Genomic DNA, 125,682 nt, shown 5'->3' with positions numbered 1-125,682 from the left:
CAACCTAAGGGCCATGGGTCGGTAGCGGTCCACAAGGCTTGTCTAACTGGCCCATGGTGACCCATGCCGCCCCCCCGCTGCCCTCTCTTACAGCCGCAGTGCGGGGACTGACTTCTGGGTTGATGGTGCCTGTGCGCATGCACATGGGCGCTCCTCCGACCCAGATGTGTGCTGGAAATAGCGTGTGCGCAAGCATGCGGTACAGAGAAGCACTTGTGCGCATGTGCACATGCTATTTCCGGCGCACTTCAAGGTCGGAGGAGCGCCGGAAATAGTGTGCGCGCACATGCATGGGCGCTCCTCCTACCCGGAAGAGCGTGCGTGCGCACACACTCCGGCCCACCCTCCAACAGATGGCGCGTCAACCGGCTCATCCTCCAATTAAGGTTGCCGACCTCTGATCAAGGGAGCTGTGGACTCAAAAAGCTTGAAAACCTCTGGTCATTGGTATCAAATGCTGCTGAGAGATCAAGGAGAATTAGCAAAAACACGTTTCTCCTGTCTCTTTCTCAACAGAGGTCACCATACCAAGGAACCAAAGCAGTTTCTTTGCCCAAGTTGGGCCTAAACCCTGATTGAAATGGATCTAGAAAATCAATTTCCTACAAGAGGCCTCGGATCCAGTCCACAAATACCCATACATAAACCTCGCCCAAGATGAGGAGATTGGCAGCTGGCCGGTAATTACTTAGGATTTTTGGAATGCAGGGGGGTTTCTGGAGGATTGGTGTTACCACGGCCTCCTTCAAGCAGGCAGGGACCAGCCCCTCTTGCAAAGAGCCATTAACCACCTCCCTGGCATGGCCAGCTGTCCCCTTCCTGCTAGTTCTTATCAGCCAAGAGGGACAAGGGTCCAGAGTGCAAGTGGCTACCCTGATTGCTTTTTTTTTAATAAGTTATTTATTAAAGTTTAGACATTGCAAAAAGAAGGGGGGAAAAGACAAAAGAAAAATATAAACAATAAACAATTACAAAGCCTCAAAAACAAAAATAAATACAGTAATACAAAACATCAACCATACAAAAGAGATAAAAAAAGAAAACAAAAGCATTAAAAAAAACAACCCAAAAGAGAACAAACATACAAAGGAACCCCATATTTTCATATCCTTATCTTTCATTTGCTTATTTCCTCGACTTCCTCACACCTCCTTTTTTGTATTCTAGTTCAATTAATTGTTCCAGCAAGTCCTTTCCCTCTTTCACAAATTTAGTTTCATAACTTAACTTAACGCAATTTTAGACTTAAATTTACATCTTTACCCAATATCAATCTATTCATACTTAATTCTTTATAGTATTTCTACTAAAGTCATATAACTTCTTTCCAGCATCCTTCTAACATTCATTAATTTTAGAATATTTCTGTAAATAAACTTTAAATTTTTTCCAGTCTTCTTCCACCGACTCTTCTCCCTGGTCTCAGATTCTGCCAGTCATTTCCGCCAATTCCATGTAGTCCATCAGCTTCATCTGCCATTCTTCCCTGGTAGGTAGGTCTTGCGTCTTCCAGTGCTTAGCAATAAGTATTCTTGCTGCTGTTGTGGCATACATGAAAAAAACTCTATCCTTCTTTGGCACCAATTGGCCCACCATGCCCAGGAGAAAGGCCTCTGGTTTCTTTAAAAAGGTATATTTAAATACCTTTTTCATTTCATTATAGATCATCTCCCAGAATGCCTTAATCTTTGGGCATGTCCACCAAAGGTGAAAGAATGTACCTTCAATTTCATTACATTTCCAACATTTATTATCGGGCAAATGATAAATTTTTGCAAGCTTGACTGGTGTTATGTACCACCTGTAAATCATTTTCATTAAATTCTCTTTTAAGGCATTACATGGCGTAAACTTCATGCCAGTGGTCCATAACTGTTCCCAGTCAGCCATCATAATATTATGTCCAACATCCTGTGCCCATTTAATCATAGCACATTTCACCATTTCATCCTGAGTATTCCATTTCAACAGCAAGTTGTGCATTCTTGACAAATTCTTAACTTTAGAATCTAACAATTCTGTTTCCAGCTTTGATTTTTCCACCTGAAAACCTAGTTTTTTATCCTGATTGTATGCCTCCATTATTTGATAATAATGAAGCCAATCTCTCACTCTGTTTTTTAATTTTTCAAAGCTCTGTAATTTTAATCTGTCACCCTCTTGTTCCAAAATTTCCCAATACTTCGGCCATTTGGCCTCCATATTGAGTTTTTTCTGGGCCTTTGCCTCCATAGGTGACAGCCATCTTGGGGTTTTATTTTCTAACAAATCCTTATATCTTATCCAGACATTAAACAGTGCTTTTCTTACAATATGGTTTTTAAATGCTTTGTGTGCTTTGACCTTATCATACCACAAATATGCATGCCAACCAAATACGTTATTGAATCCTTCCAAATCCAAAACATCCGTATTTTCAAGAAGCATCCATTCTCTCAGCCAGCAAAAAGCGGCTGATTCATAATAAAGTTTTAAGTCTGGCAGGGCAAATCCACCTCTTTCTTTAGCATCAGTTAAAATTTTAAATTTTATACGAGGCTTCTTGCCCTGCCAGACAAATCTGGAAATATCTCTCTGCCACTTCTTGAAACAGTCCATTTTGTCCAAAATTTGCAGTGATTGAAACAGAAATAACATTCTTAGCAATACATTCATTTTTATCACAGCAATTCGGCCTAGCAACGATAGCTTCAAATTTGACCATATTTCTAAGTCTTTTTTCACTTCAGTCCAACATTTTTCATAGTTATCCTTAAATAAATTCACATTCTTAGCAGTCATATTGACCCCTAAATATTTCACTTTCTTAACCAGTGTCAGACCTGTCTCCCTCTGAAACTTCTCTCTCTCAATCACATTCAGGTTTTTCTCCAGAACTTTAGTTTTCATCTTATTCAGCTTAAAGCCTGCTACCTGGCCAAATTCTTGAATCAATTCTAATACTCTTTTCGTACTTGATTCTGGCTCCTGTAAAGTCAATACTAAGTCATCTGCAAATGCTTTCAGTTTGTACTGTTTAGCTCCCACTTGTATACCTTTAACCAATTGGTCCCTTCTAATCATATTTAACAGAACCTCCAGGACCGAAATAAAAAGCAATTGAGAGATTGGGCAACCCTGTCGTGTTCCTTTCTCAATCTTAAATTCTTCCGTCACTACATTATTCACAATTAATTTGGCCTTTTGTTCTGAATAAATTGCACCTATACCATTTCCAAAAAAATTACCAACCCCCATCCCCGATAAATTCTTCTTCATAAAACTCCAAGAAATATTGTCAAAGGCTTTCTCCGCATCCACAAAAATCAGAACTGCTTTGGTATTAATCTTTAGTTGTAGCTTTTCTAAAATATGAATTATGTTCCTCGTATTATCAGACAAATGCCTGCCCGGGAGAAAGCCCGCTTGGTCTTTATGAATTCCTTCTGCTAACACTTTTTTAAATCTTTTAGCCAAAATATCTGCAAAAATTTTATAATCCACATTAAGCAGTGATATGGGGCGGTAGTTTTTAAGTTGCGTCTTTTCGGACTCTGATTTTGGTATAAGTGTAATATATGCTTCTTTCCACGACTCAGATGCCCTTTTCCCTTCCAATATTTCATTACAGACTTCCTTTAATGGTTGTATTAACCATTCTTTCAAAGTTCTGTAGTATTTAGCCTGGAGAAGAGGAGGTTAAGGGGTGATATGATAGCCATGTTCAAATATATAAAAGGATGTTACATAGAGGAGGGAGAAAGGTTGTTTTCTGCTGCTCCAGAGAAGCGGACACAGAGCAATGGAGCCAAACTACAAGAAAGAAGATTCCACCTAAACATTAGGAAGAACTTCCTGACAGTAAGAGCTGTTGGACAGTGGAATTTGCTGCCAAGGAGTGTGGTGGAGTCTCCTTCTTTGGAGGTCTTTAAGCAGAGGCTTGACAACCATATGTCAGGAGTGCTCTGATGGTGTTTCCTGCTTGGCAGGGGGTTGGACTCGATGGCCCTTGTGGTCTCTTCCAACTCTATGATCTAGAAGTCAGTCAATCCGGTCCTGGAGATTTACCTAATTGCATATTCTGAATGGCCCCTTCTACTTCCTGATCCGTTATTTTGTAATCAAGCATTAATTTATTTTCTTGAGAATTTTTTTGTAATCCATTTATTTCCAGGAATTTATCAATGTCCATTTCATTCTGCTTTTCTTGTGTATATAATTGTTTGAAATACCTCTGGAAGCACCTTCTAATTTCAACTGGATTCTGTATATTCTTTCCTTCCACTTCCAGATTCGTAATAGTATTTAATTTTTGTCTTTTTTTCAATTGCCAAGCCAGCAGTTTCCCACACTTATTTGCCGATTCAAATGTCTTTTGTCTCATCTGTTTAATCTTCCATTCTATTTCCTGATTCATCAATTTCATATATTGTACTTGGTAAAGCTTTATTTCTTTTAATATTTCCTGGGACTTTGGTTTCGCTCTCAGTTTCTTCTCTCCTTCCTTTATTTTTTCCAAAATTTTATCTTTTTTCTCATTTTGCCTTCTCTTCTTAATTGCATTCTGTTGTATCAAAAAACCTCTCATTACGGCTTTACTTGCGTCCCAGATTACTCTTTTTTCCACTGTAGTGTTCATGTTTATCTCAAAATAATCTTTCAAGGTTTTTTGGGCCTTTTTAATAAATTCATCATTCCTAAACAAAGAGTCATTCATCCTCCATCTGAAGGAGCCAGTTGGCATTAATTTCATTTCCATCTTCACTGCATTATGGTCAGAGCTAGTCTTTGGGCAGATTTCAGCCTTGCTGATCTTTGGAGCCAGTCCTCTAGTTACCCAGATTTGGTTGATTCTTGTCCATATCATTTTTGCCTCCGAGAAGAAAGTTCCCTCTCTTCCCAGAGGATTCTTCATTCTCCAAATGTCAATTAAGTCCAAATTATCAGTCATGTCAAAAAATGTTTTTGGTAATCTTCCATCCTTGGTGATTGTTTGTCTTTGCGCCTTATCCATATTCGTAGATACAACACCATTCATATCTCCCATCAAAATCATATTGTAATCCATATAGTCCATCAAGATTTCATGTAACTTTTAAAAAATTCCGATTTCCCTTCATTTGGTGCATAGATGCCTATCACCAAAAACCTATCTCCTTGTAATTGGATTTCAATTGCTACCAGTCTTCCTTGTTCATCTTTGAAGATAAATTTAGGTGATAGGTTCTCCTTTGCATAGAGAACCACTCCTCTTTTTTTAACTTTATCTGATGAAATAAATTCTTGGCCTAATTTCTTGTTGCTTAATAATTTCCTGTGTAACCTTGTCACATGCGTTTCTTGTAAACAAATTAAGTCCAGTTGCAAATTAAGTCAGACCTAGCAGGGCAGCAGTTGAAGAAGGAGCAAAAAAGGTTTTCTTGTGTGTGTGTGTTTCTTTGTGGCTGATTAGCTGTTCTCCCTGTGCAAAGGTCAGAGGGGGCAGGGTTTCTGTTGAGGCAGGGGATTAGCTGTGGGAGGAGCTTATCAGAGCTAGCAGGGCAGTTTGATCCATCTTTTAGATTTAGGGGAGCTAGTCTCAAACGTTTGTTGGGGGAGGCCTAGGGTTTTTTTGGGGGGGAGTTATTTGTCCTGTCTTCACGCTTTTTATGATGGAGGACCGCTGTAGCCACCCCCAATGACACGTTCTCAAGATGGAGGGGGAGGGAACAGCTGCAGTCGCCTGCGGTTCCTGCGCAATGTTTGCCATCTTGCCAAAGATTGCAGGCAGCTTTACCTGCAGCAATTGCATGTTGATTGCCCTCTTAAAAGACAAAGTCCAGCAACTGGAGGAACGTGTAGCTACGCTCCAAAGAATTAGAGAGCTGGAGCTCTTCTTGGAAGCAACAGAGCACACCGTCTCCACCAAGGAGGAGACAGGGGACTCCCCTGAGAAGGAGGCTAGTTCACCAACACAGGTGCCAGATATATGGAGAAACGTGACTCAAAGAAGTAGGAGGCCCAGGGTTCGCTCTGATTGTTTAGAAATACACAATCGCTTTGAGGTCCTCTCCCCTAGCATGGAAGACGAAGAGCAGACTCCATTTGAGGATCTCTCCCTCGTTACAGTCAATCAGGTATATGAAGACGAGCAGCAAAGTCAGTCCTCAGGGAATGTGCAGGCGACCTTGGAACGGACAGCTCACGGAAGAACCCAGACCAAACCTAAGAGGAGGCGTGTAGTGGTGATAGGGGATTCCCTACTGAGGGGAACAGAAGCAGTGATCTGTGGGCCTGACAAGATGTCTCGGGAAGTGTGCTGTCTCCCCGGGGCTAAGATCCAAGATGTAACTGAACGACTGCAAGGAATCATAAAACCCACTGACAAATACCCCTTCCTCTTGGTTCATGTGGGAACCAATGACACTGCAAGCAATAGCCTCCAGAAGATCAAAAGAGACTACGAGGCTCTCGGCAGGAAATTGAAGCAACTAAATGCACAAATTGTCATCTCATCTGTCCTCCCAGTTGAGCGACGTGGCGCAGGGAGAGAGGGAAAAATAGTGGAAGTGAACAGCTGGCTTCGCAAATGGTGTAAACAGGAACGGTTTCGATTCTTAGATCACGGACTACAGTTTCTTGAAGATGGACTTCTGGCAAGCGATGGGCTGCTCCTCACAATGGTTGGGAGAAATGTTTTTGCCAAAAATCTCAGAAACCTCATCAGGAGGGCTTTAAACTGACTAATGTGGGGGAGGGAGACAGTGCTCCTGAAGGTAGGAGTCTATCAATTGATGAAGATGATCATCCAAATGTCATAGACCAAATGGAGCAAACAGCACGCAGACCTAGTGGTGGGAGGAAAAAATCCTTAAATAAGAGACACGGGGGAATGATTAATGGACTTCAATGTCTGTACACTAATGCGCAAAGCATGGGAAATAAACAAGATGAGCTTGAGCTCTTGGTACAGCAAACTAAATATGACATAATAGGCATCACTGAAACCTGGTGGGATAAGTCCCACGATTGGAATGTAAAAATGGGGGGATACAATCTATTTCAGAGAAACAGACCAGACAAGAAAGGAGGAGGAGTGGCGTTATATGTCAGGTATGTGTATACCTGTGAAGTGATCCAAGATTTAGAACCTCAAAGCCAAAGTGAGAGCATTTGGGTCAAAATTAAGGGAGAGAAGAATAACAGAGACCTCATTATGGGAGTTTACTATAGATCCCCAAGCCAAACGGAGGACATAGATGATGCCTTCCTGGAACAGATGGCCAAGCATGCAAAAGGAAGGGAGATAGTAGTAATGGGGGACTTCAATTACCCGGATATTTGTTGGATGTCAAACTCAGCCAAGAGCATAAGGTCAAACAGATTCCTCACTGGCCTTGCAGACAACTTCATTGTCCAGAAAGTGGGAGAAGCAACAAGAGGAACAGCCATTTTAGATCTGGTCCTAACCAATGTTGATGACCTGGTTAGTGGGGTAGAAGTGGAAGGATCATTAGGCGCGAGTGATCATGCTCTCCTGAAGTTTACTATACAGCGGAAAGGAGCAGCCAAGCATACTAGGACTCAATTTCTTGACTTTAAGAAAGCCGACTTCATAAAACTTAGGGAAGAGCTGAGTGAGATCCCATGGACAGTAATACTAAAAGGAAAGGGAGTTCATGATGGCTGGGAGTTTGTTAAGAGGGAGATAGTAAAAGCACAACGTCAGGCAATACCAATGAGACGGAAACATGGAAGGTGCCTAAAGAAGCCAGGGTGGCTATCTAAAGAACTTTTAACTGAGTTAAGATTAAAAAAGGATGTGTACAAAAAATGGAAAAGGGGGGAAACCACCAAAGAGGAATTCAAACAAATAGCCAGCTCGTGTAGACACAAAGTCAGAAAAGCTAAAGCACAGAATGAACTCAGGCTGGCTAGAGAGGTTAAAAGCAACAAAAAAGGCTTTTATGGGTATGTTCATAGCAAAAGGAAGAACAAAGAAACAGTGGGGTCACTCAGAGGAGAAGATGGTGAAATGCAAACAGGGGACACAGAAAGGGCTGAACTCCTCAATGCCTTCTTTGCCTCAGTTTTCTCCGATAAAGAAAACAATGCCCGACCTGAAGAATTTGGAGCAAATGATTCAGCAGAGGAAACACAGCCCAGAATAACTAAGGAGATAGTACAAGAATACTTGGCTAGTTTAGATGTATTCAAGTCTCCAGGGCCAGATGAACTGCATCCAAGAGTATTAAAAGAACTGGCAGATGTGATCTCAGAACCACTGGCAGTCATCTTTGAGAATTCCTGGAGAACAGGCGAAGTCCCGGCAGACTGGAGGAGGGCAAATGTTGTCCCTATTTTCAAAAAGGGGAAAAGAGAGGACCCAAATAATTACTGCCCAGTCAGTCTGACATCAATACCAGGGAAGATTCTGGAGCAGATCATTAAGCAAACAGTCTGTGAGCACCTAGAAAGGAATGCTGTGATCACCAATAGTCAGCATGGATTTCTGAAAAATAAGTCGTGTCAGACTAACCTGATCTCGTTTTTTGACAGAATTACAAGCCTGGTAGATGAAGGGAACGCAGTGGATGTAGCCTACCTTGATTTCAGCAAGGCATTTGACAAGGTGCCCCATGATATTCTTGTAAAGAAGCTGGTAAAATGTGGTCTTGACTATGCTACCACTCAGTGGATTTGTAACTGGCTGACTGACCGAACCCAAAGGGTGCTCATCAATGGTTCCTCTTCATCCTGGAGAAGAGTGACTAGTGGGGTGCCACAGGGTTCTGTCTTGGGCCCGGTCTTATTCAACATCTTTATCAAGGACTTGGATGATGGACTCAAGGGCATCCTGATCAAATTTGCAGATGACACCAAACTGGGAGGGGTGGCTAACACCCCAGAGGACAGGATCATACTTCAAAACGACCTTGACAGATTAGAGAACTGGGCAAAAACAAACAAGATGAATTTTAACAGGGAGAAATGTAAAGTATTGCACTTGGGCAAAAAAAATGATAGGCACAAATACAAGATGGGTGACACCTGGCTTGAGAGCAGTACATGTGAAAAGGATCTAGGAGTCTTGGTTGACCACAAACTTGACATGAGCCAACAGTGTGACGCGGCAGCTAAAAAAGCCAATGCAATTCTGGGCTGCATCAATAGGAGTATAGCATCTAGATCAAGGGAAGTAATAGTGCCACTGTATTCTGCTCTGGTCAGACCTCACCTGGAGTACTGTGTCCAGTTCTGGGCACCACAGTTCAAGAAGGACACTGACAAACTGGAACGTGTCCAGAGGAGGGCAACCAAAATGGTCAAAGGCCTGGAAACGATGCCTTATGAGGAACGGCTAAGGGAGCTGGGCATGTTTAGCCTGGAGAAGAGGAGGTTAAGGGGTGATAATAATAATAATAATAATAATAATAATTTATTATTTATACCCCGCCCATCTGGCTGGGCCTCCCCAGCCACTCTGGGCGGCTTCCATAAAAACCGAAAATAGAGTAAAATATCACACGTTAAAAACTTCCCTGAACAGGGCTGCCTTAAGATGTCCTCTGAATGTCAGGTAGTTGGTTATCGCTTTGACATCTGCTGGAAAGGCGTTCCACAGGGTGGGCGCCACTACCGAGAAGGCCCTCTGCCTGGTTGCCTGTAGCTTTGCTTCTCGCAATGAGGGAACCGCCAGAAGGCCCTCGGCGCTGGACCTCAGCGTCCGGGCTGAACGATGGAGGTGGAGACGCTCCTTCAGGTATACTGGACCGAGGCCGTTTAGGGCTTTAAAGGTCAGCACCAACACTTTGAATTGTGCTCGGAAACGTACTGGGAGCCAATGTAGGTCTTTCAAGACTGGTGTTATATGGTCCCGGCGGCCGCCCCCAGTCACCAGTCTAGCTGCCGCATTCTGGATTAGTTGTAGTTTCCGAGTCACCTTCAAAGGTAGCCCCACGTAGAGCGCATTGCAGTAGTCCAAGCGGGAGATAACCAGAGCATGCACCACTCTGGCGAGACAGTCCGCAGGCAGATAGGGTCTCAGCCTACGTACCAGATGGAGCTGGTAAACAGCTGCCCTGGACACAGATTTGACCTGTGCCTCCATGGACAGCTGTGAGTCCAAAATGACTCCCAGGCTGCGCACCTGGTCCTTCAGGGGCACAGTTACCCCATTCAGGACCAGGGAATCCTCCACACCTGCCCGCCTCCTGCCCCCAAAAACAGTACATCTGTCTTGTCAGGATTCAACCTCAATCTGTTAGCCGCCATCCATCTTCCAACCTCCTCCAGACACTCACGCAGGACCTTCACCGCCTTCATTGGTTCTGATTTAAAAGAGAGGTAGAGCTGGGTATCATCCGCATACTGATGAACACCCAGCCCAAACCTCCTGATGATCTCTCCCAGCGGCTGCATGTAAATGTTGAAAAGCATGGGGGAGAGGACAGAACCCTGAGGCACCCCACAAGTGAGAGCCCAGGGGTCTGAACACTCATCCCCCCCCACCACTTTCTGGACACGGCCCAGGAGGAAGGAGCGGAACCACTGTATGACAGTGCCCCCAGCTCCCAGCCCCTCTAGACGGTCCAGAAGGATGTTATGGTCGATGGTGTCAAAGGCCGCTGAGAGATCCAGCAGAACTAGGAAACAGCTCTCACCTTTGTCCCTAGCCCGCCGGAGATCATCAACCAGTGCGACCAAGGCAGTTTCAGTCCCATGATGAGGCCTGAATCCCGACTGGAAGGGATCCAAATGGTCCGCTTCTTCCAGGCGTGCCTGGAGTTGTTCGGCAACCGCTCGCTCAATCACCTTGCCCAGGAATGGAAGATTTGAGACTGGGCGATAGTTGGCCATCGTGGCCGCATCTAAAGATGTTTTTTTAAGAAGTGGTTTGATAACCGCCTCTTTCAGCGGGTCTGGGAAGGCTCCCTCACGGAGGGAAGCATTCACCACCCCACGAAGCCCATCGCCCAGCCCTTCCCGGCTAGCTTTTATAAGCCAGGATGGGCAAGGATCCAGGAGACAGGTGGTTGGTTTCACTCGTCCAAGCAGCCTGTCCACATCCTCGGAGGTAACAGATTGGAATTGATCCCACTCAACTTGACTAGACAGAACTCTAGCACTCTCCCGCCCCGGTCCTGCTCCCACGGTGGAGTCTACTTCTTCCTGAATCTGAGCGATTTTATCTGCAAAAAACTTTGCAAAATCATTGCAGGAGAACATGTGGCCCGTACTGGGCCCCGATGTTGCAGGTGGTTCTGCTAAATTGTGAACCACCTGAAAAAGTCTCCTGCTGCTGTTTTCTGCAGATGCAATAGAGGCGGTGAAGAAATTCTTCTTCGCCGTCGCTATCGCCACTTGGTAGGCTCGACGTTGAGCTCTAACCTGTGTCCGGTCAGATTCTGAATGAGTTATCCGCCACCGGCGCTCTAGCCGTCTCAACGATTGTTTCATTGCCCTCAGATCCATGGAAAACCACGGGGCTGTCCGGGCTCCATGCAATCGGAGAGGGTGCTTCGGAGCCAAACAGTCAATAGCCCTGGTTAACTCCGCATTCCAGCGGGCCACCAGGGAATCAGCTGAAAGGCCATCAACATGGGATAAAGCATCCCCCACCACTCTCTGGAAACCAATTGGATCCATTAAGTGGCGGGGGCGGACCATCCGAATTGGTCCCACCTCCCTGCAGAGGGGATGGGTCGCAGAGAAGTCCAGTTGCACCAGGAAGTGATCTGACCATGGCACTTCTTTCGTTTCGCTTTTACTTCGTTTTAGCCATGTTCAAATATATAAAAGGATGTCACATAGAGGAGGGAGAAAGGTTGTTTTCTGCTGCTCCAGAGAAGCGGACACGGAGCAATGGATCCAAACTACAAGAAAGAAGATTCCACCTAAACATTAGGAAGAACTTCCTGACAGTAAGAGCTGTTGGACAGTGGAATTTTCTGCCAAGGAGTGTGGTGGAGTCTCCTACTTTGGAGGTCTTTAAGCAGAGGCTTGACAACCATATGTCAGGAGTGCTCTGATGTTGTTTCCTGCTTGGCAGGGTGTTGGACTCGATGGCCCTTGTGGTCTCTTCCAACTCTAGGATTCTATGATTCTATGCTCTTTTTTCAATAAATGAAACACTTGTCGCCTTTTCTCCGAAATGTTAAGGTCATGGACATTCCAGCTCAGGACCTGCAGCGCCATCCTGTGGCTACTTTGGTGCTCCCCCAACTGCCCCCAGATCTTGTTCCTCTTCTGTTGGTAGTAATGTTAGCTCCTTATCGGGGGGGGGGGTCCAATCCAAAAGACAATGATGAAATGTCCAAGGTATCCAAAGTATCTTTTTTTGGTGATGCTCTCTTCCGTACTCTTTGCTCCAGTCCTCTGTCTGGTGACCCTCTTTCCGGTGATGTTGGCTCTTTTCCGATTCCCTTCTGTAGATCTTCTTCGTGGTTGTGCAGGAACTTTGTTTTATCCTCTACTGATCTTATCTTTATTTTCCTTCCTTTAAAGCTAAAAGATAGGCCTTGAAGAAATTCCCACCAAAAGTTGATTCTGTTCTTTCTCAGCAGTTCAACCAAATCTCTGAAGTTAAATCTCAAATCTAAAAGATATTTGGGAATATCTTTAAATATCTCCACTCTAAATTTGTGTATTGTCAAGGCCTCCTCGTAATGCCAACTCAAAATTTTGTCCCTTTCTTCCTTCGATCGGAGTGTAATCAAACAGTCTCTTATTCTGTTCTTCTCCTTCTTCCCTCCTCTTCCCAATCCGAAGGCTCTCACAATTTTAAACTCCTCTTTTTGTAGGATTGCAAATTCCTCTGTAAGAAAGTCTATCAAGGAGTCTTTCTCTAGTTCAGGTACTCCCCGAATTCTCAAATTTGTCTGTTTCTCCTTGAGCTCAAACATAGAAAGCATCTGCTTCTGATCATGTACTTGTTTCCACACATCTGGAACCTCTATTTCCAATTGTGCTACTTTCGCTTCAACAGCAACAATCTTTTCCTTAGCTTCCTCTGCAGTCTGTCTAGTTGAGTTAGATTCCTTAACTAGTGTCTCTATAGCTTCTGTGTTAGAATTAACTTTTTGTTCCAAGCTTTTTATACTTTGTGTATTTTGGTCCATTTTTTGTGAATTTTGGTCCAATTTTTTATTCATTTGTTCCAAAGAATTGTTAATTCTGCTTAAAACAAGAGCCCAATCTTCTTCCAAGGGCATTCCTCCTTTTGATTTGGTATACATTGACACAGCTGCAGAGGGAGCAGGTGGGCCAGATGTAGAAGCTCTCCAAAAGGTCCTGCCGGATCTAGTTGTCTTTTCCTGTAATAAGTCTATTTTTTCCTTCCCATCTGCCATAACACTCAAGGCTCTCAAGGTCAGATACAGTCCCAGAGTTTTATCTTTAAAACTGGAAAATTCCACTCCTTATGACAGTTTCAAAAACCTCCTCTAGAGGGAAGTAATTGTTGTTTATCTTATATTAGTCCAAAATATCCTTTTGGATATTCAGCGGTTGCTGAACAGCTTGGTAGGTTTCTGGATGAAACATCTGCTCTGGACCCATTCCAGTCCGGCTTCCGCGCTGGTCATGGGACCGAGACGGCTCTGGTCGCCCTAACAGATGATCTCCGCAGGCAGCTGGATCGAGGCGGGTCAGGGCTGCTGATTCTTCTAGATCTGTCAGCAGCCTTTGACATGGTCGATCACGAACTCCTGGACCACCGCCTTGCCGACGTGGGGATCCAGGGCACAGTCCTTCAATGGCTGCGCTCGTTTCTCTCTGGTCGGGGACAGAGGGTGGCGCTTGGGGGGGAATTGTCATCACGCCACTCCTTGGTGTGTGGAGTGCCTCAGGGTGCAATTCTCTCCCCGATGCTTTTTAACATCTTTATGCGCCCCCTCGCCCAGCTTGTCCGGAGTTTTGGGCTGGGTTGCCATCAGTATGCTGATGACACCCAACTCTATCTGTTGATGGATGGCCATCCTGACTCGGCCCCAGACACACTGACCAGATGTCTGGAAGCTGTGGCTGGATGGTTACGTGGGAGCCGGTTGAAGTTAAATCCTTCGAAGACAGAGGTCCTCTGGCTGGGGCGGGACGATATGGGATCGAGGGGGCAACTCCCATCTCTTGCGGGGGTGCAATTAGTGCCAGCACCGGCCGTTAAGAGTTTGGGTGTAATCTTCGATACCTCCCTCTCTATGGAGTCGCAGATTACAGCTATAACAAAGGCGGCATTTTTTCATCTCCGCCAAGCTAAGCAGTTGGCCCCTTATCTCTCTCGTCCTGACCTAGCCACTGTGATCCATGCGACGGTCACCTCCAGACTGGATTATTGTAACTCGCTCTACGTGGGGCTGCCCTTGAGACTGACCCAGAAACTCCAGCGGGTGCAGAATGCCGCGGCGAGACTCCTTATGGGGTCTTCGCTGCGAGAGCACATTCATCCGGTATTATACCAGCTGCACTGGCTCCCGGTGGAGTACAGGATCAGGTTTAAGGTGCTGGTTTTAACCTTTAAAGCCCTATACGGCCTAGGACCCTCGTACCTACGGGACCGCCTCTCCTGGTATGCCCCACAGAGAAACCTACGGTCTGCAAATAATAACATCCTCAAGGTCCCAGGCCTCAGAGAGGTTAGGCTGGCCTCAACTAGAGCCAGGGCCTTCTCGGCTGCAGCTCCAAACTGGTGGAATGCTCTGTCAAAAGAGACTAGGGCCCTGCGGGACCTGACATCTTTCCGCAGGGCCTGCAAGACAGAGTTGTTCCGCCAGGCCTTTGGTCAGGGCGCAGCCTGACTCCCTCCTCTGGCAACCTGCACATAATTCTGCTTAATTGGTTGCCATCAATTTGATTTAATTAATTTTTATAATGAAATATTTTTAGATTGTGTGATTATTTGACTGATTATTTGATTGTTGTTAGCCGCCCTGAGCCCGGCTTTGGCTGGGGAGGGCGGGATATAAATAAAATTTTTTATTATTATTATTATTATTCTTTTTGTTTTTCTCTTTAAAGTTACTCTAGCAAGTTATGCCAGTATATTTAATATCAAACTTTAGTTCAGAAACATAGTTGAAACTTTTAAACCAAGAGAAAATAATTGCAACAAAGTTTCACTCACTGACAGTCAAATAGTCTATTCGCAGACAATGCGGAGCTCCACAATGCAGCGATTTTAATGGCTGCCGTTCCCAGGTTCCGAGCTGTGAAAAGTTAACTTTTACCCTCTTTTTCTGCAGGCAAATAATGTCCAAAAATCCCCCCCTTTTCCCCTGCAACTAAGGGGGGGGTCACTATTTTTATACTGAAGATTTAGATGTCAAAAGCAGTCTTTCAGGCTTTAGTTTAAAACTCCTTGCTTCCCACTATTTACAAAAAAAAGGAAGGCGGACTTCCTGTTTTATGCCTCCCCCGTTCATGGCCAAATTCAACTTGTTTAAAATCCAATTTCTTCACTTTACTCACAGGTAGTTACTTTAGATCCAGATGTCCACAGGAAAAAGGTCAGCGCTCCCCGGCAATGGCTGTGCGGCTTCACTCCGTGAAAGTGGCATTCAGTTCACAGCACCGCGCCTCTCACCCCACTTCGCTCCAGAGCCCTTAAAAAGGATTCCCCGTGAGTAGGGGGCGCTCCAGGTGCCCTGCCGAACCCCCATGTTCCCAGGCTTCCTCCACCTGAGATTTCTGACAGGTCCCTGCTTTCGCCGTGGCGGGCGACCCAGTTTTCACGGAGCTAGTTCCTCCGCTCAGAGGAGCTCCGCCATTAGCCACTGGCGCTGCCCCCGGAAGTCCTTGTGGCTACCCTGATTGATCCAAGCACCTTGCCCATGTCCTTTGGCCATTCTAATTGAAACTCTTCCAACACTACAGGGCTAGACAATGCTCACAACAGCCCCTGAGATTCATCTGCTAAAGCAGCAGAGTCAAGGTGCTGGCAGAAGCAAACAATTTTATCCTCAAAATGCCTTGCAAACAAGTCACAGTGAGCTACCATCAGTTCTGTCACCTCCTTGGGGCCAAAGTGTAAAACGCATGGTACTAACCAGAAAAGCTCTAGTGCAGGGGTCAGCAAGGTTTATTTTGCCTGGGCCAGATCGGTCCCGCGGAAATCCCTCCATGAGCCGGATTGTGTGTGCGCGTCTGTGCAGTGGAAGTCAGTCCCCATGCTGTGCTGTGCCATAGAATCATAGAATCATAGAATCATAGAGTTGGAAGACACCACAAGGGCCATCGAGTCCAACCCCCTGCCAAGCAGGAAACACCATCAGAGCACTCCTGACATATGGTTGTCAAGCCTCTGCTTAAAGACCTCCAAAGTGCCAGTTTAGCGCAGCGCGCAAGCAAGTGCCTCAATTCATGGGCGGCTCATGGGCCGGTCAAATGACCTCCACGGGCTGCTTCCGGCCCATGGGCCTTAGGTTGCTGACCCCAGCTCTACTGGATGGCACACAAAGTAACACCCCCCCCCCCGCCTACCATATCAGGACAGACTTGAGAATTGGAGAGGGGGAGTTGACTGTGGTTTATAGGGATTCTCCCTGTCTAGTTGGGGGGAATCTAGAGTGTGCATTCCTGGCCACTGGCGGAGGAAAGGGAGTGCGGAGGGAACAGACCACCCCTAGCACTACTATTCCAGCAGGGTGCCATTGCAGAGCGCGCCCCCCGGACACGCACCGCGCACACCCCTGCGCTGGACGCCACACCCCCAGGATGCATGCCACGCCTCTGGGGATGGTGTGCCACGCCCTCGGGATGCGGACCACGCCCCCTGGGGCACCAGCCACGCCCCCACCTGCTCTCTGCCCCCGGTAGCAGAGCATGCAGCTTCACCAGTGTTCCTGGCATTGGGCAATTGGGACAGATTAAGGATTCTGCTGGTTTACTGCCCACCTCGCTGCCCAGCAGCCCCCCTGCCTGAGCTGATGGAGCTGACCTCGGTGGTGACGAGAAGGAGGCGACTGGCTCTGGGTTGGCTCAGGACTTCATGGTTGCCATAACAACCATGAGTTATGTGATGTGTGAGGGAGAGGGAGATTTCTCTATCAACTTTTCCCACGGCATGCATAGTTTTATGAATCATGTCCCCTCTTAGTCCCTTTTCTATAAATCAAATTATCTCAAACACTGCAGCCTTCCCTTTGTGCCATCCCCTTTATCATTTTTGTGCCCCTTTTCTGAACCTTTTCCAACTCTACAATATCCTTATTGAGGTGAAGCAACCAGAAATGTACACAGCATTCCAAATGTGGTCAAACCATAGATTTGTATAACAGCATTCCAATATCAGCAGTTTTATTGTCCAATCCTTTCCTAATGATCCCTAGCATGGAATTTGCCCTTTTCACAGCGGCCAGACGCTCACTGAGTTGACACCTCCAACAAGCTATCCACTAGGACCCTGGAGCTTCATTCCTGGTAAGTCAGCACTAAATGTATAATTAATGTGAAATTAAGAGTTTGGGGTTTGGGGGGTTTTTTGAGCCGAAATGCATCCTTCTACACTTTTTAAATAATGAATTGCATTTGCCATTTCCCCACCCATTCACTCAGTTTTGAGAGGTCCTTTTGGAGCTCTTAACAATCTCTACTTGTTTTAATGACTCAGAACATTTTAGAGTCATCAGCAAACTTGACTACCTCATCCCTAACTCTTGATAATTTATGATCAAGTTAAAAAGCACAGGTCTCAATAACAATCCTTAGGGTACCCCATTCTATGATGGCTAAGCTTGCTTTTGTGAGGTACCTTGTTGGATGTTTCTTGAGAGACCAAGTACACTGTGTCACCCATGTCACCTCTGTTGATATGCTTGTTGACACTCTCAAAAAGCTCCAATAGGTTCGTGAGAAGAAGCCATGCTGGCTCTTCTTCAGTAAGTCTTCTATATTATTTTATCCTTAACAAGACTTCCCACTGGTTTTCCGGGGACAGGTGTCAAACTAACCAACCTTTAATTTCTAGGACGCCCATAGATTCCTTTTTAAAAACTGGTGTTCCATTGGTTCCTTTCTAGTTCTCAGGTATGACTGGTTGGAGTTCAGGTATGCAAGATCTAACCACTTGGCTTCTTAGAGCTATTTTGAAAAGTGCTCTTTTTCTTTGACATCAAGTCATCAAGTTGTAAGAAAGTTTTAAGGAACCTCTGCAAATATTTGCCAGCTTGTTCTACTGTGCATTTTTGTTGTGGATGTTCATTGTAAAGTTTTGATGAAATGCTTTTATTGTTGCTGCTATTCCAATCTCTGGTTCCTGGCACCATCTAGTGGCTAAAACAAAGTAAATCCCTGCAGGGCGTAAGCATCTGAGTATGGTTGGGCCAAGAATACTTGTGAAGGATTTCATGGTGCAATAATGCAGGGTTATAACTGAGCGTGCAACTGGGTCTTTGGATATTTTATCAGAAAGGGCTTTTGCATGGCTTCAGATAGTCCAATCAACAGGTGGAAGCTATCCATGCCAGAGACTCTTAAGTAGGCTTGTCTCTCAGCCCTGTATTCCCACTATCAAGTAGCTGCACAGGGCTTTAATTTGAGACAAGAGTTGGGAAGGCCTGCTCTGGAAGATGGCACCCTTCTCAACAATGAACCACCACATCCTGGAGGGTGGGTTTTCTAGGCAGGCTTAAGACTCACTGGATCTTTGGTCAACTGTTAAAAGTTTTGAAGCTGGACCCTGGAGCCAGTGTGGTGTAGTGGTTAAGAGCGGTGGATTTGTAATCTGGTGAACTGGGTTTGTGTCTCTGCTCCCCCACTTGCAGCTGCTGGGTGACCTTGGGCCAGTCACGCTTCTCTGAAGTCTCTCAGCCCCACTCGCCTCACAGAGTGTTTGTTGTGGGGGAGGAAGGGAAAGGAGAATGTTAGCTGCTTTGAGACTCCTTTGGGTAGTGATAAAACGGGAAATCAAATCCAAACTCCTCCTCCTCCTCTTCTTCTTCTTCTTCTTCAACTGTCAGTATAATCCGGGCAAGTATTCTTTGGTGAGAAAACCACAGCAGAGATTTAAAATAACAAAACACACAGCAATGGAAAGCATTGAAATATACATCAGTCAGAAAGGTTGCACCTGCAGTAAAACTTGGCTTAGTTCCAAAGTGGTGAAAATTCCTAAATTATTGGTATAAGGAATTCAAGAGTGGCCAAAAAGTGGCGGACTGAGCAACCAGCTCAGATCTCCTCACACCTTGGGTTTCACAGGTAGACTGGGAGAGAACAATGGCCTGGTTACTTACGGTACTTCCTCCCAAAGTGAAGGGAAGTTGACCCAGTTAAGTCTGGCAAGACAACTTACTGTATGGTATTAACCCCTTCCTGCATTAATTAGACCACGGGTGTCAAACACAAGGCCCGCGGGCCGAATCTGGCCCGCCAGACCTCGTCATGTGGCCCGTGTAGCCTTTCCAGGATCATGGGACGAAACTGGCCAGGCAGCCGCGGCCCCGCTCCCCCGGGGAACGTGCCCCATCACCCTCCGCTCCTGCCTTGCTCCCTGTGACAGGAATTCCCCAAAGTGCATCAGCATCTGCCGCTTGCCCAGCAGCCTCAGCACCGCCTTGCACCCGGTGCCCCCGCCATCCTCGGCGCAGGGAGCGAGGGGCGCACGGGCAGGCGCTGCCCGGCGGAGCGACGGCTCCTTCTGAGCGGCTGGCAGCGTCTGGGCAGGACTGGCCTCCCGCCTGGTCCTGCGGCGGCTGCAGACGCGGCCGAAGCAGCGCAGGGAAGGAGATGCCCGGCCGCCCAGCCCAGCCCTGCGCGCTCCCGCTCTCTCTCGTCGGCCGGGGAGCGGGGCCAAAGCGGGACCCCACCTGAGTGGCGGCTGCGCGAGCCAATAGGCGAGCTGGGGGAGAGGGGGAGGCGGGGCCCCGGGGAACAAAGGAGGGGGGTGCCCGGGAGAAGGGGGCGGGGAGCTTGGCCGGACAGCCTCGCCCGGGGCGGGGCGGGAGGAGTGGGAAGCGCGGCGTGGCGCCCGGGATGCCCGAGTTCCGCTGGGTTAGAAGCCGGCGGCCTACCTCTGCTGGCCGCGGAAGGCAGCCGGGTCTGGATCGTGCCCCGAGAGTGGCGGGGTCCCGCGCGCAGCCTGCCCTTCAGGTTGGGAAGCTGCTCCTGGGGCTCCACCTGAAGCCACGCAGAGCCCTCAAGGCGCCCTCGGCGCGACTTGGCCGGGGCAAAAGGCGAAGCGGAGCCTCTGGAGGGAAAGGCGGTCGGATTCCCCTCCTCGGCGGGTCCGGTAGTCTCCTGCCTCCCCTGAGGAAGGGTCTCTTCTTCAGCTTTTCTGATCCTTCGTGGCCCTCTTGGGAGAAGCCGAAATAAATAATGGCCGTGCCATTAAAGTTCTCTGTTTTATAAAAGGGATCCTAATATAATCATAGTGGGATCCCCAGGGTTATCCAGTACTGTACAACCCCTGCAAGCAGGAATCACAACTGAAGCATCCATGGCAGATAGCCATCCAACCTCTGCTTAAAAACCTCCAAGAACGAGAGACCGCAACCTCCCAAGGGAGACCATTCCCCTGTTGAACAGCCCTTACCATCAGAAAGTTCTTTCCAATGTTTAGTCAAAATCTTTATTGTAACGGGAATCCACAGGTTCGAGCCCTACCTTCCCTAATGGAAGAATACAAGCTTGCTCCATTTCCCATGCGAAATGCCCTTTAGACATTTGAAGATGGCTATCATATCTCTTCTCAGTCTCCTGCCTTAGGTTAGTGGATCGGTGGACCTCCCATGGGAACGTAGACCAGAGGGAGCATGCCTGGACTAGGAACCCTTGACTGAATGCTGAAATCCTCACCACAGGCAGGAAACTCACTGCCATCAACAGAGGAATAGCAGCGCTTACTCCCCATGACCCTACAGTAGCTGCTGCAATAGTATTTTTACAGGCGTGTGACACCCATATCTTTATCCCAACAGAAGTGCATGCTTTTAGTACTTTCAGGTGGGATCTGTCTTGGTGGTGCATCCTGGAGGCTGCTCTTTAAAATGAAGGCTAGGGACCCTGTGAAGATTGAAGCACCCTGCCAGCTGACTATAAAAAAGCTGGCGGAACTGGGGATTATGACCTGGCCTAAGGTGGTGTGAGTGCGTATTCTGTGTCACTCCCCTCTACACTTGAGGTTCTGGAAGTGCAGTTGCGTTCCCAGGTGCCTTCTTCGCACTAGAGCACGGGTGTCAAACACAAGGCCCACGGGAAGTCACAGCTTGAAAAAGACAGTCTTGCCCACTTTCCTATCTGCCAGAGCATCTCAACCTCATTCCCAGGTACTTTTTCATGTGCTCAAACCTCCATGCTGTTTTGCGGATTGCTCCAGCACAAGACCTAACGCCAGACATCGATGGACTGACCTCAGGAAAACAATGTCAGCCATCTAGTCAGAAAAGTTAAAAAAAAGTTAATGCCTTGTGTTTGCCATATGTGTAATAAACAGTGTTTGGCAATATTTGCATGTTTAAAAAAAAAATATTACTGTCTGTTACCAAAAATCATTTTTAATAGATTGTACAATAATTGTACATTTGAATATCTACTTGCCATTATTCTGACTATGTTTCTGCTTTCAGAGCTAGTTATTACTTATATTATTACAAAAAACAGTAATAATTGAATGCAGTGACAATAATTTATGATAATAAAGAGTGGACACATAGTCCTACAGATACAACCGGCCCTTTGAGGGTGACCAAACTGCTGATGCGGCCCCTGATGAATTTGAGTTTGACACCCCTGAATTAGACTAAAGCATGTTGGTTATATGAGACTGGTTATCCCACACTATCAAATTCCTATTATGCTGCCTCTTAAAAGTTTTGACCTTCTGTTTCTGAATTCCTAGTATTTCCACTTTAAGTGAGACAGAGCAACATGAATTCACACCTTTTCACTTAATCTGTTTGCATCTAGAACATAGATATCTCTCAAGCAGAAGTTTCACACTCTGCTGACCTCACTAGTACCTTAACAGTCCAATTCAAGAGGTGAAAGTAGAGGTCATCAAAAAATGAAAACTCATTAAAGCTCCAGGGCTTGATGGCTCAAACTACTTGTTTTACAAGGCATTTCATAAAGAATGAACTCCATGGCTTACCATGCTATTTTATAATGGGGGAACTATTCAATCCTCAATATTTGGAGAAAACAAAATTATAGTTTTACGTAACTGGGCAAAGACCTTACTCCAGTGGGGTCCTATATTGCACTCATCAGTTAAAATACCAAATTACTATTAGCGGTACTGGCTATATGGTTAATGTTCCTTTTCTGGATCACAAACTTTCCTGAGATTGACAAGTAAGTGTGCTCAATATTAAGAACAGGAGGCTCAATCAAGTGGCCTCTCTTATAGATTGCTGTAAGGATTAATTACAGGATTACTGAGTGCAATATAAATATGATATTGATATTTAATTATTTCTGCTTGATTCCAAGGCTGTGGCTGTCAGAGAAGCAATACCTTCTTAGGGTGTTACTGCTGTGAGACCCTCTGTCAGGGAACTGACATCGGAGCTAGAGGCGGAGGGAAGGCTCTCAAATGATGCTGGAGAAGGGCCCAGCAGGGAGAGAGGCAGCTCCGCAGATGGGGAAGCAAATCAGCGCAACACCAGGGATATAGAGGGGCTGATGGGGGAATTGGCGAGAGGGCTCCAGGACTCTTCACCGGACACCAGCGGGGAGAGCACGGGTCCTCCGCTACCCACGCCCACACTGCGCAGAAGACTTCCGCGCAGAGAGAGTAGGAGGAGACTGGGCATCAAACAACTTTTATGTTGGAAAAGGTTTAAGAAACGCCCACTGACGGATTCTGCTAGCGACTGAGGCAGCCACGAAGTGAAGGGCTGCCCAGACTGAAAGGTTTAGCAAGGCAACAAAGGCTGGAGAGGCGGCAACTTACGCACGACCAACCCATACACATTACACCCTCCATCATAGGCTCAAGGTGTGTGGATGTGTAAATAAACCATATATTCTGAAGACACCATTGTCATGCCGAGGAAACTGATCCCTGGAATCATGCACCACTCAAACATTGGGGTGGCATGTGACATTATTCTCCTGTAGGAGAATGTAGGTTGCCAGGTTTACAGAACAGGGAAGAAGGAGAAGGCACAGTTCCAAAAGCTACCTCTTTACAGCTGCTGCAGTAGTCCCATCCATAATCGATTTGTGATAGGGTTAAAGCATAGCATATACAGATAAACCGATTACAGAAGTAGTTGCTCAGTATCCTAATGACATTGGCTAAACTGTAGAAGTCCATTGATTTTCTCTCATCAGCAGAAAAGTGAAGCAAAAAGACGATTTAACTCATGATCAGTGCATGCTCTACCCGTGATTTTCTGCCAAGTTAAACAGTTGCAGGGTGATTTCATGGGAGGATCTCATGATAATGTTTTTGGGGATTAGAATGCTGCCTTTATTTGTTCACTCCATGAGCAATTAAGGTGATGGCTAATCCAAACAAGGTCTACTCAGAAGTAAATCCTATTGAATTCAATGGGGCTTACTGGTGGGGTTAGGACTGCAATTTCAAGTAGCCTTAGAAATCAAAGGAAAGTGGTTTTCTATATCCGTCTTGGACAAGTGATGCCTTTTATTAAGGCTTAAATCATTCTTGATTCCTTCATTGCAGCGGGTTGGACTAGATGATGCATGAGGTCCCTTTCAACTCTACAATTCTATGACTCATTCATTCATTCATTCATTCATTCATTCATTCAAAATGGTATCCCACCTTTTGACCTTCTCCAAAGGCAGCACCTTCCACATACTCTAGAGCAGTGTTTCCCAACCTTTTTTGGGCAAAGGCACACTTGTTTGATGAAAAAAATCTCGAGGCACACCACCATTACAGCCCCGTGATGTCAGCGCGCAGCGTCACGCCGGGAGGGACGCACAAAAGTGTAAGTTTCAATTTTTTTCCCTCCCCCTTGCCGGGGAACCTCCAAGCTTTGGGGGTGGGGGGGAGGAGGCAGCAAAGCGAGGCAGGAAGGAGAGCGCGGCTTGGCTGGGTGAGCTTTGGCAGGGGCAGGGAATGAGAGCCGCGAGGCGGGCGCTGCGGACGGAGGCGCTGCCCGCCGAGCTCGCAGGCAGCCAGGCAGGCAGACGGCGAGAGCCCGGCGCTGGGCGGCCTCTCCTCGCCGCCGCCGCCCCGCCTCTTGCCGCCCGACTCGCCCGCCTCCCTCCAGGCAACATCTCGCGGCACACCAGGCAACATCTCGCGGCACACTAGTGTGCCGCGGAACAGTGGTTGGGAAACACTGCTCTAGAGCAGGCTTCCTCAAACTTGGCCCTCCAGATGTTTTGAGACTACAATTCCCATCATCCCTGATCACTAGCTAGGGGTCATGGGAGTTGTAGGCCAAAACATCTGGAGGGCCAGTGTGAGGAAGCCTGCCCTAGAGCATGTGGAGCTCAAGTAACTGTTGTTGTTGTTTAGTTGTGTTTGACTCTTCGTGACCCTATGGACCAGAGCACGCCAGGCACTCCTGTCTTCTACTGCCTCCTGCAGTTTGGTCAAACTCATGTTGGTAGCTTCGAGAACACTGTCCAACCATCTCATCCTCTATCGTCCCCTTCTCCTTGTGCCCTCCATCTTTCCCAGCATCAGGGTCTTTTCCAGGGAGTCTTCTCTTCGCAGGAGGTGGCCAAAGTCTTGGAGCCTCAGCTTCAGGATCCATCCTTCCAGTGACCACTCAGGGCTGATTTCCTTAAGAATGTCGAGGTTTGATCTTCTTGCAGTCCATGGAACTCTCAAGAGTCTCATCCAGCATCATAATTCAAAAGCATCAATTCTTCGGCGATCAGCCTTCTTTATGGTCCAGCTCTCACTTCCATACATCACTACTGGGAAAACCATGGCTTTAACTATACAGACCTTTGTTGGCAAGGTAATGTCTCTGCTTTTTAAGATGCTGTCTAGGTTTGTCATTGCTTTTCTCCCCAAGAAGCTGGCGTCTTTTAATTTCATGACTGCTGTCACCATCTGCAGTGATCATGGAGCCCAGGAAAGTAAAATCTCTCACTGCCTCCACTTCTTCCCCTTCTATTTGCCAGGAGGTGATGAGACCAGTGGCCATGATCTTCGTTTTTTTGATGTTGAGCTTCAGACCATATTTTGTGCTCTCCTCTTTCACCCTCATTAAGAGGTTCTTTAATTCCTCCTCACTTTCTGCCATCAAAGTTGTCTCATCTGCATATCTGAGGTTGTTGATATTTCTTCCAGCAATCTTAATTCTGGCTTGGGATTCATCCAGTCCAGCCTTTCACATGATGTGTGTGTTTCTTTGTGGCTGATTAGCTGTTCTCCCTGTGCAAAGGTCAGAGGGGGCAGGGTTTCTGTTGAGGAAGGTGATTAGCTGTGGGAGGAGCTTATCAGAGGTAGCAGGGCAGCAGTTGAAGAAGGAGCAAAAAGGGTTTTCTTGTGTGTGTGTGTTTCTTTGTGGCTGATTAGCTGTTCTCCCTGTGCAAAGGTCAGAGGGGGCAGGGTTTCTGTTGAGGAAGGTGATTAGCTGTGGGAGGAGCTTATCAGAGGTAGCAGGGCAGCGGCGCGCGCCTAATGGCGCGCGCAGTTTGATCCATCTTTTAGATTTAGGGGCGCTAGTCTCAAACGTTTGTTGGGGGAGACCTAGGGTTTTTCTTGTGGGGGGAGTTATTTGTCCTGTCTTCACGCTTTTTATGATGGAGGACCGCTGTAGCCACCCCCAACGACACGTTCTCAAGATGGAGGGGGAGGGAACAGCTGCAGTCGCCTGCGGTTCCTGCGCAATGTTTGCCATCTTGCCAAAGGTTGTAGGCAGCTTTACCTGCAGCAATTGCATGTTGATTGCCCTCTTAAAAGACAAAGTCCAGCAACTGGAGGAACGTGTAGCTACGCTCCAAAGAATTAGAGAGCTGGAGCTCTTCTTGGAAGCAACAGAGCACACCGTCTCCACCAAGGAGGAGACAGGGGACTCCCCTGAGAAGGAGGCTAGTTCATCAACACAGGAGCCAGATATATGGAGAAACGTGACTCAAAGAAGTAGGAGGCCCAGGGTTCGTTCTGATAGTTTAGAAATACACAATCGCTTTGAGATCCTCTCTCCTAGCATGGAAGACGAAGAGCAGACTCCATTTGAGGATCCCTCCCTCATTTCAGTCGATCAGGTATATGAAGACGAGCAGCAAAGTCAGTCCTCAGGGAATGTGCAGGCGACCTTGGAACGGACAGCTCATGGAAGAACCCCGACCAAACCTAAGAGGAGGCGTGTAGTGGTAATAGGGGATTCCCTACTGAGGGGAACAGAAGCAGTGATCTGTGGGCCTGACAAGATGTCTCGGGAATTGTGCTGTCTCCCCGGGGCTAAGATCCAAGATGTAACTGAACGACTGCAAGGAATCATAAAACCCACTGACAAATACCCCTTCCTCTTGGTTCATGTAGGAACCAATGACACTGCAAGCAATAGCCTCCAGAAGATCAAAAGAGACTACGAGGCTCTCGGCAGGAAATTGAAGCAACTAAATGCACAAATTGTCATCTCGTCTGTCCTCCCAGTTGAACGACGTGGCCCAGGGAGAGAGGGGGACATAGTGGAAGTGAACAGCTGGCTTCGCAAATGGTGTAAACAGGAACGGTTTGGATTCTTAGATCACGGACTGCAGTTTCTTGAAGATGGAATTCTAGCAAGTGATGGGCTGCACCTCACAACGGTTGGGAGAAATGTTTTTGCCAAAAATCTCAGAAACCTCATCAGGAGGGCTTTAAACTGACTAATGTGGGGGAGGGAGACAGTGCTCCTGAAGGTAGGAGTCTATCAATTAATGAAGATGATCATCCAAATGTCATAGACCACATGGAGCAAACAGCACGCGGACCTAGTGGTGGGAGGAAAAAATCCTTAAATAAGAGACACGGGGGAATGATTAATGGACTTCAATGTCTGTACACTAATGCGCAAAGCATGGGAAATAAACAAGATGAGCTTGAGCTCTTGGTACAGCAAACTAAATATGACATAATAGGCATCACTGAAACCTGGTGGGATAAGTCCCACGATTGGAATGTAATAATGGGGGGATACAATCTATTTCAGAGAAACAGACCAGACAAGAAAGGAGGAGGAGTGGCGTTATATGTCAGGGATGTGTATACCTGTGAAGAGATCCAAGATTTAGAACCTCAAAGCCAAAGTGAGAGCATTTGGGTCAAAATTAAGGGAGAGAATAATAACAGAGACCTCATTGTGGGAGTTTACTATAGATCCCCAAGCCAAACGGAGGACATAGATGATGCCTTCCTGGAACAGATGGCCAAGCATGCAAAAGGAAGGGAGATAGTAGTAATGGGGGACTTCAATTACCCGGATATTTGTTGGATGTCAAACTCAGCCAAGAGCATAAGGTCAAACAGATTCCTCACTGGCCTTGCAGACAACTTCATTGTCCAGAAAGTGGGAGAAGCAACAAGAGGAACAGCCATTTTAGATCTGGTCCTAACCAATGTTGATGATCTGGTTAGTGGGGTAGAAGTGGAAGGATCATTAGGCGCGAGTGATCATGCTCTTCTGAAGTTTACTATACAGCGGAAAGGAGCAGCCAAGCATACTAGGACTCAATTTCTTGACTTTAAGAAAGCTGACTTCATAAAACTTAGGGAAGTGCTGGGTGAGATCCCATGGACAGTAATACTAAAAGGAAAGGGAGTTCATGATGGCTGGGAGTTTGTTAAGAGGGAGATAGTAAAAGCACAACGTCAGGCAATACCAATGAGACGGAAACATGGAAGGTGCCTAAAGAAGCCAGGGTGGCTATCTAAAGAACTTTTAACTGAGTTAAGATTAAAAAAGGATGTGTACAAAATTGGAAAGGGGGGGAAACCACCAAAGAGGAATTCAAACAAATAGCCAGCACGTGTAGACACAAAGTCAGAAAGGCTAAAGCACAGAATGAACTCAGGCTTGCTAGAGAGGTTAAAAGCAACAAAAAAGGCTTTTATGGGTATGTTCGTAGCAAAAGGAAGAACAAAGAAACAGTGGGGTCACTCAGAGGAGAAGATGGTGAAATGCAAACAGGGGACACAGAAAGGGCTGAACTCCTCAATGCCTTCTTTGCCTCAGTCTTCTCCGATAAAGAAAACAATGCCCAACCTGAAGAATTTGGAGCAAATGATTCAGCAAAGGAAACACAGCCCAGAATAACTAAGGAGATAGTACAAGAATACTTGGCTAGTTTAGATGTATTCAAGTCTCCAGGGCCAGATGAACTGCATCCAAGAGTATTAAAAGAACTGGCAGATGTGCTCTCAGAACCACTGGCAGTCATCTTTGAGAATTCCTGGAGAACAGGCGAAGTCCCGGCAGACTGGAGGAGGGCAAATGTCCCTATTTTCAAAAAGGGGGAAAGAGAGGACCCAAATAATTACCGCCCAGTCAGTCTGACATCAATACCAGGGAAAATTCTGGATCAGATCATTAAGAAAACAGTCTGTGAGCACCTAGAAAGGAATGCTGTGATCACCAATAGTCAGCATGGATTTCTGAAAAATAAGTCATGTCAGACTAACCTGATCTCGTTTTTTGACAGAATTACAAGCCTGGTAGATGAAGGGAACTCAGTGGATATAGCCTACCTTGATTTCAGTAAGGCATTTGACAAGGTGCCCCATGATATTCTTATAAAGAAGCTGGTAAAATGCGGTCTTGACTATGCTACCACTCAGTGGATTTGTAACTGGCTGACTGACCGAACCCAAAGGGTGCTCATCAATGGTTCCTCTTCATCCTGGAGAAGAGTGGGGTGCCACAGGGCAGGTGCCACAGGGAGAAGAGAAGAGTGGGGTGCCACAGGGTTCTATCTTGGGCCCGGTCTTATTCAACATCTTTATCAATGACTTGGATGATGGACTCAAGGGCATCCTTATCAAATTTGCAGATGACACCAAACTGGGAGGGGTGGCTAACACCCCAGAGGACAGGATCACACTTCAAAATGACCTTGACAGATTAGAGAACTGGGCAAAAACAAACAAGATGAATTTTAACAGGGAGAAATGTAAAGTATTGCACTTGGGCAAAAAAAATGAGAGGCACAAATACAAGATGGGTGACACCTGGCTTGAGAGCAGTACATGTGAAAAGGATCTAGGAGTCTTGGTTGACCACAAACTTGACATGAGCCAACAGTGTGACGCGGCAGCTAAAAAAGCCAATGCAATTCTGGGCTGCATCAATAGGAGTATAGCATCTAGATCAAGGGAAGTAATAGTGCCACTGTATTCTGCTCTGGTCAGACCTCACCTGGAGTACACTGTGTCCAGTTCTGGGCACCACAGTTCAAGAAGGACACTGACAAACTGGAACGTGTCCAGAGGAGGGCAACCAAAATGGTCAAAGGCCTGGAAACGATGCCTTATGAGGAACGGCTAAGGGAGCTGGGCATGTTTAGCCTGGAGAAGAGGAGGTTAAGGGGTGATATGATAGCCATGTTCAAATATATAAAAGGATGTCACATAGAGGAGGGAGAAAGGTTGTTTTCTGCTGCTCCAGAGAAGCAGACACGGAGCAATGGATCCAAACTACAAGAAAGAAGATTCCACCTAAACATTAGGAAGAACTTCCTGACAGTAAGAGCTGTTCGACAGTGGAATTTGCTGCCAAGGAGTGTGGTGGAATCTCCTTTTTTGGAGGTCTTTAAGCAGAGGCTTGACAACCATATGTCAGGAGTGCTCTGATGGTGTTTCCTGCTTGGCAGGGGGTTGGACTCGATGGCCCTTGTGGTCTATTCCAAGTCTATGAATCTATGATTCTATGCTTAACACATCAGCAATTTTCCGTGACTAGTGTACTAGAATGTTACCATCTTGATCTCTCTCTATTTCCAGAGATAGATAGTTGGTTACCTCTCCAAGATCTTTCATGTCAAAATGCTCTTTCAGTAGAGCTAGAGTGTTCTTGTACATTGTGACATCTTTCCAAAAGAACAAAATATCATCAACATAAAACAAGCAATACAACTTCTTTTGCCCCTCCTCTTTGACAAATACACATGGATCAGCTTTCCCTTGCTGAAAACCTAGAGAAAACAATACTTCAGTGACTTTAGTGTGCCAATACCGTGCACTTTGTTTGAGACCATAAAGGGACTTCTTCAGAGCACAAACAAATCCCTGTTTTACCTGTACGCCATCAGGTGGAAGCATATAAAGAGATTCACCTAGAGATCCGTACAAAAATGCTGTATTCACATCGTGGTGACTAACGTGAAGATTCTCTTCTGCAGCAAGCTTGAGCATAAGCCTAATGCTCTCATACCTCACGGTGGGTGAGTAGGTCTCGTGATAGTCTTCACCTGGTACCTGTGAAAATCCTCTGGCTACCAATCTGGCTTTGTGTCTGACTATCTTGCCATTTTGATCTGTCTTCGCTTTGAAGACCCATTTGCTTCCTAGCAGTTTCATACCTGGAACTACTGGAACTAGTTCCCATGTTTTATTTCTCTCTAAGGAATCAAGCTCAGCCTTCATGTCTTTTAACCATGGCTCAGCATCCTTTGAATCCAAATCCTGGATTTCTTGAAAGCTTGAAGGTTCAAATACCTTCTTGGAGCTTTTAACAGCTGCTACTGCTGTCTTAGCAAACTCATCAGCAAATCTCTTTGGAGGTTTACCTTTTGTGGCTCTCTGAGACCTGCGAATTAGCCTTAGGTCTTCAGCACTCTCCTCTTCCTTCTTAGGAGAAAAGTGACCTATTGTGAACAAGGGTTCCTCCAATTCTTGATCAGAGCCTTCAGAGGGTCTCATAGAGGCTTTCACACTCTTGAAATCCTCTGAATCATCTGATTCAGTCTCAGACTCAGAATCAGGACCTTGATCAGTGGGTGTGGGTTGTTGCGGCAGCTGTGGCTGTTGCTGCTGCTGTTGCTGTTGCCTATCCTCAGTTTCATCACTGTCATCAGGATAGCATTGGAAAATTCCCACATTCTCCCCCCACTTGGCATTGTACTCAACACTTCTTGTGAGCCTAATTGTCTTAGAGTCAATCATTATTATTCTGTAAGAACCTTTCTGATACCCAAGAAAGATACCATGCAATCCACGCTTGCCTAACTTGGAGCTTTGTGGTGTGTGAACCCACATGTCAGAACCAAAAATACTCATAGAATCATAGAATCATAGAGTTGGAAGAGACCACAAGGGCCATCGAGTCCAACCCCCTGCCAAGCAGGAAACACCATCAGAGCACTCCTGACATATGGTTGTCAAGCCTCTGCTTAAAGACCTCCAAAGAAGGAGACTCCACCACACTCCTTGGCAGCAAATTCCACTGTCGAACAGCTCTTACTGTCAGGAAGTTCTTCCTAATGCTTAGGTGGAATCTTCTTTCTTGTAGTTTGGATCCATTGCTCCGTGTCCGCTTCTCTGGAGCAGCAGAAAACAACCTTTCTCCCTCCTCTATGTGACATCCTTTTATATATTTGAACATGGCTATCATATCACCCCTTAACCTCCTCTTCTCCAGGCTAAACATGCCCAGTTCCCTTAGCCGTTCCTCATAAGGCATCGTTTCCAGGCCTTTGACCATTTTGGTTGCCCTCCTCTGGACACGTTCCAGTTTGTCAGTGTCCTTCTTGAACTGTGGTGCCCAGAACTGGACACAGTACTCGAGGTGAGGTCTGACCAGAGCAGAATACAGTGGCACTATGGCACTATTACTTCCCTTGATCTAGATGCTGTACTCCTATTGATGCAGCCCAGAATTGCATTCGCTTTTTTAGCTGCCGCGTCACACTGTTGGCTCATGTCAAGTTTGTGGTCAACCAAGACTCCTAGATCCTTTTCACATGTACTGCTCTCAAGCCAAGTGTCACCCATCTTGTATTTGTGCCTCTCATTTTTTTTGCCCAAGTGCAATACTTTACATTTCTCCCTGTTAAAATTCATCTTGTTTGTTTTGGCCCAGTTCTCTAATCTGTCAAGGTCGTTTTGAAGTGTGATCCTGTCCTCTGGGGTGTTAGCCACCCCTCCCAGTTTGGTGTCATCTGCAAATTTGATCAGGATGCCCTTGAGTCCATCATCCAAGTCGTTGATAAAGATGTTGAATAAGACCGGGCCCAAGACAGAACCCTGTGGCACCCCACTAGTCACTCTTCTCCAGGATGAAGAGGAACCATTGATGAGCACCCTTTGGGTTCGGTCAGTCAGCCAGTTACAAATCCACTGAGTGGTAGCATAGTCAAGACCGCATTTTACCAGCTTCTTTACAAGAATATCATGGGGCACCTTGTCAAATGCCTTGCTGAAATCAAGGTAGGCTACATCCACTGCGTTCCCTTCATCTACCAGGCTTGTAATTCTGTCAAAAAACGAGATCAGGTTAGTCTGACACGACTTATTTTTCAGAAATCCATGCTGACTATTGGTAATCACAGCATTCCTTTCTAGGTGCTCACAGACTGTTTGCTTAATGATCTGCTCCAGAATCTTCCCTGCTATTGATGTCAGACTGACTGGGCAGTAATTATTTGGGTCCTCTCTTTCCCCTTTTTGAAAATAGGGACAACATTTGCCCTCCTCCAGTCTGCCGGGACTTCGCCTGTTCTCCAGGAATTCTCAAAGATGACTGCCAGTGGTTCTGAGATCACATCTGCCAGTTCTTTTAATACTCTTGGATTCAGTTCATCTGGCCCTGGAGACTTGAATACATCTAAACTAGCCAAATATTCTTGTACTATCTCCTTAGTTATTCTGGGCTGTGTTTCCTTTGCTGAATCATTTGCTCCAAATTCTTCAGGTCGGGCATTGTTTTCTTTATCGGAGAAGACTGAGGCAAAGAAGGAATTGAGGAGTCCAGCCCTTTCTGTGTCCCCTGTTTGCATTTCACCATCTTCTCCTCTGAGTGACCCCACTGGTTCTTTGTTCTTCCTTTTGCTACGAACATACCCATAAAAGCCTTTTTTGTTGCTTTTAACCTCTCTAGCAAGCCTGAGTTCATTCTGTGCTTTAGCTTTTCTGACTTTGTGTCTACACGTGCTGGCTATTTGTTTGAATTCCTCTTTGGTGGTTTCCCCCCTTTTCCATTTTTTGTACACATCCTTTTTTAATCTTAACTCAGTTAAAAGTTCTTTAGATAGCCACCCTGGCTTCTTTAGGCACCTTCCATGTTTCCGTCTCATTGGTATTGCCTGACGTTGTGCTTTTACTATCTCCCTCTTAACAAACTCCCAGCCATCATGAACTCCCTTTTCCTTTTAGTATTACTGTCCATGGGATCTCACCCAGCACTTCCCTAAGTTTTATGAAGTCGGCTTTCATAAAGTCAAGAAATTGAGTCCTAGTATGCTTGGCTGCTCCTTTCCGCTGTATAGTAAACTTCAGAAGAGCATGATCACTCGCGCCTAATGATCCTTCCACTTCTACCCCACTAACCAGGTCATCAACATTGGTTAGGACCAGATCTAAAATGGCTGTTCCTCTTGTTGCTTCTCCCACTTTCTGGACAATGAAGTTGTCTGCAAGGCCAGTGAGGAATCTGTTTGACCTTATGCTCTTGGCTGAGTTTGACGTCCAACAAATATCCGGGTAATTGAAGTCCCCCATTACTACTATCTCCCTTCCTTTTGCATGCTTGGCCATCTGTTCCAGGAAGGCATCATCTATGTCCTCCGTTTGGCTTGGGGATCTATAGTAAACTCCCACAATGAGGTCTCTGTTATTCTTCTCTCCCTTAATTTTGACCCAAATGCTCTCACTTTGGCTTTGAGGTTCTAAATCTTGGATCTCTTCACAGGTATATACATCCCTGACATATAACACCACTCCTCCTCCTTTCTTGTCTGGTCTGTTTCTCTGAAATAGATTGTATCCCCCCATTATTACATTCCAATCGTGGGACTTATCCCACCAGGTTTCAGTGATGCCTATTATGTCATATTTAGTTTGCTGTACCAAGAGCTCAAGCTCATCTTGTTTATTTCCCATGCTTTGCGCATTAGTGTACAGACATTGAAGTCCATTAATCATTCCCCCGTGTCTCTTATTTAAGGATTTTTTCCTCCCACCACTAGGTCCGCGTGCTGTTTGCTCCATGTGGTCTATGACATTTGGATGATCATCTTCATTAATTGATAGACTCCTACCTTCAGGAGCACTGTCTCCCTCCCCCACATTAGTCAGTTTAAAGCCCTCCTGATGAGGTTTCTGAGATTTTTGGCAAAAACATTTCTCCCAACCGTTGTGAGGTGCAGCCCATCACTTGCTAGAATTCCATCTTCAAGAAACTGCAGTCCGTGATCTAAGAATCCAAACCGTTCCTGTTTACACCATTTGCGAAGCCAGCTGTTCACTTCCACTATTTCCCCCTCTCTCCCTGGGCCACGTCGTTCAACTGGGAGGACAGACGAGATGACAATTTGTGCATTTAGTTGCTTCAATTTCCTGCCGAGAGCCTCGTAGTCTCTTTTGATCTTCTGGAGGCTATTGCTTGCAGTGTCATTGGTTCCCACATGAACCAAGAGGAAGGGGTATTTGTCAGTGGGTTTTATGATTCCTTGCAGTCGTTCAGTTACATCTTGGATCTTAGCCCCGGGGAGACAGCACACTTCCCGAGACATCTGGTCAGGCCCACAGATCACTGCTTCTGTTCCCCTCAGTAGGGAATCCCCTATTACCACTACACGCCTCCTCTTGGGTTTGGTCGGGGTTCCTCCGTGAGCTGTCCGTTCCAAGGTCGCCTGCACATTCCCTGAGGACTGACTTTGCTGCTCGTCTTCATATACCTGATCGACTGTAATGAGGGAGAGATCCTCAAATGGAGTCTGCTCTTCGTCTTCCATGCTAGGGGAGAGGACCTCAAAGCGATTGTGTATTTCTAAACAATCAGAGTGAACCCTGGGCCTCCGACTTCTTTGAGTCACGTTTCTCCATATATCTGGCTCCTGTGTTGGTGAACTATCATCCTTCTCAGGGGAGTCCCCTGTCTCCTCCTTGGTTGGGACGGTGTGCTCTGTTGCTTCCAAGAAGAGCTCCAGCTCTCTAATTCTTTGGAGCGTAGCTACACGTTCCTCCAGTTGCTGGACTTTGTCTTTTAAAAGGGCAATCAACATGCAATTGCTGCAGGTAAAGCTGCCTGCAACCTTTGGCAAGATGGCAAACATTGCGCAGGAATCGCAGGCGACTGCAGCTGTTCCCTCCCCTTCCATCTTGAGATCGTGTCGTTGGGGGTGGCTACAGAGGTCCTCCATCATAAAAAGCTTGAAGACAGGACAAATAACTCCCCCCACAAAAAAAACCTAGGTCTCCCCCAACAAACGTTTGAGACTAGCTCCCCTAAATCTAAAAGATGGGTATAACTCATGTGTTTGATGTATGGTTTCTTGCCAAACATCTTCTCATAGGGGGTACAACCAATCGCTGAAGATAATCTGCGATTATAACTGTAAACAAAACAGGCCAAAGTTTCCGCCCAATAACTCTCTGGAAGATTGGCATCATGCAGCAACCCTTGAAGCAATGTTTAACTTGCCCTCTCGCAAAGTCCGTTCTGCCATAGCGAATGAGGACTAGACAAATCGTGCTGAATTCCTTTCTCAGTCAGAAAAGCTTCAAACTGCTGAGAAGTGAATTCCCCCCTGCAATCAGTGAAAAGGGTCTTTATCTTCTTACCATGCACATTTTCCAACCAAGCACAGAATTCCTTGAACCTTGGAAAAGCCTCTGATTTCTGCTCGAGATTGTACACATAAATATACCTGGAAAATGCATCAATGAGAACCATGAAGTACCTGTTTCCACCCAAAGAGGGCGATAGTGGACCAACCAAATCAGCATGCACTACCTGGTATGGTTCTGTAGCTTGTCTACTAGACACCTTACCTTTCGCAGCCATTTTCAGCTTCTTTGCTGTGCATGCCTTGCACTTCATGTGGTACCTGCAGGGTTTAATAGTCATACCTTCAACCAAGGCAGGCATTTTAGACACTGCCTCAAAATGTAAATGACCAAATTTCCTTTGAAAATCATGAATACATCCTGCATGCAAAACCTTGTTAGCACCTGCAATGCAACAAGTTTCATCCTGCACAACATCATCAAGTGCCATATCATGCAGCTTGGCATAGTAGAACAAAGAAGCACCAGCCTCTGTTCTCAAATGAGAATCTCTCAAAGTGTCCCAGATCTCTCTGGCTGAGGCCTTATCACGCAACAGACAGAGCTCTTCTGGGGATACTATCAATGTAAGAGTTCCCCTTGCTTTGGAATCCTTAGCTGCCCATTCATCCGTCATTGGAGCTGGGGGGGGGTACCTGTTATGACTTCAAACAGACCCTCTTTTCGTAGCAAAGCTTCTGCATACAATGCCCACTCCGCATAATTCTTCTTATCGAGCTTTGGAATCCCACAAGCATCCTGAAGGGCCGCCATGACTCTGGCATTAGCCTTCTGCGTCATTAATCAAGCTGCGTCTGAGTACAGCTGCTTCCAAAAGCACTTTCGGTTTTCAAGCCTCTCAAGCCTTTGAGCCTCTGCCGCTGCAAACGGCTTGAAAAGTTCAAAGTCCAGCCTTATAGCCATTAATTAGGAACTGGCAGGCTTCCCGGGGCAATGGGCACATACCTCTCATCAATCATCTTGACGCACAGAGCTGATAACTCCCGATCCGTCCCTCTGTCGGCATTCCGATCCTCTGTTCCTCTGCCAGCAGCCATTCTTCAGTCCGATTCCGTTTTTCTGGGCCTGGAACCAAAAATGTGAGATTTTGACCAGCTTTGGCCCATCTGAAGCTGATACAGGCTCGTCTTATCTTGAGCCCAAGCAGAGCGTTTTCACACAGCAGAAGGATAAGCAGGTAAATGTTGCTGTGCAATGCCAGGTCAATGATGAATAAAACCACTGCCATCCACGACCTGATTGTGGATGGAGAATTTGACCTGGCATGTGTGACAGAGACCTGGTTGGATGAAGCAGATGGGCCTGTCCTTGCCGCTGCTTGCCCACCAGGTTTCTCTTATGCACAGCAACCCAGGTCATGTGGGCGGGGAGGGGGGGTTGCAGTGATTTTTATGAAGTCATTAGTCTGCACCAGGCGTCCTATTGGGAAGACCCAGTTTTCTGAGTGCATGTTCTGGAAGTTGGGCAATAGGGGCAGTACAGGATTCCTACTGGTGTACCGACCTCCCCGCTGCACCAAGGATTCCCTGCCCGAGCTGCTTCAGGTCGTGGCAGATATGCTCCCAGAGACACCTAGCTTGGTTGTCCTGGGGGATTTTAACATCCATGCCGACACGACCTTACAAGGGGCCGCTTGGGACTTCGTGGAAAGCATGGCCTCCATGGGGCTGTCCCTGAATAAGTTTGGCCCAACTCATAGCCGTGGACATGCCTTAGACTTGGTGTTCACCTCTATGGATGTTGGTGATCTGACACTAACTAAAAGCGAAACAAAAGAAGTGCCATGGTCAGATCACTTCCTGGTGCAACTGGACTTCTCCGCAACCCTTCCCCTCTGCAGGGAGGTGGGACCGATTCGGATGGTCCGCCACCGCCACTTAATGGATCCAATTGGCTTCCAGAGAGTGGTAGGGGATGCTTTATCCCAAGTTGATGGCCTTTCAGCTGATTCCCTGGTGGCACGTTGGAATGCGGAGTTAACCAGGGCTATTGACTGTCTGGCTCTGAAGCGCCCTCTCCGATTGCATGGAGCCCGGATAGCCCCGTGGTTTTCCCCGGAGCTGAGGGTGATGAAACAATCGTTGAGACGGCTAGAGCGCCGGTGGCGGAAAACTCATTCTGAATCAGACTGGACACGGGCTAGAGCTCAACGTCGAGCCTACCAAGTGGCAATGGCGACGGCGAAGAGGGCCTTCTTCGCCGCCTCCATTGCATCTGCAGAAAACAGCAGCAGGAGACTTTTTCAGGTGGTTCGCAATCTATCGGAACCACCTGTACCACCGAGGCCTGGTAGGGACCCCAAGATCTCCTGCAATGCTTTTGCAAATTTTTTTGCAGACAAAGTCACTCAGATTCAGAAGGAGGTAGACTCTACCGTGGGAGCAGGGCCAGGGCGGGAGAGTGTTAGAGTTCTGTCTGGTCCTGTTACATGGGATCAGTTCCAATCTGTTACCTCCGAGGATGTGGACAGGCTGCTTGGACAAGTGAAACCAACCACCTGTCTCCTTGATCCTTGCCCATCCTGGCTGATAAAAGCGAGCCGGGAAGGGCTGGGCGATGGGCTTCGTGAGGTGGTGAATGCTTCCCTCTGTGAGGGAGCCTTCCCAGACCCGCTGAAAGAGGCGGTCATTAAACCGCTTCTTAAAAAAACATCTTTAGACCCGGCCAATTTGGCCAACTATCGCTGAAATATACTCAGAGTCGCAAAGTGATTTCATGCTCTTTATTCAGCTCATAGTGGTGAGGAGGAATGAATGAAAGTCCCCTCACAGTATCTGCTTTATATACATTATTTACACAATGGGCTGCATATGATTGGCTAATTCCGGAATTCTACTGTAAGCCAATCAGGTTGTGGATTCACTTCTATCTGGAGCAGGATTGGGTGGTTCCTGCCAACCAATCATACTGCTGCATTGTTCTAAGACCAATCAGACTGCTGCATTCTGAATCCTATTGTTCTAGGACTAATCAGCCTGCTGCAATTTGGATCCTATTGTTCTAGGACCAATCAGACTGCTTCAGTTTGGATCCTATTCAACTCAGTACATAACAATCGCCCAGTCTCAAATCTGCCATTCTTGGGCAAGGTGATTGAGCGGGTGGTTGCTGAACAACTCCAAGCACGCCTGGAGGAAACGGACCATTTGGATCCCTTCCAATCGGGATTCAGGCCTCACCATGGGACTGAAACTGCCTTGGTCGCGCTGGTTGATGATCTCCGGTGGGCTAGGGACAAAGGTGAGAGCTGTTTCCTAGTTCTGCTGGATCTCTCAGCGGCCTTTGACACCATCGACCATAACATCCTTCTGGACCGTCTAGAGGGGCTGGGAGCTGGGGGCACTGTCATACAGTGGTTCCGCTCCTTCCTCCTGGGCCGTGTCCAGAAAGTGGGGGGGATGAGTGTTCAGACCCCTGGGCTCTCACTTGTTCTGTTCTCAGGGTTCTGTCCTCTCCCCCATGCTTTTTAATATCTATATGAGGCCGCTGGGAGAGATTATCAGGGGGCTTGGGCTGGGTGTTCATCAGTATGCAGATGACACCCAGCTTTACCTCTCCTTTAAATCAGAACCAGTGAAGGCGGTGAAGGTCCTGTGTGAGTGCCTGGAGGCGGTTGGAGGATGGATGGCGGCTAACAGATTGAGGTTGAATCCTGACAAGAAAGAAGTACTGTTTTTGGGGGACAGGGAGCGGGTTGGTGTGGGGGACTCCCTGGTCTTGAATGGGGTAACTGTGCCCCTGAAGGACCAGGTGCGCAGCCTGGGAGTCATTTTGGACTCACAGCTATCCATGGAGGCGCAGGTTAACTCTGTGTCCAGGGCAGCTGTCTACCAGCTCCACCTCGTACGCAGGCTAAGACCCTACCTGCCTGCGAACTGTCTCGCCAGAGTGGTGCATGCTCTAGTTATCTCACGCTTGGACTACTGCAATGCACTCTACATGGGGCTACCTTTGAAGGTGACCCGGAAACTGCAATTAATCCAGAATGTGGCAGCTAGACTGGTGACTGGGAGTGGCCGCCGGGACCACATAACACCGGTTCTGAGAGATCTGCATTGGCTCCCAGTACGTTTCCGAGCACGATTCAAAGTGTTGGTGCTGACCTTTAAAGCCCTAAACGGCCTTGGTCCTGTATACCTGAAGGAGCGTCTCCACCTCCATCGTTCAGCCCGGACACTGAGATCCAGCGCCGAGGGCCTTCTGGCGGTTCCCTCATTGTGAGAAGTGAGGCTACAGGGAACTAGACAGAGGGCCTTCTCGGTAGTGGCGCCCGCCCTGTGGAACGCCCTCCCATCAGATGTCAAAGAGATAAATAATTACCTGACACTCAGAAGACATCTTAAGGCAGCCCTGTTCAGGGAAGTTTTTAATATGTAACGCTGTACTGTTTTTAACACTGATTGGGAGCCGCCCAGAGTGGCTGGGGAAACTCAGCCAGATGGGCGGGGTATAAATAATAAATTAATATTATTATTATTATTACATGTTAATTTTATTTACAAGCTATGCTGAGAGCATACAAACATGCATCCTGCCTCTGTAAGAGCAGAGAAGCAACTCCCTCTCGACACAAAGGGAACCGAGAGAACAGTGAAAAACAGGAAACCAGTGTACGTCACATCCAGTCTCCTATTCCCGTGGGAACCCAACAGTAACTCTGACTGTGGAATGTAAACAATTGTCTTGTGACAAGCATTTTGCTACTCAGTGAGGGAAACAGAAACCAACATATGTATGTAATGAAGGAATTCTCTTTTATTTGTCCCCGTGTCAACTGAAGACAACCAACCTGCCCCCCCCTAACCTCTCTCACTACCAAGGAAATATAATAAACAAATAGAAAGAGAAACCACCCAAGTGACACTGACACGAAAACCTCACACGTACACTAAGTAAAAGAATATAAGTTGACCACCCTCTCCTCACCTCTCTTCTCCCCCAGCCTTATACTGTATGCAACATCAGTGTCTCACTGTCTCAAATGTAACTGATCTGTAGAAAAGACTCTACCACCTGAAAAAGGAGACAATGCATGTACTTTTGTAACCCAAGAAAATATTTAATTAAAAATATTTTTTAATTTCAGTTTTCAAAAACAGATGAAGAAAAAAATGAAAAGCACAAAACTTGAAACTGCTAAATTTATTTTAAATTGCAAGAATAAGTAATACAACATTTGATTATCTTTCTCAAATACAAATGAAAGTGTTTTAGCACACAATTCATTTTAAATAATCTTGTGAATTGTGATGCTAAAATTTAAGTCCCTTAAAAGTTTTAATTTCAGGCACATCAAAACCTTACTTTTCCTTTTCAAATTTTGTCACCAACTCCACCCCCGACAGGCCCACCCAGACTTTCCTGTGTAGAGCCGGGGGTGTGAAAAGAGTTTGCATGTATACAAACTAAGGAAGGAGAATTGTAGTCCTCCCTAAAAGGGAATCAGAAATGTCGGCTAAGCACGAGAAAGGTGAACGTGCACCATGTAAGAATGTGTCCTTGCAGGAAGCTGTGTGAGCAGAGAGCCTTATCTCTTCCACCCTTTCTTGCTAACTATATCCTAGAAACAGCTAGATAAGGATGGGACTAAGTGCACCAGCTGAAACTGCTGAGGTAATGGTATTGAATGCCATACTGTAAAATGACTTCTGATTTTATCTATGGAAGATATATGTTTCCAGCATTTTTCTCCAGCCGGCCACTGTGTGAACTGAACAGGTGCTCCACACAGTTGGGTTCCCTGGTCATGCAAAGTTCCTTAATGCAAGGAATAGCTGTGCACATTCATTGTACGCAGGTAGATGCCCATTTTCAGACTTTCAGCTCTAAGTATAAATCTCAGGAGGTGAGACCACAGGGCCCTGAATGTCTGGAACAAGGCCAGCTGCCTGGTGCTGCTCCCCCTTCTCTGTGCTCTTAACACAGGCATAGGCAAACTCTGGCCCTCCAGATGTTTGGGACTACAATTCCCATCATCCCTAGCTAACAGGACTGGTAGTCAGGGATGATGGGAATTGTAGTCCCAAACATCTGGAGGGCCAGAGTTTGCCTATGCCTGTCTTAGCATATGCATGGAGGAGGTCTGAAAGGACACACCAAGCAGCAATTATACATGGGAACAATGTACCAGTATCAGCTGCAGGCCATTTCAGGTTCCTTTTAGCGCCATCTTGTCTTCTTTTACTACCACCTCTTCTTTTTACAATGCATATTTAGCGCTGCCACACCCCACACGGAGCCAACAGCCCTGCTGCAGCTCCAATATATAATTTACAAGTGCACCCTGACCAACTATATTAACACCTGTGCTTTGGGAAAAGAAAATGTGTCCTAAATGCTCACATATTGTGCTTGCTTACATCTCAGGCTCCATGCATCATGCTTTCCCTTGGTCATTTTCTGTGACTGCTAATCCCCTGCTTTCTCTACACTCCGCTTTGGGTTAGAAAGCATGGCATACATTAGGAGTGTGAAACATATGAGACGAAAAAGGTTGTATCATGGAGGATGTATAGAGGGAGTGAGGGCAGGTGACCTGGGTTTGGGAGAAGTCATCAAGACAGCAAGAAAAATGAAGAGTGGGTAAAAGCAATCTTGTGTACATATTAACCTGGAAATAAGGTAAATGGAGTTCAGTGGAGTTTAATCCCTAGTAAGCAGCCTGTTTGTTAATGATTGCAACCTTCCTGTCCTGCATGTATGTGTAAACATGCATAGGGTAGCTTTTGCAACAGGTTGAATGTGTTTAAAAAGGAACTAAAATGAATATTTAGAATTGACAAGCAGAGCAAGTTTGATGTTCTGATTCAGCTTGAAGAGTTACTTTTTGGTATAAACTTTTAGTTTCAGTTAAACATAAGCAAGTCTTAGAGTAATACTTTCCAGGAGCCCCTTACCAACCTTTGGGAAAATGTGCAGACTCAGGTGCAGTGGCAGTTGGTGGCTCCTGAACCATAGTTGTCAACTTTCTGATTTAAAAATAAGGGATCAGCAGCCTCACCTGTCCGGGGGACAGTCTACGGGATATCTAACAATATGGTCCCTTACCTTTCCTGCCCTGGCCACAGTGATCCATGCGACGGTAACCTCCAGGCTTGACTACTGTAATTCGCTCTACGCGGGGCTGCCCTTGAAGCTGACCCAGAAACTCCAGCGGGTGCAGAATGCTGCAGCGAGGCTCCTCACGGGGTCCCTGCCATGGGAGCATATTCACCCAGTGCTTTTCAAGCTGCACTGGCTCCCAGTGGAGTACAGGGTCAGATTTAAGGTGCTGCTTTTGACCTTTAAAGCCCTTCACGGCCTTGGACCCTCGTACCTACGGGACACCTCTCCCGGTATGCCCCATGGAGAGCCTCGAGGTCCATAAATAGCAACACCCTAGTGGTCCCGGGCCCTAAGGAAGTTAGATTAGCTTCAACCAGAGCCAGGGCCTTTTCAACTCTGGCTCCGGCCTGGTGGAACGCTCTGCCTCATGAGACCAGGACCCTGCAGGATCTGATCTCTTTCCGCAGGGCCTGTAAGACAGAGTTGTTCCGCCTGGCCTTTGGCTTGGAGCCAATTTGATTCCCTCCCCCTTTCTTTTTTCTTTTTCCTTTCTCCTCCTATGATGAGGGTGCATTTTAATATTTTAATGTTTCAATATTTTAACGTTATATTTTAATCTTGTTTTTATGTTGTATTCATTCAACTTGTTTTTATTATTGCTTGTTAGCTGCCCTGAGCCCGGCCTGGGGAGGGCGGGGTATAAATAAAAATTATTATTATTATTATTATTATTATTATTATTAGTAACAATCCAGGATAGCAGTGGGAAGCAGCAGGAAAGGCGCTGGAATAATGAAATTTCCCGCAAAAAAAGGGAAGATTGACAGCTATGCCCTAGGCCTGGAGGCAGGACCAAGGAGGTCACATAAAGGTAAAGGACCCCTGACCATTAGGTCCAGTCGTGACCGACTCTGGGGTTGCGGTGCTCATCTCGCTTTATTGGCCGAGGGAGCCTGCGTACAGCTTCCGGGTCACGTGGCCAGCATGACTAAGCCGCTTCTGGCGAACCAGAGTAGCACACGGAAACACTGTTTACCTTCCCGCCGGAGCGGTTCCTATTTATCTACTTGCACTTTGATGTGGTTCGAACTGCTAGGTTGGCAGGTCACATGGGCAGGGCCAAATTGATTTCAGCCTACCTTGATTTCAGCAAGGCATTTGACAAGGTGCCCCATGATATTCTTGTAAAGAAGCTGATAAAATGCGGTCTTGATTATGCTACCACTCAGTGGATTTGTAACTGGCTGACTGACTGAACCCAAAGGGTGCTCATCAATGGTTCCTCTTCATCCTGGAGAAGAGTGACTAGTGGGGTGCCACAGGGTTCTGTCTTGGGCCTGGTCTTATTCAACATCTTTATCAACGACTTGGATGATGGACTCAAGGGCATCCTGATCAAATTTGCAGATGACACCAAACTGGGAGGGGTGGCTAACACCCCAGAGGACAGGATCACACTTCAAAACGACCTTGACAGATTGGAGAACTGGGCCAAAACAAACAAGATGAACTTTAACAGGGAGAAATGTAAAGTATTGCACTTGGGCAAAAAAAAATGAGAGGCACAAATACAAGATGGGTGACACCTGGCTTGAGAACAGTACATGTGAAAAGGATCTAGGAGTCTTGGTTGACCACAAACTTGACATGAGCCAACAGTGTGACGCGGCAGCTAAAAAAGCGAATGCAATTCTGGGCTGCATCAATAGGAGTACAGCATCTAGATCAAGGGAAGTAATAGTGCCATAGTGCCACTGTATTCTGCTCTGGTCAGACCTCACCTCGAGTACTGTGTCCAGTTCTGGGCACCACAGTTCAAGAAGGACACTGACAAACTGGAACGTGTCCAGAGGAGGGCAACCAAAATGGTCAAAGGCCTGGAAACGATGCCTTATGAGGAACGGCTAAGGGAGCTGGGCATGTTTAGCCTGGAGAAGAGGAGGTTAAGGGGTGATATGATAGCCATGTTCAAATATATAAAAGGATGTCACATAGAGGAGGGAGAAAGGTTGTTTTCTGCTGCTCCAGAGAAGCGGACACGGAGCAATGGATCCAAACTACAAGAAAGAAGATTCCACCTAAGCATTAGGAAGAACTTCCTGACAGTAAGAGCTGTTCGACAGTGGAATTTGCTGCCAAGGAGTGTGGTGGAGTCTCCTACTTTGGAGGTCTTTAAGCAGAGGCTTGACAACCATATGTCAGGAGTGCTCTGATGGTGTTTCCTGCTTGGCAGGGGGTTGGACTCAATGGCCCTTGTGGTCTATTCCAACTCTATGATTCTATGAAATTGTTCTGACTTCCCATCAGGGGTGCCAACTTGAAATATTGGGGGGGAGGGCAGGTAAGCAGAGCAAGTTATAACCCTGTCTACTCTGACGCGGTGCATGCACACCATTTGAATGGCAAATTGGCAATGCCCATCAACGTTGGCGGAGGGAAGGCTCCCTCAAATATTTTCCTAGAAGTTGGCTCCTATACTTCCCATCTTCAGAGGGGGCAGGGTTTCTGTTGAGGAAGGTGATTAGCTGTGGGAGGAGCTTATCAGAGGTAGCAGGGCAGCGGCGCGCGCAGTTTGATCCATCTTTTAGGTTTAGGGGCGCTAGTCTCAAACGTTTGTTGGGGGAGACCTAGGGTTTTTTTTTGTTTTTTTGTGTGGGGGGAGTTATTTGTCCTGTCTTCATGCTTTTTATGATGGAGGACCGCTGTAGCCACCCCAACGACGTTCTCATGATGGAGGGGGAGGGAACAGCTGCAGTCGCCTGCGGTTCCTGCGCAATGTTTGCCATCTTGCCAAAGGTTGTAGGCAGCTTTACCTGCAGCAATTGCATGTTGATTGCCCTCTTAAAAGACAAAGTCCAGCAACTGGAGGAACGTGTAGCTACGCTCCAAAGAATTAGAGAGCTGGAGCTCTTCTTGGAAGCAACAGAGCACACCGTCTCCACCAAGGAGGAGACAGGGGACTCCCCTGAGAAGGAGGCTAGTTCATCAACACAGGAGCCAGATATATGGAGAAACGTGACTCAAAGAAGTAGGAGGCCCAGGGTTCGTTCTGATAGTTTAGAAATACACAATCGCTTTGAGGTCCTCTCCCCTAGCATGGAAGACGAAGAGCAGACTCCATTTGAGGATCTCTCCCTCATTTCAGTCGATCAGGTATATGAAGACGAGCAGCAAAGTCACTCCTCAGGGAATGTGCAGGCGACCTTGGAACGGACAGCTCATGGAAGAACCCCGACCAAACCTAAGAGGAGGCGTGTAGTGGTGATAGGGGATTCCCTACTGAGGGGAACAGAAGCAGTGATCTGTGGGCCTGACAAGATGTCTCAGGAAGTGTGCTGCCTCCCCGGGGCTAAGATCCAAGATGTAACTGAACGACTGCAAGGAATCATAAAACCCACTGACAAATACCCCTTCCTCTTGGTTCATGTGGGAACCAATGACACTGCAAGCAATAGCCTCCAGAAGATCAAAAGAGACTACGAGGCTCTGGGCAGGAAATTGAAGCAATTAAATGCACAAATTGTCATCTCATCTGTCCTCCCAGTTGAACGACGTGGCCCAGGGAGAGAGGGGGAAATAGTGGAAGTGAACAGCTGGCTTCGCAAATGGTGTAAACAGGAACGGTTTGGATTCTTAGATCACGGACTGCAGTTTCTTGAAGATGGACTTCTGGCAAGCGATGGGCTGCACCTCACAACGGTTGGGAGAAATGTTTTTGCCAAAAATCTCAGAAACCTCATCAGGAGGGCTTTAAACTGACTAATGTGGGGGAGGGAGACAGTGCTCCTGAAGGTAGGAGTCTATCAATTGATGAAGATGATCATCCAAATGTCATAGACCAAATGGAGCAAACAGCATGCAGACCTAGTGGTGGGAGGAAAAAATCCTTAAATAAGAGACATGGGGGAATGATTAATGGACTTCAATGTCTGTACACTAATGTGCAAAGCATGGGAAATAAACAAGATGAGCTTGAGCTCTTGGTACAGCAAACTAAATATGACATAATAGGCATCACTGAAACCTGGTGGGATAAGTCCCACGATTGGAATGTAATAATGGGGGGATACAATCTATTTTGGAGAAACAGACCAGACAAGAAAGGAGGAGGAGTGGCGTTATATGTCAGGGATGTGTATACCTGTGAAGAGATCCAAGATTTAGAACCTCAAAGCCAAAGTGAGAGCATTTGGGTCAAAATTAAGGGAGAGAAGAATAACAGAGACCTCATTGTGGGAGTTTACTATAGATCTCCAAGCCAAAAGGAGGACATAGATGATGCCTTCCTGGAACAGATGGCCAAGCATGCAAAAGGAAGGGAGATAGTAGTAATGGGGGACTTCAATTACCCGGATATTTGTTGGATGTCAAACTCAGCCAAGAGCATAAGGTCAAACAGATTCCTCACTGGCCTTGCAGACAACTTCATTGTCCAGAAAGTGGGAGAAGCAACAAGAGGAACAGCCATTTTAGATCTGGTCCTAACCAATGTTGATGAGCTGGTTAGTGGGGTAGAAGTGGAAGGATCATTAGGCGCGAGTGATCATGCTCTTCTGAAGTTTATTATACAGCGGAAAGGAGCAGCCAAGCATGCTAGGACTCAATTTCTTGACTTTAAGAAAGCCGACTTCATAAAACTTAGGGAAGTGCTGGGTGAGATCCCATGGATAGTAATACTAAAAGGAAAGGGAGTTCATGATGGCTGGGAGTTTGTTAAGAGGGAGATAATAAAAGCACAATGTCAGGCAATACCAATGAGACGGAAACATGGAAGGTGCCTAAAGAAGCCAGGGTGGCTATCTAAAGAACTTTTAACTGAGTTAAGATTAAAAAAGGATGTGTACAAAAAATGGAAAAGGGGGGAAACCACCAAAGAGGAATTCAAACAAATAGCCAGCACGTGTAGACACAAAGTCAGAAAAGCTAAAGCACAGAATGAACTCAGGCTTGCTAGAGAGGTTAAAAGCAACAAAAAAGGCTTTTATGGGTATGTTCGTAGCAAAAGGAAGAACAAAGAAACAGTGGGGTCACTCAGAGGAGAAGATGGTGAAATGCAAACAGGGGACACAGAAAGGGCTGAACTCCTCAATGCCTTCTTTGCCTCAGTCTTCTCCGATAAAGAAAACAATGCCCGACCTGAAGAATTTGGAGCAAATGAGTCAGCAAAGGAAACACAGCCCAGAATAACTAAGGAGATAGTACAAGAATACTTGGCTAGTTTAGATGTATTCAAGTCTCCAGGGCCAGATGAACTGCATCCAAGAGTATTAAAAGAACTGGCAGATGTGATCTCAGAACCACTGGCAGTCATCTTTGAGAATTCCTGGAGAACAGGCGAAGTCCCGGCAGACTGGAGGAGGGCAAATGTTGTCCCTATTTTCAAAAAGGGGAAAAAAGAGGACCCAAATAATTACCGCCCAGTCAGTCTGACATCAATACCAGGGAATATTCTGGAGCAGATCATTAAGAAAACAGTCTGTGAGCACCTAGAAAGGAATGCTGTGATCACCAATAGTCAGCATGGATTTCTGAAAAATAAGTCATGTCAGACTAACCTGATCTCGTTTTTTGACAGAATTACAAGCCTGGTAGATGAAGGGAACTCAGTGGATATAGCCTACCTTGATTTCAGTAAGGCATTTGACAAGGTGCCCCATGATATTCTTGTAAAGAAGCTGGTAAAATGCGGTCTTGACTATGCTACCACTCAGTGGATTTGTAACTGGCTGATTGACCGAACCCAAAGGGTGCTCATCAATGGTTCCTCTTCATCCTGGAGAAGAGTGACTAGTGGGGTGCCACAGGGTTCTGTCCTGGGCCCGGTCTTATTCAACATCTTTATCAACGACTTGGATGATGGACTCAAGGGCATCCTGATCAAATTTGCAGATGACACCAAACTGGGAGGGGTGGCTAACACCCCAGAGGACAGGATCACACTTCAAAACGACCTTGACAGATTAGAAAACTGGGCCAAAACAAACAAGATGAACTTTAACAGGGAAAAATGTAAAGTATTGCACTTGGGCAAAAAAAAATGAGAGGCACAAATACAAGATGGGTGACACCTGGCTTGAGAACAGTACATGTGAAAAGGATCTAGGAGTCTTGGTTGACCACAAACTTGACATGAGCCAACAGTGTGACGCGGCAGCTAAAAAAGCCAATGCAATTCTGGGCCTCATCAATAGGAGTATAGCATCTAGATCAAGGGAAGTAATAGTGCCACTGTATTCTGCTCTGGTCAGACCTCACCTGGAGTACTGTGTCCAGTTCTGGGCACCACAATTCAAGAAGGACACTGACAAACTGGAACGTGTCCAGAGGGCAACCAAAATGGTCAAAGGCCTGGAAACGATGCCTCATGAGGAACGGCTAAGGGAGCTGGGCATGTTTAGCCTGGAGAAGAGGAGGTTAAGGGGTGATATGATAGCCATGTTCAAATATATAAAAGGATGTCACATAGAGGAGGGAGAAAGGTTGTTTTCTGCTGCTCCAGAGAAGCGGACACGGAGCAATGGATCCAAACTACAAGAAAGAAGATTCCACCTAAACATTAGGAAGAACTTCCTGACAGTAAGAGCTGTTCGACAGTGGAATTTGCTGCCAAGGAGTGTGGTGGAGTCTCCTACTTTGGAGGTCTTTAAGCAGAGGCTTGACAACCATATGTCAGGAGTGCTCTGATGGTGTTTCCTGCTTGGCAGGGGGTTGGACTCGATGGCCCTTGTGGTCTCTTCCAACTCTATGATTCTATGATTCTATGGTTGAGAAGGGGTCCCTGTTGTCCAAGTTCTGGTGTTGGTTAATGTCACAATAACCATAAATCACTCAGAAGTAAGCTCTACTAAATTCCATTAAGGGAACACCAAGATAGGACTGCAACCAGAACTCACTGGACTATAATAATTATGATAAAAATAATACCTCCCTTCATCATAAGTTTTCAGGCTGGTTCACAGAGGCTGGTGTACAGTACAGGATAAAAACATAAATATAAGTAAACAGTAAAACAATACCTCCCTCCCCTTTTTAAAATGGCATTGCATGTGAGTCAACGAAAGGCCTGGTTGAAGAAGAATGTTTTTGCCCGGCACCTAAAGGTGTATAATGAAGGCACCAGGCAAACCTCCCTGGGGAGAGGTTCCACAGACAAGGAGCCACTACAGAAAAGGCCTTGTTCTCGTGTTACCACCCTTGGGACCCTTCATGGAAGAAGGGCACACAAAGAAGAGCCTCAGAGGATGATCTGGGGGTCTGGGTTGATTCATATGGGGAAAGGCGGTCCTTGAGGTATGGTGGTCTTAAGCCAATAAAGGTACCACACAGAACTGTTAACAAGCCCCCCTTACCCAAGTTTCAGCCCTATGGAGAAAGATGAACCCCCCCACCATTCTAGCTTATTCACTTTTATTACTTCCTTCCACAATCTGGAGGGGTATTAAATGGACTAGAGTGTAGACAGGGTTGCCATATCGTGAAGAGCAAAAAAGAGGACGCTATGACGACTCTCATTTTAAATACACCTACTATATGTAGGCCCCTTCATGGATCACTGCCTTGCCGTGGCGAAGAGGCTTGAATAACTCAGAAAAGCTATGAACTATGCCGAGCAGGGCACCCAAGATGAACAGGTCATAGTGGAGAGTTTTGACCAAATGTGATCCACCTGGAGGAGGAACCGGCAAGCCACTCCAGTATCCCTGCCAAGAAAACTCCATGGACAAAGACAACAGGCATATAGAATAGAATCATAGAATCATAGAGTTGGAAGAGACCACAAGAGCCATCGAGTCCAACCCCCTGCCAAGCAGGAAACACCATCAGAGCACTCCTGACATATGGTTGTCAAGCCTCTGCTTAAAGACCTCCAAAGAAGGAGACTCCACCACACTCCTTGGCAGCAAATTCCACTGTATATATGACGCTGGAAGATGAGCCCCTCAGGTCGGAAGGTGTCCAACATGCTACTGGGGAAGAGCGGAGGACAAGTACAAGTAGATCCAGAGCTGATGAAGCGGCTGGGCCAAAGCCGAAAGGACGCTCAGTTGCGGATATGCATGGAAGCGAAAGGAAAGTCCAATGCTGTAAAGAAAAATATTGCATAGGAACCTAGAATGTAAGAACCATGAACCTGGGTAAGTTGGATGTGGTCAAAAATGAGATGGCAAGAATATTGACCTCCTGGGCATCAGTGAACTAAAATGGACGGGTATGGGCGAATTCAGTTCGGATGACTATCATATCTACTACTGTGGGGAAGAAACCCGTAAAAGAAATGGAGTGGCCCTCATAGTCAACAAAAGAGTGGCGAAAGCTGTACTGGGATGCAATCTCAAAAATGACAGAATGATCTCAATACGAATCCAAGGCAGACCTTTTAACATCACAGTAATCCAAGTTTATGCACCAACTACTGGTGCTGAAGAAACTGAAATTGACCAATTCTATGAAGACTTACAAGACCTTATAGAAGTGACACCAAAGAAGGATGTTCTTCTCATTATAGGGGATTGGAATGCTAAAGTGGGGAATCAAGAGATAAAAGGAACAACTGGCAAGTTTGGCCTTGGAGATCAAAACGAAGCAGGGCAAAGTCTAATAGAGTTCTGTCAAGAGAATAAGCTGGTCATCACAAGCACGCTTTTCCAACAACACAAGAGACGACTCTACACATGGACATCACCAGATGGGCAACATCGAAATCAGATTGATTATATTCTCTGCAGCCAAAGATGGAGAAGCTCTATACAGTTAGCAAAAACAAGACCTGAAGCTGACTGTGGCTCAGATCATCAGCTTCTTATAGCAAAATTCAAGCTTAAACTGAAAAAAGTAGGAAAAACCACTGGGCCGGTAAGATACAATCTAAACCAAATCCCTTATGAATACACAGTGGAAGTGAGGAACAGGTTTAAGGATTTAGATTTGCTGGACAGAGTGCCTGAAGAACTATGGGTGGAGGCTCGCAACATTATACAGGAGGCAGCAACTAAAACCATCCCAATGAAAAAGAAATGCAAGAAAGCAAAGTGGCTGTCCCACGAGGCCTTACAAATAGCAGGGGAGAGACTTCTGGGTTGGCGCCATCGCCGAATGGCGGATTCCCTCCGAGCTCCGGAGGGAGTCTGCTCGACAGGGGTCGGGTTCTGCTGCGCCGGCGACGCGGGGACCCTCAAAAACCACGGGCGCGGATGCCCGTGGACCTGGTGACTCGGCTGGCACCGTTAGCGCCCTCCCGACCCGCAAAGGAGCCTTTTTAAAGGCTACGGAACGGGGGACGGGGAGCGGCGCGGTGCTGTGAGTCTACTGCTTCCCCTGCCGAGCGAAGCCGCATGCCATTCATCGGAGAGCGCTGACTTCTTCCTTTGAAAATTCGGACTAAAAACCAAGAACAACAACCCGTGAGTAATTTGGAAACTGGATTAAATTTTTTCCCCTTTTTGTGGATTCGGCACGAGCGGGGGAGGTGCAAAGAGGAAGTCCGTCTCCCCCCCATTGTAAACATTTTAAAGCAAGGATTTGACAACTAAGGTCGAGAGAAGAGGTTTTTTTCCCTTTTTGGATAAAAGTTATTAATTACACGGATTTATAAGTATAAGTTACTGTGCTGGAGGATAAGAGCTTATTTTTTGATTAAGTGCCACCCTTCCCGGGACCGGGAGTGATCCGCGAGAGGAGCCTGCTGAGGAGATACAGAAGATTTTGACAGCTGTCAAATTAGCTGTCAAAGTCGGAAAAAATAGAAAGCTTTGGTTTAGCCGGTTATATTGTTACAAGTTGTTGAAAATAAAGAAGGACTGAAACAAATTAACTTGACTTTTGGACTGGAAGTGAAACTAAATAACCAGAATCCCTCTAGAGGGGGTTCACGGACATTACAAGAATGGAAATAGGTCGGAAAATACTGGCTGACTTGGATGAGGTTGTTTTTCTCATGGGAAAGCTGCAAAAGATGTACGAGCAAGGTCATGTTTTGTCTACAAGTGCTACAAATTTGAAGTCAACAGCAAATATATCTATTGAACTGGAAAAGGACTTGACGTACAAAACCCAGGCAGCTGGACAAGAAAAGAAACTAGAGACTGAAGAGGAGGAAGAGATATACGCTGAACAGGAGGAGCAGAAAGGAGGGGCTGAAATGTTACAGAAGGCAAATGAGAGCTGGAGGCCTGTCAAGATGGATATAAAAGAAAATAAGGATTGGAAGAGGAAAACTTGGTTTGAACTTAGAAATGAGGAATGGAAAGATCTTCTTTTGTGGGGATCTGAAGATTTAGGGACTATTAATTTGATCAAGGTGGAAGCTGGAGCTTTTGGGACATTTGGATCTAAGAAACAGGACTTGAGCTCCACCTTTAAACAAGGAGGCCTGGCTGGAAGGAATATGGACATTATAGAGAGAGTGCCCCTTTGAGACTGGGCGTTAAATACAAGGGACTTTCAAAGAAGCCGGCAGAAAGGGACTGAGAGAGATTTAAGAGCCTCGGACATGAGGTTGCCAGGCTAATAATAGATGGACTAATGGACTATGGTTTTGGGATCGAAACCGGGGAAGGGAGGGTGGGGTTTGGAAATCCAAAGGGGGCTTGATCTTTTTTATTCTGTGTTTGATTTTGTGTTGCTATTAGTATAAGAATGGGGAATTTGTGGAAGGGAAATAGGGTCGACCTTAGAAAAAGTTTTCTATAAATGATTGAGGTATATAAGTTAAAAGTTGATATATAAATTGAATTAAATATAATAATGAATTAAGGTTAAAAATTTAATATAAATAAACATAATAACAAATTAAGGTTAAGAAATTAGAGATAAGAACTTGTTGGATAAATATTTGGACCTGGAATACAAGAAGGGGAGGTGAGGGGAAGTCGCGGAAAAAAGTTATTGAAAATGGGACTGTAAAGGATGAATTCTTTTTTTCCCTTTTTTCTTTTTGTTCTTTGTATTACTCGAAACTCTAATAAATATTACTTTAAAAAAAATACAAATAGCAGGGGAGAGAAGGCAAGCAAAATGTGAGGGAGATAGTGAAAGATACAGGAAATTGAATGCAGATTTCCAAAGAATAGCAAGGAGAGATAAGGCCTTCTTAAATGAGCAATGCAAAGAAATAGAGGAAAACAACAGAATGGGAAGAACCAGAGATCTGTTCAAGAAAAATGGAGATATGAAAGGAACATTTCGTATAAAGATTACCATAATAAAGGACAAAAGTGGTAAGGACCTAACAGAAGCAGAAGACATCAAGAAGAGGTGGCAAGAATACACAGAGGAACTATACCAGAAAGATATGGATGTCTCGTACACCCCAGGTAGTGTGGTTGCTGACCTTGAGCCAGACATCCTGGAGAGTGAAGTCAAATGGGCCTTAGAAATCACTGCAAATAACAAGGCCAGTGGAAGTGATGGTATTCCAGCTGAACTATTTAAAATATTAAAAGATGATGCTGTCAAGGTGCTACACTCAATATGCCAGCAAGTTTGGAAAACTCAGCAGTGGCCAGAGGATTGGAGAAGATCAGTCTACATCCCAATCCCAAAGAAGGGCAGCGCCAAAAAATGCTCCAACTACCACACAATTGCACTCATTTCATACCCTAGCAAGGTTATGCTTAAAATTCTACAAGGAAGGCTCAAGCAGTATGAGGACCGAGAACTCCCAGAAGTGCAAGCTGGATTTAGAAGAGGCAGAGGAACCAGAGACCAAATTGCAAACATGCGCTGGATTATGGAGAAAGCTAGAGAGTTCCAGAAAGATATGTACTTCCGCTTCATTGACTATGCAAAAGCCTTTGACTCTGTCGAACACAGCAAACTATGGCAAGTTCTTAAAGAAATGGGAGTGCCTGATCACCTCATCTGTCTCCTGAGAAATCTCTATGTGGGACAAGAAGCTACAGTTAGAACTGGTTATGGAACAACTGATTGGTTCAAAATTGGGAAAGGAGTACGGCAAGGCTGTATATTGTCTCCCTGCTTATTTAACTTATATGCAGAATTCATCGTGCGAAAGGCTGGGCTGGATGAATCCCAAGACGGAATTAAGATTGCCGGAAGAAATATCAACAACCTCAGATATGCAGATGACACAACCTTGATGGCAGAAAGTGAGGAGGAATTAAAGAACATTTTAATGAGGGTGAAAGAGGAGAGCGCAAAATATGGTCTGAAGCTCAACATCAAAAAAACGAATCACCTCCTGGCAAATAGAAGGGGAAGAAATGGAGGCAGTGAGAGATTTTACTTTCTTGGGCTCCATGATCACTGCAGATGGTGACATCAGTCATGAAATTAAAAGACACCTGCTCCTTGGGAGAAAGGCGATGGCAAACCTAGACAACATCTTAAAAAGCAGAGACATCACCTTGCCAACAAAGGTCTGTATAGTTAAAGCCATGGTTTTCCAAGTAGTGATGTATGGAAGTGAGAGCTGGACCATAAAGAAGGCCGAAGAATTGATGCTTTTGAATTATGATGCTGGATGAGACTCTTGAGAGTTCCATGGACTGCAAGAAGATCAAACCTCGACATTCTTAAGGAAATCAGCCCTGAACAACAACAACAGTTACTTGAGCTCCACATGCTCTAGGGCAGGCTTCCTCACACTGGCCCTCCAGATGTTTTGGCCTACAACTCCCATGACCCCTAGCTAGTGGTGCTGGAGGAGACTCTTCAGAGTCCCATGGACTGCTAGAAGATCAAACCTATCCATTTTGAATGAAATCAGCCCTGAGTGCTCACTGGAAGGACAGATCGTGAAGCTGAGGCTCCAATACTTTGGCGACCTCATGAGAAGAGAAGACTCCCTGGAAAAGACCCTGATGTTGGGAAAGATGGAGGGCACAAGGAGAAGGGGACGAGAGAGGACGAGATGGTTGGATGGTGTTCTTGAAGCTACCAGCATGAGTTTGATCAAACTGCGGGAGGCAGTGGAGGACAGTGCCTGGCGTGCTCTGGTCCATGGGGTCACGAAGAGTCGGACACGACTAAACGACAACAACAACTATATGTAGGCTATAGAAGTTGTGATCTATTGCTGAGCGGGGCATGAGAAGAGGAAAGCAAGTCTTCAACCACCAGTTATGTCTATGCCTCTTCCGGAAAGTATAGCCAGAGTTTTCAAAAGCAGAATTTAATCAATGTTCAAAGCAAATAAATGCAATTTGTCCCAGATACAAACACACTAGGAGACCACTGCTAAACCCATCTCATCTACCAGGTGTGGAGGATTCCCTGGTCCTGAATGGGGTAACTGTGCCCCTGAAGGACCAGGTGCGCAGCCTGGGAGTTATTTTGGACTCTCAGCTGTCCATGGAGGCACAGGTTAAATCCGTGTCCAGGGCAGCTGTGTACCAGCTCCATCTGGTACGTAGGCTGAGACCCTATCTGCCCGCGGACTGTCTCGCCAGAGTGGTGCATGCTCTAGTTATCTCACGCTTGGACTACTGCAATGCACTCTACATGGGGCTACCTTTGAAGGTGACCCGGAAACTGCAATTAATCCAGAATGCGGCAGCTAGACTGGTGACTGGGAGCGGCCGCCGAGACCATATAACACCGGTCTTGAAAGACCTACATTGGCTCACAGTACGTTTCCGAGCACAATTCAAAGTGTTGGTGCTGACCTTTAAAGCCCTAAACGGCCTCGGTCCAGTATACCTGAAGGAGCGTCTCCACCTCCATCGTTCTACCTGGACACTGAGATCCAGCGCCGAGGGCCTTCTGGCGGTTCCCTCACTGCGAGAAGCCAAGTTACAGGGAACCAGGCAGAGGGCCTTCTCGGTAGTGGCGCTCTCCCTGTGGAACGCCCTCCCACCAGATGTCAAAGAGAACAACAACTACCAGACTTTTAGAAGACATCTGAAGGCAGCCCTGTTTAGGGAAGCTTTTAATGTTTGATGTTTCACAGTATTTTAATATACTTTTGGAAATCGCCCAGAGTGGCTGGGTATAAATAATAAATTATTATTATTATTATTATACCAAGCTCCTCGGGTGAGCCTGGGCTTTCCTGTCAGGCTGTGTCTCGCTTACGAGAATAAAATGTGGAAGAGAAGAATTATGAATGCCATGAAAGGAAACCAGTTTCACTTTTCATGGGTTAAAACAGAACATGGGAAAGCAGCAACATAAGCAAGCCAACATGGCAGCTTACTCCTGGGCAAGCAAGTGTGGGGTTAATATATTAAGTGCATTTATATCGCCTCCCAAAGCAGGAGTTCTCTGGCCATCTCCCAAAGTGAAGCAAAATGGCTAGAGCTATGAATTAAAATCCAAACAGATGAGTGCCTTGGGTCCTTTGCCCCTTGGCTAGGCGCTGAATCTGTGCTTCCTCCATTAAAAATTCACTTTATCGCAATGACCACAAGGTGACCTGGAGCATTATTAAAGGTTGTATTTAAAGAGAGAGCGAGCGAGCAATGGGAAGTTTGCTGCTCCAGCTCCTTTCAGAGAGCTTGCTCGAAAACCTTCCGTGCCCTTTGCATTTGGGAAGCAAAGTGTGTGTTGCGGGGCTCTCTATGTCAAGGGTGGGCTGCCCCGGGCCCTGAACCCCCGTCTCATTCCTGTTAGATTGAGCTTCCAGAGGCTTTTCCTTTATTCCTCGCTTCCCCCCACGAAGGCGAAAGGCGGCGCCAGGAGACCCTGTCAACGCGTGGGCCTGGGCGTCCTTGGTGGCAGATCCCCGTCGCCTCCGATTCGCCCAGGGATCCCCAACCAGGAAAGGCTGGAGCTGCAGCTGAATGGATTGGGGAAGTGCGCCAAAAGCTGCGAGATGAGGCCGACGGGTGCGTCTTAAGGAGACGCATCCCGCCCTGTGGAGGCCGCCTGCCGTCGCGCGCGCCGGGGACCCGTGAAGGCCCTCAAGACAAATACTTCGGGCGTCTTGTGATTCTGACTCCGACAATCCCTTAGGACGGCCATCTGCCCGGGGATGTTTTGTCTGAGACTCTTCCTGCCACGCCTTGGCTCCCGGAGGGCGCCGTGAGAGAAGGGAAAAGGCCGAGGCCAGGGCGGTCGCTTTCATGAGCCCAAACGGCCGCCCGTTTCTAAAGCAGGCCGGCGGAACGCGGCGCGTCGTGTGAATTTGACCCTGAGGGAAAAGGGGGGAGGGGCGTCCTCGCCCGCCTTTTCTTTCCCGCCAGACAGCCCCGCCCCTCGGCTGCGGCCCTATGGCACCGGGCGGAAGCGGAAGCCGAGCCCAAAGCCCGCCTCCCGCGAGAGCCGCAGAGAGTGGCGAGGTTGCTAGGTAACGGCGGGGCGCGAAGGCGGGGGGCGGCGCTGGCCGGGCTGAGGGCGCTTGGGGGGCGCTGGAGGGGCGGACGGGCGGGCGTGAGGGAGGCCCCCCCCCGAGCGCGGCGCTCCCGTCCCGGCGTCGCCCTCCGCCCAGGCCTTCCTTCGGAGAGGCGGCAGGCCCCGCGCTCTCGGGGGGACGAGAAATTTCCAGACCAGGGCCAGAGAAAAAGGGGCCGGGCCCAGAGCTGCCGCCCAGGGCCGCCTTCGCCCTTCCGGGAGCTGAGCCCAGGGGGGCGGAAGGAGAGCTCCGGGCCGGGCTGGAGGGAGACTCTTCACGCGCCTAAAGGGTTGCCTCGCTAGGTTAGGCTACTGCAGAGCATTGCACGTGGGGCTGCCCTGGAGACGGTTCGGAAGCTTCGGCTGGTGCAGAATTCAGTCGCCAAGTTGCTCACCGGGGGAAGCCAGTTCGGGCATCTCACGCCGATCCTGGTCCGTCCGCACTGGCTGCCCGCTAGCTTCCGGGTCCAATCCAAAGTGCTGCTTTTGACCACTAAACCCTTAAAGGGCTCAGGACCACCTACCTCTCCCCCTATGAACCGACCCGAGCCCTGTGATTTTCAACAGATTGCTTACATTTTGTTCCATTTACATAATAATAAATTTTATTTATACCCCGCCCTCCCTGGCCAGAGCTGGGCTCAGGGCAGCTAACACCAGTAAAATTACAATAAAAACATAATTGAAAAAACCCCAATTTAAATTGCAGCCTCTTTTTAAAAGTAGCCCATAGATCAAAACCGTAAGGGGAGGGAAACATAAGGGTCAGACTGAGTCCAAACCAAAGGCCAGGCAGAACAGCTCTGTCTTGCAGGCCCTGCGGAAAGATATCAAGTCCCGCAGGGCCCTAGTCTCTTGTGACAGAGCATTCCACCAAGTCGGGGCCAGTACTGAAAAGGCCCTGGCCCTAGTTGAGACCAATCTAACCACCTTGCAACTTGGGACCTCAAAAGTGTTGTCATTTGTGGACTTTAAGATCCTCCATGGGGCATACCAGGAGAGGTGGTCCCATAGGTACGTGGGTCCTAGGCTGCAAGTGGGCCGCTACAGCACTTATGTTCTGCTTGTAGGTATCTGGTTTGCCACTGTGAACAGAATGCTGCATTTCATAGCCCTTTGGTGTGATCCCGCAGAGCTCTTCCTATTTTCCCAAGTTCTTATAACACCTTAGGTTTCTTACTGCTTAAGTAATATTCTAAGCGGGTGGTGCTGTGGGTAAAACCTCAGTGCCTAGGACGTGTCGATCGCATGGTCGGCGGTTCGAATCCCCGCGGCGGGGGGAGCTCCCGTCGTTCGGTCGCAGCTCCTGCCCACCTAGCAGTTCGAAAGCACCCCTAAGTGCAAGTAGATAAATAAGGACCGCTTTATAGCGGGAAGGTAAACGGCGTTTCCGTGCACTGCACTGGTGCTGGCTCGCCAGAGCAGCAATGTCACGCTGGCCACGTGACCCGGAAGTGTCTGCGGACAGCGCTGGCTCCCAGCCTCTAGAGTGAGATGAGCGCACAACCCTAGAGTCTGTTAAGACTGGCCCGTACGTGCAGGGGTACTTTTACCTTTACCTAATATTCTAAAAAGTAAATCTTTTGCTGATTGTGGAGAGGAATGAAAGCCATATTTATTATTCACACATTGGTTGCACACAGAAAAAAGTTTTGATCCTCTTAGGTTTATGAGTTTAAAGGCCAGTTAAAGTGTGCAGAAAGAAATGGATGTGATACAGTCCTCTTATATGAGTATCTCACATTTATATGGGGAAACTTGTCTGTTAGTGTCCAGCATTCATATTGTACCCTACTTTTCTTGATCCAACTTCAAATCGCATCAGTGGACTGAAACTTGATTTAACCCCCCCCCCCATTACAAAGGGGACGCGGGTGGCGCTGTGGGTTAAAGCCTCAGCGCCTAGGGCTTGCCGATCGAAAGGTCGGCGGTTCGAATCCCCGCGGCGGGGTGCGCTCCCGCTGCTCGGTCCCAGCGCCTGCCAACCTAGCAGTTCGAAAGCACCCCTGGGTGCAAGTAGATAAATAGGTACCGCTTACCAGCGGGAAGGTAAACGGCGTTCCGTGTGCTGCACTGGCTCGCCAGATGCAGCTTTGTCACGCTGGCCACGTGACCCGGAAGTGTCTGCGGACAGCGCTGGCCCCCGGCCAATAGATGTGAGATGGGCGCACAAACCCCAGAGTCTGTCAAGACTGGCCCGTTCGGGCAGGGGTACCTTTACCTTTACCTTTACCCCATTACAAAAACCTGCAAAAAGAAAGCAGCTAAATTCTGTGATATGTATACATAATTCTGTCAGGCCTTGTGGGACCTTGCTCTCCCTGGTGACTCATTGACTGAGCTTGTTGAGGGCTGGAATACCCAGCTCCTGGCAGCCATCGATGAGATCCCACCTAAGTGCCCTCTGCGACCCTGCAGAAACCGGGCTCCCTGGTTTACTGAGGAGCTTCGGAAAATGAAGCGGGACCTCAGACGGCTAGAGCGAGTATGGCGGGGTGCCCGTGACGGAGCCTCAAGAACATCTTATAGGGTTTTTATGAAAACCTATGAGATGGCAGTGAAGGCCGCTAAGAAGTCTTACTTCTCGGCTTCCATTGCATCCGCTAGTTCTCGCCCGGCGCAATTATTTAGTATAATTAGGTCTTTAACGTCCCTTGAAGGACAGCCAAATTTAAATAACAATCTCACACACAGCTGTGAGGCATTTGCGAGCTTTTTTGCGGAGAAGGTCCTGTTGCTCTGCCATGACCTCCCTGCCAATTTGGATACAGTAAAGGAACTGGAGGCCCCTCGACTGTCCTCGGGTCCAGTATTGGACCACTTCGACCGGATATCCCCAGCCGATGTGGACAGACTCCTCTGAGCTGGAAAGCCCACCACCTGTCCTCTTGACCCGTGCCCGTCTTGGCTGATTAGAGCGTGTCCAGACGAGGTGCGGGGCCCCCTGGGGGATATCATCAATTTGTCCCTTGGCACCGGGATATTCCCAGGGGAACTGAAGGAGGCAGTGGTGCGCCCGCTCTTAAAGAAAACATCATTAGATCCCTTAGATCTATCCAATTACCGCCCGGTTTCGAATCTTCCATTCCTGGGTAAGGTGATTGAGAGAGCGGTTGCTGAACAGCTTGGTAGGTTTCTGGATAAAACATCGGCTCTGGATCTGCAGGCAGCTGGATCGAGGCGGGTTGGGGCTGCTGATTCTTCTAGACCTGTCAGCAGTCTTCGACATAGTCGATCACGAACTCCTGGACCACCGCCTTGCCGACGTGGGGATCCAGGGCACAGTCCTTCAATGGCTGCGCTCGTTTCTCTCTGGTCGGGGACAGAGGGTGGCGCTTGGGGGGGACTTGTCATCGCGCCACTCCTTGGTGTGTGGAGTGCCTCAGGATGCTATACTCTCCCCGATGCTTTTTAACATCTTTATGCGCCCCCTCGCCCAGCTTGTCCGGAGTTTTGGCTGGGTTGCCATCAGTATGCCAATGACACCCAACTCTATCTGTTGATGGATGGCCATTCTGACTCGGCCCCAGACACACTGACCAGATGTCTGGAAGCTGTGGCTGGATGGTTACGTGGGAGCCGGTTGAAGTTAAATCCTTTGAAGACAGAGGTCCTCTGGCTGGGACGGGATGATATGGGATTGAGGGGGCAACACCCATCTCTTGCGGGGGTGCAATTAGTGCCAGCACCGTCCGTTAAGAGTTTGGGTGTAATCTTCGATACCTCCCTCTCTATGGAGGCGCAGATTACAGCTATAACAAAGGCGGCATTTTTTCATCTCCGCCAAGCTAAGCAGTTGGCCCCTTATCTCTCTCGCCCTGACCTAGCCACTGTGATCCACGCGACGGTCTCCTGCAGACTGGATTATTGTAACTCGCTCTATGTGGGGCTGCCCTTGAGACTGACCCAGAAACTCCAGCGGGTGCAGAATGCCGCGGTGAGACTCCTTATGGGGTCTTCGCTGTGAGATCACATTCATCCGGTACTATACCAGCTGCACTGTCTCCCAGTGGAGTACAGGATCAGGTTTAAGGTGCTGGTTTTAACCTTTAAAGCCCTATACGGCCTAGGACCCTCGTACCTACGGGACCGCCTCTCCTGGTATGCCCCACAGAGGAACCTACGATCTGCAAATAACATCCTGAAGGTCCCAGGCCACAGAGAGGTTAGGCTGGCCTCAACTAGAGCCAGGGCTTACTCGGCTGCAGCTCCAATCTGGTGGAAAGCTCTGTCACAAGAGACTAGGGCCCTGCGGGACTTGACATCTTTCCGCAGGGCCTGCAAGACAGAGTTGTTCCACCAGGCCTTTGGTCAGGGCGCAGCCTGCCTCCCTCCTCTGGCAACCTGCACAGAATTTTGCTTAACGGTTGCCATCAATTTGATTTTAATTAATTTTTATAATGAAATGTTTTTAGAATGTTTGATTATTTGATTGTTTGATTATTTGATTGTTGTTAGCCGCCCTGAGCCCAGCTTCGGCTGGGGAGGGCGGGATATAAATAAAATTTATTATTATTATTATACATATTAGGTAATTTTGCATGTTCTTGCTTCTTGTAAGTGAACTGGAGGTCCAAAATATGTAGGACACTGAAGTGCTGCCCTCTAGAAATTCTCCACCTTGCCCTTCCAGCTTCTGATATTTCAGCAGGCAGCAGGCACTTGCAAGATACTTTTATATCCATGACAGCTAGAAATATGCTATTTCAAAAATGATGTTGAAATCCTTAGCATGCTGAATTCTGCACCCCTAGTCTAAATTACATGAATGTGTGCTACAGCTGCAGAACTTTGCCATCAGTACCTGCATGTTTGAAACAATAGAAACTGGTGATTTATTGGATAACTGAAATAGACAATGCTATAGTTAAATGCTAGCATTATTTTATTTTATAGCATTATTTTAAACACACCAGTTGGTTGCTACTTGTAGAATGTGGAAGTGTGTAGCTTGCTTACAATGTTGAAGCTGTTTTTCGGGGTACTTACTGATCAGTAATATACAGATTTTTATTTGTCTGGTTTTTATTGCTTTGTTCAAGCTAAAATAGCTTTTGAATCTCAAAAGCAGGTAGCTCTAGCAAATGCTGCTACTTAACTGATTTAGACTACAGTCATATAACCACATATGTGGGAGTAAGACCCACAGAATTCAGTGAGGTTTTTTTCTGAGTAGACGTGTTAGATTAGGCTGTGTTGTCTGTAAGAGGGAAAGGGGCACAATATGTTAAAATATGTGATTAAAGTATTAATGCATTTATTGCATAGACTGATGAATCAAACTGCCCCAACTTTTTATCTTCCCAGTTCTTCCGACAAATCAGCGACATCCGCACTATCATGCCTAGCCCTAGGAATAGCCCAAAGAGTAGCCGTGAGAGACGGGCCCCAGGCAGCAGACTGGAGTTCCTATCACTGACAAGTCAGAGGAGCTCAGCACCCCCAGAAAGCCCTTCTCATCGCAAGGAATCGACAGCCAGCGCTGGTCCTCCACAGGCTTTACCTGAAGAGGACTGCATGAAGCTTAATCCATCTTTTGTGGGTATTGCCCTGCGCTCCTTGTTGGCTGTTGATCTTTGGGCCTCTAAACAGTTGGGGGTATGTGCTGGAGAGAATTCCCCTTGGGGCAGTGCTCGTCCTCTGATGAAGGCTGTAGAGATTTCAGGACATGGCATTCCTTGGTTGGCTGGCACATTGTATGGGCTCTGTAGAAGTGCCAGCTCAGCAGGCCGTGAGGTGCTGCTCAACCTGCTCTTTGGTAAGAGCTCCCTTTCTTATCAAAGCTTTACCTTGTGTGGTCTTTGCTTCCCATAATTTTTATCTGATAACTGTGGGGAGTAGCCCAGCTGTCAGTGTATCTGGGAGAACTGGGCGGAGAGATTTCCCCCATTCATTCCATCTTTCCCTAAAATGTCATTTGTGAAAATGATGTCCCATTGCAATGTTTTCTACAGACACGCTGGAAGCTATCTCTATCTGCATTAGGAAGATGTATATAACTAAAAAATATTTGGAGCTATAATAATTGTGTTTGACATACCATTTACTAATATTTTTACCATGACTTATATTTATTATGTCATATTTAAATCTGAGCTTCCACTTCTAGAAAATCTGGCTTGTGTTTGTATTTCAGACAGAGCCCTTATTCAGCCTGAGAGTGCTGAGTGTTGTGGCCATGACACTTGCCTTCATCCCAACCTTCCTGTGCTAAGGGGGAAATTACATACAATATTAACTATTGTTGCAACACTCCAAAACTTAGTTTGACATAAATTGTATGGATGTTGATGCCATGGTTCTTCATGAGATAGGTGCAGTAGGCCAATGGCCATTTATGAAAACGGTTTCTCCTGATTTAGATGAACCTGTACAGGTCTACCCAAACTATGTTTCATCCCAAACTATGTTTTGTATGTCATCCAAGTGGAACCTGCTGCCATTGGTTTTCCTATAGAAGTCTTTTCAGGGACACGAATATACCAGAAACTCCCCGTTTATGTGCTTTGAAAGCATGCGCAACTGTGCACACATGCATTGTCGTGAACCCAAATGTGATTTTAAAAATGACAAAAACAGCTGTAAAAGAGTGCAAGAAGGTTAAAAAAGGCGCGAAAACAGCTCCTAGCAATCCCACAGGGCAGGGTGGATTTGATTTAAATAAAATCAATTTAAATCACTAGTCAGTAAGACTTGATTTAAATCATTTTTTTACAGAAAGACTCATTCTTGCTGGTATAACTTTAATATTTACAACCAGATGAAGGTTTCATTTTTGGAATAATAAATTTTCAGAGTGGTTTTTACAGTTACTGTATATCAAAAATTACTGACTTGGTTATACTATTAGAAATACATAGACAGATAATTATGAAATTATTGTGAGATTTAATAAGTTAACTTTATACAGTGGTACCCCGCAAGACGAATGCCTCGCAAGACGGAAAACCCGCAAGACGAAAGGGTTTTCTGTTTTGGAGGCGCTTCGCAAGACGAATTTCCCTATGGGCTTGCATCGCAAGACGAAAGCCCATAGGGAAATGCTGGCGGTCAGGAGCAAAGACTTTCGCCCACAGCCGGCCTTCAGAAGAGGACCTCTTCTGAAGGCTGGCGGGGGGCAAAAGTCTTTGCTCCCCCCCCCGCCTGCCTCCCCCCCGCCTGCCCCGGGCGATCTTAAAATGCTGGCGGGCGGGAGCGAAGCGTTCGCTGCCGACCCCCAGCATTTTAAAATCTCCCCGTGTCCTGGGAAGATTTTAAAATGCTGGGGGTCGGGAGCGAAGCGCTGCAGACCCCCAGCATTTTAAAATCTCCCCGTGTCCTGGGAAGATTTTAAAATGCTGGGGGTCGGGAGCGAAGCGCTGCAGACCCCCAGCATTTTAAAATCTCCCCGTGTCCTGGGAAGATTTTAAAATGCTGGGGGTCGGGAGCGAAGCGCTGCCGACCCCCAGCATTTTAAAACCTCCCCGGGACATGGGGAGATTTTAAAATGCTGGGGGTCGGCAGCGCTTCGCTCCCGACCCCCAGCATTTTAAAACGCTGTTCCGAAGTGGGGAGTGGGGGCGGGGACACCTGCCCCCGCCGCCCCACTTCGGAAAGCTGTTCCGAAGTGGGGGGGCGGGGACACCTGGCCCCGCCGCCCCACTTCGGAAAGCTCTTCCGAAGTGGGGAGGGGGGGCGGGAACACCTGGTCCCGCCGCCCCACTTCGGAAAGCTCTTCCGAAGTGGGGAGGGGGGGCGGGGACACCTGGCCCCGCCGCCCCACTTCGGAAAGCTCTTCCGAAGTGGGGAGGGGGGGCGGGGACACCTGGCCCCGCCGCCCCACTTCAGAAAGCTGTTCGGAAGTGGGGCGGGGGGGCAGGGACACCTGGCCCCGCCGCCCCACTTCGGAAAGCTGTTCCGAAGTGGGGAGGGGGGGCGGGAACACCTGGCCCCGCCGCCCCACTTCGGAAAGCTCTTCCGAAGTGGGGAGGGGGGGGCGGGGACACCTGGCCCCGCCGCCCCACTTCGGAAAGCTGTTCCGAAGTGGGGCGGGGGGCGGGGACACCTGGCCCCGCCGCCCCACTTTGGAAAGCTCTTCCGAAGTGGGGAGGGGGGGCGGGAACACCTGGCCCCGCCGCCCCACTTCGGAAAGCTCTTCCGAAGTGGGGAGGGGGGGCGGGAACACCTGGCCCCGCCGCCCCACTTCGGAAAGCTGTTCCGAAGTGGGGCGGGGGGCGGGGACACCTGGCCCCGCCGCCCCACTTCGGAAAGCTCTTCCGAAGTGGGGAGGGGGGGCGGGAACACCTGGCCCCGCCGCCCCACTTCGGAAAGCTCTTCTGAAGTGGGGAGGGGGGCGGGAACACCTGGCCCCGCTGCCCCACTTCGGAAAGCTGTTCCGAAGTGGGGCGGGGGGGCGGGGACACCTGCCCCATCCGCCCCACTTCGGAAAGCTGTTCCGAAGTGGGGCGGGGGGCGGGAACACCTGGCCCCGCCGCCCCACTTCGGAAAGCTGTTCCGAAGTGGGGAGGGGGGGCGGGAACACCTGGCCCCGCCGCCCCACTTCGGAAAGCTGTTCCGAAGTGGGGCGGGGGGGCGGGGACACCTGGCCCCGCCGCCCCACTTCGGAAAGCTCTTCCGAAGTGGGGAGGGGGGGGCGGGAACACCTGGCCCCGCCGCCCCAATTCGGAAAGCTGTTCCGAAGTGGGGCGGGGGGGCGGGGACACCTGGCCCCGCCGCCCCACTTCGGAAAGCTCTTCCGAAGTGGGGAGGGGGGGCGGGAACACCTGGCCCCGCTGCCCCACTTCGGAAAGCTGTTCCGAAGTGGGGCGGGGGGGGCGGGGACACCTGCCCCATCCGCCCCACTTCGGAAAGCTGTTCCGAAGTGGGGCGGGGGGCGGGAACACCTTCTGAAGGCGGGCAGGGGGCGAAAGTCTTTGTCCCCCCTGCCTGCCTTCCCAGGGGCTTTTAAATCGCCCCGGACAGCGGAGAAGTCCTCCGCTGTCCGGAGTGATTTTAAAATGCCGCCCGCCAGCATTTTAAGATCGCCCCGGACAGCGGAGAAGTCCTCCGCTGTCCCAGGGTTTTTTAAAATGCTGGGGGTGGGAAGAAAAGCCCTTGTCCCCCCCCCCCCAGCCTTCAGAAGAGGTCCGGGGACAGACTGTCCCCGGACCTGGTCTGAAGTCGGTTTCCCTAGGAACGCATTAATTGATTTTCAATGCATTCCTATGGGAAACCGTGCATCGCAAGACGAAAAAACCGCAAGACGAAGAGAATTGCGGAACGAATTAATTTCGTCTTGCGAGGCACCACTGTATTTGGACAACGTTTCTGCTGTACTTTACTGGAAGGAGCAAAATAATCATTTCCTTAATAACAATTTAAACAATTTATTTAACTAAAACAATAACATTCTAGCATATGTATCCATATTTGTTGAACGGTTTTTTTAAAAAAAACACTTAGACTGGGTTTTAGCACACATGAAAGACTTAAAACAAATCCTTATTTCCTGATGAATAGTCTTTGGACTACAGTGGTACCTCAGGTTAAGAACTTAATTTGTTCTGGAGGTCCGTTCTTAACCTGAAACTGTTCTTAACCTGGGGCCTCCTGTTCTTAATGGGGCCTCCTGCTGCCGCTGCGCCGCCACCGCGTGATTTCTGTTCTCATCCTGAAGCAAAGTTCTTTTTTTTAATAAAATATTTATTAAAGGTTTTAAACAATACATCACCAAACACATAAAACACCTTCACCAATATAGAAAAAAAAATAAACACATAAAAAAATAAAATACAGCGTAATTAAGTTTCAGAAAAACCCAATTTCCATAACCTTCCTTTCGGACTTCCTCACATCTCCCTTTCCTGCGTTCCCATTTATAAAGTTATATTCAGCAGTACTTCACCTTCTTTCAAATCTTATTTTGTAACTTTCAGATATTATGTCTCCAGTTTTAAACTTTATTATCAAATATTTAGATATTTAAATTTGACATAATATTAATCAAAGTTTCATCCTTGTTCTTATGGTTCGCTTATTTTCATACTTCTTTCCACTAAATTACTAATGCCAGATTATTTTCTGTCCTGCATCATCTTAACACTCATACAGTTTATAATGCTTTTGCAAATAGTCCTTAAACTTTTTCCAGTCCTCTTCCACTGTCTCTTCTCCCAGGTCCCGGATTCTGCCAGTCATTTCTGCCAATTCCATATAGTCTATCAGTTGCCCTGAAGCAAAGTTCTTAACCCGAGGTACTATTTCTGGGTTAGCGGAATCTGTAACCTGAAGCGTCTGTAATCCAAGGTACCACTGTATAATGTAACTTAAATAGAAAACTATCTTTAGAAAGATTTTTCCTCCAAAAGCATTTTATTTTAAAAATCCAATTGAAATTAAAAAATCCCACGTGGGAGCTGGTGCGGTTCACCCCAGTGATGGCTAGCCCCAGTGACCCGAACCATGCCAATCCCAGTAAGCTAATTTAGGGCCCCTTGACCCAGTGGCCCCGTCGCAGCTGGCAGCCCCGGAACAAGAGCCAAAACCAGGAACCCCTACCGAGGGACACCCCAGACCACAATGCATACACAGGCGACCGGCACACCTTGATGACTACAACGGGAACTTAGAGGGGAGGGGTGTTACGTACTAAGCTTGGATCCTAGAACCATAGGCATGTAGGATCCTAGAATGAAACAACCTGATTGGCCTGCAGGAGCAGCCCAATTAGACCCCAGGAGGAAGTTAATCAGCCTATTAGGCTGGTAGGATACTAGGATACAACAACTCATTGGCCGGCGGCAGCAGCCCAATCAGGCTCCAGGAGGGAAAAATAATCAGGTGGTCTCATTGTGTAAAAGCCTGAGGTTTTTGGAGGAAATTCAATCACTGTTCCTATGAGCTGAAATAAAGAGCAGGAAATTACTACTCAACTATTTCAAGCAAATTGGTTTGGAGGGAGTGATCAACATGAGTTTGGTGGAATTTTGGGAGGAGGAGGTTCTGAAGGAATTTGGGTTGTTTTTTTGAGGGTTATTTTTAGCCTTTCTTTGAGATGACCTAAACACATGCCATTGTAATCCTCCTTGGGTGATGGCAAACCCAAGAGGTGGAGGAGAAATTGGAAGTGCTGGCCTGTTTACGGGATGGCATGAGAATGTGTACAATGGATGGCAGAGTTCTGGAATGGTTGTGCTGCATGTCTCAGGAATCTTGTGTTGCGCTTGCATGTCCTCTTTATGGTGAATGGTTATGCTGTTCATGGTAAAATACCGTGTACAACATTGTCACAATCACCTGCCCTTGAATGAAGTAACGATGACAATTACTTCTAAGATTATTTAAAACATTTGAGAAAACATTGTACAGTCGTACCTTGGTTCTCGAACGGAATCCGTTCCGGAAATCCGTTCAACTTCTGAATAAGTTCGAAAACCAAGGCGCGACTTCTGATTGGCTGCAGGAGCTTCCCACACTCAATTGGAAGCAGCGGAATTTGCGTCAGACATTCGGGTTCCAAAAAACTTTCACAAACTGGAACACTCACTTCCAGGTTTGTGGCGTTTGGGAGCCAAAATGTTTAACTCGCAAGGTGTTTTAGATCCAAGGTACGACTGTATTATGAATTTTTGACTTTTTTCATAACTAAGGTGTTCTTTCATTACTGATGGCTATCATGGAATACAATGGCTGTAGGCTACATCATCAGCTAGAGTGGTAACAACAATTTAAGCAGGGACATACTGTTTTAAACCAGGCATGTTACCTCAACAGAGATATGATCAATCATTGATCAGTGTCAGTTAACAGGCTAAATGTAGAAAAGAGACCATTCTTCTACTTCCATGAACAATTCAATTTATACATGAAATCTAAAATATAAGATTCCCCCCTGCCCCATTATATACAGATTTTGGACTGTTTCTTCTGCAGCTTTTCAATGATGCTCTCAAAAATTATTTGAGTACATTATGGATCTTTTCTGGACTATTTGAGCCCTTGTGGGCAAAATAGAACTATCAAATTGGATAGTAGATATTTTGGGTTATTTTTCACATAATAAAGACAGGGAACCAACTGATAAATTTTTTGCCAACTGATAATTTTACTAGGGTTATATGGAAAAAATAGGCTACCTCATGTATTCACCTGGTAATGCCCAGAGATTATAGGCATTCTACACAAGTCACTTTGTTTAATAGGTCCATGCAGCTCAAGGTTCTCAGAACTCAAATTATTTTAGGGTTGGGGAACTATGACTAGGAAACAAGTGTAAGTTTGTAATATTGGTATGAAACCAGCCATGAATTCTGTGGCACCTTAAAGGCAAATCAAAGTACTATGTCCTGAATCTCCTTGCATCTGATAAATGGGTGTTAGGTAACAGAAATTCAGTCTCTAAGCTTTGTTGTTTACCAAGTTGCTCTTTAAAATGTCTGAAACCTCTTTATTCACCTTGTCTCCCAGCTCTGATCCTTGATCTAATTTTGGTGGCTGCGGTGAAAGGATTGGTAAAGCGAAGGCGGCCAGCTCACAACAAGATGGACATGTTTGCCACGGTGTCTGTGGACAGGTATTCATTTCCTTCAGGTCATGCGACGAGAGCCGCCATGGTCTGCAGATTTATTCTACATCACCTTGTCCTGGCTGTCCCTCTGCGGGTGCTGGTGGTGCTTTGGACCTTCATAGTGGGAATTTCCCGAGTCATGCTAGGCAGGCACAATGTAACAGATGTGATATTTGGGTTAATCATGGGCTACATGCAATACAGCCTGGTGGAGTACTTCTGGTTGTCACCTGTCAGTGCTCCTGTTCTTTTTTCATTGTGGAGTTGATGGCCTTGTCTGCCTGAACACACGTAATAAAAATGAATAAAGCTTCATATGGTCAGCAAGATAGATGGGCAGGACCAGCAAGATTCCTCTTCAGCGGGTGGGTGGGCTGCTTAGGTGCATCTCATAAGGGTTGTTTGGTGCCGCCTTGTTTTCTGAACGTGTTGCTGGGCTGGAGCATGGACCAACCCATGAAACTGCACAAACCATCCCATAGTAAAACTTCATTTCCTTGTGAGATTAGAAGCAATACTGTTTACATAAGGCAATTATTATGTCAGATGACTGACAGATGAGTGGTCCCGCACACCTCTCAAAATCGATCCACAAGGGTGGGGAGATAAAGGTCTGGCCCAGTAGGCCAAAAAGCTCCCACCCACCCTACCCCCCGCTGTAAACTGATAAAGATAATATCTCACATAAACCTCTGTATTCCAAGTAAGTAATAGATATGATTTTGTGCTATAGGTGTCTGGTAGTTACTGTGTAAGCTGTACATATTCCAACTGGTATTGATAACTTGCTTTTGCAATTGTCACAATGGCTATTTGGTTATTCTAGCATATCTCAAATTGAACCGTAGCTCAAGCTATGGTATAGCTCAGGTGTGGCAAACCTGTTTTGGCCTGAGCTCCACATTCACCCTTGGCCAATACTTGGGAATTGAACTGTACTAAACATACAGACTACACACCATAGACAGATCAGCTGAGGAAGCAGGTTATTGTCTTCTCCCCACTCTCCAGATCATTACTCTAATGGGCAGGGAAGAGACCATTTGCTTCCTTCTTGTAGTGCAGAGATGGGCAGAGAGGTTTAAAACTCACTGCCTGGTACCTCAAAAGGGGTGAAAATGGCTCTGCCCCATTTTTACTTGGCACAGGGTTTTTTTCACCAGAGGAGCTGTGCAACATTGGATTGAGGGGTTAGCAAGTCCCTGGGGAAGGCTTGGAAGGCTGGATCCAGCTCGAGGACAGGCAAATCACTGCAACTGATATAGCTGAATCAAGCGCAATAAAGTATATTTGGCAAACACATTTTTTTGCTCTATGCACCAGCACCCCATTGTGTTTGATCTGGAGTTCATTCTGTGTGTTTGCAGCCAGTCTAGAAACCTTGACAAGTAATTAAAAAAACAAACAACCAGCAGTAGTGTTAGTCACCAAACTGTTAACTTTGGAATTCAAAAGTGTCTTATGTAAGCTTACCTTATCAGTCTAGGAATTAGTTTTGTTGTTGTTGCAAAGTTACTTGAAACAAATCCTATATAAGTTTACAGTGTTTTCACTAGCCTTCTGTTTCACCTTTGTGCCATTCTGTTTTAAAAGTGGACTTTCTGTATAAGAACATGAAACAAGCCTGCCAAGGGCTCACCTAGTCCAGCATCATGTTTCCACAGTGGCCGACCAGATGCCTGTGAGAAGAGGGCCAGCTGGAGATGAGCACCACAGCACTCTGCCCACCAGCTGTGGTTCCCAGCAGTTCTGTCCATGATGCACATTGTACTCTTACTCTGTTCAGTTGTCATTCTCCATGCTCGCTGGGCATTCGACTCTGAAACCATTGTGAGTTGTTGCTAAATGCTAGTTTTCCTGGAGCTTAGATCAATAAAATATTATCCTTGTCTGTGCCTTTCCATGACTTAACCTTGTGTTTTGCCAAATGCAAGTGTTCTTTTGGATTCAGTGGCAATAAGAACATCAGTGGAGAGAACTTCAGTACTTTTATGAAGTAGCAGACTTCATGCATAATAAAAAGCAGTGAAACAGCCTGTAAGCAGAATAATGCAACATAAGCAAGATTAGACTTGCTCACTGGGGGCTGCAAACAAAGATGCCAATATGTAGCATCTATCCAGTCAGGGCCTACATCAAGACACGTTGGTCAGGCTCCATCAATCTGGGAGACTGATAGACTTCAGACTCGCAGTGGCTACATGCTGGCTGTCCTGATACCTAAATTCCTCCCACTTGTCAGGGAAGATGGGCCCATAGCCAGGGGCTAGCAGACTTAATTCTGCAGCTGTGCTACTGCTGTCATGCGCTCAGCCTCTAGCAGACCCATGAAGGGATCTTCCCACATCCTGCCAACACTTATCCCTGAAGCACAAATAATAAACCAATAACATAAAGCAATCCAAAAACACTTTAAAGGTAAAGGGACCCCTGACCATTAGGTCCAGTCGTGAGTGACTGGGGTTGCACCGCTCATCTCGCTTTATTGGCCGAGGGAGCCGGCGTACAGCTTCCGGGTCACGTGGCCAGCATGACTAAGCCGCTTCTGGCGAACCAGAGCAGCACACGGAAACGCCGTTTACCTTCCTGCCGGAGCGGTACCTATTTATCTACTTGCACTTGGACGTCCTTTCGAACTGCTAGGTTGGCAGAAGCAGGGACCAAGCAACGGGAGCTCACCCCGTTGCGGGGATTCGAACCACTGACCAGCAAGTCCTGGGCGCTGTGGTTTTAATGGCGTCCCATTAAAAACGGGGGTTTTATTGACACATCCTAAAAACACTTTAGGATGTGTGAATAAGCATGCCCAACCTATTTCATCAAAAGTTGTTCTGCAGTTGGAATGCCCTGCCCTTGCCTCATGAAGGCCATTAATATTTACTGTCAATGGCATATTCATGAGAAAACTTGTCACTTCCGCTTTAGTAAAAGCTCAGCTTGGCAGGTCTTATGAGTTTAAGTAAATTTCAGACTGTTCAGTAAGTTATTGTACAAGCGCAGGGTAGTGCTCATATTGTGTGTTTTGTATTGTTGCAGTTGGAGAATATTACAAACCATGTATATGTATTTATTGTCTGTAAAGTATAACGGGTTGCCAGATGATAATACTGCGACGGTGATTCTCTGATTGCCTTTGTCTTCTAGTGTGTACATGTTTTAACAGCTTTTGCTGACAAATTGAGCCACACTGTAGATCTTAGAGGTACAGTGGTACCTCGTGTTACGTACCGTCCCCCTTACGAATGCTGTGGGTTACATGCTCCGCTAACCCAGAAGTAGATGCCCCTTGTTGCGACCTTTGCCCTGGGATGCGAGTGGAAGTTGCGTGCTTGTGGCGCAGCAGCAGGAGGCACCATTAGAGAAAGCATGCCTCATGTTATGAGTGGTTTCCTGTTACGAACGGACCTCCAGAACAGATTAGGTAGTAACATGAGGTACCACTGCACCACTTTAAATGTAGCAGACAGTTGCTCTTTCTGTTCAGTTACATGCTGCACTTTTTTTCTGTACTGTATCAAGTACAACGGGGCTTCATATCTCCCTTTCATATTAAAAAGTTGAGTATTTACTCCAATGTTTTTCTGGTTCTTTCAGTATATACTTCATATATACGCACATACATCTGCAACAGCCAGGAGCAATAAGTAGAGCAACTGAGTGGGGTCGTTGCCTTTGTCCCTGCTACTTCCTTTCTGGGCTTCCTTTTGTTCCCTCCTTCCATGAAAGTGGGGCAATGAGTCAAATGTCACGGTGTTTAACAGGAACTGTTTTTGTTTCAAATTTATACCCCACCTTTCTTCCAACCAGAACTTTCCCCCTTGTTTTTCCTCATTGGGAAGATGTTTTAAATCATTGGGACATGGGTGGTGCTGTGGTCTAAACCACTGAACCTCTTGGGCTTGCTGATTGGAAAGTTGGTGGTTTGAATCTGCCTGAGGGGGTAAGCTCCCGTTGCTCTGTCCGGGCTTCTGCCAACCTAGCAGTTCAAAAGCATACCAGTGAGGTAGGTACTGCTCCGGCAGGAAGGTAAACGGCGTTTCTGTGTGCTGCTCTGGTTCGCCAGAAGCAGCTTAGTCCTGCTGGCCACATGATCTGGAAGCTGTTTGCGGACAAATGCCGGCTCCCTTGGCCTGAAAAGTGAGATGAGCTCCGCACCCCATAGTCACCTTTCACTGGACTTAACCGTCCAGGGGTCCCTTACCTTACCTTTACAATCATGTATTTTCACATAGGCAGATCCTAGAGTAACCCAGTCCACCCTTCCTATGTCACCTTTGTCTACAGTCTTCCGAACTGCAGGATATGTAGATTACCTGAACACCAGTGAAGATGTGAGGGTGAAAAGGTGTTTTTCACTAATTGTGTATGAATAGATAATATTAAAGGTATTCTTTCAATACAGTTGGTTTCAAGCTCCCCAGACTATCAAACAACAACATGCATTCTCCTAATGTTCAGGTATATAGAATCATAGAATCCTAGAGTTGGAAGAGACCCCAAGGGCCATCGAGTCCAACCCCCTGCCAAGCAGGAAACACCATCAGAGCACTCCTGACACATGGTTGTCAGCACAGAACAGGTTGTTCCTGAATAAATGCGTATTTAGTCAGGTAGGGACTTGCTCATAATCGGTGCTTGTGCACTTCTCACAACTGTGTTTCCAAAAGCATGAGATCATGTTAGTTATCCATAAACTACATTCTGACATATCACAGTGGTTGTGTGAATTGCCCCAAACCGTATTAAATGTTTTTCAGCATTTTGTGAATGTTCTTACCTTCATCTGTGCTCAGGGGCGCCGACTTATAAAAAATATTGGGGGGGCCCATACCGGGGTCCTGCCGCTGGTTCGCTCGGGTAGCCGGGAGAACGCAGTTCGAGGTGGCGGTGTTGGGGAGAGACCCTCGCTCAGGGCGCCACTAGACTTGGCGGCCGGCGGCCTATCTGGGGGGTTTTGGAGCGTATTTCGGCGGAGCGATTGGGGAGGAGGGGGCTTGTTGCCGGATTCTTCAGCTGGGCCGGAGATCCGCTGCTGGGGGGTCCCTGGGCCGAGTTGTGAGCACGGCCTGCTGAAGGGAGATCCAGCCGATTGCGCGACGGGGACGGCTGGGGCTCTCCGGCTAGGGCGCGCGGCTGGCTGGCTGGCGAGGGAGCAGGTGGGGAGGAGGCGGGGGTCCTCACTCTCTTAGGAAACGCACCCGCGCGCCCGATTGCCACGAAGTCCGAAGGGTGCGTGTGTGGAATTAAAAAGCAAAAACGAGATACGGGCAGGGCAGGCAAAGAGTTTTCTGCAAGAGGATGGAGGGCAGGTTGAAGAGAAAATCACTCAGGATGAGACAGTCAAATCAGCCATGATAAAATGGGCTCAGGATATTGGGTATAACATCATGTTTGAGGACTGGGAAAGGTTATGGACCACCGGAATGAAATTCACGGCATGTAATGCCTTGAAGGAAAATATTATGAAAATGATTTATAGGTGGTACATGACCCCAGTCAAGCTTGCAAAAATATATCACCTGTCTGATAATAAATGTTGGAAATGTAAGGAGGCTGAAGGGACATTCTTTCACCTCTGGTGGACTTGTCCAAAAGTGAAGGCCTTCTGGGAAATGATCTATAATGAGTTAAAAAAGGTATTTAAGTATACCTTTCCCAAGAAACCAGAGGCCTTCCTCTTGGGCATTGTTGGCCAGAAAGTGTTAAAGAAGGATAGAACTTTCTTTATGTATGCAACTACAGCAGCAAGAATACTTATCGCAAAATATTGGAAGACACAAGATTTGCCCACACTGGAAGAGTGGCAGACGCAATTGATGGACTACATGGAACTGGCTGAAATGACTGGCAGAATCTGAGATTTGGGAGAAGAAACAACGGAAGAGGACTGGAAAAAATTTAAGGACTATTTACAAAAACAATATAAGTTGTATGAATGTTAAAAATTTACATGATTCGGAAACTATAGCTTCAGCAATTAGATTTGGGAAACAGGAAATTATATTTTAAGTAAGAAAAGGTCAAAATCTAAGGTAATACTATGTTTAATTTAAGATATAAGTAACTGATGAAAAGTATGTTAAATTTAGAGGTATAGTATTTGAAAAGTACAAAATAAGGTACGAAACAAGGTAATAATTTGCTGATATCTTTATTATAAAGAATGCAGGGTAAGGGAGATGCGAGGAAGTCCAGTTAGTTATATAAAAAATGTGTTGAATGGTTGGTTTTCTTTTCTCCTTTTTCTTCTTTTCTTTTTCTTGTTCTTTTACTTTTTTCTTCAGTGTATGTTTCTAACTTTGTATTTGAAACCTTAATAAAATATTTATAAAAAAAGAAGAAGAGAAAATCCTTTCGCTTTTCTGGGGCTCAGGGAAGTCTCAGAGCCGGAGGTTGGGGAAGGGGCCCCCTTTGCTCTGCCCTCTTCTCCCGTCTTAGATTTGCATGGGGGTCCCCGCCCGAGCTTGCCTGGCCACCGGGCCACACAAGGGCCGCGCTCTACGCGGCACACCTTGCTAGCCGCGCAGCTGTCCTCCGCGGCTGCGGAGCGGCCCTGCGCCGGTGCCCAGCCCCTCTGGGCGCCCGCTGCGCTGCCAATGACAAGCGGGCGACGTCGCGGGCGGGGAAGGCGTCGCTTTCTTTCCCGATCCTGCATCCTCCCAGTCTTCCAGCCCTTTTTTGGGTTGGAAGCTCGTCTCGTTCGCCCTTCTCCTTTCTTCACCCTGCGCGCAATTTTCCTCCCTCGTCTCCCTCCCCATTTCTCCTGCCTTCCTGACTGACTGGCGGGCTCTGGCTCGGGCTCGGGCTCGGGCTCTGGCTCTGGCTCAGGCTCGGGCTCCGGGTCGGGCTCAGGCTCAGGCTCGGGCTCGGGCTCGGGCAGCCACAGCGTCGGCGGTGTTGGCGATCGGCGGCGCGGGGGGATGGCCCTCCCGGGGGAGCCGGCGCTGCTCAATGGGGTTGCCAAGGAGACAGGCCGGCCGCCCTCCTCCCCCGGCCCGGCGCCCCCCGCCGCGCCGGTGCCCGTTATCAAGCTGGTGCGCGCCGGGCGCCCTATAAAAGCCGCGGACGCGCCCACCGCCGCCCGAGATTATTGGGGGGGCTGAGCCCCCCCAAACGAATTTTTGAGGGGGCTCGGGCCCCCTCAAGCCCCATGGAGTCGGCGCCTATGTCTGTGCTGATAAAGCCCATGCTGTCAATTCCACCCATTCACTCCTTGGGGCAGTCTAGCCTCAGCCAGAGGGAACGGCGTTAGGATTCTGCACTTCAGCCCCCCTCTCTCCGGAACAGCTCGAGAGCTCCTTCCGCTCTTGAGCAATGGCGCTGCCCGCCTCCCTGGCGCTGGGGGCGGGCGGGTGGGCAGCGCCCTTTATTCCCGGCGCGTCTCCCGCCCTCGGAGGGGGGCTGCTCCCACGCGGGAGCCTTTCTGAGGAGAGCCCAGAAACCCCGGCGCCTTTCCACATCGTGGAGCTGAAAGGTTTCAGGTCTGAATAGTGAGGTTTGTGAAACAGGAAAGAAAAAAGGCGCCCTTAAAAAATTTTCGAGCACGACCCGGAAAACTCACCTGAAAAATAGGTAACCTCTTGTCTCAGTCGGGCAGGATTTCATTGAATACATTAAAAAAGAAAAATTACACTTGCCTCTTCTGCAAGCCTCTCAGTTTGGGCTAAGTAGCATCGATTTGGTTGGGGGAAATTCCTGGTGTTAAAAAGAGCCATTGATTCTTGGTCCTCCTTGTGCCTTTGAGGGCTCAGTTCTGGACTTGGGTTTCTGCGCATCTTTCAAGCCGTGGGCGCCACTTCCGGGTCTCTCCTTTTCTATGACGGTGCTCTCCTCTGACCCCTCCTCTGTGTCTTATCACAAATATCCAGATAACCAGCTTTATCGTTTTTTCTTATGAATGTAACATCTCATGCCAGCCTTGGTTTGGTTTGGTTTTTATGTGTTTTATCTCATGAAATTTCATTTTGTTATTTGGATTCTATGGATAAAATCCATGGACGTAGCTAAGGGAGGGCAGCTTTCCCCTACAATCAAGTAAATCAATAAAAATATTTAACTAACTGAGGTTCTGGCTCCCCAACATGAAGCCTGTCCCCCACAATAGAAATCTTGATAACATTCCCCATGATAACATTTAATAAAAATACTTAAAAAAAATAAAAAATCAGATTGCGGTGGGGGACTTCAATATATGCCCAGAGGCAGCTTATTATGAGGAAATGCTGTGGCATAAACTGTTTCAGTAAACTCTCAATTGCTGAAAACACAATTTAGGTTGTCACTTCTACTGCCTTCTAAACTGAAAGAAACTGCATTTACGACAAACTGTTTTGTAACTCATGGCTGGCTATTTTTCTTTCCTACTCCTTGAGAGCCAGTGTGGCATAATGGTTAGAATGCTTGCTGTGACTATGAGGCGAGGGTTCGAATCTCCACTCAGCCATGAAGCTTCCTGGATACACTTGGGCCAATCATGTCAAATGCACGTCAGATTTGCAGAAGTCTAGTGACCAAGACAAGAAATAGTCCTGCTCCATTCTGCCATGGTCAGACCACACCTGAAATACTGTGTCCAATTCTGGGCACCAATTTAAGGAGGATGTTGACAAACTAGAAGGTGTGCAGAGGAGGGCAACCAAGATGATCCAAGGTCTGGAAACCAAGTTATGAGGAATGGTCAAGGGAGTTGGATATGTTTAGCCTGCTAAGTTCTTTCTTGACTTAAGCATTTATTCATTTACTAAGCCTTAGTACATCAAAATCTTGAGGGAGAATTTCCTGAAGAAAGAAATTAAATATTGTAGCTTAAGCCAAGAAGAAATGTAACATATACAGTGGTGCCTCGCAAGACGAAATTAATTCGTTCCGCAAGTTTTTTCTTCTTGTGAGTTTTTCGTCTTGCGAAGCACGGTTTCCCATAGGAATGCATTGAAAATCAATTAATGCGTTCCTAGGGAAACCGCCTTCAGACCAGGTCCGGGGACAGTCTGTCCCCCGACCTCTTCTGAAGGCTGGGGGGGGGGAACAAGGGCTTTTCTTCCCACTGCCAGCCTTCAGAAGGCTGTTCTGAAGGCTGGCGGTGGGAAGAAAAGCCCTTCTTCCCACCTCCCGCCCCGCAAGCTCCGGGGACAGGAGGGCTTTGCTGCCGACCGCCAGCATTTTAAAAGCCCCTGCTGTCCCGGGGCGATTTTAAAATGCTGGCGGGCGGGAGCGAAGCCTCCACTGTCCCGGGGAGATTTTAAAATGCTGGGGGTCGGCAGCGAACGCTTCGCTCCCGCCCGCCAGCATTTTAAGATCGCCCGGGACAGCAGAGAAGTCTCCGCTGTCCCGGGAAGGCAGGCGGGGGGGGAAGCAAAGACTTTTGCCCCCCGCCGGCCTTCAGAAGAGGTCCAGGACCTCTTCTGAAGGCCGGCTGTGGGCGAAAGTCTTTGCTCCCGACCGCCAGCAATTTAAAACAGGTCCCCGGAGATTTCCCTATGGGCTTTCGTCTTGCGAAGCAAGTCCATAGGGAAATTTGTCTTGCGAAGCGCCTCCAAAACAGAAAACCCTTTCGTCTTGCGGGTTTTCCGTCTTGCGAGGCATTCGTCTTGCGGGGTACCACTGTAGACTTGAATGTTTATAAATATATCAAAACTGTGAGAGAGAATTTACTGAAGAAGCCCGAGACTCTTCATGGGCGTAACAGGTGACAAACGCCGGCACCCTGTCTAATTATTGTGCGTAACATCACCAACAGTTCGTTTGATCAAACTTATCTTCGTTGATATCTAACCCTTGAGCGCAACATTGCTGACACTTCGTTTGATCAAACTTACTTTTGTTTATATCTACAGGAGCCTGGCTAAAGGACCTTTAAAGACTGAATCTTCCTTTTGGACACAATTTGAATGAGTTTTCTGTTTGTGGCTTCTGTAGTAGATCTTGTACATTGTTCTCTCAAGTTTTGGATTATTAATATAAGTTTTAGAACATAGAATGGTTTGGTAGTGTTTTGTGTGCTGCTTATACTGGTCTACTACCAACTTTGAGAAGGAGCGGAGAGGGCTCTAGGACCCTGCCAGAGCCCTCATACCTGCTTCCCAAAGCCTGGTGTCTCCCCTACCTGGCTTTGGGAAGGTGGCTTTGGGCTGGAGAGGGTGTCAGATTTTGGCCTCACACAGGACTCAATATTACCCAGGTCCACCCCGATGACTGCCATGTGTCTTCCCCAGCCAGTGGACTGGGAAGGGTGGCACCTGGCAGCAGACCGGCTTCCCAGTGCCCTGATCCTGCCCACCTGCCTTGCTCACCTGGACTATGGCTGTTATCAAGGAGACAGAGCAGTGGCCTATTTTCACCTAATCTTGTCACGGTGAGTTTTTGCTCCTGGACTCTCACTTCTGTGCATTGCACGTCAACACATTCTCCAGCATTCCTAAAATTATAGAATCACAGGGACCTCATGGGTCATCTGCGCTGACCCCCTGCAAGGCAGGAATCTCAACTAAAGCAACCCAGAGCTATAAAATAACCTTTCGTACAATCTTTATCTAGGGCGTGTTTACTGAGATTGCTGGATTGTTGAGCTCAAAGGTTAAAAGTTGCCTGACTGCTTTACCCTTTGCTATTGCAAATGCAACCAGCACAACTTCCACATCCCAGAGATCTTTCCCCATTGTCATGTGAAGAAGAATCGTAAATGGAAGCATTTGGGAAGCCTGCCAAGCCATGTGATGTTATTTCTCAACACTGTAGACCTTGTTTCTCAGTTACTGTTTTTGGCCATGGAATAAGACTGCTAAATATTTTCAAACCCATGTCTTTCCTGCCAGGATTTGCTTCCCTCCGTCCAATTGGAGCAAACAGCTGGGAGGGACTGTTGCTCAATGACACCCTTTAAAAGCTCTCTTCTCTCCACCCTGAAGAATTTCAGAGTGGAAGAGGCGGACTAGGCAGTACGGTGAATCCTTGTGCTATTGCCTCATCACATCTGCAGTCTTCACAGGTCTGTTGTATAGCTTTCAGTCTGCAAATATTAAGTTGTTGTCAGGTATACCAGTTACAGTTGTTTAGAGCAGGTGAATGTCATATTTCTAGTCATCAGAAGGTATCAGGGTCTTTGTAAAGGACAGACTTGAAGGATAAAATGGCATATGAAATGTTGAAAGGGATCTGGACGAGTTTAACAGAGCACACCTGCTGGTTTCACCGGAGTAAAAGCACAGGAACTTACGAAGCAGCAAAAACAACTAAAATAGCTTACTTTCAAAAATGAATGTGAGGAATGGAGAAGACCAAATCACTAAGGAATTAGTGTCAGGATATCCTCTTTAATAAGTTTCCTAAGTGTAATATCCCGTTATGAAATCACTGGTTTTTTATTGAAAGGAATAACTGAGTATTGCTTTTACCCAGGCATAGGCAAACTCAGCCCTCAGATGTTTTGGGACTACAATTCCCATAATCACTGGCCACTGGTCCTGTTAGCCAGGGATGATCGGAGTTGTAGTCCCAAAACATCTTGGAGGGACGAGTCTGCCTGTGCCTGCTTTTACCTATATTACAATTTCTAGAGGAGTGCATAGAATGTTCTACAATCCTCATACTAATCTTGTGAGGTAGGTTATTAAAATTTTGCTAATAAAAAAGGGAGGATGAGAAAGTATAGTTTCTTCCCCGTCACTTAGTGGCAGAGGTGGTTTGTAAACCCACTGAATCCATCCCTCTTAGTTGTAGAGAGTCTCTCTCTAGACCGTTCCATGATTTGCTTCTCTTGAAGAAAATATGGCCTGGACGTTAACCAAACCATCTGCATAGAGACAAGGCATGCAAAGGTCTGGCTGGAATCCATACTGCAGCATGGATAATACAGCGTGGGGCTGAAAGATAACAGCTTGTCAAAGCCATGGCGGTTGAGCTCACAGTGGAGGGTGAGATTTGAGCTGGGGCTTCTGGCTCATAGTTGAAGAAGCTCCGTTGTTATGAATATCAGGACACAGGTGTAACTTTTCATTTACCAAAAGTGAGGTACCTTGGTTGAGGGCTCCTGTTCCAGGCAGCACCTGAGGTGATGCATGGAAGCTGGCCATAATAAAAAAAGAACATGTCTGAAGGCCCACTTGCTATAACTTTACATGTTTATGGACCTAGTCAGTTCTGAGACCTGGTGAATTATGGCAAAAAGCCATAGTCTGACAGAGGCATCATTTATGCTAATCATAGAATCAGAATTGTGGTCAGAAGGGACCCCAGGGTCATCTAGTCCAACCCCCTGCAATGCAGGAATCTCAGCTGAAGCATCCCTGACAGATGGTCATCCAACCTCTGCTTAAAAACCTCCTAGGCATGGGTGGTGGAAAGGGGAAAGTTGCCACCCAGAACTGTTAACAAGGGTCACCATAAACGTCCAGAGCTATGAGAAAAGGTCCTCCTGCTTCTTCACTTCTAGACCTACTTTCCAGAATATGGAGTAACACTGTGGGACATTTATTGGATCTGGGAGAACAGGGTAAAAGCCACGGCTTGGCCCTCAAGTGAGGCCTTTGGCCAGTCATTGTCTCTCAGCCTCACCTACCTCACAGGGTGAGGATAACATGGGAAATGGGAAACCAGGAGGGCCACCTTGAGCACTTTGGAGGAAAGGTGGGCTATAAGGAGAAAGGAGTCATAGAATCATAGAATTGTAACGTGGGAGGGGATCCCAAGCAGCTCAGCTGGTCCAACCCTCTGTGATGCAGGCATCTCAACTCCAGCATCCCTGACAGATGGCCATCCAACCTCTGCATAAAAACCTCTAAGGAAGGAGAGCCCACAACCTCTCAAGGGAGACTGTCCCACTGCCAAACAGCTCTTACTGTCAAAAAGTTTTTTCAGATGTTTAGTTGGAATCTCCTACTTGTCATTTGAAGCCATTGCCTTGAGTCCTCCCCTCCAGAGCAGGAGAAAAAAAAGCTTGCTCCCCCTTCCATGTGACAGCCCTTAAGATATTTGAAAATGACTATCATATCTCCTGTCAGTCTCTATCATCTTGGTTGCCCCCCTCTGCACATGTTTCAGCTTGTCACCATCCTTCTTAGATTGTGGTGCCCAGAATTGGACAGAGTATTCCAGGTGTGGTCTGACCAAGGCAGAATCGAGTGGTACTATTACTTCCCTTGATCTGGATACTAGACATCTGTTGATGCAGCCTAGAATAGTGTTAGCCTTTTTTGCTGCTGCATCACACTGTGGACCCATGTGGAGCTTGTGGTCCACCCTAAACCCTTTTCACATGAACTGCTAGTAAGCCAGGTGTCTCCCATGTTATATTTGTGCATCTGGTTCTTTCTGCCTAAGTGTAGAACCTGACATTTCTCCCTATTGACATTCATCTTGTTAGCTTGCACCCAGTTCTCCAATCTGTTAAGGTCATTTTGAATTCCAATTCTGTTTTCTGCAGCATTAGCTACTCCTCCCAGTTTGGTGCCATCTGCAAATTTGAGGAGCATTCCCACAATTCCTTCATCCAAGTCACTTATAAAGACATTGAACAACAATGAGCCCAAGACAGAACCCTGTGACACCCCACTTGTCAGTTTTTCCCAGGATGATGAGGAATCTTTAATGAGTACTAACAATTTCCCTCTTAAACACACGTTTTACCTTTTGAAACATGGTAAAAATATGGCTGCTGAAAGACCTTTCTGATGGGGAAAGTCAGCAAGAGAAAATGACATCAATGACTACCTTTGGTATCTTGCCTGCAGGGGGATTTTGTGGCTTCCTGGTGCAGAAATCGTTGCTGGTTTGAACTAGAAGAGAAATAAAGTAAAGTTTATCTTCACTGAGGGAAGAGTTCAGAGATCATGGATGTATTTATTTTGTGGACGTGCTGGTCAGACCTGCCTGGTTGAAATAATTATCTCTCGAAGTTCCATGGGGAAGGTTCAGAGATCCAGGTGACAAGTCAGTTAGTGCCTGAAATGGATATTCATCACTGTTTAGTGCTGTCGGCATACTTTGCCTGTCATGAACGTGTCAGGAATGTGTTGGGCAACAACAAATGGGATTAAATCATAGAATCATAGAGTTGGAATAGACCACAAGGGCCATTGAGTCCAACCCCCTGCCAAGCAGGAAACACCATCAGAGCACTCCTGACATATGGTTGTCAAGCCTCTGCTTAAAGACCTCCAAAGAAGGGGAGACTCCACCACACTCCTTGGCAGCAAATTCCACTGTCGAACAGCTCTTACTGTCAGGAAGTTCTTCCTAATGTTTAGGTGGAATCTTCTTTCTTGTAGTTTGGATCCATTGCTCCGTGTCCGCTTCTCTGGAGCAGCAGAAAACAACCTTTCTCCCTCCTCTATGTGACATCCTTTTATATATTTGAACATGGCTATCATATCACCCCTTAACCTCCTCTTCTCCAGGCTAAACATGCCCAGCTCCCTTAGCCGTTCCTCATAAGGCATCGTTTCCAGGCCTTTGACCATTTTGGTTGCCCTCCTCTGGACACGTTCCAGTTTGTCAGTGTCCTTCTTGAACTGTGGTGCCCAGAACTGGACACAGTACTCCCGGTGAGGTCTGACCAGAGCAGAATACAGTGGCACTATTACTTCCCTTGATCTAGATGCTATACTCCTATTGATGCAGCCCAGAATTGCATTGGCTTTTTTAGCTGCCGCGTCACACTGTTGGCTCATGTCAAGTTTGTCCTCAACCAAGACTCCTAGATCCTTTTCACATGTACTGTTCTCAAGCCAGGTGTCACCCATCTTGTATTTGTGCCTCTCATTTTTTTTGCCCAAGTGCAATACTTTACATTTCTCCCTGTTAAAGTTCATCTTGTTTGTTTTGGCCCAGTTCTCTAATCTGTCAAGGTCGTTTTGAAGTGTGATCCTGTCCTCTGGGGTGTTAGCCACCCCTCCCAGTTTGGTGTTGTCAGGGGCTGCCTCAGGTCTCAGCTCACAAAAGACCAACGCCAAGCTCTTCTTATATACAAGGATGTTTATTGCAGTTCATTATTGGTTCCACAACCGAGGCGTGCAGCCCCGCCCCGCGTCTTTTAGCCTAGACGTTTGAAGTCCCCTCTGAGTCGGTCCCGCCTCTACACCAGCTTAAGAGGCTTGTGCTAGACCACCTCTTCCTGTCCTTTCTTTTCCGCAGGGTCTTCCTGCCCCCCTGGGTTCCTTCCCTCCTGCTCTCCCCTGACGCGGATCCCTCATATGCCTGCTCCCCCCTCCTTCGTGCTTTGGGGCCAGGCTCCTCCTCCGGGCTCTCTGCATTTCCGCGCGCCTCCACATTTGAACTTGGCGCGTGTTCGCTACCCCTGACCTTCCTTTTGACAGCTACACTACTCCCTGTACTACTCTCCGCCCCTTCCGGCAGGACGTCCTGCCCCGATCTCCTTCCCCTGTCTCCTTCCTGCTCTGCTCCGTGTGTCACACTGGGAACTCCACCCTTCTCACTCCGTTCCTCCTGGGAAGCCGACCCCGATCTCCCACTCCCACTCGGGGTTTCCCTGCTGCTTCCCTGCTCCTGGCAAGTCCCCCCTGTGACCCCCCTTGGCTTGACCAGGGGCGCCCCCTTCTGGGAATCCTCCGATTCACTTGAGAGACTCATGGAAGACCTCAAGTCATTGTCATCCTCTTCCTCACTGTCCTGGGTTTCTTCCCCATCGCTCTCCGTCTCCCCCCTCACCTGTGCCTCTGTCCCTGAACCCCTGACAGGTGTCATCTGCAAATTTGATCAGGATGCCCTTGAGTCCATCATCCAAGTCGTTGATAAAGATGTTGAATAAGACCGGGCCCAAGACAGAACCCTGTGGCACCCCACTAGTCACTCTTCTCCAGGATGAAGAGGAACCATTGATGAGCACCCTTTGGGTTCGGTCAGTCAGCCAGTTACAAATCCACTGAGTGGTAGCATAGTCAAGACCACATTTTACCAGCTTCTTTACAAGAATATCATGGGGCACCTTGTCGAATGCCTTGCTGAAATCAAGGTAGGCTACACCCACTGCGTTCCCTTCATCTACCAGGCTTGTAATTTTGTCAAAAAACGAGATCAGGTTAGTCTGACATGACTTATTTTTCAGAAATCCATGCTGACTATTGGTGATCACAGCATTCCTTTCTAGGTGCTCACAGACTGTTTGCTTAATGATCTGCTCCAGAATCTTCCCTGGTATTGATGTCTGACTGACTGGGCGATAATTATTTGGGTCCTCTCTTTCCCCCTTTTTGAAAATAGGGACAACATTTGCCCTCCTCCAGTCTGCCGGGACCTCGCCTGTTCTCCAGGAATTCTCAAAGATGACTGCCAGTGGTTCTGAGATCACATCTGCCAGTTCTTTTAATACTCTTGGATGCAGTTCATCTGGCCCTGGAGACTTGAATACATCTAAACTAGCCAAGTATTCTTGTACTATCTCCTTAGTTATTCTGGGCTGTGTTTCCTCTGCTGAATCATTTGTTCCAAATTCTTCAGGTCGGGCATTGTTTTCTTTATCGGAGAAGACTGAGGCAAAGAAGGCATTGAGGAGTTCAGCCCTTTCTGTGTCCCCTGTTTGCATTTCACCATCTTCTCCTCTGAGTGACCCCACTGTTTCTTTGTTCTTCCTTTTGCTACGGACATACCCATAAAAGCCTTTTTTGTTGCTTTTAACCTCTCTAGCAACATATGGTTGTCAAGCCTCTGCTTAAAGACCTCCAAAGAAGGGGAGACTCCACCACACTCCTTGGCAGCAAATTCCACTGTCGAACAGCTCTTACTGTCAGGAAGTTCTTCCTAATGTTTAGGTGGAATCTTCTTCTTCTGTGCTTTAGCTTTTCTGACTTTGTGTCTACATGTGCTGGCTATTTGTTTGAATTCCTCTTTGGTGGTTTCCCCCCTTTTCCATTTTTTGTACACATCCTTTTTTAATCTTAACTCAGTTAAAAGTTCTTTAGATAGCCACCCTGGCTTCTTTAGGCACCTTCCATGTTTCCGTCTCATTGGTATTGCCTGACGTTGTGCTTTTACTATCTCCCTCTTAACAAACTCCCAGCCACCATGAACTCCCTTTCCTTTTAGTATTACTGTCCATGGGATCTCACCCAGCACTTCCCTAAGTTTTATGAAATCGGCTTTCTTAAAGTCAAGAAATTGAGTCCTAGTATGCTTGGCTGCTCCTTTCCGCTGTATAGTAAACTTCAGAAGAGCATGATCACTCGCGCCTAATGATCCTTCCACTTCTACCCCACTAACCAGGTCATCAACATTGGTTAGGACCAGATCTAAAATGGCTGTTCCTCTTGTTGCTTCTCCCACTTTCCGGACAACGAAGTTGTCTGCAAGGCCAGTGAGGAATCTGTTTGACCTTATGCTCTTGGCTGAGTTTGACATCCAACAAATATTCGGGTAACTGAAGTCCCCCATTACTACTATCTCCCTTCCTTTTGCATGCTTGGCCATCTGTTCCAGGAAGGCATCATCTATGTCCTCCGTTTGGCTTGGGGATCTATAGTAAACTCCCACGAGGTCCCTGTTATTCTTCTCTCCCTTAATTTTGACCCAAATGCTCTCACTTTGGCTTTGAGGTTCTAAATCTTGGATCTCTTCACAGGTGTACACATCCCTGACATATAACGCCACTCCTCCTCCTTTCTTGTCTGGTCTGTTTCTCTGAAATAGATTGTATCCCTCCATTATTACATTCCAATCGTGGGACTTATCCCACCAGGTTTCAGTGATACCTATTATGTCATATTTAGTTTGCTGTACCAAGAGCTCAAGCTCATCTTGTTTATTTCCCATGCTTTGCGCATTAGTGTAGAGACATTGAAGTCCATTAATCATTCCCCCGTGTCTCTTATGTAAGGATTTTTTCCTCCCACCCCTAGGTCTGCATGCTGTTTGCTCCATTTGGTCTATGACATTTGGATGATCATCTTCATCAATTGATAGACTCCTACCTTCAGGAGCAGTGTCTCCCTCCCCCACATTAGTCAGTTTAAAGCCCTCCTGATGAGGTTTCTGAGATTTTTGGCAAAAACATTCCTCCCAACCGTTGTGAGGTGCAGCCCATCGCTTGCCAGAAGTCCATCTTCAAGAAACTGCAGTCCGTGATCTAAGAATCCAAACCGTTCCTGTTTACACCATTTGCGAAGCCAGCTGTTCACTTCCACTATTTTTCCCTCTATCCCTGGGCCACGTCGTTCAACTGGGAAGACAGATGAGATGACAATTTGTGCATTTAATTGCTTCAATTTCCTGCCCAGAGCCTCGTAGTCTCGGTCTTAGTGTTGTTGAAGGAGCATGACATATGCACACACCAGCTAAGACCAGGATGGAGAGGGTACTTCTGATCCCTCCCCATGAGATGCTCAGGGAGACTGGCATGCACAGCCCCCTACAATTCCCCTGGCATGGTTACTGGCAAACCTGAGCTACACTTGGTGGGTCGTGCGGTGGGGGGGAGGCCAAGGGGCTCCCTCCCATAGGAACCACTTTCAGCTTGCTGTGCATGGCTTTCTTTCACAATCCTGGGCAGAAGCCCCTATTGAAAAGCCTCTCAAGCCTTGCAGGCATCTTGATATCCCTTCCTTTCATCTACGGTGAACCTCTTACGATATTGGTACCCATTTCCATGACCCCACTGGCCCTTCTGTTATAGGAAGGAGGCCCCCTGCTTCACCAGTAAGCCTTGATGCCCCACCGTCATGTTCATCAAACAACATTCATGGGCAAATAATTCCTCCACAGACACACCAAAAACACCATATGTTTCCCCAAGGTGGATTCTTCCTAAGGCTTTCCCACAGTGACTGAAGCACAAATGTTCTCCTGTTGGCCAAGGCACAACTGAGCCTCCAGGCTGCCGGGAACTGCACACAGATCAGCTGTGAAAGCATGAACACAAGGAACGGAGTCAGCACTAAAAAGTGGATATGAGTGTTGTATTTAAGATTCTTTACAGTGTTTACCATTTGCTCAACTCTCCACTGCACTCCTGCTGCTGGTGTTTGAAGCTGTGCACAAATGACATCAGCCACAATCCATCTGTATTCTGCAGCTTCCTGAGAAAAACCTACATTTGACTCATTTACCTTCACACCAGTGCAATTTCCTCATAGACACAGTTTGCAAACAATTTTGACTAATACAATTCATTTTGTATGCTATTTTTTTAAATTTTAATATCTGGCTTTTAATGTACACTTTCCCCTAATATATGCAATTTTGTTCCTCTTTTGGGTTGAAACCAATTTCAAAGGAAAGGTGAAGATCTGGTCAGGTATCATTTTGGGAATTGCAAAACAAGTTCAGGGAGTTATGTGTGCCTGGATTATTGAAGGTGCAAGAGTGTGAACTTTGTGGAAATAAGTATATCTTTCTCCTCCTAGCCTAGCCCTAACATTCCTGAAATTGGGAAACCAGCCATGGCAAAGAAGAGAGTTGCAATTATCGGAGGTGGCTCCAGTGGACTTTGTAGCATCAAATGCTGTTTAGATGAGGGTCTAGATCCTACGTGCTTTGAGAGCAGTGAAGACATTGGGGGGCTCTGGAGGTTCAAGGTAAGCCAGATCATTTCATAAATGTTAATGTTTTTCTTGCTGAGGATTCTGTCAGTGGGGATTTGTAACAACAACTGCTAAAAACCTAGGTGCAGGAAAGGAGCAGAAACTGTGATGGGAAAATGGAAGCTTTAACCTGCTAAAAGAAGTTCTTGGTCACAGGAAGGAAAGACTGACCATGCTCAGCCCAACTGAATGCAGGGCCAGCAACTTGGATGCCTCTCTAAGGAGGCAGCTCCTCCAGTATCCAGTTTTTCTGGATCTGCCTTTGCTGCTGCTCCCAAGCTCAAACAAAGCACTAAATACTGGCAGGTCGTGTGTGACGTGATGTGTGGGCTGTTTCTTGTTGTGCATCAGTAGATCACACAGATAGAACACCTGAGTTTGCCACGCACCTTTTCTGCAGTTCGATTTGCACAATATAATTTTTGAGGATGAGCTAATTCATGGTACTCCAATTCATGGCTTCTCTGAAAGTAGTGCCTCATGTCTGTCTGTCTCTGCCCTTGCAGTACTTTTCAAACAGTTTTAACATGTGTATTGCAACTCTCCAGTGTTTTCTTCCACAAAGGAAATTGATCCTGTTAAGGCCTAGCCTACATTTCCCAGTGATTGGAGAAGCAAGTGCCTCAAACAATATTATAATTGCCTTTGTTACTTGCCTTTCAAAGAAAACATCCCTAAGTGACGTACAGTGGTACCTCTGGATACGAACAGGATCCATTCTGGAGCCCCGTTCGCATCCTTAAGCGAACGCAACCTGCGTCTGCGCGTGTGCGGGTTGCGATTCACTGCTTCTGTGAATGTGCGTGACATCATTTTGAGCGTCTGCGCATGCGCCGAAACCCGGAAGTAACGCGTTCTGTTACTTCCGGGTTGCCGCAGAGCACAACCCGAAAACCCTCAACCTGAAGCAACTTTAACCCGAGGTATGACTGTATACGAAATGAGCACAACCTCACCCTCTTAAAATTATGCTTCCTGCAGGAGAATCCTGAGGAGGGACGGGCCAGCATCTATAGATCTGTCATCATCAACACCTCCAAGGAGATGATGTGCTTCAGCGACTTCCCCATCCCAGACGACTTCCCCAACTACATGCACAACTCCAAGATTATGGATTATTTCCGAATGTACGCCAAGCACTTTGATCTTCTGAAATATATCCGTTTCAGGGTAAGAAGAGTAGGACAGAGCAGCTGTGTTCTAGGATGTTTCTAGGTTTGGAAGAGCAAATTCTGGGCAGAAGAGTTCTTGACAATATACTATGCAATATACTATGAGTAGTTTGTCCAAGTGGCCTCTCTCATGTTCTCTCTTGCCATAAGCAGAGCATTCAGTCAACAGGGAGGCCATTGAAGGAAAACAAAAATGATGCCAAAAACAAAAAGAGATTGGGGATTAAACCCTGCTGTCTTGGCTACCTGATGCAGAATTATACTCTGTCCTCCTGCTCATCAGCTGACAGCGCCAGCTGTGGTTTGGGGGAAGTGGCCTCACAGGGTCACACTGGACCTCCTGGCAGCTTGAGAGTGGCCTGAGGCTGCAGGTTCCCCATCCTTCTTTCAGGTGGAAGGAAGTTGAGAGTGTGTTTCTTCAGCTCTTTTCAGCTTTTCCTGATCAATCTGTGTTCGCTTTTTTGTAGACCACTTTTCCTTTTCCTTTTTGCTTTGTCACAGCAGAATTTTTTAAGGATGAAAAGCTTGCAATCTTTATTTGTGGGAAAGAAGGGGGACACCAAAACTCTGTCTTCTTCCATCTCTAGCAACCATTGAAGATGGGGTGGAGCCAGTGGAGAGCAGAAGGCAGGAGACAACCTGTCTAGGGAGAAGGGTCACAAGGGTTTAGTGAAACAAGAGGCTATAGAAGGTGTGAGTGGATCCCTCATGCAGTTATTCACTCGGTTACATGCCTTCCTGTCAACCGTGCACCTCTGCAGACTCCAAGAGGACAGCATAAAAACTGCTTTGCTAAACAGTTGATAAACAGGACTAATTGATGCCAGCTTACACAGAGCTAAGCTAAAACACAGGACTCGTCTGTAACGTCGCAAAAATGGCATGGTTTTTTCACTTGCAATCATTTTGTTTGAATGAACCATACAAAGTTCTGACTGAGTGGCTCAGCAAGATGCTTAGCAAACACATTCTTGCCAACTGCTGTGAGGTGTAACCTATCTCTTGCCAGAAGTCCTTACTCAAGAAAGCGGAGAAGAAGCCAAACCTTTCCTGACAACGTCCCCTGTGCAGCCAGTGGTTTACTGCCAGTATTTTCCTCCTTCCTGGGCCACGACTTTCATCAGGAAAGAGTGTTGAAAACAACCTCCGTGCCCCATGGTCCTTGAGCTTCCAGTCCAGAGTCTCATAGTTCCTTGCTATACATCAAGGGCTGTGTCTGGCAGTATCATTTGAATGCACGTGGATCAGAAGGGAGGGGTTGTGACCAGTGGGCTTTATAAGCCTTGGCAACTTCTCTGTCCTTGAAGTGTTGCATCCAGGACATCCTGTTACCTCTGCACACTGCTGCCTCTGTCCCCCTCAGTAAGGAGTCCCCTTCCACCAACCCAAGTCCCTTCCTCCTCTGGGGAGTGGCAGGAATCATTCCATACACAGTGCCTTCCAAAACCACCTCAGAGTGTTCTAAGCTCTGCAACTAATGTTCTTGATCCTCTGGCCCAGTATCTGTGTCTGAGGTGAGCGCAAGGAATTAATTTTGCAGCTCCAGTGACACAGCATGGCTTCTGACAGTACTGCTTCTGTGAGCCAAGTTCCTCCAGGAGTTTGTCTCCTGCAACGGGCGATCTTCCTCCTCTGTAGTTGCTCTTCCAGGACAGTCCACTCAGCTCTATCCAGAAAGTCATCATCTTGCCCAGTAATTTGAAGGGTGACTTGGCTGGCCTCAAGTTGCTGTACCTTCTCTTCCAGCGAGGCAGCCAGCTTGCACTTGCTGCAGGTGTAGTTTTGCACATTCTGAGGCAGAAAGACAAATATGGCACAGGCGTTGCTGGTCACTTCAGTAGCCCCCTCATCATCCATGTCTCTTAGTCCTACAGACACCGTGAGACGGCACTCTGGGCCTTCTCTTCCAAATGTCCTCACCAACACTCCTGTTTATTTGCAAGCTCTCAGAAGCTGCTATCAGCCAAGTCTACCTGCTGCTGGCTGATAACCCCCCTGCCCACTCCCTCCCTTGTTCAGCCTGGCTTCCTCTTGGCAGTAGCATGCAGCCACACCCACAGCCAAGCCACCAAGCAGCTCAGACAAGCAACCAGCCTTAATCCCAAAGAGATAAGCTCACTCTTTTTAGTCTCCTCCACCAATTTCTCCCACTGTTGTTTTGTCAAATCTATTGTGCGTGTGCATGTGCTGCTGCTGCTGCTGGGGGTTCCCAAAAGGAAGAAAGATGCAATAGAAATGTTTGAATAAATAAACAAAATACAGTGGTACCTCGGGTTACATACGCTTCAGAATTAAGTTCTTAACCTGAGGTACCACTGTACTTATTCTAGCATGCTGTAAAATTCATCTATTTCTTGGTACTGGAGGAATTGAAATTTACCCTTGAGATAACAACAAGGGTTGTGGGTGGTGCTTTTCTTCCAGAAAAAGAAAAGGTGTCAGTACTTACTACGAAGTTGTACTAGTCAGTGCCACACTTTTAACCAATGCTTTTCATTGGCGGTGTGGGTGTGTCGGTACTGCGTGCCCCTGAGTACCCCCAGAAAAGAATTTGCTCAGCATGGAATAATCTAAGGTCTGGTCCCAATCAGTTTTATTTGGAAGCATTTATTTTCATTTCAAGTGTGTAGGTTTAAGACCGCAGCCCTTAGGTGTCTTCTGATGTGTATTTTGTACCATATGCTGAGGTATACATTAATATCACAGAAATAAATCCTTCATCATTCTCTTGCTGACTTTTTTCTTTCCAGACTAAGGTGTGCAGTGTAAAAAGGCGCCCAGATTTCTCTAGCACTGGCCAATGGGATGTTGTCACAGAGACAGGTGGAAAAGAAGAATCAGCCGTCTTTGATGCAATCCTGGTTTGCACTGGGCATCACACAAATGCACATCTGCCGCTGAACTCCTTCCCAGGTACGCTCTGTAGGTGCGAAGGGGAGCGACGGAGCCATTGCAGGCAGATGTTACAGGCAATCCTTGTTTTGCAAGGGGGTTATGGACCCCCGCGTGCGCCAGCTGAGCACACGTAAGACCACTCTGCTCCTGCCCCTTCTCATGATGTTTTTATGACATTTTGTGACTGCTTCAGGGTTTACCACCCCTCAGTCATTGCCTCTAGTATGGAAATGTGCATGCTCCCCTTGCCATGTCTCACTTGCCTGAGCTTCCCACAGCTCATGCTGTTTTGGGCACTGGCACTTACATAAAGGTGCTCAGCAGAGAAAACCACATGGCAGTGTCTGTCTAACCAAGGAACCTATCCTGTAACTGCATTTCTCTCTCCCTCTCTCTCTCTCTCTCTCTCTCTCTCTCTCTCTCTCTTAAAATAAGCTAAGTTCTTCCTTTATGTTTAAGTTGCTACTCATTTCTATAGCCTTTTCCAGTGTGCAAAGTGTTGTGTATTTGTTATCCCACAGTTATTCTCACCACAACTCTGTGTAGTAAGTAGTGCTTAGACAGAGAACAGGTTGTTCATTTCAGCCAGTGAGTTTCAAAGTATCACACTGGCACAACTGTATCACACTGGTGCAGCAGTTCTTTCCGTAGTTCCATGGGAACATTGGAAGCTGACTTATAATGAGTCTGGCCATGGATCCATCCAGCTCTGTATCGTCAGAATGGACTGGCAGCAGTTCTGCAGTTCCATTGCCTTTTCCCAGCTGTGCCAGGAGATGTTGAGCTTGAACTTGGGGCCTTTTGCATGAAAAGCGTCTTCTCTCACACTGCCCTTGAGTTGATCAGACTAGGGAGGGGGATAAGTGCTAAAATAAGCAACAAAGCATTAAAAACCAAAGAGCAACCTGTGTGTATGTCATAAAAAGCAAGTTTTCCAATCAAAAAAGATTACTTCACTAGCATAAAAGTTATTTTTTTCCCTTCCTAGAACAGTACAGAAAGTACATTTGCTTAAAAGTTTAGGCTCACAAAACTGAACTAGTTTTGCAAATGTGGTTTGGAAAGATATTGTGAGAGAATTCAGGGGGAGCAAGGAATAAAATTTGTCCAGATTGGTTGCCATATGTCCTCTTTTTCCAGGACATGTCCTCTTTTTCATGGGTAGAGCCATCATAGAGATCCATAGTTCAAAGTAGAACTCAGCAAATGTGTCCTCGTTTTTGCTCTTCAAAATATGTCCACAGCCCTTAGTGCAGTTAGTGTTGCAACTACAGAGTTTACCAGTTTCATACCAGCAGAAAACGACAGTGCCAGATCTCATGTACAAGACGCATCCACACTACCTGAGCCTGAACAATTTTGCTCTTCACTTACAGGAATTGAAAAGTTCAAAGGTCGCTACTTTCACAGTCGTGATTACAAGAGCCCAGCTGAGTTTGCTGGGAAAAGAGTAATTGTGATTGGCATTGGGAACTCAGGCGGGGACCTTGCTGTGGAGATAAGTCGCTCGGCACAACAGGTCTGGCTACTATTATTTATTATTGGATAAATTTGTATCTCACCCTCTACCCGTAGATCTCAGGACAGTTCTATATTGTGATGGTTTTGCCTGGTGTAGCAGCCCCAGAGTGTGTCAAAGATGTTGTAGCAGAATTCCAGTGGAAGGGATCATAGAATCATAGAATCCTAGAGTTGGAAGAGACCACAAGGGCCATCGAGTCCAACCCCCTGTCAAGCAGGAAACACCATCAGAGCACTCCTGACATATGGTTGTCAAGCCTCTGCTTAAAGACCTCCAAAGAAGGGGAGACTCCACCACACTCCTTGGCAGCAAATTCCACTGTCGAACAGCTCTTACTGTCAGGAAGTTCTTCCTAATGTTTAGGTGGAATCTTCTTTCTTGTAGTTTGGATCCATTGCTCCGTGTCCGCTTCTCTGGAGCAGCAGAAAACAACCTTTCTCCCTCCTCTATGTGACATCCTTTTATATATTTGAACATGGCTATCATATCACCCCTTAACCTCCTCTTCTCCAGGCTAAACATGCCCAGCTCCCTTAGCCGTTCCTCATAAGGCATCGTTTCCAGGCCTTTGACCATTTTGGTTGCCCTCCTCTGGACACGTTCCAGTTTGTCAGTGTCCTTCTTGAACTGTGGTGCCCAGAACTGGACACAGTACTCCCGGTGAGGTCTGACCAGAGCAGAATACAGTGGCACTATTACTTCCCTTGATCTAGATGCTATACTCCTATTGATGCAGCCCAGAATTGCATTGGCTTTTTTAGCTGCCGCGTCACACTGTTGGCTCATGTCAAGTTTGTGCTCAACCAAGACTCCTAGATCTTTTTCACATGTACTGCTCTCAAGCCAGGTGTCACCCATCTTGTATTTGTGCCTCTCATTTTTTTTTGCCCAAGTGCAATACTTTACATTTCTCCCTGTTAAAGTTCATCTTGTTTGTTTTGGCCCAGTTCTCTAATCTGTCAAGGTCGTTTTGAAGTGTGATCCTGTCCTCTGGGGTGTTAGCCACCCCTCCCAGTTTGGTGTCATCTGCAAATTTGATCAGGATGCCCTTGAATCCATCATCCAAGTCGTTGATAAAGATGTTGAATAACAACATTGATCTTCTGGAGGCTATTGCTTGCAGTGTCATTGGTTCCCACATGAACCAAGAGGAAGGGGTATTTGTCAGTGGGTTTTATGATTCCTTGCAGTCGTTCAGTTACATCTTGGATCTTAGCCCCGGGGAGACAGCACACTTCCCGAGACATCTTGTCAGGCCCACAGATCACTGCTTCTGTTCCCCTCAGTAGGGAATCCCCTATCACCACTACACGCCTCCTCTTGGGTTTGGTCGGGGTTCTTCCGTGAGCTGTCCGTTCCAAGGTCGCCTGCACATTCCCTGAGGACTGACTTTGCTGCTCGTCTTCATATACCTGATCGACTGTAATGAGGGAGAGATCCTCAAATGGAGTCTGCTCTTCGTCTTCCATGCTAGGGGAGAGGACCTCAAAGCGATTGTGTATTTCTAAACAATCAGAGTGAACCCTAGGCCTCCTACTTCTTTGAGTCACGTTTCTCCATATATCTGGCTCCTGTGTTGGTGAACTAGCCTTCTCAGGGGTGTCCCCTATCTCCTCCTTGGTGGAGACGGTGTGCTCTGTTGCTTCCAAGAAGAGCTCCAGGTCTGTAATTGTTTGGAGCATAGTTACACATTCCTCCAGTTGCTGGACTTTGTCTTCTAAGAGGGCAATCAACATACAGTACAATTGCTGCAGGTAAAGCTGCCTGCAATCTTTGGCAAGATGGCAAACATTGCGCAGGAACCGCAGGCGACTGCAGCTGTTCCCTCCCCCTCCATCTTGAGAATGTGTCGTTGGGGGTGGCTACAGTGGTCCTCCATCTTAAAAAGCATGAAGACAGGACAAATACCCCCCCCAAAAAACCCCTAGGCCTCCCCCAACAAACGTTTGAGACTAGCTCCCCTAAATCTAAAAGATGAATCAAACTGCGCTGCCCTGCTAGCTCTGATAAGCTCCTCCCACAGCTAATCACCTTCCTCAACAGAAACCCTGCCCCCTCTGACCTTTGCACAGGGAGAACAGCTAATCAGCCACAAAGAAACACACACACACAAGAAAACCCTTTTTGCTCCTTCTTCAACTGCTGCCCTGCAAGCTCTGGATCGGGATTGGTTACGGAAATGGTCTGAGAGCAGCGAAAAAGAGCTAGACCAACAAATCAGAGGCAGGAGCTGAAGCAGGAGACTGGGATGAGGGAGGTCAAGAGACAGAGAGGAGTCAGTCGTGCGGCAACAAGCTCCCCTCCCACCACCAGGAGAGGCATGAAATGGAGGAGCAGTCTCTGATCGATTGCTTGGGAAAAGCCCTGGGCTGCAGGGAGGCAGGGACTTCTTGTCTTGGTAACTTTTGCATGGGGACAAGACCTGCCGGGAATGAGTTGCTGTGTTTATTAGGCCTGACACTCCACCATGTCCTGGCGGATTGGGGTTTGGCTAATAAAGAGTCAGCTCCAGCTTGCACAGCATGATTGACTGCCGGCTCTCTTGTGACAGAAGATGGGCACTGAGGCAGGTCCCCATCTCTAGGGACCCCTGGGAGGTGCAGAAGGCAGGAACAGCATCCCTGGAGAGAGAGAGCTCTAGCTGGTTGGAAGGAGAGGCTGTGGAAGGCGGGCAGATGATGTCTCAATTGTCACTCATGCTGCCAGGGGAAAGTGGGTAGTTGCAAAAAGGATGCCCAAAGGATAGGCTCTGGGAAGAGGGAGGAGGTGCTTGGATTCAAGCTCTTTTCACTTGCTGGCTTCACTTGCTGGCAAGGAGAGGGGAAAATATTTTTTTAGAGCAGGGGGGCTCCCAAACTGTGCTCCACGAGCTTCATTCAGCATGTCTGTGGATTTGCGGTTGAAGCCAGGAGACCCCACATACATTACGGGCAGCCCCCCTTTACGCAGGGTTGCACACATCAGAGAAATCATGTAAAATTGAAACCCAGCAAGTCCCCCACCCTGCCCCCTTTCCACCCTTTTAGTGATGTTTCAGTGACGTCTTTATGACGTTTCCAGGTCACTTCCTGGTTTGGCGGCACGATAAGCATATATACTGTTGCACATGCACTGAACACACATAAACAGGGGCTGCCTGTACATTAAATACTCAAACTGAGTTTTAATTGTATTTCTTTGCCTTCTTTATTTCTTAGATTTGTAATATCTTAATATTTAATAAATAAAGGCATCTAGCACAATGCATTGTAATTGCTACAACACGCAGAAAAATAACTAGTCCATCAAGGAAGGCCCTCAGCAATTTTCAACTGGTCCATTGGGTGGAGGGTGGGGATCTCGTGTCTGAGGCCCCTTCAGCTGGGGCCCAAAACTGATATCAGACAAAATTGGGGCAGTACTTGGCTTCAAGCAGTGTTCCCACGCCACCTCCCAAAGGAAGATATCATGTTCCCTGTAATGCCTGCTCTTTAATTCTGTGTATTGTCGCACTTTTAGTGACGAAGGCACTTTGCACATGCGTTGGCACTATTCTTAAATATTGCTGCACAAATTTCTGAAAATAAATTCCAGGGCTGATGATCACATACACAGAATCCCAAAATCGTGGAGTTGGAAGGGACCGCAAGGGTTGTCCAGTCCAACCTTGTGGCATTGAGATACCAGCACTGCTTCTATCATTTGCACATTCATTAACTAAATTCATACTGTTTTGTCTTTAGATATGGTTTTCTCCAAGTTAAGCCATATATCTGTGACTTCCTTTTACATGCAAATGCTAATTAATTTTGTGACCCATTGTTATTTTCTGACTCAGATCCCCAGACAGATCCTCTGAATAAGTAATAAGTTGTTTCGCTTCAACTTCTTAATTTATTTAATTTTTAAGCTAGCAATTCAGGGGGTTGGACTAGATGACCCTCAGGGTCCCTTCCAACTCGTTTCTACGATTCTAATCTTTTGCTTTCTTTCTCAAAATTGCAATGAAGCCTTTTTAAAAGAGCTTTTAAGTTATCACCCAGATTTTAAATTTGTTTGTCGTTTCTTCCATAGATTACACATTTGATGAAGATTTTAGTTTATTTAATTTGTAGCCATTATTTTTTTGTTCATTAAAAATGTGTTTTACCCTGTTTTCTATATGAGAGCCTAAAACATCCATTGCATAGGCAGTTAGTTAATGTGGGTTAATTGTGCATTCAGAATTTTGCAAAGTAGTTCATTACTGAATAAGCATCCGACAGCCAAACAGATACTGTCAGTTTAAATTTGGTTTCCAGAAGCTTGATGTCAGAGCTGCTTCCAGATCCTAGCTCACAGAGGATCACGCTAGCCAGCGTTCACTTTATAAAAGTCTTTATTGGGTTACAGTCTCCATTCTCAAGCTGCTGCGTGCAGCTCTACGTCTTATGGGTTAGACCGGCGAAGCTCCGTCTGAGTCTCCGCCCCCTGTACACTAGCTTAATACCCTAGCCTTACTCCACCTTTTCCGCCTGACCGTTCTTCTCTGGGTCCCTCTGCCCCCCGCTGTCTCTTCCTTCCTGGACTCTTCTGACGCGGACCCCCCGGACCCTTCTGTCTCCTTGCGTCGGGCTTTAGGACCTGGCTCCCTTTCCGGGCTGCTTACTGCGCCACCTTCCTGTGCATTTGAACTTGGCGCGCGCGCCCAACCTTCCACTTTCCGCTTAACCGTTTCTTCACTCCCCGATGGAGGTGTGGCCACTCCTGACTCATGCTCTCCTCCCTGCTGCGAGCTGCCAGAGCTCGGTACCTGGCGCCCTTCCTCTCCACTGCGCTCTGTTGGTGACGCTGGCCCCGATTTCCAACTGCTGCCCTCTGAGCCCCCTCTGGACCCTTCTTCCTGGGGTGTCCCCCTAGGCTCCCCCCTTGCTCTGGCCACTGGCGCTCCTTTCTGTGAATCTTCTGATTCACTGGAAAGACTCGGAGATCTCGGGTCGTCGTCATCACTCATCTTTTCTTCGGCCTCCTCCCCCTCGCTCTCTGTTTCCTCCCTTGCCCTCGCCTCTGCTCCTGAACCCCTGACACTTGATAATTAACTTATTCACAGTATCTGTCTGGCTGCCGGATGCTTACTCAGTAACAAATATATTAAACTACTTTGCAGCATTCTGGATACACAATAACTCATAGACTTGAATGCATAATATTGTATAGTTACTCATCTCCTTGGCTCCAATGAAAGTAGGGGCGTCCTAAGGAAAAGCGGGACATTCTGGCATCAAATCAGAAACTAGGATGGCTCTGTAAATCCAGGACTGTCCCTGGAAAATAGGGACACTTGGAGGGTCTGCACCCTCTGCTCTCTGCGTCCAGATATTTTCATCTATCTCACAGGTGATGTCCAACTACAGTGGTGCCCCGCAAGACGAATGCCTCGCAAGACGGAAAACTCGCTAGACGAAAGAGTTTTCTGTTTTGGAGATGCTTCGCAAAACGAATTTCCTATGGGCTTGCTTCGCAAGACGACAATGTCTTGCGAGTTCCTGCTGTTTTTTTTTTCCTTCCCCCCTTTTCTAAGCCACTAAGCTGCTTATCAGCTGATCTGATCAGCAGATAAGCCGCTAAAAGCGCTAATCCGCTAATCCGTCAATGGGCTTGCTTCGCAAGACGAAAAAACCGCTAGACGAAGAGAATCACAGAACGGATTCTTTTCGTCTTGTGAGGCACCACTGTAAAATGTTCTGCAGTTTTGGGGAACGTTGCAGGTGGAAGAAGGAACTTCATGAAGAACAGATCACATGGACATCTTAGTTAAATAATTGTCTTCCCATACCCAGGTCTTTCTCAGCACTCGCCGAGGTGCATGGATCCTGAATCGTGTGGGGGAAGGAGGCTATCCAGCAGATGTGGTACTTTCTACTCGGTTTAACATGTTACGGAAGAAGTGCGCAACCATGTCCATGCTGAATCACTGGTTGGAGGGTCGTTTAAATGCAAGATTCGACCATTCCCATTATGGCCTGAAACCTAAGCACAGGTGTGGCTCAGCAATACTGTATGCTAATTAGTCAATGTATGTCTATACATCCAGAACAGATTCCGTTTGACTTCCAAGGTACGAATGTACAGTACTGCATTTTCCAGAAAATGTCAGGTGTCAAAGAAATAAAGAACTATCTGACGTTTAGAAGACATCTGACGGCAGCCCTGTTTAGGGAAGTTTTCAATGACTGATGTTTGAATGTATTTTTAATCTCTTGTTGGAAGCTGCCCAGAGCAGCTGGGGAAACCCAGCCAAATGGGTGGGGTAATAATAATAATAATAATAATAATAATAATAATAATAATAATAATAATAATAATAATCACCATCACCACCACCACAGAGGACAATTTAAGGATAATAGACATAGCAGCTAAAAATAATGCACTACAATATGTGGCTGCTCCCAGACTGACTCCCTCTTTGTTGTCCTTCTGCTGGCATGTGACCACCTTGTTCCGTCAGACTTTGGGAACTGACTGCTTTCAATGAAAGGGCTGCTGCTGTGCTCCTCTTATTGGAATAACTTATTTTTAAGAGATATATTATATTTATATATGTATTTATATAGTTTATAGAATTGCATCCTTGACCATTAGCCATGCTGTCTGAAGCTGTGGGATCCAACATCACCTGAGGTTCCCTATTCCTGGTTTAGATTATGCATGCCCCTTGCTTCATATGTTAATTAGGCACCAGGCAAAAACATTCCTCCTCTTCCAGGCTGATTAAACAAACGGTGGCCTTTTAAAATGTAGAGGGCAGTATTGGGTTTTTTTGTTATTATGCTATATATTTTTGTGCTATATATTTTTGTATATTTTAAATTGTAAATGACCCTATGATTTTCATGAAGGGTGGTATAGGGATAATAATAATAATAATAATAATAATAATAATAATAATAATAATAATAATAATAATAATAATACCATTTTAATATTTTAATTTGTTGTTGATCTTTAGTCTTTGCACTGCTTACATATTTTGAAAATATTATACAGTTTAGAAATGCTTTTTAAATAATAATAATAATAATAATAATAATAATAATAATAATAATAATAATAATAATAATAATAAATAGCTATTTTGAGAATTCACCTAGCCAACACTGTCAGTAGAAGCCCTTCACTTTTGCTTGCACAACGGCTTTCCCCGCTCCGACCGCCATGTGCCCCTGCAATTGGCTTGAGGTTGGGAGAAGTCCCAGAGCAGCATGTGGCAGGGAGCAAGCCTCTCTGACAAGCTGAAGTGCTTCTGCCAATGGAACGACTGGAAGACCACGACACTGACTTCCACCTTGTGTTTTCGTATCTTTCAGGGTTTTCAGCCAACATCCAACCGTCAACGATGAGCTTCCAAACTGCATCATTTCAGGGAAGGTGCTGGTGAAACCAAACATCTGTGAATTTACTGAAACTGCTGTTGTCTTTGAAGATGGCTCTCAGGAAGACGATATCGATTTTGTTGTCTTTGCCACAGGATACAGTTTCTCTTTTCCCTTCCTGGGAAACTCTGTGAGAGTCATTGAGAACCAGACCGCCCTGTATAAATTTGTCTTCCCCCCACACTTGGAGCAGCCAACTCTAGCAATCATTGGCCTTGTGCAACCCCTGGGTGCCATCATGCCCATTTCAGAGCTGCAGGCTCGCTGGGCAGTCCGTGTGTTTAAGGGTAAGAGCTTTCAAACTGCTCCATTTCATGCTGCTGGTGATCTCAGGAATCCTGTGTTTGAAGGAATGAGCTATACTGGCAAATTTGGGAAGTCTGGACACGGCAGGTGTTAATTTCATGGCACCAGGTCTATTTACTGTCACTTGACCTTGCAGAATGATGAGGGAGTAGTATTTCTTCACGGGAGCTGACCATGGAGCTGCCTCCTTTATTTGAGCTTGCCTCTGTGACATTTCGGGGGGCAGATTTGAAGGCACTGCTATGGGGTGTTGCCTGGCCCAGAGAGGCTCCTAGGGGCCAGAGGTTTGGAGAGAGGGGTGGCGGAGCTTGCTGCCACCTTAACTTTATGTAATAACTGAGAGTTTTTTTATTTCTTTTATGTCCTTAAAATGAAGGGGCTCCAGCAGCTCATTTAAAAATAAGAAAGCAAAGCAACCCTCCTGCCTCCTTGAAGCAATGTGTCAACAATCTCTTTAAGAGGTTTTCCTGAAAGCTTTAGGAAAAGGGAAGTCTTCCTTCCCCCTGCATGGTAATAATGGGTGTAGGTGTGTGATATTTGTCACTTCTTCTTTCTGATGAGTGAAAGGGAAAAAGACTCATTCTCTCCCACCTGCTTTATTACCAGGATGTTATGTGGGGCTGGAAGGGGAGAGAGAAATTGGGGTGGGAAGGTAACATTTTCTTGGGGACCCTGAAACCTAGTAGCATTCCAACTCCCCTTATCTATATGAAAGCTCAGAAATATCAGCTTTAGTCATGCACACAGGGAATCTAGGCTGGTATTTCTCAAATGAAAAGAGAATTCCTGCTGACTAGGATGGGGCAATTCTGGTTTGTTGCAGGAGAGCTCAGGACTTTCCAGAAAGGGCCTCTTGCCTCCCTTGATTACATTTCCCAGCTGCCTTTATCCAGGTCCTCAAAACGTTGCCTCTTCCCTTTTGCCTCTCTTTTCTAGGACTTGCTAAGATACCATCAATAAGTGGGATGATGTCGGATATCACCAGGACGTCAGCAGCAATGGCTAAACGGTAAATGACAGGCTTAGCTTGAATGGTTACCAGGTAGGCTAGTCTTGTAGTGTTGCCACTTCCTACAACTGCACTTATTGCTGAGGTGCCTCAAGGTGGGAGTCCACTCTTGAATCGGAGCTACTCATGCATGCATGTTTTTGGGTGGGTGGTTGTGGGTTTGTTTGTTTTTTGGGTGTTTTTTTGCATTATCTGCATGATATTGTTGTCAAAAAAATGCCAGCCTGTAGTTTTTATTCATTTAATCGAGCCTACCCATTCTGTGGAAGATCCAGTAAGTAAAACGAGCCCAGTATACAACTCTGGTCACTGCTGGTGTGGGGGCTTGCTAGTATATTCTTATGGTGGGGCTGGGGGACTGGCTTGGTGGTGGTTTTGTGGCTAGCTTTCATCTCCCTACTTCCATTTGCTTTTCATCTGAGTGTTTTGTTTCCGGTGGCCCAAACAAGATTGTGTTTATTTCCATGGATTGCAGCTTGCATAAGGCTTCTTTGAATTTGAACTCAGTTCAGAGGAGATTCTAACTGCAGTACATACCAAAATAATAACAGAGATATTTAGACTGCTTTGCTGCCCTTGTGGACAAGACCTCAGTATTAATTAAAACTGAAATTCATGAAGTGGGCCTACCCTGCCCCAGCACATTTGGCCTATTGTGAAATATGATAACTAAGGGCTCGTAGCTACGTACGACGCATGCGTGTGACGCTGCACATGCACTGTGCAGCAAACTTAGCGGTTTGCTGCTGGCGCCGGGATCCTCTTCTCGTGGCTGCAGCCACAAACGGAGGATCTTCCAAAGGCGCCTGCGAGTGCTGCTCGTGCCGCCACCAGCCCCCGCAATGTGACTTCTTGTCACCCTCGCAGGCATGGAACCCAGGGCGTACTGGCCCTCCCCCCGTTGTGACGCCACTGGGTGTAGATTCTGTACTAAGCCAAAGCCCTGAGAGGGTTATAGTGACCCATGACAAGGACTCCAGTTTCTGCTCTGAAACATTGCTATCATAGTCATCTGTTTATTTGTAGGCCACAAAACTGTGTCCAAAGTATCTTACGACATATGAACAATAATAAATATAATTAAAAATACATATTAAGAGCAATTGAAAACAATCATCCTATCAATAAAGGCAGAACATAAATGCATGTCCTACTAGGTAACAATACAAATAAGCTAACCTATTTTAACAGCTTAAAACTAAGTAGGAGAACAATGCTCAACATAAAAAATGGCAGTATATACCCCTGGGATAGGGGGAATCATTATTCTGCAGAAGCTAGCTACAATTAACTGGCATGCATTGGATGGTAGAGCCTTGTAGCAGCCTTCCTTCCCAGCTCTCACCTGGGCCTCCTATGCTCAGAGCTCATGTCATTCTCAAGGTAAAGACCTTCCCCCCCCCCCCAGCCATGCTCTTGTACCTGCCTCCAAGGTAAGTAACTGCAATGCTCTCTACAAAGGCCTTCCTTTGAAGAGCATCTCAAAGCTAGTGCAGACCATGGCTGCTTGCTCACTGTATGGGGCAGCAAGAAACAACAACCACGCTATCCTTAATCTTGGGGCACGGCAGTGGCTGCCTGTGAGCTACTGGGCCCAATTCAAGGTGGGAGTACTAGGATGCAAAGCCCTAAATCACTTGAGAGCCAAGTAGCTTCCACCCTGAAGTTGGTGATTTGGGGGAGAGGCCCTACGCCTGGTCTTGCCCAGGAGCACCTGAGGTGAAAGAGGAATGTGCCACTCCCTGCCCCCTAACTACTTCTGCTGGGATGCGGGTTAGGACAGTCTCAGAAGCAGCATGCTGGCTATCAAACTCCCTCATCCAAGTTTGGGGCGGATAGTTATCTCTTTTTTATATACTGTTGGTTTTAACTGCTGCCTGTAATATTGTTTTGAATCGGTTTATGTAATTTTATTGTTGTGAGCCACCCTGGGCTCCCCATGGGGAGGAAGGGTGGGTTATAAATGTGACTGATTGAATGAATAGCAAAGTAAACTATATTTGTCTCTTCCCCCTTCCATGCCAGGTATGTGAAGAGCCAACGCCACACCATCCAAGTGGACTATATTGAGTACATGGATGAATTGGCTTGTCTGGTGGGGGTCAAGCCCAGTGTATGGCCTCTGTTTCTTTCTGACCCCAAACTGGCCTGGGAGCTTTTGTTTGGGCCATGCACACCCTATCAGTACCGCCTCGAAGGACCAGGGAAATGGGATGGAGCCAGGAAAGCCATCTTGACGCAACACAACCGGATCCTGAAACCCTTGAGAACAAGGCCTGTTGACAATTCAAGCAGCAACACCTTCGTGCCCCTGTGGATCAAGCTAGTTGGCCTTGTGGCTCTTTTGGCTGCAATTTTTGCTTATTTTTAAATGCTGAAGAACAACATTGTTTAATAGAAAGAGGACTTGGCTGAAACTGATCATAAATCTCTCAAAACAAATAAATGCTGAGGATCTGATAGCTTCACTAATGAAATTTATAAATGTTTCAAAGATGCTTCAATCCCTATTTTGCACAGACCTTTCAATGGAATTTTAGACGGTAACCACCTCCCCCCAACACCTGCAAACTCTCCTGGATTGCAGTTATTCCCAAATCTTTTAAAAACATTTTTAAGGAACCCTATTGTCCAATTGCTCTTCTTCATCACAAGTATAAAACCTAATTTCACAAAACATTTAAATACTATAATTAAATTAATTCATGTGGACCAATCAGGTTTTGCGCCAAACATACAATTACAGTGGTGCCCCGCAAGACGAACGCCTCGCAAGACGGAAAACCCGCTAGACGAAAGGGTTTTCCGTTTTGGAGGCGCTTCGCAAAACGAATTTCCCTATGGGCTTGCTTCGCAAGACGAAAGCCCATAGGGAAATCTCTGGGACAGCGGGGAAGCGCAGCGCATTTAGAAGCGCTCGGGGAAAGCAGCGCACTTCGCTGCTTTCCCCGGAGTGCTTTTAAATGCGGGCGGCTGGGAGGGAATCCCTTGGCCCCCCGCGGGACTTCCCGAAGCTCTTTTTAAGTCCGGCGGGGGGCCAAGGGATTCCTTCCCAGCCGCCCGCTTTTAAAAGCACTCTGGGCAAAGCAGCGCACTTCGCTGCTTTGCCCAGAGTGCTTTTAAATGCGGGCGGCTGGGAGGGAATCCCTTAGCCCCCCGCGGGACTTCCCGAAGCTCTTTTTAAGTCCGGCGGGGGGCCAAGGGATTCCTTCCCAACCGCCCGCTTTTAAAAGCACTCGGGGGAACACCTGCCCCAGCCGCCCCACTTCGGAACGCTGTTCCGAAGTGGGGCGGGGGGGGCGGGGACACCTGCCGCCGCCGCCCCACTTCGGAACAGCTTTCAGAAGTGGGGCGTGGGGGCGGGGACACCTGCCGCCGCCGCCCCACTTCGGAACAGCTTTCCGAAGTGGGGCGGGGGGGCGGGGACACCTGCCGCCGCCGCCCCACTTCGGAACAGCTTTCCGAAGTGGGGCGTGGGGGCGGGGACACCTGCCGCCGCCCCACTTCGGAACAGCTTTCCAAAGTGGGGCGTGGGGGCGGGGACACCTGCCGCCGCCGCCCCACTTCGGAACAGCTTTCCGAAGTGGGGCGGGGACACCTGCCGCCGCCGCCCCACTTCGGAACAGCTTTCCGAAGTGGGGCGGCGGCGGCAGGTGTCCCCGCCCCCACGCCCCACTTCGGAACAGCTTTCCGAAGTGGGGCGGGGGGCGGGGACACCTGTCCCATCCCCCCACTTCGGAAAGCTGTTCCGAAGTGGGGCGGGGGGCGGGAACACCTTCTGAAGGCGGGCAGGGGGCGAAAGTCTTTGTCCCCCCTGCCTGCCTTCCCAGGGGCTTTTAAATCGCCCCGGACAGCGGAGAAGTCCTCCGCTGTCCGGGGCGATTTTAAAATGCCGCCCGCCAGCATTTTAAGATAGCCCCGCACAGCGGAGAAGTCCTCCGCTGTCCCAGGGTTTTTTAAAATGCTGGGGGTGGGAAGAAAAGCCCTTGTCCCCCCCCCAGCCTTCAGAAGAGGTCCGGGGACAGACTGTCCCCGGACCTGGTCTGAAGGCGGTTTCCCTAGGAACGCATTAATTGATTTTCAATGCATTCCTATGGGAAACCGTGCATCGCAAGACGAAAAAACCGCAAGACGAAGAGACTTGCGGAACGAATTAATTTCGTCTTGCGAGGCACCACTGTATATGTATATTAAATGTTCTTCAAATTTGTCAGTCAATTCAATTATACCTTACCTTTTTATCCCTCAATATTTTTAAAGTGTGGGTGTTAATTTTGTTAAAAAATAAAGTGTATTTTAGCACCAAATTGATTGCAACCCGAAATAAGATTTACAGCCCTTCAGAAGCAGAATCAATGCTTCACAGAATCATAGAGCTGGAAGGAAGAGACCTCAAAGACAATCTTGTTTAACATCCTGCTGATGCAGGAAAATGCACAACTACATTTTCCTTTGAACTTTATAATTCAGGGCATGAAAAAAGATTGCTAAAAGACAACCTAGAGTCAATATGTAACTTGGAAATCTTCTGGCAATTGAACTTCATTCTGAATTACGGTGGCTGTAAACAGCCAGATGAAAAAGTCAGGCAGTGCAGAGTAAATTAATCTGAATCCCACTGCGCCTTCCACCAGGTACGAGCGGAAGCAGGATTAAAGCCAACAGTGTTATATCCAGAGGACTATGTTTTCCTTCCACTTTAAACTAAAGTACATAGTAAATGATCTGGTCAAGCTCTGTGTAGATCAGCTCAGAGTGCCCTCCAAAGATACGTGGGTGGCCAGCAGTAATCCATTGCTGTGGAAATTTAGTTTTGATCCCACAGCTCCTTTAGTAGCCAATACAGTGGTGCCTCGCAAGACGAAATTAATTCGTTCCGCGAGCTTTTTTGTCTAGCGAATTTTTCGTCTTGCGAAGCACGGTGTCGGAAAAGTTTTGGAAAAGCTTCAAAAATCACCAAAGTCTTCAAAAACTTCAAAAAAGGCTACCACACCGCGTTCTACGAGTTGCTCCTTGAAGTCAAGTCACAACTGTATTAACGGTGTTAAGAAAAAGGAAACAAACTTGCAAGACGTTTTCGTCTTGTGAAGCAAGCCCATAGGGAAATTTGTCTTGTGAAGCAGCTCAAAAACCGCAAAACCCTTTCGTCTAGCGAGTTTTTCGTCTTGCGAAGCATTCGTCTTGCGGGGCACCACTGTATGCAGTCTAGCCAAGGAAACATCCAAGAGCACCTGCAGGAATTACTTGCAGGATTGGGCCCACATCAAAACCCAGTTCAGTCTAGAGAAATACTTGCCTGTGGTTACTTCCCCCTTCTTTTATAGGGAATTTCTAGGTTTCAGGCAATGAAAGCCAACTTTCTGGATGAGCATTAGAAGTAAAGTCCTAGAGAACAGCGCTTTTGCATCTGTGGATGCCAGATAAGAGAGGACATTATATACTCTATGCTATATTGCAAGTAATATGAAATTCCAAGGACAAAATGTTTATTATTATTAAAGCCAATCACCAACCTCAGTGACATTGACTAAATTAAACATCTGTTTTCTAGCCTGGCTTAGCCTGCTAAGTTTGTGGTAAAAGGCTCCCAACTCAAGAAAGCCTAGACTCTGGCCTCGCAACCCGAGATACGGTTTTACATATTATTGTACGTGTTTTATTACATGTGTTTGATCGTGCTGTTCTTTGCTTGCTTGCTAAAACCTGTTTGCTTTCTATTTGCCTTTTGGCTATAAGCTGTCTTTGGCTGACCAATAAATGTTGACAATGCATATTGAAAGAGTGGCTTAAAGCCCAAAGGGTTCTGCAAGCGGCGGAACGGAGGGAAGCAGCCGGGAACGCGGGCGCACGTCCAGCAGGGACCTTTCGGCATCCCGGGGAAAGAGGCGCAGGGCAGCGGCAGCGAGGGCGGCCAAGGCGGCGGCCGCTCCTCCTCTCGCCCCGTCCCTCTGGCGAGGGCTGGCAGTGGGGCCGCCCGGTTTCCCTGGTCGCTTCCTCACGCCTCCTCCGGACTTTCGCACTCTCCTCAGCCTTCCTTCTCCCGGCGGCAGAAGCAGCGGCGCAATGAGGGCCAGCGCCTTGAGGGGCTTCCTACGGCTGGCGGGCCTCTCCCGCGCGGCCTCCGTCCCAGAGGCGGCCGGCACAGCCCTCCTGCCCGCCGGGGTGCGCGCGGAAGGCGAGGCGGGCCTCCTCGGGAGGAGAAAGCGGCCCGCCCGAGGCTCCCTCCCGTGGGGCCTCGGCGCGGGGCGCATGCGCTCCGTGGGCGCCGCCATTTTGACGGGGGCCCGCCGGGCCGGGGAGAGGAGGCCCTGGGCGAAGGGCGGCGGCAGCAGCGGCCTCCTCCTCCTCCTGCCCGCGGGACCCCCTTCGCCCCCCGGCCATGGGCAACACGGCGAGCGAGCGCGGGTCCGGAGAGCGTCCGGGGAGCAAGGCGCCCCGCTCGGAGGCTCCGCCGGCCAAGGAGCCCCCTCCCCACAAGATCATGGTGGGCAGCAGCGACGACCCCGCGCTCTTCAGCGCCCCCGACGCCAAGGTAGCCCTCGAGGACCCGCGGCGGGGGGGGGGCGTCTTGCCTTCTGCATCCCCCCCGACTAGAGACCCGGCTGGGAAGCAGGGGGGGGGGTGCAGCTGCTCCGAGGGAGGTCTCACGGGGGACCCCGCCATAGTGCCCCCCCAGCTGAATCCAAGGGCCGCCTCCCGGGGGCTGGAGGGGTCGGGCTTCGGAGCGCCCTGGGGCCGGGGGGGGGACCAGGGGGCAAGATGCAGCTCTTGTTTTCCTCCTGCAGCTTCCCGCGGACAAAGGTTTTGTGTCTTGGCACCACGACTTGGACGAGTCCATCAAACCAGCCCAGCAGGCTCGTCCCACCGTCATACGATGGACGGAGGGAGGGAAGGAAGTCTTCATCTCTGGATCCTTCAACAATTGGAGTGCCAAGATCCCTCTCATTAAAAGGTGCCTTGGCTGAAATGCTGCTCTGCCGGTGTGTCGGGGAGGAGAGGTGGTTGCACAGAGCAAACGCCGGCCAGAAGAGCACGGGGGGGCTGGGAATGAAAGGCTGCCGGGGGCTGCTCACATCCATCCATGCGCCTCATGGGATTGTTAGGGCTTGATGGCTCAGCCGGTGCAAAGCACTGTGCTCTGCTGCGATGGATGCTCTGAAGGCCTGGCTTTGGTGTGTGATGGCCCCGTGTCGGACATGGCACATTGCAAAGGTTTGAAATGCTTCACATAAAACGTATCATTAATCCTGGCAGGGTAGGGCAGTAACATCTTGATTTTGTAAAGGAAACAATGATTGAGGAGAAGATGTAGTCAGATGTAGCCTCCCCAGGAACACAGGGGGCCTCTCTCTCACTTTAAGCCTACTTCAACATGCCCTTTTTTGAAAACTGAAAAAGCTGGTTTTTAAAAAATGGAACTGAGATCTACACCACCTCTTTAGCTTATGAATTCTGCTTTTAACCTAAACAGGGCATAGACTGAGCTTGAACTGAAGATGAAGTCTATATTTTGTTTAGGAGCAGATTCGTCCACTATCTAGGCCAGGGGTCCCCAAACTTTTTAAACGGGGCTGGTTCACTTTCCCTCAGACACTGTTGGGGGCCAGACTATAATTTGAAAAAAATATGAATGAATTCCTATGCACACTGCACATATTTTATTTGTAGTGCACAAAAAACAGGAAAAACAATACAATATTTAAAATGAATGATTTTAATCAACATAAACTTATAAGTATTTCAATTGGGAAGTATTGCTAATGCTCGTCCCTACAACCCAGCCTACACAGGGATCTCCCTAACCCCCATGGCCCAGTCTACATGCAGGCCTTCCATAATGCATTTTTATTCATTATTCAGATTACACAAAAAACAAAAAAACCGGTACACAATATACAAATAACAGTATTAGAAATACTCAATAAAAGATTGAGAGAAGCAATAGAGGTTAAAGGAATTAAGGTGGGAAAGAGAGAATATAAAATCAAAGCTTTCGCGGACGACATCGTACTTACTCTAGAAGACCCAAAAAACAGTGTAAAAGAAGCCTTACAAAAATTTGAAGAGTTTGGTGCGGTGTCAGGACTTAAGGTAAACAAAAATAAAACTAAAATGTTGGTTAAAAACCTAACTAAGGAAGATTTGATAGATTTAGAACAAAGGGCGGGAATTATGATAACTAAGAAAATAAAATACCTAGGAGTGTGGATTACGACAAAAAACCTGAATCTGTATAAAGATAATTACGAGGCCACATGGAAAAACATAAAGAAAGATCTGGAAATTTGGAGGAGGATGAAACTGTCCTTTTTGGGGAGGATAGCGATAGTTAAAATGAATGTTTTGCCCAGAATGTTGTTTTTATTTCAAACTATACCTGTTCTTAAAGGTCTAAAACAATGTAAGGAATGGCAGAGAACGCTGGCGAGATATATCTGGCAGGGAAAAAGACCGCGGATAAAAATGAAAATAATGGTAGATAAAAAGGAAAGAGGAGGTTTTTCCCTACCGGATTTGAGCATATACTATGAGGCGGCGTCACTACTATGTTTAAAAGATTGGATAAGACTGGAAAATAGAGATATGTTAGATTTGGAGGGCTTCGATAACAGGTACGGATGTCATTCGTACCTGTGGTACGAAAAGGTGAAGGTTCACAGGGGCTTTTTAAATCATATTTTTAGGGGACCAATCTATCAGGTATGGGAGAGAAACAAAAATCTCCTGGAAAGGAAAACTCCCTGGTGGATCTCACCAATAGAGGTGATAAGGATTAGGAAGACCAATATGGAAGAAAAGAATGAAGAACTGACAAATAAAACAGAGCAAGGAATTAAACTTAGACCGTATGAGGAGACTAAAAATCTTATTTAGTGGCTGGTTGCAATATCACCAGGTGAATGAGCTTCTAAAACAGGACAAAAGGAAAACGGGGTTTGAAGATCAAAAATCTAAATTTCATGTGGAGGTAGTGGAAGGTAAAAACAAAACACTGTCCAGGATATATGACATATTGCTAGAATGGCACACAAAGGACGAGGAGGTGAAGGAGGCAATGATCAAATGGGCTATAGACATTGGCCACAATATTGACTGAACGGTGGGAGGAATTGTGGAATAGTAGTATAAAGTTCACGGCGTGTATGACACTGAGGGGAAATACCTGGAAAATGATATATAGGTGGTACCACACACCGGTGAAACTCGCAAAAATGTATAGGTTAAAGAATAAGAGATGCTGGAAATGTGGTGAAGCGGAAGGCGATTTCTATCACATGTGGTGGTCATGTAATAAAGTGAAGGGATTCTGGGAATTAATCTACAACGAGATTAAAAAAATATTTAAATACACTTTCCCCCAAAGACCCGAAGCCTTCCTGCTACGAATGATAGGTAAAGAAATTAAAAAAGAAGACAAGACCATATTTCTTTATGCCACCATAGCCGCAAGAATTATGTTGGCACAAAACTGGAAAACGGAAATCATACCTAGTATAAATGATTGGCAGGTCAAAATGGCAAACTATGCCGAACTTGCTAAACTAACACTTAGAATACGAGACCAGGATGAACAGAAATTTCAGGAAAATTGGAATAAATATTGGAACTATATTGGAATTAATGTGTAGAGGAAACTGGCGGGGCTGAAACAAACCTAACAGGGAACGATAAATTTTTAAGGTTAAAGCAAAATGCGTGATTGCGGAATTGATTTGATTCTTGCCAAGGGTGGAGGGGAGTCGAGGGCTCCGTAGAGCTCAAAACATTACGATTTTTCTTTTAGGATTTTTTGAATAATTTGAGGAAGGAAAATAATAAGATATGTAAACGTATATTTATTTGTATGCTGATAAGTTTATTGATATTCTTACATGCAGGCCTTCCATGCCCCCATCCCCACAACCCAGCTTATACATGTCTCCCTAACCCCCTTCCCCACAACCCAGCCTATGCATGTGCTTCTCTAACCTTCCCTAATCCTTAAGCCCCATCCTCACGACCCAACTTGCCTGTGTTTCTCCCTAACCCCCCCCCAGCTTGCACGCCAGTCCTCCAACACCAAATCCCCACATGCCAGCTTGCCTGCATGTCACCCGTCCCCACGACTCCCGACTCACTGCGGGGGCAACTCCTCTGGCACATCACGAACTCGCGGCATTGCAGGTGCGCCAGATCGGGGGATTGGAGTCAGTACTGGGCCCAGGGGGGGGCGAGGTGGGTACCCTAGGAGGGCACGGTGCTCTGCATCGCCAGCAAGGCCCTCACGCGGGCCAGTCCTTGCTCGCTTCGTCCACCCCGGAAGGGATGTGGCGCTGACCCGGGCCTGCTCCCTTCGTCTCTGATTTTCTCGCAGAGTACTCCTGGACAGTGTTCTGAATGCTTTGTCAGCATTTGGGTTAGGGTTAGGCCTTTCTCCCCTCCTTCCTCGCTTCTCAGGCGCCTCAGACCCTGGTAGAGACACTCCGGGGCGGGGAGATGCCCGGGTGGTGCGTGAGGAGGCTGCGATTGGGAGATGGGGTCTGGGGTCTGCGGCCCGTGGAACTTAGTTTGGGGACGCCTGATCTAGGCATTGTGGGCTTGGTAAAACGTACAACTTTAGTCCTTTCCAAACTTGAGTGCAATCTGTGTGTCTGGTCGAGGTTTACTACAACCACTCTAGGCTTCCCTGCTAGAGTAGAGCTGCCAGCTAGAACTCTTTGTTGTCTAGAAGATTTCCTCTCATGGGCATTCAGCTCCTGAACTGAAAGCTGCAGCTAAAGGATTACCCTTGTGAGATTTAGGTTCTGGCATGCAACACCCTGTGCTGTGCTTCTGTTTCAGCTTCAGGTGATGATTAATTAAATGCTAATTAGTGGGTGGAACTAACCTTTCCTCACAGGTGCTTAACTTTAACTTCTTTTACTTGGATCTATTTACTGCAACTGAGACGCTTCCCCAGCTGTCACAGGTTTGTAAGAGCACAAAGATAATGGCAGGACAGGCTGTTCTCATTTAAGCCTCCCTCCCCACCAGTACCTAAAAGGGAAGGCAAGGGATTTCTAATAAATTCCAGACCTTACAGTAATTTGGAAATTTTACTGGTTTATTTCATACAATATTGTACAGAGAACAAGACTCGAGAGAAAGCTGGCATACATTGGAGGTCCCTTGAACTTGATGGGTAAAGCGTGCACAGAGATGAACCACTGTGCCAACCTCTCACCTTAAAAACCACCCTGAAAGAATGAGGACATAAGGTTTCTCTAAAGCACCATTAAAACAGTAAAGACCATGGGGTTGCTTTGAAATAGGAGTTTAAATGTGATTAAAAAGTTTTATTGTGGCACTGAAAAACTATAAAGAAGGCACCATGTGAGCTCTGGAAAGGCTGTTCCCTAACGCAGTGTTTTTCAACCTTTTTTGGGCAAAGGCACACTTGTTTCATGAAAAAAATCACGAGGCACACCACCATTAGAAAATGTTAAAAAATTTAACTCTGTGCCTATATTGACTATATATAAAGTAATTCTCTTGAATAGGAATCAAATAAACACAAAGAAAGTATTTTATAATTACTTTATTATGAAATAGTAAGTAAACAGAAATATGAAAAATTATAAAATACTTTATTCAGTGCGCAACCTGGGCCTGTTTGGCTGAACACAAAGCTGATATTCTGGCTGGAATCGAACGTTGCGGACCGTTCTCTGCTCAGCGGGGATTGATCCGCTGATCCCCGCTGAGCCGGCGGATGACAGCTCCGTCTCTGCACTGTGTGCGGAGAGGGAGATGTCAGAGCCCCGCTGCTCTCTATGCTCTCTATCCCATCCGATCTGATCCCCACCCAGGACGGATGGAAAATAGGGTGGACACAATCCGGCGCCCGCCTAGTGGGCGAAAATGTGACTTTTTAAAAAAAATCTTCCGAATTTTTCAATTTTTTCCACGGCACACCAGGCAACATCTCACGGCACACTAGTGTGCCGCGGAACAGTGGTTGAAAAACACTGCCCTAACGGGCTCCATCATTGAGTAGGCCATCTCCTCTTTTCACTTGACAGTAGGATACACAATTGGGCCCCCAAAGGGGATCTTAAGATTCAGGGAGCTCTGTGTGGTGGCTCTGTGTTCTTCCAGGTAACCCAGTCTTGTGCCAGTATTGCTGTGGCATTTGACAGTACATGACAATTGCAGCTTTAGTACTTTGCTGTTCTTTTCGGGGCTCCCTGTAAATTCTGGCACAATGTAGCTCACTTATACTTTGAGTAGTTTGATTAGTTTTCTAAGTTGTCCGTTTGGTTTTTTTGCAAGCTTTTGGGGGGCTTCTAATAGATTTTATTTTCCCATTTTTGAAAGTAATGCGTAACGTGTTTTATATTGACTATTTTTATTTCTGCTGTGTTTTTTAAAAGATTATGTATGCCACCTGGAGCTTTATGGTTATGGGGCAGGATAGAACCACAGTTGATACATGAGTGGGCAGATGGTGCTGTGAGTGGATGGATGAGGCTCTAAGCTGTTGCCTCTCACTGTGGATGATTGCTCCCTCTCCTTTTAGCCACAATGACTTTGTCGCTATTCTGGACCTTCCTGAAGGGGAGCACCAGTACAAGTTCTTTGTGGATGGCCAGTGGGTTCATGATCCCTCCGAGGTAACTCCTTTTCTTCCATGTGTCTGTGTCATATTGCTGAGAGGTCCTTCTGCACGCCCCCCCCCGTACATTTTCAGGTGGGCTGGGCTTGACCTTGTTGCCTGCCCTGTCAGCTTAGTTCTCTGAGCCAGGGTCACATGCTGCAGGCTACTTCCCTGGGTTAACTATCAGTGCACTCTGTAGCTTCTGATAGTTAGAAGAGGCAAGCAGGACCTTCTGGCTAAAATTGCCAATGACAAGGCCCCTGGCTTTCCTTCCAGTTTTGCTGGATTATTTTGACTGCTTCTATGATTTCTTCTCTTTTTCTTTTTTCAGGGTAGAATCCCTGGCACTTAACTGTGCTTCTGAATTTATGTACTGCTCCCCTAGTACATATTCTGACTGGCTTTTCGATGTAGTTCGTAGGTTTTAATTGAATAGTGAGACCTTGTGTTCTGCATTGCTTATATGTTACATCTACCACTACTGAGGATTTTTAAGTCTTCCTTTTTTGTAGCTGTGTTTAACCTCCTCTACACAGTTCTCCTTGCTTCACCTGGGATGTGACTTTGTTCTCTGCATATATATGTTGGGAAGGCTGGGGATTTGACCTGCGGCTGTGGCATGTACCTCTGTCTTGTTTTTCAGCCAGTGGTCACCAGTCAGATGGGGACAATTAACAATCTGATTCATGTCAGGAAGTCTGACTTCGAAGTGTTTGATGCTTTAAAGGTGGACTCCCTAGAAAGTTCAGAGACTTCCTGTCGAGGTGACTTTCTTGTGCTGTTGGTGTCAACATCCAAAATGATGGTGTTTCCTGGTTTCCTTTCTCATACTATCTTTATTTTTAATAGACCTTTCTGGCTCCCCTCCTGGAATATATGGCCAAGAAATGTATGTTTATCGACCTGAGGAGCGTTTCAAGTCCCCGCCCATTCTTCCTCCCCATCTCCTCCAAGTCATCCTTAACAAGGATACTAACATTTCGGTGAGTACCAATCCGAAGGCAGTATACAGCAAGACCTTTATAGAGGGCTCCATTGTGGGAGGTGCAGCCTTACTCTAAAGTGAGCTGTGGTTCCCAGAGTGTCTGGAGCAGGACAGGTCACACCTACCTGCTACGGGGTGTGCCCACATTGATTGGCCTCATGCGGCTAAAATTTAAGGTACAGTGGTGCCTCGCAAGACGAAAAGAATCCGTTCTGTGATTCTCTTCGTCTAGCGGTTTTTTCGTCTTGCGAAGCAAGCCCATTGACGGATTAGCGGATTAGCGCTATTAGCGCTTTTAGCAGCTTATCTGCTGATCGGATCAGCTGATAAGCGGCTTAGCGGCTTAGAAAAAGGGGGGGAAAGGAAAAAAAACCAGCAGGAACTCGCAAGACATTGTCTTTTTTTACAATATTTTATTAAGTTTTATCAATAGAAAAATTCAGAAAAACACAAAAACAGAAAAAAACAAAATTACAAAATACAAAAATACAAACATTAAACACAAAAAAGAAGAAAAAACACATATAAAAGAAAAGAAAACTCCCTCTTTTTTTTGATTTCTCATCTTTAGTTAACTTATTTTCCTGACTTCCTCGCGCCTCCCTTTTTTGTATCCCTTTTAAAAATTGGTTCAGCAAATTCATATCCAATTTAGCTTATCTATTATCAATCCCATCTTACATTTTACCTTGTTGCTAGAACCCCTTCAGTTCATTTCAACGTCATCAGCATTCAAAAATTTTACAATGTTTCTGTAAATAAATTTTAAATTTCCTCCAATCTTCTTCCACAAGCTCTTCTCTCTGGTCTCGGATTCTACCAGTCATCTCCGCCATCTCCATGTAGTCTATTAATTGCATTTGCCATTCTTCCAGGGTGGGTAACTCTTGTGTCTTCCAGTGCTTTGCAATAAGAATGCTTGCTGCTGCTGTAGCATACATAAAGAAAGTTCTATCCTTCTTTAACACCGATTGGCCAACTATGCCCAGGAGAAAAGCCTCTGGTTTCTTCAGGAAAGTATATTTAAATACCTTTTTCATTTCATTATAGATCATTTCCCAGAAAGCCTTAATCCTTGGGCACGTCCACGAAAGGTGAAAGAATGTGCCTTCCGTTTCCTTACATTTCCAACATTTATTATCGGGCAAATGATATATTTTTGCAAGCTTGACTGGAGTCATGTACCACCAGTACATCATTTTCATAATATTCTCTCTTAAGGCATTACATGCCGTAAATTTAATCCCGGTGGTCCACAACTTCTCCCAGTCAGCAAACATAATATTGTATCCTATATCCTGTGCCCATTTTATCATTGCAGATTTTACCGTTTCTTCCTCAGTATTCCATTTCAGCAGCCGATTGTACATTCTTGATAGTATCTTAGCATAGGGTTCTAACAATTCTGTTTCTAACTTTGATTTTTCCACCTGGAAACCAATTTTTTTATCCAAGTTATAAACTTCTCTTATTTGAAAATAATGTAACCAGTCTCGCACCTTCTCTTTGAGTTTGTCATAACTCTGCAATTTCAATTTGTCACCTTCCTGTTCTAAAATTTCCCAATATTTTGGCCATTTGGCCTCCATGTTAAGTTTTTTCAAAGCTTTCGCTTCCATAGGTGATAGCCACCTTGGGGTTTTACTCTCCAAAATGTCTTTGTACCTTATCCAGACATTAAACAATGCTTTCCTAACAATATGGTTTTTAAATGCCTTATGTGCTTTTACCTTGCCATACCACAAATATGCATGCCACCCAAATATGTTGTCATACCCTTCAAGATCCAAAACATCTGTATTCTCAAGAAGTAGCCATTCCTTCAGCCAGCAAAAAGCTGCTGACTCATAATAAAGTTTAAAGTCTGGCAGGGCAACCCCCCCCCTCTGTCTTTAGCATCAGTAAGTATCTTAAATTTTATTCTGGGCTTTTTGCCCTGCCAGACAAATCTAGATATATCTCTTTGCCACTTCTTGAAACAATCCATCTTGTCGATAATTTGCAATGATTGAAATAGAAATAACATTCTTGGCAATACATTCATCTTAATAACAGCAATTCGACCCAGCAAGGAAAGCTTCAAATTCGACCAAATTTCTAGATCTTTTTTCACTTCTGACCAGCATTTCTCATAGTTGTCTTTAAATAAGTTCACATTCTTAGATGTCATATTCACCCCCAGGAGAACTCGCAAGACATTGTTGTCTTGCGAAGCAAGCCCATAGGAGATTCGTTTTGCGAAGCACCTCCAAAACGGAAAACTCTTTCGTCTAGCGAGTTTTCCGTCTTGCGAGGCATTCATCTTGCGGGGCACCACTGTACATGTAAGCACCCAGTGACAGAATTAGAAATGGCTGCATAGGTGAAAAGTGACATTTCCTTCTGTTTCAGTGTGACCCAGCCCTCTTGCCTGAGCCAAACCATGTGATGCTGAACCATCTCTATGCCCTGTCAATTAAGGTAAGGCCAGGACCAGGCAGCCTGCAGTGCTTCTTCCTCTTCTTGCTCCTCCTCCTCAGAGCTTGAGGGCAATGGACTGAGTGTTCGCTCTTCTCTCTCATTCCTGCCATGCACGGCACCATCTTGCTAATTGCTTTACCTCCTTGCCCAGTTGTGGGTTTTAACAGTTTAGAATTCAGGGTACGATAGCTATGATTGAGGGAGCTGTTCAGAAAAAAAGCATTCTTGGGGAGAAGCTGAAATGAGAGACTAAACCACTGAGCCTCTTAGTCCTGCCAATCGGAAGGTTGATGGTTTGAATCTGTGTGGTGGCGTGAGCTCCTGTTGCTCTGTCCCAGTTTCTGCCAACCTAGCAGTTTGAAAGCACACCAGTTCAAGTAGATAGATAGGTACCACTGCGGCGGGAAGGTAAATGGCGTTTCTGTGCGCTCTGTTTTCTGTCACTGTGTTCTGTTGTACCAGAAGCAGTTTAATAATGCTAGCCACTTGACCCTGAAAGCTGTCTGTGGACAAGCTCCCTTGGCTTGAAAAGGGAGATGAGTGCCACACCCCATAGTCGCCTTCGACTGGACTTGACCGTCTAGGGGTCCTTTACCTGAAATGGAAAGCACTTCTTATGTCTGAGGCTGCCTATATCTTGTCTGCTGTTCTGCTCCAAGTGCCTCTTCTCAAATATCCCACTTTCTTCCAGCTCTTCTCAATGAGGATGGGAGCAGCCCATTTTACACTTTGAGTCTGCAAGTATTTTACTTTGGAAGAAAATTAAGGATGGGGAAAGAGGAAGGGTGAAAGTGTGTAAAAACCCTCTAAGCACAAACTTTCTGCTCTAATATCTTCATTCTCTTAACCCCTGCTCAGAACTTCCCCCACCAGCCCTCTGTAAGCAGTTAGTGAGGGGTAGCCAATACCTGGTACTCTCCAGATGTTTGGGACTACAGTTCCCATCATCTTTGACAATTGTCCATATTGGCTGGAGCTGATAGGATTTGCAGTCCAAAACATGTAGTGGAGAGCACCATGCCATGGTATTCTAGAACCCTTTAAATCCTCCTCTCTCCTTCCCTCCCAGGATGGTGTCATGGTGCTCAGTGCCACTCATCGCTACAAGAAGAAATACGTCACTACTCTCCTCTACAAGCCCATCTGAGTTGGGTCTGTCCTTGTCTCCATGGGAGCACAGGCCGCTGCTTTGTCTGCGCACATCGGAATAGAAGCAGACACAAGAGCGGGCAGTCGGCTTCTGGGCTCTTCGTCAGAGGCTACTGCTCTGCATGAGATCAGTCTCTATTGGCTTTGCAGGCTGATCAAGCGCTTTCTTCCTTGATGGCTGTTTGTGACATACAAGTTGCACCTCTTTGTAGCATAAGGATATTACCAAATTTGGGGGATGCATTATCTTCTTTAGACTTATCAACCATGGGGGTGAAATCGCTTCCTCCTGGGGAATGTGAAGAAGCACTGAGCCTTCCTTTCCTGCTAACCTGTCCTGGACAGCCAAGCGTTTTCTAGGAGTAGAACAGTGTTAAGGTAGAGATCGGCTGCTCCTTATTTTACCTGGCCCTGGGAGAATTATACATTTCCTGCCCCCTTTATGTTCCAGTCATTGTTGGTTAACATAGGGCCTTTGCCAAGGGATGCTACAATGGGGGGGCCGGGACCCAGAGGATAGGTCTAGCTAGCACATGGTTACGAATCATGATGACTAGATAGAACCTCCACGCTTACAAGGCGTTCCCATCAAGTGCTGCCTGTCGGTTTCCTGACAGCATCTTGTTGACCATGGTCGGAAGAAGTGTGTTGGACTACACAGACCTCTGGTCTAATGGGGCAGGGCAGTTCTTACATGCTTAACACCTACCGCTGCAGGCCTTTTATAGCCACATTCAAAATTGCAGAGTTGCTTCAGTGTGGTGCCATTTTAAACCATAAGGTGCTTGTCCTTTCCTGTGGAATCACACTGTTCTGGGGCAGTATTTTCAGTGTTGGACACTCCTGTGAAGGGCCCTTGAGTCACTCCTCATCAGAATATTTTTATTATCCAAGAAAAGAATCGGCTGTGGTCTGCAGACATATGCAAACAAATACTGTGCAGCAGGAAGTAGCTGCAGTGCTAGGTGTGGAAGGCAATTGACGCTGGAAATGTGGAGCTGCCTTGCAGTCTCACACCAAAGGTCCATTTTGCCCAGCCAGCTGGAAGCTAATAAAGAGAGCAGGTTTATGAAGACTTTCCTCTCTTCTTTATCCCCAGAATCAAAGGCATATTGCATCTGAATGTTGAGGCTGTTTTAAGATGTCTTGGGTAATAGTTACTTAATATTTGCATTCATTGGAATTGGCTTTTCCTGCCTATTTCTAGCCCTCAGCTGCTGGGGAGAGCCTGGCTACTGCCTTCACACTACACCTGTTTTGGGAAGACCATCAAATCTTACAATGGAACTTGGCGTGACCTGTAGTTGGCCAACACCCTTTCCCTAACACATTAGCTTAGCGGTCATTTTGACATATATTTGTGTGTGTTTTAAGAGTGAATTTTATATGGGCATGGAAAAAAGTCCTGAGATACCTGACATTTCTCTGGCGGCTAGCACATCTCTTAGGATCTTGAGAATCACAGTTTTGACTTACTGATGTCTTAAACATTTTCTAGCCTTCAAAACAGTGGATATTTGGGGGTGGGGAAATGAGTGAATTCGATGCTTTAAGAAATATTCTTACCCAGTGCTGTTGTTCTGGGCACTGGACTGTCTCGCCAGAGTGGTGCATGCTCTGGTTATCTCCCGCTTGGACAACTGCAATGCGCTCTACGTGGGGCTACCTTTGAAGGTGACTCGGAAACTACAACTAATCCAGAATGCGGCAGCTAGACTGGTGACTGTGGGCAGCCGCCAAGACCATATAACACCGGTCTTGAAAGACCTACATTGGCTCCCAGTATGTTTCCGAGCACAATTCAAAGTGTTGGTGCTGACCTTTAAAGCTCTAAACGGCCTCGGTCCAGTATACCTGAAGGAGTGTCTCCACCCCCATCGTTCTGCCCGGACGCTGAGGTCCAGCGCCGAGGGCCTTCTGGCGGTTCCCTCATTGCGAGAAGCAAAGCTACAGGGAACCAGGCAGAGGGCCTTCTCGGTAGTGCCGCCCGCCCTGTGGAACGCCCTTCCAGCAGATGTCAAAGCGATAAACAACTACCTGACATTCAGAAGACATCTTAAGGCAGCCCTGTTCAGGGAAGTTTTTAACATGTGATATTTTAGTGTATTTTTGGTTTCTATGGAAGCCGCCCAGAGTGGCTGGGGAGGCCCAGCCAGATGGGCAGGGTATAAATAAATAAATAAATGCAAGCAAGCAGCGTTAAGTTAGTGGTCACTTGGACCATGCTGTCGGCTCAGATTGTCATGTGGAGAGAAGTGCAGAAATGCAGGAAGAGAATAGAAGAGCTGAGGTGAACTAAGAAGTGGGCTGGTGCTGGCAGCAGCCAGGGAAGGGCAGGGCTAAATGGCAGAGGCTTGGGGGGCATAAATAGAAAAGGGCCTCTGTATGGCTCTTGCATGGTTTCCATACTGGCAGGTTGCCTGGCAGAGAGGAGCTGAGCACTTTGTGGCTACTTGAGGGATTTGCAAGTTCTCCCTCCCTAACCTTTAGCTACGTGCTCATACAGCCAAAAGTGTTCAGCGTCAGCCTGGATAGAGGAAAGGGCTGAGTGGTCCATGCACCTCCATCCCAGCCTGCTTGAACTGCATTCACAGGTCCCATCTGTGTCTTGCTTAAGCAGTTAAGTAAGTTGTTTTGCATCAAGAAGGATTTGAGGAGAGACAGCTCCTTTTATAGCATGCAAATACCCTGCCCTGTTGGGTGGTGAGAGGCAGATGATGTCAGCATCTCCAAATAACCGGGGGGGGGGGGCAAGATAATGGAATTTAACATTCAGCCTGATCCTTTTCCTCCTCACAGCAGGAGGTCCTGGCTGAGCATGGGGAGCCACAGGGAGCACCTGCACAGGATACTGTTCCTTTTAATGTACAGATACTTGCAATATAGAATGGGTGTGTGGTGCTCTTCCAAGTGTTCCTGTTGATGGCAGCTTGTATGGGGTAAGAGGAACCAGTTTTCCCTTTACCGTGAAAAAGTGTCGTCAGAGAGACTTTGGAGGGTCATCCCAGAATCTACATTGACCCCTTTCCCATCAGGGGCATAGTCCAGTTTTAATTTATTGTGTACAGAAACTGAAGATTTTTTTTCATTGAAATGTAACTTTAATAAAAATTTATGCACGTTATTAAATGGAAAACAGGCTTGGTGCTGAGTCTCTTGTTGTGGTTCTTATTAGCTTGGACATGGAGTGGGGGGGGGGCAATGTCTCATGTTTGCTCCTGTGGTGGAATAGTGACTAGAAGCAAGCAAAGTCATGGCTTCATAGATTTATGGCCTTTATAGGGATTGTGGGGAGCCCCTGAGATCTGGAGACGTTGGCTGTCCAGCTGTGTGTATGCAGCCCCATGCCCCCAGCAAACCCACTTACCGTATTTTTCGCCCTATAGGACGCACTTTTCCCCCTCCAAAAATGAAGGGGAAATGTGTGTGCGTCCTATGGGGCGAATGCAGGCTTCAGGAAGCTATCCCCCCAGCCCGGCAAACTCCCAGAGCGATGCCGAAGCTGCCTCGTGGCTTGGCTCCCTCAGCTTTCTGTTATTGTTCCTGAAAATCCGGCTCGGCGCTCGGCTGAGCCAGTCTAGGCTGCACAGGCTTCTCTTTGCCAAGGCAGCCTCGGGCTCAGGCTGCGAGCAAGCAGCACGAGTCGAGCGCCGAGCGGAGCAAACCTCAGCCTGGCGTGCGTCTCAGAGAGAATCGGCCCAGCACGTGCGGTGGGGGAAAGTGCTGCTCGCTCCCTGCCACGGGATGGCGGAGGGGGAAGAGGGAATTCCCAAGTTATGGGCGACTTTCGGGAGCATGCCTCCCATCAGCCAGAGAGAGAGTGTGAGATGCCAGCTGCGGGTCCGTGCTCTCTGCAGGGACTGGGGCGCGGCGGCCCCGATCCTCCATGCCACGCGCGGCGGGGGAAGCTGGGGGCTCGCGGGCGGGGATGTCCAACGAGATTGCATGTTTGCTGCGGAGGAAGCGCCTTTCCCGCAGGCTCCCCATCGCCGATCCCCATGAGCAAGCGAGCAAGCTTTGGGTTGCCCTTGGCGAAGTTCAGCCACAGTTTAAACGTCTCCCCCGGTGGCCTGCTGGATGCCCCCTCGGCGGCGGCTGCTTCCTCTCCCGGTGGGAAGGTTGTGAGCCACCCAGAGGGGATGGGCGAGCAGGCCAGTGCCTGTTGCTAGCTTGGCC

General features: G+C 47.0%; 3 protein-coding genes and 1 long non-coding RNA gene across 8 annotated transcripts; all 4 read left to right on the top strand.

Moving 5' to 3' along the window:
* Positions 1 to 57,769: 57,769 nt before the first annotated feature.
* PLPP6 (phospholipid phosphatase 6) lies at positions 57,770 to 71,178 on the top strand. Of its 2 annotated transcripts, none has more exons than XM_081193338.1 (3): positions 57,770 to 57,887; positions 63,239 to 63,689; positions 70,376 to 71,178. In XM_081193338.1, exons 2-3 carry the CDS (start codon positions 63,272 to 63,274, stop codon positions 70,741 to 70,743), a joined length of 786 nt encoding a protein of 261 aa, XP_081049464.1. In that variant the 5' UTR covers positions 57,770 to 57,887; positions 63,239 to 63,271; the 3' UTR covers positions 70,744 to 71,178. The 2 variants fall into 2 exon arrangements, with proteins under 2 accessions (XP_081049464.1, XP_081049465.1); XM_081193339.1 differs by lacking the exon at positions 57,770 to 57,887 and adding an exon at positions 58,117 to 58,234.
* A 6,703-nt stretch (positions 71,179 to 77,881) lies between these two features.
* On the top strand, positions 77,882 to 106,756 carry LOC308586590 (flavin-containing monooxygenase 5-like). Of its 4 annotated transcripts, XM_081193308.1 has the most exons (11): positions 77,893 to 78,047; positions 80,687 to 80,826; positions 81,287 to 81,459; positions 89,822 to 89,992; positions 90,980 to 91,168; positions 93,921 to 94,083; positions 95,442 to 95,584; positions 101,386 to 101,585; positions 102,916 to 103,268; positions 104,224 to 104,296; positions 106,322 to 106,756. In XM_081193308.1, exons 4-11 carry the CDS (start codon positions 89,858 to 89,860, stop codon positions 106,665 to 106,667), a joined length of 1,602 nt encoding a protein of 533 aa, XP_081049434.1. In that variant the 5' UTR covers positions 77,893 to 78,047; positions 80,687 to 80,826; positions 81,287 to 81,459; positions 89,822 to 89,857; the 3' UTR covers positions 106,668 to 106,756. The 4 variants fall into 4 exon arrangements, with proteins under 4 accessions (XP_081049437.1, XP_081049436.1, XP_081049434.1 ...); XM_081193310.1 differs by lacking the exon at positions 81,287 to 81,459 and having other exon boundaries at positions 77,892 to 78,047; XM_081193311.1 differs by lacking the exons at positions 80,687 to 80,826; positions 81,287 to 81,459 and having other exon boundaries at positions 77,882 to 77,965.
* A 1,726-nt stretch (positions 106,757 to 108,482) lies between these two features.
* On the top strand, positions 108,483 to 110,067 carry LOC308587834. Its single transcript, XR_014008545.1, has 2 exons — positions 108,483 to 109,144; positions 109,501 to 110,067. It is a non-coding gene; the product is annotated as an uncharacterized lncRNA (long non-coding RNA).
* Positions 110,068 to 110,592: 525 nt separating this feature from the next.
* Positions 110,593 to 122,581, top strand: PRKAB2 (protein kinase AMP-activated non-catalytic subunit beta 2). Its single transcript, XM_081193336.1, has 7 exons — positions 110,593 to 110,828; positions 111,082 to 111,248; positions 116,835 to 116,928; positions 117,556 to 117,676; positions 117,762 to 117,895; positions 120,289 to 120,357; positions 121,427 to 122,581. The coding sequence occupies exons 1-7, from the start codon at positions 110,676 to 110,678 to the stop codon at positions 121,502 to 121,504; spliced, it is 816 nt and encodes a 271-aa protein (XP_081049462.1). The 5' UTR covers positions 110,593 to 110,675; the 3' UTR covers positions 121,505 to 122,581.
* Positions 122,582 to 125,682: the final 3,101 nt, after the last annotated feature.

This window comes from Podarcis bocagei (assembly GCF_964188305.1).
Source record: "Podarcis bocagei genome assembly, chromosome: 5".
Lineage (NCBI taxonomy): Eukaryota > Metazoa > Chordata > Lepidosauria > Squamata > Lacertidae > Podarcis > Podarcis bocagei.
This window is presented reverse-complemented; position numbering and strand designations above follow the sequence as displayed.

What these genes read in the sequence shown, in the direction of transcription:
- LOC308586590 (XM_081193311.1), top strand. Translation starts at nt 89,858, where the DNA reads ATGGCAAAGAAGAGAGTTGCAATTATCGGAGGTGGCTCCAGTGGACTT. An exon ending in TAAGTCGCTCGGCACAACAG is followed by an intron (nt 95,585 to 101,385) that starts GTCTGGCTACTA and finishes TCCCATACCCAG; the next exon opens with GTCTTTCTCAGCACTCGCCG. An exon ending in GGCCTGAAACCTAAGCACAG is followed by an intron (nt 101,586 to 102,915) that starts GTGTGGCTCAGC and finishes CGTATCTTTCAG; the next exon opens with GGTTTTCAGCCAACATCCAA.
- PLPP6 (XM_081193338.1), top strand. Translation starts at nt 63,272, where the DNA reads ATGCCTAGCCCTAGGAATAGCCCAAAGAGTAGCCGTGAGAGACGGGCC. An exon ending in GCTGCTCAACCTGCTCTTTG is followed by an intron (nt 63,690 to 70,375) that starts GTAAGAGCTCCC and finishes CTTGTCTCCCAG; the next exon opens with CTCTGATCCTTGATCTAATT.
- PRKAB2 (XM_081193336.1), top strand. Translation starts at nt 110,676, where the DNA reads ATGGGCAACACGGCGAGCGAGCGCGGGTCCGGAGAGCGTCCGGGGAGC. An exon ending in TTCAGAGACTTCCTGTCGAG is followed by an intron (nt 117,677 to 117,761) that starts GTGACTTTCTTG and finishes TATTTTTAATAG; the next exon opens with ACCTTTCTGGCTCCCCTCCT. An exon ending in ACAAGGATACTAACATTTCG is followed by an intron (nt 117,896 to 120,288) that starts GTGAGTACCAAT and finishes CTTCTGTTTCAG; the next exon opens with TGTGACCCAGCCCTCTTGCC.